This window comes from Pelmatolapia mariae, linkage group LG18 (assembly GCF_036321145.2).
Source record: "Pelmatolapia mariae isolate MD_Pm_ZW linkage group LG18, Pm_UMD_F_2, whole genome shotgun sequence".
In the NCBI taxonomy this organism is placed as follows: Eukaryota; Metazoa; Chordata; class Actinopteri; order Cichliformes; family Cichlidae; genus Pelmatolapia; species Pelmatolapia mariae.
The window spans coordinates 37,337,292-37,458,598 of NC_086243.1; the positions used below are offsets into that span (position 1 = coordinate 37,337,292).

Genomic DNA, 121,307 nt, shown 5'->3' on the forward strand with positions numbered 1-121,307 from the left:
GGACTCACGAGCTCACTGCGGCTCTGCGATCAATGACGGCGTGAGATCGTCACGAGGAAGCTGAAACGCTCTCCATCAGAGAGACGCCGCAAAGCACGAGTGTTTCAAACACAGGCAGCCTGGAGCCGGAACATCGTTGATCACAGATCATTGATCAGTGGCTGCTGATCAGTTTCCATGACAACTTGCACATTATGATTGTGATGGTAAGCTCCACCCCTCACCACCAGCTGATTCACTTTAGTTTACGTTGCAGTCACTACTTTAATATATTCTACTTATTGTTCAATATTTATTTCTTTATTAAATGTATTCATTGAATAAAGTTTATATGGCGTGCACACATATGAACACTGCAAGGTCAAAGTTCTGTTTTATATTAAAACATCTTGGAGGTTCCTGCGGTTTGTGCTGGGAGAGCTGGAGTACCACTGACAGCCTAACTGGATGAAACCACACGCTTTACTGCCTGTTTCAAGTTTGTTTATTGTTTTGTATTAGTTGGTTATGTGGCAGCCAAATGTTGTGTCATTTGGTTTAGCTAAACCAGTATTTAACTTCCCCGTGTGTCAGCAGGCCAGTTTGTCTTATGTTTGCTGAATTTCGTTCATTGTTATCTTGAGTTTAGTTTATTGAGTTGGCCTCTTTTATTGCCTGTTGAAGTTTTTTGGCTTTGTTAAATATATTTTCATATTTTTGGGTCAATAAAACCCTTTTTTTGAATGAAACACCCGTGTCCTTTATGCTTCGCTGCTCGGTCCCTGACAATGATCATAAACTGACCTCCCAGCCCTTTGTTGCTGGTTTCAGTCACTGTGCAGAGGCTGGAAACCTGCAGTCAGCTGAGTGTGCGTATGTAGCTGTTTGTGTTATCTATGCTAGAGACGAGAGCCAGTCCGTCCACCCGTAGCCTCCACCCAACACCATCCACCAAGCCTGGAAACTCTCCTCAAAGCTGCAGGAAAAGCTCAGAGCCTGGCAGAGCAACCGGTGCAGCCCAGGCCTGACCGCACACTGGTCCCACACTGACAGCTGGGAGCGAAGTAAGGAGACAGGTGAGTCAGACAGGAAGAGCTGCAGCGTCTGCTCAAACACTCTGCTGTCATTCAGGCTTCTTTACATCTGGCTCAGGTGTTGCTCATGATGCAGCATTTACCTGCAGGGCGCGTGTGCAGCAGTGATGTTCAGACAGTCACATGATCACAGCCTGACGATTGTCCAAGGAGCAGTAACAACAGCTGGAGGACAGTCCCGTGGGAGTGTCCCCAAGAGGACCCCTGTTGTTGGCTGGTCCACCATATTATCAGCCAGCGAGGGGAGGTGCACTGTTGTTGTAAACACAAGCACACAAACATGACATGAACCATGAAAGTTACGGTTGATTTCAAGAAGTGAAAAGGACAAACTGACTGAGCACCCTCCATGTGTCTGTACCCAGGGGGCGCTAAACCCTGGGTACAGACTTCCTAAGATCCACAAAGAAGGAGCCCCACTCAGACCCACTGGCTGTGGCTGGATCCCAATTCATGGTCTGCAGCCTTAAAGTACGCAGCCTTAACGGTCCACAAGGGCCGCGTACTCAAAGACCGCTAAGGCCGGAAGTGCGAGGCTTGTGAAATGGAACGGTCTAGCCTCCGTCGCGCTGCCCAGGTTGCCTAGCAACCATGATACTAACAGCTGGAAACGTGTCATACAGCTTTGTTTGACAGAAATGAAGGAGAACATATTTTGTTCATTTGTTTCTACGTGAGCTTTGTGTGATTAGTTGAGTATCTGAGGCTGAGACCACAGGACTGTAAAACATGATAGTTGGGCTTCATTTCTGTACTGAACAGTCGTTTAAGATTAGCTAGTAAATAACAATTAGCTGATGTTGTTCATGAGACTAAAGTCAGTGTAAATATAATATGGCCAATATTATAGTTATTATATTAATCATTATAAGTTATTACAGCAGTGAGCTTGAACTCTCAAATCACTTTTATTGTCACATCACATGTGCAGGTACACTGGTACAGCACATGTGAGTGAACTCTGTGTCAAATACTGAGCTTCAGTAAAGATTCAAGTTGCAGTTATTTATATTTCCTATCACCTTAAATCTTCACTCAAAGACAAATATCTTTGACAGTGCATATATAGGTGTATTATATATAAGAGACAAATATTGTTCGTTTAATATGTTGGCATTACTAAATTTGGCTCAATGCTTACATATATGTGTAAAAAGAAAATGTACGAGCTGTGATAACTGTTTCTGATAGAATGAAGAGTAGACTGATATATGAAATATTCCTTTATTGGGTGAGAAAATCAGACCATGTCATAACTGCTTTAAGTCATACAGAATAGATATCAGAGCCTTAAACAGGCTGACTTCTGCTAAATGCACTGTAAAATGTAATATTGTGTTTAATTAAAAATATTAAATAGGCTGAACTCAATTTTTATCAATTTGTTATTAGAACTCAATTTAAATAAGTTACCAGTACTTTTTATGCATAAACGCTGATAAACTCGATTAATTTGAGTTGTCTTAACTTAGAAAAACTAAGTAAGCTGGAAGTTTTGCTTCTCAGTGCGGAAGGATGAAAGATGTGTTTTGAAAATGCCACGTGACTACCGTCCTCCTCCCTCGCGGATCAGTCCGCATGTTCACGGTGCATTTGTTATGGAATATGTTGAGCAAACCTGGAGAAGCTTCAGCTCAAGATATTATTGTTGTCATTACTGTGGATCTTTACCTGATACACTGACTTGGTGAGTAAATGTTTACTCTTATTCAAACTGATTTTGTGGCTTCTCTTAGTTTAGCACCAGGTTTAAAATCTTGCTAGCTAGTTAGTGTTAGCCTAGCGTTGCTGCTGCCGCTGGGCTCATGTTACTTAAAAATTAACACCACAGCCTTAAAAACCTTACATAAAACTATGTCGGTGAAATTTTCTGTTGATTGTTTGAAATAAATAAGTGAGATAAGAGCCCAGACAAAATTCTTTGGGAGGTGCAGCCGTTAGGGGTGGGATAGGTGTGGGGGGTGGATAACAGAGCTCTCCGAAAACGTGGAAGCACTTTTGCAAATATGTGATATTTTGATAAATTAAGTAGATATTTGAGCATTACACAGCTACATTCTCCCCTGAAAATATCTTAAAAGGTTATTTTGTGACCCAGAAAGGGTAGTCTGGGGAAAAGGAGGATCGCATTTGTCGGCCACGGTTGTCGGAGCCTGTGCGCACTTGTAAGCGCGGCAATGGCGGAGGAGCGCGGCTAAAAAACTTATTACTTTTTCTGGGTCACAAAATAAACTTTTAAGATATTTTCAGGCAAGAATGTAGCTGTGTAAAGTTCAAATATCTGCTCGATTTATCAAGACATCACATATTTGCAAAAATGCTCCGACGTTTTTGGAGACGTCTATTTTTTCATGCTTTGTGGCAGCTTTTGAACATCTGTGGCATCTATTAATGTCAAATCTAGCCTTTATTTAACAACATAAGCAAACTCTATGTTACAATGATTGCACAGCCATTAAGGATCAAATCAGTTTCTGAAATATGTTCTGTTTTTTCTCCCTCTGCTTGCTTCTTACTGTCTTTGAGGCTCGGGACCAGCACTCCTGCTGTTGGACAGAAAGACATCAACTCAGTGGTAAGTGTTTTGGTTTTCCAATATATTAGCAACTGTCAGTGACATTTATATTAATCAGGCTGAACTTTAATCATACTTTAGATCAACCTGTTTTACTTATTGTTGTATTTGTGCTTTGGTTTGGGGAAGTTGTTTCTTTACTGATCTCCAAAAGTTGAATCTGTTCATCTGGACGTAGCGTTTTGTGGAAGAAACGTCCAGATGAACAGATTCAACTTTTGGAGATTTACTTTCCTGGATGATTGAGAATGCATCAAGACGTTCTTTACTGATCTTTTCCTGTCTTCTGTTATTAGACTTGAGATATGACTGCACTATGCTGTTGCTGGTGACTCCAGTTAATTCTACAAGACATGCTGTGTAAGTAAACAAACAACAACAGTTTGGTCTGCATTTCCTGAAAGATCACATCCCAAACTTAGTTTAGAGGGTCTACACTGTATATAGTGAAGTCTGCAAGTTTTCTAACAGCAAAATTTGTTTTGTGCCCAAATCATTTTGCACATCATTAGAATGAAAGTTATTGGCCATGTTTGCATAGCCCTTTTTAAAATGATGCTTTCATGACATTATTGTGTGTTGTGTGGTGGTCACGGCTATCCAGACTGACAATTTGGGACATTGAATGTCACCTCTCCGGTGGGGAGGGAGCCTGAGATTGTCTAAATTGGAGTCTGTTTTATACCAAAAGCAGAAAAAAATGTTTTAAGAAAGCAATTAAGTTCATGTTCCAAAAAATATGATTGTTTGCTTGCAGGACACCAGGAGAGATGAGTCCTCCGTCACAGATGGTGTGGTCAGTGAAGATGGTCGCCTGCAGGTTCAAGCTCATTGCATCTCCAACCCACATCCACTGCCACTGTACGTAAGGGAAGTTAAAGACTTTCTTCTGCACCTACATTTGGATCACCTCGATCCATGACAGTCATTCAGGCAGTAATGCCTGGACTGGAAACAAGCATCCTTAAAATATTACAACATTCCAGCTCATGTGTTGGAATGAAAAACAAATGTGTTGTTTAAATTAGAGACTGCACTTGTGACAGAACAATAAATATTTTATTTTGATTATATAAATAATGTAAGTACAAAACAAACTTGTGGTAGGCCTAAACTTATTTTCAGAATAATTACATCTGAGACTTTGTTTCATTGTAAGATTATAACAGTGATGGCAATATCATTTTTATTCAGCAGAACAGTGTCCAGTATGTTGGCTGTTGTACTTTGTTGTGTTTGAAAATAAAAGTTGGGCTCATTTTAACATCATTACAAAAATTGTTGTTAATTATTTTTAATCATATTCATGGTACCACAAATTGTTTTTTCATTTAGTTGAACTTGAAGTGTTTGTCAGTAGGTAAACAATTAGTATTGTCAGAAAGTCAGAAATATCAAGTTATTCTTAATGCTGCAGACTTGCAATGTATAAGTTGTCCTAACAGTCATCTTAAGTAAGCTGTACTTAGTTTTTTTGAGGCAACGAGTTTCCATAATTTTTTTGAGTTCTGGGAACTAACACGGCTGTACAGTGTACTCAAAATGAGTAAGTTGCCCTAACTTGGTCATCTTACGTAAACTTGATCCAATTTTTTTGAGTTCTGGGAACAAATGAGCTTGTACAGAGTACTCAAAATAAATAAGTTGTCCTAACTTAGTCATTTTTAGCTAAGCTTTACTCAATTTTTTTGAGGCAACGAGTTTCCATAATTTTTTTGAGTTCTGGGAACTAATTAGATTTTACAGTGTGGGTCAAACTGGGCAGAAAGTAAACAAACACATAACATCCTTATAGAATATGATGTAACACTATAGATCAACTTACCTCAGAATATATAAAGCATATAAACAATTACAGCAATATGATGCAACAAACACAGCAGTGCTACTAATCCAAAATACTCAAAGCTTCATAGAACTGAAACAAACATTTATTTTTAGCTCCATTCTGCTGCTGATACATACTTTAGGTTTCTGAATATTAAACTTGTTGCTGCCTTTCATAGTGTGTAACTTGAAGGCCCTGAGTACTTTCTCCCACACTGAAAACACTGGAATGATAACATTATTTGAACATCACCTAATAAGACTGATTCAGGACAGACATTAGTGATGTTAAACTTTCCTAGCAGTCCTTCACAAACAGGGAACAGTCTGTCTATTCTCTCCATCTGTCAGCTGCTGCTGGCTCTTCCTCCTCCTCTTCCTCACACACTGCTGAGTTTGTCCTGGTGGATCATCAGGGGTGCAAAGCCTCACAGATGATGTGCAGCAGTGGGTCCCTCAGTCTGTCCTCACTCTGGACACTTGCAGTTGTCACACAAGGAAATCAAATGTGTGATAAGCTGCAGGATTCAAACACAAGTGTAACTTATAAATACATGTTCATACTTTTATTCCACAATCAGAGAGAAAGAAACAGAGAGAGAGTGCAGGACAGACAGACAGGTGACAGTCTCAGGTGTATACACTGCTACAAAACAGCACAAGAGAAGGAGGATTTAGTGTTTGTGTTATTACGAGTGCTAAACAAGAAGAGTTCCCAGATGGTCCAGTGGACACATGTGTGACTCCTGTGATTAAAGCATCTTTCTTTCAGCTTAACGAGTGAACCGTCAGCTCGTTCAAACACACGTTAAAGTCCGTTTGGCTCGACACCACCGAACAGAGGCAGCAATATAACATAGCTAACATTAACAGTGCAGTGAATCCTGCTTGTGCCGTGATATTCAGGACTGCAAACCGAGCAGCATCACTGACTTTCAGCTTGTTGTGTTTGTGGATATATGACTGACTTTAATTATCCATAAAATCATCACATTCTCTGTAAGATTAAGGTCGACTATTGAACGGCGTATATTTGAAAGTAGAGGCTTTAAAACCAAGTTAGTACAAACATCACTAACGTCACATAACTTTGCCGACATGTGGCCAACAGGAATGTTTTAATGTTCTTCATTATTAAACATTCGCACATAAATAAGTGACATAATATTCAGTACTTACTTTTGACAGTTCACTCTTCGGCCGCTCCGCTTCAGCCGTCTGCCGTATTTAAATTATCCACACCCACCGCCGCGCTATGAATTGTGGGATATATGGGACCATGAAGCGTGCACCGGACCACGCTTGATATTTGGGGAAATCGACGGCGCATTTGGAGTATACTTCGGATTGGGACAGCCGTCGTCGCGTCACTGTGACGTAATAGGTCTCAAAATGCGTACTTCAAGCGTGCGGTCGCTGGATTGGGACACAGCCCTTGAATCGGGATACAGCCTCTGTTAGCAGCATAATCTCAGCCACTTACAACATTTCCAAACACCTCCCCACCATCCCAGCGCCCCCTGTGGGGAACACACTGCATCAACTCCACCGACCTCACTGACAAGATCCAGAAACTCACCCTGGATCCAGATGAAACCATAGCGCTCTCTGATGTGGTCTCTCTCTTATTATAATAATAATAATGCAGATAAGAGGCAAAGCAGGCGAGTGCTGTGACACTGATACCAATAGATGCTGCTGTAAGGTCAAGGAGAATGAGGATGGAGATGAGTCCAGAGTTAGCTGCAAGCGGAACATCATTGGGGATTTTTACCTGAGCTGTTTGTGTGAGAAGAACGGGAACCAGACTGAAACTGTTCGTTAGTTATTTCCACTGAGGTGTCCATGAACCTGTGCAGCCACCATCTTTTCAAGAATTTTGGCTATGAAGGCAGATTTGAAACTGGCCTGAAATTATTTAGATTGGAGGGTCTGAATCATTCTTTATCTGTATTGGAGTTATTGTTGAGTTTTAAGAGAAGATGGAACAGAACCAGAGATAAGAGAGGAGTGTACGATGTTAGCGATCAGCTCGTGTGATTAGGTGGAGGATCAACAGGGGCTCTACGACTCTCTTGGGGACCCTCCCACAGGGTTAAATCTGGGACTCTCCGCCAGTCGCTCTTAGAACTGAAGAAGCTTCTCGGATGAAACGTCTTTAAGAAACTTAAAGAAGTCCAGACGCTTTTCTTTCCGAGCTCCTTAGGCTACGACGCGCTGGAGGACTGAGAACCTTCACAGACAGCCTGAGGATGATTTCAGTGTTTCTCCAAGCTAACGTTCCTCTGTCATTAAAATCCACAAAGACACCGTCCACATCCACAAGACAGCAGTGTGAACACTTTCCCCAAACTGAATGTCCACAGAAGCACGACCGGCTCCACAGCAAGGCCTCATTAACCTTTCTCAGGTGAGACAGCATGGAGGTCTTCTTACTGTCGCCTTCACCCAGAATGTACAATCAAAAGTTTAAGACCACCAAAAATCACATTTTGCATGTTTGGATCTTAACGAGGTTCCAAGTTGAGCTTCAACCTGCAACAAGAGGAAATGGGAGTGAGACAAAACACCTTTGAACCTTGTTTTTGGAACCTCGCAAAGACCCAACCATGCAAATATGGTTTTTGGTGATTTTTCAGGTGGTCGTGAACTTCTGATGGGGACTGTATTTGCAAACTCTTTGCAGTCTGTCCAAAGTCTGAATGAGCAAACATGCAGCCTGCTGTTGAAAGGGACTGTGCCGTGGGTACTGGCACGTCTCACCTGGACTCTCAGTGTCTCTGGTCCATGCAGTAAGTATCACAGCACCACTGTTTCCTCCACCTCAGTTAGTTTATCAGACGAGCTGCAGCAAAGACTGATTATTGATGCTTGAGTCCGCACAGAGATGCAGGAGCTCATGTTACAACCTGTTTTTGGTCTTTCACCTCAGTATTTTTAATTTCTCCCTCACAATTGAAATCACACGTTTCTATCTTGTTCTTACCCCAGTGCTGACGGAGCTCTACCGCACACCGCGGAGGTGGAGCACACTAGCTCGACCAAAACAAACCTGCACCTCTAGGTGTAGGCGCTCTCTCTCCCTCTCTGCAGGGCTGACCAGAGGACAAGAGACGGTTGCCATGGTGAAGTGGGAAGAGTGGTCTTCATACGGCCACAGGGGGCGAAGATGAGCCGAGACCCAGTTTGACCCAGTTTGAACCCTTTTAACCAATCACATTAAGATTGCTGACAGCCTGGGGGTGGCGCTCTATGTCCCTGCTGAGCCGAGGAACAGACATGGCGCCATTTTTGACTCCAAACTTTAACAGCTTAATAAGTTTAACAGAAGATCTTCTCTCGTGAAAGAACCAACAAACTGGTGCCGACAAAGACCATCGACCGGATAAAGAGAACCGAGGCGGCCCAAACGGAAAGGCAGGAACCACGTGGTGTTGTTAAAGCTTCAGTTTGGTTAAAAATCCCGTCAAGAGCGACCGATCGGCGGCCGTCGGAGAATCCTCAACAGTCGGAGTGTGTTCGCTGCAAAGGTCGAACTTTGGACTTTTTAACTTAAAGAAAGGAAATAGTTGTTTTTTTACTTCACCTTTGTGTTGGTGTGAAAGTCCAATCGAGGAATTGATTTTCCCGTTCAGCCAGAGAGTGAGATTACCCACAATGCACCTCTGTGATATTCTGCATATTTATAGTTGAGCTGTTGGTATATATTGGAGCTATCTTTGTAACATGTTGTATTATTTCAGTTCATGTCGTTCAGTGTGACGGTGAGCACACAGGGCTGTAATGTGACTTTGTTCTGTTTGAACATATTCGGCTCATCACAGCGGCGCTACAGTGAACTGCTGCCAGCTCAAGCTAAAGGACTATCTGGCTCCATCCGGTGGAAGATCAGTGATACTGCACCCCGCAGGTACTCATAATACATAACAGAAGGAATAAGTAAAAAATAAGAATATAATTTGGGTATAGGATAAAAAAAAGAACATCAATTAATTGATTACATAAAGACTGAAGTAATAATAAAGTATAAACAAATATTGATCCGCTCTCGCCCAGCAGGCTTCAAGCTGGGGTCCTCTACCAGAGGCCGGGGAGCCTGAGGGTCCTGCAGTATCTCAGCTGTTCCTAGGACTGCGCTCTTCTGGGCAGAGATCTCCGATGTTGTTCCCGGGATCTGCTGGAGCCACTCGCCTGGCTCAGGAGTCACCACACTGGGACCATTGTTACCTTCACCCTCCAGCTCTTCTCTGAGCGCCTGGTTCTTCTGCAGCTTCTCATATTCCTTCTTCCTGATGTTGGTATCACTACAGCTGTCTTCCTCTGCTTCTCCACCACCACTATGTCCGGTTGGTTAGCCATCACCAGCTTGTCTGTCTGTATCTGGAAGTCCCACGGGATCTTAGCTAACCACCACCCAGGGGGCGTCTCCAGGCCTGCACCTGTGGTCTTGCCCGGTGTGACAGACCCCAGCTTCGTGGATCTTGAGCTCAGAGCTGCCATGATTACTGCCTCTGTCTCTGTTTGTCTTAAACAGCTCAGCTGTCTGATGGAGGTGCATGCTGTTACTGAAACAGTGAAGCCCTCTGTTTGTCACAGATCATTTAAGTCAGATTATAATGCATTAGCTTTACTGTTGTGATTTGGTAACATGACTGTTTCTGTGCCGGAGGCTGGACAGCCTCACTGTAGCTCGTTAGCGGCCGTTGTAACTGCTCGTGAAGGTTTTTTATGTTCGAAGTAGAATAAAGGGCCATGCTCCAACTGATGTTTAGCCAGTATTTTAATCTTCTTTTCACCAGCAAACACTGTGAAAAACTATGGTGAAATGATCAATGAAAAACACGGATATTACATCAGCAGAACAAAAATTACAACTCAAATAAAACATACACACAAAGTAAATGCACCGACATACTGTGTGCGCCTTTATACTGAACATTCATGAGCAATTGTAGTCCATATCTTCTATATTTCCACCTTTTACACAAGCCAGCATTCTCTTTCTGGCTCGAGCCTTCAGTCTCTGGTGACATGTGCGCTTAATTGAGCATCACCCCAAAGCATGCGCACCACAAAGCGCCACACTCAGGTCCACCAGTAGGTGGCGACAACACAACACGAATCCAGATTAAACACCAAATTTTGAACACTGCAATCACATAATAATTACATTTCAATGCCACCGCTACAGCCGTGTCATTCAGCGTTCATGAACCGCTTGCTTTTGAAAATACGTGAAAATATGAAATGTGTAATAACATTTGGATTATTGGAAAGTCTGATAAAAGTATTTCTTTTTAAGCTCCAACGTTTCTGAAAAATGATGTCAAATGTTTTTCATGATGTTAAAAGGCTGGAGTGGTAAGTTAATGAAGTCATTGTATTTTCCTGTGTGGATGTTAATCCTGGCTTATTTGATTGATAATCGTTCATGTTTGTTTACTCGGACACATTGGATCAAACTGTTAATGAATTTATGCTTTCCTTGGACACATTGTGGCAGAACTTTGATGTTCCACCACCAACATCATCATCATCACCCAGTTGCAAAACAGACAGACGCACACATGGAGGTCAAAGAAGACGGGCAGCTGGAGCCAATCAGGAGCTTCACGCTCATCAGCATCAGCCTGGACCTCGACACAGGTGACGGCCCGACAGTGATGTGTGACCAGTAAAATGGTAAATGGCCTGTATTTGTATAGCGCTTTACTTACTTTACAGTACACGGGTGTGTGTGTGTGTGTGTGTGTGTGTGTGTGTGTGTGTGTGTGTGTGTGTGTGTGCGCGCAGACAAACCTCTGCTGACAGGAAGTCATGGCTGCTCCATCAGGAAGCTGTCAGACTATAATCTCCATGACTGTGACAGCACGGTGGTGGAGTGGGTGGAGCTAGTGTTTGGATTCCTGCATCAGGATTGGTCTCTTCTGGAAGCACCAACTAAGGAACCTTCACGTCATCCAGCAGCAGTCCTGAAAAATGGCCACCATCTTGGATTTTCATGTGGCTAATCAGACAAAACTAAAGCACGTCAAAGGTCCACGCCGGCGCTCGTGTCACGTGTCGCACGATTCGGTTTGACGCGATCTCCTCCAAGATTGCGCTGTGTGAGCACGCCCCCTCCTGGTCATGTCCCAGACCTCCTCACATCAGCTCTGGTCGTTGGGTCCAGCACAGAGAAGGTCGTGGCACTGACATCCACCTGCAACAAACAGCCAATGAGATGAGTCCAAAACCTGCAAGTCATAATGTTAGCGCTGCCGTAATCACCTGAACTCATCGTCACACCTGCTCATACCGACGCCCTGTGTCCTTCAGAGCAGTGCATGCTGGGATGCAGAGAGACATTCAGACTAAACACTTTCCATCCATTCAGAGAATGTGACATCACTTCCTGCTGATTAATGCCTGCCCTTTCTAATAGGAAGTGTTCTGCTCCAGTCTGCAGCTGTACGGGCTGAATGAGACAGTCGGGGCCAGAGGCAGGAAGTGGACCGACGTGGTTCAGGAGACTTACCAGGACTTCCTGGGTCACATGACGCACCTGTCCAACCTCAGGTGCAACCCCGCCGACCCCAAGGACCAGCTGGTGTCGGCCTGCTAACGTGAGGTGCTTCCTGCATCACTGTGACTCCTCCCCTTCAGAGCTTTCAGCTCCACCTGGATCAGTTCCAGCTGCAGGTGTCTGACCTGGACTGGCGACTGGTGTCTGTGCTTAGCCAGGCCCCGGAGGACTGCGGGGAACCGCTGTCCGCAGTAAAGGACTGCTCCAGTCTGATCCAGTTCAGTCCAGTCTGATCTGGTTCTGTGTTGCAGCTGGTGAACATGTTTGGTTTTGTCCTGGACCGCCCCCTGTTCCAGCACCACCTGCGCCCTCACCTGGCACGGCTGGTGAAGCTGGTTCTAATAGATCTGGATCAGACCAAGCTGCTGTTCTACCGTCAGAGGAAGGAGGCGGAGACGTTCGGCAGAGTCAGCCCGACCGCCGCTGCCCGACTCAGCTGGACTCAGCAGCTCCGCCTCCAAGCCCAGGGCACCATGGAGGGCTACAACAATGTAAGGCTGACACACAGACTCACACGCACACAGCCCACTCAGGCTCCTCCTCCTCCTTCCTTCCTGTGTTTGGTGTAAACCTTACAGCTGTAAATAAAAGATGGAAAGGTTGGGCTCTCCAGGATGGTAGAGTTTGTGACTGAGATGCTGACTGCTGGTGACCTTTGGATGAACTCTGCATTTGTCCCAGCTGCCGTTCCATGGCCGCTGGACTCGGCAGGTAACAGTTGTGTCCTGTTCAGGTGTGCTGACTCAGGTGAGTCCCGGCTGGTCCAGCAGAGGTCTGAGAAGCTCATGGACCTTCTGTAGGACTTCAGAGGCACCGTGAGGCCAGAGTGGAGCTGTGAGCTGGATTCAGACGCCAAATTCATCCTCAAACATCCTTGCAGAGCTCGAGCTCGGCTGCAGCCTCAAGGTGAGTCAGACCCAGAGCACGCACACCTGTCTGCTGGCTTCTGAATGGCTGGTACTGAAGCTGGGGTCTGAAGTCAGGTGCACCAGGGGGACTTCTCACCTCACCTGTGTGTACAGGTGCAGGCGGTGCTGAGCGGCATTGGGGCTACATTGTTTGCAGTCAGTCTGCAGCTACAGGAAACAGGAAGTGTATTTGAAGGGTCAGGGGGCGGCGACCTGTCACACCTCATGAGCACCATCATCAGCGATGTTTACGCCACAGCAAGTCTGCCGCTCCGGATCTCTGTGAGTCGCAATGGCAACTACCAGGTGACCTGATATCACTCTTGCATGCACACCTGTTCTCTCACTCGTCTCTCCCTTTCTGCATGGCTCACCTGTACGTGCCTCTGCAGGTGTCTCTGCAGCAAAATCCAGAGCTCTCTGTGCTGGAACAGGAGTTGATCACGTGACGCAGGTGAAAGAAGAGGCAGAGCTTCTGAGGGTGGGGCTCAACACATATTCTCAGCTATGGTGGAGCGACAGAAGGTTGGTGTTTCAGGAGTTCCTCACATACGGCTGACAGCTGTGACCCAAGGAGCCGAAGCCCGCTGTGACTCCGCCCACCCTGAAGGACTTCCAGAGAGAGGCAAAGGCTCACCTGTCCAGACCTGTTCATTGGCCAGCTGTACAGCCGCACGTGTCTGTTTCAGATCGAGGTACTGGACAGACTCAGCACACAGGTGAGTCACCTGGAGACTCTCTGCTGTCCTTCATCCGCTCACAGGAAGTGAACCCGATTCATTCTGAAGCGCCACGTCGCACGAACGTAAACGTCTTCTCAGCGTCCAGTGATGTCACTGACAAACACGTGCATCTGAGCCTGTGGCAGGTGTGACTGAAGCAGAACACGCCCCCTAACAGACGAGTCGGCCCGCCACACCCTTCAATGTAAAAGCGTGGTCTGTGTGTTTGGTGGCAGCTGAGCGAAGGTTCCTCGTCTTCCTCGCCCCTCCCCCTCACAGAGACCGTCCTGCTGCTGGAAGCTGCAGCCCAATGTTGTGGGATTTCTCTTTAGTGTATTGTCCTTTAATGTATTGTCTTGCTTTCATGTTACTTAGTTTAGTATGTCTGGTTCACACCTCATTCACGCTGGGAAACAGACGGTGAGAAACTGGTGAATGTCTCCCAGGATGCGGAAGCTCACACAGGAAGGCTTGACCCCAGAGGGGGGGAGATTCACACAGGTGATAGAGAGTCTGTCTGTTTAGAGCCAAGGTGTGAACTGCAACTGTAAAAGCCTTTTGTTCTGTGACTGTGTATAAAAAGGACCTGAACTGTTCATTGTCAGAGACGACTTTCAGTGCCCCCTGACTGACGTCCCTCCTCATGCATGAGATAGCTGAAATAAAGGTGTTGTTACAACTCATCCCGTCTGCAGGCTTTGGTAATTAAAATTTCCACAACACCAACATCTGGCTGCACAGCTGGAGGTGAGCTTGTTTGTGTCCATCAGTTAAACAATCTACAGAAAGTCATTCAGGAGAAGAAGAAAGAGCCTCCATCAGCTCATATTGATCGGGTGACATCACTGTTATTGATATCTGATTAGTTATCCTGTAAACTGTAGAGGTCATGTGATCAGCTGTATCCATGGCGTGTTCGTGTGTTTCAGTGTTGATGCACACACTCGGCCTTCCAGAACTCCACCTGCAGACCTCCTGCCTGCTTACCTGTGCAGGTGTTTGATGTCAAAATATCAAACAAATTATCAAAATAAAAGCCCCGTGATCATCTGTGTGTGCGGCTCTGTGACGAAGGTGAATGTTGAAGCTCGGGCAGACCGGGCGCTGGTCAGGTACGATCTCACCTGTGTGTGCGGTGCACAGGTGAGTGAGCTCAAGCGTAGATTTGAACTCTGACCTCTGAAGCTGTGGCGTCAGCGTCACAGCCACAGCTGTTTCACAGAGGTTTTCACAGACAGGAGTGTGTGATAAGGAGAAAGTTCAGGCCACTGAATAAATCGTTTGGACCAGAGTGCCAGGATCATCATCTTTGATGTTAGTTTATCTGTGGACGTCTGCGGCTTTCAAACCTCCATCTTTACCATCTTTGATCAAACAGGCGTGTTTCATGCAATGAGGCTGAAGCGTTTGTTCATTTGTCTGGAATGGCAGCATGTCAGGAAGATACATCTGGATAAACTTTCCATATTTGTTGGATAAAATTCTGTCCACCATGGATCGATCTCTTTCAGTTTGGCCTCGTTTCCTTCAGTTTGTTCTCCACATTTAAGACTGATTTTGTTTTTGGTCCTTTGTGAGATTCCCAAATGTCTCATTTTGTTAACAGTTAACAGGAATGTTACAAACATCTTTTTCTGGTGCATCAGGTACAACAAGGACTTCCCATTTTCTAACATTTAATGTTAAACCAGATGATGATAATAGCAGTAGTGCAGCTGCCTGGGACAGCAAGTTTTCAGTAGTTAGTGGATGTTGGAGTTTATCTTTTAAAATATTGTCATCTGCTGACTTATGATAATATCTGTGGCTAAAACATTTAAATTTTTTATGTTATTGAACTTTTGAAGATGAATCGCCAACATCTTGGTGACCATAATCCGATCTAAAGATGAGCAGTGAAGACGTTTGGAGTTTCTTAGGCTCCTCGTTGGGCTTTGGAATTGAGGCGATAAGTCCGGGTCTCACTGTGGGCAGCAGAGTGGAAGTCTGAAACATTCCTACCAATACTCGATGTAAAAGGCCGTTGATGTGTTCCCAGAAACGTTTGTAGAAACCTCCTGTGAGGCCGTTCAGCCTGCGCTCTGTTAGAAGGACGTCCAATCACTGCATCAGCTTCTGTGGTGGTTATTTGATCTTCACACGTGTCTCTGAAGTCTACTGTAGGAACACGATCGGCCACGTGCCTTTAGAAGGAATCACGAGAATCTCGAGCCGTGCAGGTGGTGTTGCTACACCACCAACCATCAGCTGTTTGAACCTGTGCACAGGAACACATCGTTCTGCTCCTCCTAACTCCAGACCCGATGTAGCTCATCTAGTTTCATACTGTGTGTCTGTCAGTGTGAGTGGGCTCAGGTTTATTACAACAATCCTATTTTATATTCTGGAAACGCGCGTCTTCACTGCTGTTATTTCTTCACTTATTGATCTCTGGTTGAAGTTTTTGGCAGTAAATTCAAACTGGAGCTGAATTTCTAATATTTGCTTGTAGGTTTGATAATGACCTGATAACCTGATGGTCAGTCTTCCTGCTCCTTACTTTGGGCCACAGTGCGCACCTCTCCGTCTTCTTCGTATTTGAGAAGTTGGTGCCGCTTACGTGATCTTGGCGACTTTGACAGTTTTGAGGTTTCGCAGTCGTCTCCTCGTGACTTTGGTTCAAGTCGTCAGGATCTTGATTTACGGAGCCGTGACCTGTGAACATGTCAAAGCAGCAGCTCCGACCAATCGCATTATAGAAAAGGTCTGAGGTCGTCACATGACTTCTTTCATTCTGAGCTTTTTGTATCCAACTTTATTTTGTAACATTACACACTTCCTGCTACACAGAGGGTCAAAGGTCAAACATAAGAGCCCATATAATAATCTTCACCCTGGAAATGGCCTCCATTATCAGCTGATCCTGGATGGTTAGAGACTGCTTAGCAACCACCTGTCGCTAGGGAAAAATCTGTATTCCCCAATGCTGACCGCCCCGCCAATCAGGTGATGCCAACCAGCCATGTGACTGCAGCAGCTCCACCCTCAGAATCACCTGTACAGGTGTGACACACACACACTCAGACACCACGGGATAAATTAAAGGTTTAATAGATTTTCTCCAAAAGCTGAAACGCTGTCTCTCTCTCTCTCTCTCTCTCTCTCTCACACACACACACACACACACACACACACACACACAGGTGAGGCAGACAGGTGTGTCTGTGCCTCCCACAGAAATCAAAGAGGCACGCTGATGATGAAGATAAACGTGTGATCTAATGATAAGAGTCTCTGTCCTCACTGCGTCTCCATGGCAACCGAAAGAAACACTAACTGCAGGTAGCGTCTCATCCCCGCCGCCGGCCCACGGGAGGCTAGCGGCGGTAGACGCCAAAGGCCACCAGGCTGAGGAGGATGGTGACCCCGACCAGCGAGGCGGTGGCGGGGGCGGTGAAGAACTGGCGGTACTGGATCTGACAGTACCACAGCACGGACAGCATGAGCACGAGCAGTGGGACCATCAGGCTGCCCACGTTTAGCGCCACGCGCACCTGGTCTCCCGCCCGCTGGCCCCCCGCCACCCCCCGCGCCGCGTGCTGCGAGATGTGGCAGTGCAGCACGCAGTTATGGGCGAGGTTCAGCGAGGCGAGCGTCCGCGCGTCGTCTTGCAGCAGCTGGCCCTGATAGATGAGACGCACCTGATGCTCCTGCCCCGCAAAGTAGGTCCTGCAGGATCAGAGGTCAGAGGTCAGCAAACAGGTCCGAGGGCACAGCCAGGAGGAGGAGCTTCAGGTTTACCGAAACGCCTCCTCTACTATGCAGTAGTGTATGCAGTATTACATGCAGTACTCGTACCTCTTGATGTACCCGATGGTGTCCTGCGGTTGGACCTGCGCCGTCCTCTCCGTGTCGTTGAGGAACTTGAGTCTGACCACCATGTTCCGCTGAGACACCGCACCCTCCCCGTCTCCTCCTCTGCGCCTCACCCCGTCCCCTCCCACCTGTCCATCCTCGAGTGTGGGGGGAGCCTCTGTCAGGAAGCTGTCGTTCACAGAGGAGGAAGGTGAGGACGAGGACATGGAGAAGGTGGAGGGTGAGGATGGTGGGTAGGGGGGCGAGGATGAGGAGACGGCGGTGGATGAAAAGGGCGTGTCCTGCTGGGTTTGCCCGGGCCTCTGTAAAGGGGAGGAGCCTGTGAACAGGTGTTCAGGGGGCTCGGATGTGCGGGTGGAGATCCAGGCGAGCAGCAGCACCGTTAGCAGCAGCAGAGCGGCGAACAGCAGCGTCACCTCATCACCGACACCTTCGATCAGCGCCATCGCCGCCAAGGTCAGCACAGCTCACACACCTGTAGGGAGAGGGCGGAGCTTAGCGTCAGGTATATACACACACTTCTTGTTTACCTGAGAACCCCTCACTTGTCCTTTCACTCCAGCATGACTGAAGCTTTTTATGAACTAGGGAAAGAAAGAAAACACACCTTTAGGGGCAGGTGTCCCACAGACAGAGCTCCAATGTCACACAACAGTATGGCAGTACTGTGTGGTGATACATACAATACTGTGAGAGTACTACGAGCAGGTGAGCTCCTCTCTCAGGTCGACAGAGTTACTTCCTAACTCAAAGCGAGCTGACGGCTCAGACACACGAGGGAAACCGACGTCCAAACATCTGCAGGACACCTGTGGCTGGTGGAAGCCGAACCTCACAATGTCGCCTGATGGGAGGTTATCGACGGCTCCCAAACTGGATCCGTGTAATCGCCATTAGACGACATCGGACAGGTATGGCGGGTTTTAGTAAAATCACCTTATTTCATTGGATAAACACAAACTGATCAGCTGTGAGGTCGTGACCTGCAGATGTAGATCTGCAGGTCAGTAAACCTCAAAGTTCCGGCCTCTACGTTACACCTGCGCCCAGTAAAGTCCAATCAGAGCAAGCGTCCTGTCCCCCCCCCCCACTACACACACACCACAGGGTGACCTCTGGGACTCTATCTTGGGGAAACACACTCAGAGGAAAAGCTCCCCTGACGGTTCGCACGTCACTTCCTGCGTGGCTGTCCAACCAGCGGGATGAAAAGCCCTTACACTTGTCCCGATACAACGCTAACTTCCGGTTTCCTGTGTGCCGTCAGCAGGTATCGATCCATGATTGATCCGGTTGTTAATCAAGTGTATTTTTGACGCCCTCTGCTCAGGTATTTGCTCACCTGTCTCCGCGGCCTTGTCACGGCACCAGTTGTTGGTTGCGTTTCACCGAAAGATCCGGGCATTTGAGCCACCCGGGCTCACCTGGATCAGCTCCGCTAAAGTCCGAGCTAACAGCTAACCGCTACACTAAGATACGCGCTAACAGCTCGCGCTCCCAGGGAGCCACTGATCCACAGTCTGAGTCTGCGCAGAGGCGCGAGGAGAGAGGAGTCGACGGTCACTCACGTTCAGTCCAGGAGCTTCATGTCCTCCCCGTTAGCCTGCAGGCTAACAGCCGCATCACTTCCTGCTGCCGCTTCTTCTTCTACTGCTGTGCTCCGCGGCGGACCCAGCGGAGGCTTCTTCTTTATATTGTTTATTGGCAGTTGCCAAACAGCAAAATGGTGCATTACCGCCACCAACTGGTGTGGAGTGTGAACTGAATGTCAAAAATGAATCAAATCCTCCCAAACAAACGAGTCTGCCTTAAAAAACAAAATATGACCTGATAACTTCTCCAGTTCTTACGAAATAAATCAACCAAGTCCAGTTTCACTTTCATCTCACCGAGCATATTTCTGACAATGCACTAAAACATGTTCTATTGTTTCTTCTTCTCTGTTGCAGTCACGCTCCCCTGTGCAGTGTTTTCTCATTAAAAACAATGTGCTATTCAAACCAGCATGCCCAAATCTGAGTCGGGATATAACCATCTCCTCTCTCCTGTTTTCCTTTGGTTTTGTAAAACCATCACCCCCCAGTGGAGGCCGCGCATGCATATTTCTGCTGGTCGCGATTAGCGTAGCGTCTCCTTATAACGTAACCAGAAGAAAGAAACAAGCAGAGTGTAACAGTTTTAAACGGTATAGAACAAAAAGTAAAGAAGAAGAAACGTGTTCAAGATCAGATCCAAATAAAGTTTTTAATAAATGAAACAAAACAAAAAATGACATATCAGACCAAAGTCCCGCCTCCTCTGAAAACAGCAGCTCTGAGAGCAGAAGAAGAAAGGGGACCAAAATAAATCGTTACTGCAGGTTTACAGCTTCCAGCAGGGAGTATGAAAATGTGTACTCGTGGCCAGGAACGACAGCTGACACACAGCAAGTCTGACTGGTGCTCAACCGAGCTCGCAGCCAGATTATCCAATCAGCATCACCTGTGTGACGCTGCTGTGTGACAGGCTGAGGTACTAAGAAGGAACCCTGACCATGACCTGCTGCGACCTTTCAAAATAAGACCATGAAGCTGTTGGTGATTAAGCTTCAGGAGTGCCTGTGTGTGTGTGCCTGTGTGTGTGTGCGTGTGTGTGTGTGTGTGTGTGTGTGTGTGTGTGTGTGTGTGTGTGTGTGTGTGTGTGTGTGTGTGTGTGTGAGTGAGAGTGTGAGAGAGAGAAGACCAGCAGATTTTACAGCATGAGGTTCACTTCACCCACAGAAACATGTTCAAACACACTAAATACAAACATATATTAAAATGCATGAATATAATACACTAATTTTATTTACAGTCACTTTATTAGGTGCACCTGTTCAACTCAGATATCTCACCAGCCAATCACAGGGTAGCAGGAAAGTGATGAAGAGGAGCTGCTGAGATTGAAATGAAGCATCAGAATGAAGATTTAGGAGACCGGTGTGTCCGGACCCCAGGGTGCAGACGAAGCAGCTGTGAGGAGGAGGTGTACCTAATAAAGTGGCTGTGAGTGTAAATTCTGCACAAAGTCCTGTGAAATATGTGAGTTTCAACTTTGTGGGTCCGCTCAATCAATCAGTTGATCGGTCAGTGAGCCGATCGATCAGTCTGCAGTGTTTCCTCTTCAGGATGTTGAGGCTCTGACAGCTGCAGAAACCTGATCAGCTGATTGGTGGCTCATCCTGGGGTGTCCACGTGCACAGCCTGACCCTTCGTCGTTAGAGAAGCTGCTGCACGCGCTGTTAGTCAGGATGACGTCATTACCCCGACACTTCGCTTTAACGTGCTGAACATCCGGGCCAGCAGGGGGCAGCAGTGGCGCTCAGGGGCCACTGGCTGTGTTTGTGAGGGCTCCACAGTCCACCAGAACCCGGACCCCAGCTCAGACCTCTGAGGGTCCCACAGGTGAGGCCCAGTGCACCTGTCCTCACCTCAGGTGGCAGGGTCCTCCGAGTTTACTCCAGAATTAAAGTCAGAAGAACTCAAAATAAAGGCTGTTTTTATTCTAAATAAAAAAAAAGCTTATTAGGACAAAAAACAGAACCACCTCACCCCACCTGCGGCAGGTGCGGATTCAGATGATGAGCTCACTGATCACGGGGACTCAGCTGCTCTCAGCCCGCCATCAGCACCGCGCCGGGCCGTGGAGGGAGCCCCGACGGCTTCCTCCCGGAGCATCCGCTGTGCTCCCCGGGCCCCCGGCCGCATCTCTGCCGGGGCCAGCCGGCGGTCCCCGGGCCTCCCGCCGGTTCAGCATCTGGACCCGGAGAGGGTGGCGGGTGGCGAGGAGGGCTCGGAGCACGCAGTCGCAGTTGGGTTTGAGTGAAAACGGCGTAAATGTAAAATAGCGTCCGTCAAAAAGTGCGTGTGCTGCGGCTCCAGCGGGGCTGGCTGCCGCTGTGGCCGCTGTCTCTGGTTTCATCCTCCGCCTTTGTCCTCATGTTTTCCCCCGGAGTTCCTCCCCCTGCGGCGCTGGGCGGAGTTTCATACCGGACTAGACGCTCCTTTTGTCGGATTCGCTTCGACCTGACTCCCCGGGGTTTACGGCTGAAAAAAACACACTTCCACGGTCCCGAAAGCAGCCGAACCGGCACGGTGCCGTGCAGAATCACCCCGGCTTTCTGTCCGAACCAGCAGGTAAGCGCCAGGTTCCGATTTTAAACGCATTTCTGGGTTTTTTTGCTCTCTCGTCTCCGAGTCGCCACAACATTCATGGCGGCTTTGCAGCGGAGGCTTGTGGGGCAGCTGCAGCCCGTCCCTCCCGCACAAAGCTCCGGTTCTGCGTGTAAAGGGTTCGGTGGTTCGGGCGGCTCGGGGGTTCTGGTGCTCCTGCACCGCGGGTAGACTCGAGCTCGACCTTTTTACGTGTCATCATTTTGTCGGATTAAAGCCGTTAAACGCTCCACGTGTGCCGTCCGGAGACTTTCGCTCGGATCTTTTATCCGGTTTCATCCGGTTTGTTCCGGTTTGGTCTCCGCGTCGCTCAGACACGTTTCACCGGGAAACCTTCGCGCTCGGTTCGGCGGTTCGTGCCAGCGGAAGCTACGTGCTGACTCCTGCCGGAGGATGGACGCCATTACCGGGCAGCTGGAAGCTGGCGGCCCGGAGAGCTTACCGGGCCCGAGCCCAGCTCCCCGGCCGTCCGGACCCAGAACCCGGGGACCGTCTGCAGAACGGCACCGGGACCGGTGTGTGTGAGAGTTCAGCTCCTGTCTGAGAATCGACCATCAGCAATGTCACCAAACACACACTGTTTCCGGTTACCTCTGTGGTTACACTGGTGTGGTGATGTCACGTGAGTTTAATGCTCAGCCAGGTGAGGACAGTTGAGGTGCACGTCAGTGTGAGGTCATTCAAACAATGGCTGTGGTGCACACAGGTGGGCACCCTCACAGTGAAGCTGCTGCAGGTGAAACATTCTGATTGGCTATTCTGTGCCCCGTAGCTGCTGTGACTGTGAGTGGGTGTGCACTCTGATCACACCTGTGCAGGCAGCTGCAGACCCCTCAGTCATCATTTTTTGTCCAGTGGCGAAGGATCAGAATCCGCCATGGCGCCACAGATGTGTGAACTCCGAAGCACAGCTGCGTCTTCGGAAGAATCTGACTAAAGGTGAAGGTGCCCAGGTGTGGGGGCGTGGCTTTAGGAACGACCCAAAGTTCATACACAGAGCTCAAAGTGTGCATTGACGTTTCTATCACTGAAGGTGGCGCTCTGGAGCCTTTCTGCACGCCACACCTGGAGGACTCTTAAACCCGGAGTGTCCTCACTGCGTGTGCAGAATCTCGTTTCTGAGCACGCTCAGATTGATTTCTGTAAATGGAAAGAAGCCTTCAGGAAGTTCGCACACAGTTGGGCCGCCATGGTGTCAGCTGCAAGCTGATTGGGCAGTGAGAAGATGAAGGTGTGAAAGTGTGGTGGCGGCCAGCTGTCATCCTCTATAAATACACCTGGTACATTCTATACAGTAACAGGTGATGTCACTGACCTTCAACGTGTCACCTTAGCCTACAGTGGGGCAGCAGGGATCAGGTGACGTGTCAGGTGATCAGGCGACATATTCTGCTCAGTGACTCAGGCTCCACTTACTTGTAGCCGTGTCACAGGCGAGTGACCCGCCCCTGAAAGCAGCCCGCTTCCTCTGAGCTACGGACAGCCAAACGTGCCAAAACGCTGCGCAGGTCAGCAGGGGGCGCCGTAAAAACACGGTCACATTAAATCCAGCCCCCTTTGGTCCTGCAGCCTTTCTCACCTGACACTGGTTTAAAACACCCGCATGGTCCTTTAGTGATTTAGGATTTAGGACAGGGCATCCTCTGTCACGGAGCCCGTTTCAGAAGACGCCTCCAGCAGTCGGGCTGGTTTCACTCGGCTAAAGGATGAGCTCGAGAGCGCCACCTTTGGAGCCAGAACAGGGCATTGGATCAGGTGTTGTTGGCCTCGGTGCTGCCCCACACAGGCAGAAACAGGAAGTACACGAGCCGAGCCGTACCGATGGTCACGTGAGCACTTCCTGCCGCAGTAAACCTGTTTGATTTTGTGTTTCAGAGGGAGGGGCGGAGCCTCCTCCGTCGGTCACTGCAGGATGAACGGCAGCAGCAGCGTCTCCACAGCTCAGAGCACCAGGGTCAAGACTGAACCAGGTAAGCGCCGACCTGCTGTCAGCTGTTCAGGTGTTCAGGTACTCGCCTGTCAGTTCATGTAGGCCCGCGTGAACTCTGCTAAAGCAGCGTCCACACAGGAAGTGGCTGGTGGCGACTGCAGGAAGTTGATGACACTTGGAATGAGCGTGTAAGTGCTTCCAGCGTTCAGCTGTGATGGGGGGGGGGGGCAGACTGTGGGTTTGCCTGTAGCTGCGTGTTTGCAGCTTTACACCCGTGTGCACCTTCGTCCTCACAGACCACCATTTTGGTGACTTTTGTGAAAACGTACCTGAACGTGTTTTTCTGTGACGTTCGGCAGCGGGGCACGCGCCCTCGCCGGCCCCGCCCTGACCGCTGTCTCCCTGCTCAGATGACTGGAGTAAGGAGGACTGTCTGACTCTGCTGGAGAGGATTCGCACCCTGTTGCCTGATGGAGACGCCATGAAGTACAAAACCACCGAGTCGCACTTTGATTGGGAGAAAGTTTGTTTTGGCGGCTTCACCGGCGAGATGTGTCGCCAGAAGTGGCAGAAAGTCTCGTCTGAGGTACGCTGACCAGAGGCCACGCCTCTGAGCCGTCGCTGTGTTCATTTAAAGCTTTTCGGTTTAAGGTGTGTCTGACAGCTGACCTGAGTCTGTGTTTCAGGTCAGGAAGTACCGAACGATGACGGAGCTCATCGTGGACGCCATCGAGTTCGTGAAGAACCCGTATAAAGGCAAGAAACTGAAGGTGAGGCCCCCTGGAGCCAGAACCCGCTGGGACATGTGCTGGTTCACCTGTGACCTCTGACCTTTCTCGTGTGCAGACTCACCCAGATTTCCCGAAGAAGCCTCTGACGCCATACTTTCGCTTCTTCATGGAGAAACGAGCCAAATACGCCAAAATCCATCCAGAGATGAGCAACCTGGACCTCACCAAGATCCTGTCCAAGAAGTACAAGGAGCTGCCCGACAAGAAGAAGGTGCGCTCAGCCGCAGAACCCGAGGTCGCAGTTGTGTCCGCGTTCGAGTCCCAAAACACCAAACACATGTTTGTTTGTCCTCCCGCAGCAAAAGTACATCACAGAGTTCCAGCGTGAGAAAGAAGACTTCGAGAAGAACATGGCTCGATTCAAGTGAGTTCTACTTCCTGTCACATGTAGCGGTGTCGGTCACGGTGTTGGCGCACACATGGCTAATGTCAGCTGATCGCAGGGAGGAGCACCCTGAGCTGATCGAGGAGAGGAAGAAGTCAGACCTGCCGGAGAAACCCAAAACCCCCCAACAGCTGTGGTACAACCACGAGAAGAAGACCTACATGAAGCTGCACCCTGAGGTACGCGCTCAGCGCACACATGCATGTCTTTGTGCCGTCGGCGCAGCCGCAGCAGTGCTCCAATCAGAGGGCTCGACCGCTCCGTGCAAACCACCGTGCAGCAGGTGAAGCAAGCAAACGTGTTTGTAAAGGAGACGTCGTTGGGCCATATGTGACCGACGCAGACTTTTAGATGGGCGGAGCGACAGAATTGTGCGTGCATTCACGCATTATGTTTGGAGGGAATATTTGACCTTCTTTAGTTCCAGTAATATAGATACTGTTTGATTATCCGTGGGTCGAGTGTGCAAAGATAAACACAGAGTGGAAACAGCAGCCACTGAAACCATGGTGGGGGTTTGAAATCACATGTTAGTCTCTTCTGAGCGGAGGTCGCCGCCTTTCTCTGCTCGGAGTAAACGAGTCGCTGCCGTTCAAACAGCGCTGTGATTGTTTGCTTCACAGACTGATTCAGGTGCACATAAACACATCGCTGTTGTAAAAACGACCGGCGAAAGGCTCGGCCCATCGCCGATGGTCGATACACATCCGACTCACACTTGCGAGAAACCGCACGTCCGTGAATGAAGTTTTGTGTGATGATGAAGCCAGGCAGGTGCACAGAGACGTGCGGCGTCCTGCCGCTCCGTGCACATCGGCTGGTTCCGTCCCAACAGGAAGCTGAGTCATCACCATAGAAACGTCTCATGACGGCTGAATCCATCACATGCTCCTCTCAAGGGTTCACACAGTTCTCCAAGAGTCTTCCAGAGGCGGCCCAGCCAATCAGCTGTGCCGCATCCATCTGAAACTCTACGGAAAGAAGGAAAGGTCAGAGTTCATAGACGGGCCAGAATCACGCCTGAGCCGTGCAGGCAGCTCGTTTGTCCCTGCAGGAGGCGTCCTGCTCATGATCACACAAAACTTCATTTCTGCTCCTCGGCGCTCTGATTTCTCTGCACGTGTTGTCATGGACGTCTGCGTGACGGCGGTAGCTCGTAGACCTGCTGCCGGTTCGAGGCCCGGAGCGTCGTCAGGACCCGTCTCGACGTCCTCACGACTGTGTTTCTGTTTCAGGTGAGTCAAAAGGAGCTGAAGGAGGCTCTGAGGAGACAGTGGTCCCAGCTGTCCGACAAGAGGAGACTGAAGTGGATCAGCAAGGCGCTGGAGCTCCAGAAAGATTATGAGGTACCAGAGAGACCGGAAGCCGGCGCTTAGGCCTCAGCGTTTCGCCTGAACCATCATCACAACACGAGTCCTGGAAGCCGGCCGACACCAGCTCCGGTGTTTGTAACAGCTTCTGGGACGTGTGGGCGATGTGATGATGATCTGGGCTGAAACCGAGAGTAAAGTCTCACGACTGCACTTCCTGTTTCAGGACAGCATGAGGGTGTACCTGGAAGCTCATCCAGACGTGAACTCGGACGATCACGTGCGCTCCGTCCTCACCAAAGCCGAGAGACAGCTGAAAGACAAGTTCGACGGCCGGCCGACCAAACCTCCCCCGTGAGTCTCCGCTGACGCGTTCACGCTAACCCTGCTGCAGCTGCAGCCGAGAGGTCGCGTCAGATGATTCAGACTGAGATTAAAGCTGGAGGGTTTCATTACTGTAGAAGAAGAAAGCTCATGAACAGCAAAGGAAGAGCGTTTGAATAAATGCAAGGTTCATCACAGCGTCCTCACAGGCGCGTCCTCTCACTTCTCTCTGATTGGTTCAGCTGTTATCTAGTCACAGTGCGCATCAGTCTCAGCTCACTTTCTGTGGCTCGCATCAAAAGCTGTGTAAACGCTCCATGTTGGTCAGAGCGACGCCTTCTGTGTCTTTGTCTTATTATCTCACTCAGCACAGTATAAACCATAAACCGGTTTTAGAAGTCAGGAGGTAACGTCACCTGACCTCCTGACGCCAGAGCGTGAGTGTAACATGATGTCGGCCCACTGCAGCTGTAACAGCTGCAGCTCCTCTGGAAGGATTTCCACAGGTTTAGGAGTGTTTGTGGGAATTTGTGACCGTTCTTCCAGAAGAGCATCGTGAGGTCAGATGTTGGAGTGCTGTGGGGCTGAGGCCGGGGCCCCGTGCAGGTCAGGTGTTCCACACCAAACTGGTTCGTCCAGGTCTTTAACAGCTGCAGTGGGAACAGGAAGGGCAAAGATGGGAACATGAAAGTGTGTCCGTGTGCTGAAGCGTGGACAGTTCCTTTGACTGGACCTAAGGGGCGGAGCCTGACTCTGTCGTCCTGGCAACCACCAATCGCAGGCTCACTGTACTGCGTTTTGCCTGTTTCGCAGTAACAGATACTCACTGTACTGCATTTTGCCTGTTTCGCAGTAACAGATACTCACTGTACTGCGTTTTGCCTGTTTTGCAGTAACGGTACTCACTGTACTGCATTTTGTACCTGTGTTTCGCAGTAACGGGTACTCGCTGTACTGCATTTTGCCTGTTTCGCAGTAACAGATACTCACTGTACTGCATTTTGCCTGTTTCGCAGTAACAGATACTCACTGTACTGCATTTTGCCTGTTTCGCAGTAACAGATACTCACTGTACTGCATTTTGCCTGTTTCGCAGTAACGGTACTCACTGTACTGCATTTTGTACCTGTGTTTCGCAGTAACGGGTACTCGCTGTACTGCGTTTTGCCTGTTTTGCAGTAACAGGTACTCGCTGTACTGCGTTTTGTACCTGTGTTTCGCAGTAACGGGTACTCGCTGTACTGCGTTTTGCCTGTTTCGCAGTAACGGGTACTCGCTGTACTGCGTTTTGCCTGTTTTGCAGTAACGGGTACTCGCTGTACTGCGTTTTGTACCTGTGTTTCGCAGTAACGGGTACTCGCTGTACTGCGTTTTGCCTGTTTCGCAGTAACGGGTACTCGCTGTACTGCGTTTTGCCTGTTTCGCAGTAACGGGTACTCGCTGTACTGCGTTTTGCCTGTTTCGCAGTAACGGGTACTCAGTGTACTGCGTTTTGCCTGTTTCGCAGTAACAGATACTCACTGTACTGCGTTTTGCCTGTTTCGCAGTAACAGATACTCACTGTACTGCGTTTTGTACCTGTGTTTCGCAGTAACGGGTACTAGCTGTACTGCGTTTTGCCTGTTTCGCAGTAACAGGTACTCAGTGTACTACGTTTTGTACCTGTGTTTCGCAGTAACGGGTACTCACTGTACTGCGTTTTGTACCTGTGTTTCGCAGTAACAGGTACTCACTGTACTGCGTTTTGCCTGTTTCGCAGTAACGGGTACTCGCTGTACTGCGCGGAGCTGATGGTGAACATGAAGGACGTGCCGAGCACGGAGCGCATGGTGCTGTGCAGCAAACAGTGGAAGATGATGACGCAGAAGGAGAAGGACATGTTCCAGAAACGCTGCGAGCAGGTGAGCGACGGCACCGCTCTGACCTCCGACCTCTGACCTCTCTCTAACCTCAACTTTGTCTCCACAGAAAAAGAAGCAGTACGACATCGACCTGCAGCGCTTCCTGGAGGTAAGACCTCAGAGCGCCTTGAAGAGCGAGAGGAAACGCCCACAGACGGGACAGAGATGGGCGGGGCTGTATTTACACTTTTGCCTTCTTGGTTGGAATAAACGGGGCGGGTCTAACTGTGAAAGCGCAGACTGATTGGCTAACTAGCTAGCTAGAAACTGCCAGTTTCATACTACAGATGGTCCTCAATTCAATTCAATTTTATTTATAAAGCGCCAAATCACAACAACAGGGCGCTTTATTTTGTACAATAAGAGATACGGCACGTTGTGATTGGCTCTCATGTTTGATCCTGTCCACTGAGGCTCCAGAGCTGCTGCTTAAACTACAGGAAACAGGAAGTAACCTCTGCTTCTTTCTCAGAGTCTTCCAGAGGAGGAACGTGACAGAGTCATGACTGAGGAGAAAATGGGTGGGGCCAAATTGGGTGCAGGCGTGGCCTCAAGCCCCCACAGAGCCAAGTCTCCATCAGTCAAGGTGCGCCTGGCTCTTCTTTTACTGCCTGTTTCACCGCTGAACGGTGATGTAACCAACCTGCCGAGCCGGCGCCATCTGCGACATCACCGGAAACTGTCTGAACACGTTTTTGTGTTTTTTAAATAGGAGCGGTGTCGGGAGGCGGAGTCTGAGCCGTGGGTCTCTGCTGGACCGCCGAAAGAAAGACGGGACGGGAAAAAGACGGCAGCAGCAAAGCTTCCAGAGACGCCAAAGACGGCGGCGGAGATGTGGCAGCATAGTGTGATTGGCGACTACCTGGCTAAATACAGAGTAAGGAGCGCGTGCAGTAAACAGCAGGTAAAAACTCTCCATACTGTCACTGAGTGTCATGTGACACAACCCACAGAGTGACCGCAGGAAGGCCCAGGCAGCGATGGACACGGCGTGGAACTCGATGGAGAAGAAGGAGAAGATTCCGTGGATCAAGAAGGCGGCAGAAGACCAGAAACGTTACGAGGTTCGGCTCTGATATCTGCCGCCAAACAGGGAGGTTTTTTTCCCCACTTTCTTTTTAGAGAAAAATGTATCCAAAGAAGAAACAAAGTAACGCGGACGCACTGCTAACGGTGCTGTCCAAAACAACGACGACAGCGACGGTCTGAATGTGCCGGCGCGCTGACGACACCCTCGGAATTACCAGTATGTCTAATAAGATAACCTCTATTAGTCCCACATGTGGGAAATTTGTCAGTGGAAGTGTCGATAAAGTTGTGGAATTACATCCTGACAGTGAGGACGTTTGTCCAACAGGGAGGGGGGTCGTTTTGGGTGATAGCGCGTTCCCCAGCGTCACGGGGGGTTCATGCTACTTTAGCTGTTAGCTCACGGTGTCTTCAATTCAATTCAGTTTTATTTATACAGCACCAAATCACAACAACAGTCCCCTGGTTGACCCTACAATCATACACACACAGAAAAACCCAACACTCAGATGTTTGGTGTCATTACCGTGGGTTCCTCACCACCTCACCCTCCTCCTCTCGTTGTTACTGGGACTGCTGTTCCCCCTCCTGTACCTTCCAGGTCGCCTGTCACTGGTTTCCAGTTGCAGTCACTGTAGCAGCTAGCATGTCAACAACAGCTGCTTTTACATTCACATGACTCCTGTTTGGTTATGGCCCCACCCTCTTTGCTCCCCTAGTTGGTGCCCCTCCTCTTTGTGTCTAGCCCCTCCCCCTGCTGTGTTTTGTTGTACTGACTGTGGGTGTCCTGCAGAGGGAGCTGTTGGAGATGAGGACTCCAGCGGCGGGTCAGCGGAAGCCCAAGTTTGATGGCGAGCCGAAGAAGCCTCCAGTGTGAGTCCGTGCCCCCGATTCAAAAATCTTTATTGAAACGTTTGCGGTCAGCCGCGGTGTCACGGTCACCTCGCTCTGAGCACTGCTGTCTCTGTCCAATAGGAGTGGCTACCAGATGTTCTCCCAGGAGCTGCTGACCAATGGTGAGCTGAACCACTTCAGCCTGAAGGAGCGGATGGTGGAGATCGGGAAACGCTGGCAGAAGCTGAGCCAGAGCCAGAAGGACAAGTACAAGAAGCTGGTAGAGGAGCAGCAGGTGGAGTACAAGGCGGAGCTGGAGGCCTGGGTCAAGGTGAGGCGCGATGACTCCGCCTCCGCTGACAAATGAATGAAATATTAGTAAAAGGTTTGAAGTTTGTCGCCCCCTGCTGGTCGTTAACATGCCTGTTTCCCTCCTCAGTCTCTGTCTCCTCAGGACCGCGCCGTCTACAAGGAGATCTCGTCTTCGGTGAGTCCCTCACGCCGCCTCACCTGTCTGTGCGTCACCTGGACGACAGCGCTAACCTTTGTTTGTTTGTTTGTTTGTTTAGAAACGTCGCAGCACCGCCAAAGTTCGCAGCAGCCCCGTAGCTAAAGTCCGCGTGACTGCGAAGGGGAAGGCGGGAAGTTCAAGAGCTGCAACACCCGGAGTGGCGGTGAGCAAGAGGGCGATGGCGTACCGAGCCAAGGTAACGACAGCTACTTAGTCAGAAAGGCAGGGGGCGGGGCTAGGTTTCACGTGGCGTTAGGGCTGGTCAGCCCCAATGTGGTGGTGAACGGGGTCTGTCCATCTCCCAGCAGGACATGTCTGACTCGGACGAGGAGGAGGAGAAGAGCGAGTCGTCGGACTCTGACGAAGACGACGAGACGTCAGGAAGCACAGACAGCGACGACGATGAGGTCAGTCATGCGTTCATGGAGACACGAGTGAAGGCCGACTGTGACCACGGTGTTCATCACCAGTCCAGCACAGAGACAATATCCTGTTTTATTTTGAAAGTACATTTTTATATAAATAATAATGATAAATGACCTTGTGGGCGGGGCCCTTTTCATCGGTCCACCCCTTCATGTCTTGCAGGATATAGAACTTCCTGTTTTGTGACCACTTACTGTTCTTTCTCAGAACGACGATGAGGAAGACGAGGACGATGAAGACCAGAGCTCCTCGGAGGAATCCAGTGACTCCGACACAGACTAGCTCCACCCTTTCCTCCTCATTGGAGAGGACAGGCTGTGCAGGCCACACCTCCTCACAGACCAATCATCCTGGCAGACCAATGAGAGGATGTTATGCGGCACCGGCCCCTCCCGCCTTCCTCTGAAGAGGGCGGAGCCTTTTGTTACCGTGTTTGTTTTTTATCCAGTGTGTGTTGGTTTTTAGCAGATGGGCGGAGCAAAGCTCAGGTGGGCTCTCAAGTGTCCTTTTGACAAAATGGTGAAGGCAGGGCAGGGGGCGGGGTTTGTACAGTTTGGCAGGTGGGGGCGCAGTGAGCAGCAGTTCAGGGTTCAGCCGCCCACCTCAAATTATTAATAAATGCACTTTTTTCTCATCTCTGGTGTCGTTTTGTCATGTGACCACATGATGACCTTTGACCCCGTCAGTCAGTGAGGACACAGTTTGCGTTCATCTCAGCTTTAATAGATTTATAGAATATAAACAAACATCTGTCCATCACCTCACACACAAATAAATAATCTGACCTTTGACCCAAACACTTAAGCACTGTCCTTCAGACCTTTGGCACACTACAGTTCCCATCAGCCCCTGCTCTGTGACCCCCACCCCCCATTTATAAAACAGTCCCGCACATGCATCGCTGTTACCATAGTTGCCACACCTTATAAAAGGGACTGCCCTCCCCATCCAGAAAAAAAGCAAGAGCGAGATCATCTGCAGGGCGACCAATGAGGTCACAGAACAACAGTCCCATTGTCCTCAGTGCTGATAGTCACATGATCACGGATGCCCCCAGGTGAGACGCGCCTGTGTTAGAGACTGCTCAGAAAACAGCAGCATCCTGTCAGCTGATCAATAATCGATCTGATGGTGTTTGTATTGATTAACTGACCTGTTTATTGATAAGGAATCAGTTCTTAAACGCTATGAAAAATGAACAGTTTGGTTGGAACTCCTTGTGCAGCTCTTCCGCCTGCTCCAGCAGGACGTCACCAGGTAACCACCGACCTCTGACATCAGACAGGACACACGCACGCACGCTCTGGCGGGGCGTCATAGCGTGATGTCCAGCAGCTTCTTGTGCAGGTACTGCTTCACCTCCTCGATGCCATTCAGCTTCTCCAGTTCGTGGTACGGCAGCTGAAGAGACAGGAAACAACACGTCACATGACGGTGATGGGAGGAGCTTACAGAACAAGCGTTAAACCCTATCACATTTACAAAAACAGACATTTTATCTCAGAGGAAACCAGAAGTTTAAACCAGCCAATCACAGAGCAGCTCAAACTATCTGGCCAATCAAGGCGGCCGCACACATACGGGTTTCTGGTTCCCTGACCCTAACCTCATGTTATTTGGCGGCAGTGGGCGGGGCCAAATGAAAATCAGGTTTCTGAAGTTTAATGGCGTTAGCCAGCTAGATGAGCCCGCTCTGACTGAGGGATTGATGACGTCCAAACGGTCAGCTGGTCTGTCTCTTTGGACACGAGTGAAGACAAAACTAACCTGCAGTGAGGTTTGCGTGGTTACTGAAGCTGCACCAGCTGCTACGTGCTGGTTAGCTGCAGAGCTATCGGTAACGCCCCCATCTAAACAAAACGATGACGCAAAGGCCGGGCTGCAACTTTATTTACATAAACTCACGATGAATCCTCCAGGCATTTTTGTTTTAAACAAACAGCTGTTTGTCACCGCACTGCTTCATTCGTCTGCAGCACGTCTTCAAACGAGCAACAAGTTAAAGAAACGTGAATTTTGAAAAACATGGAAACAAAGTTCAGTCTTATAAAAAAAGAAATCCAGAAACTTGTGAACAGAGATGGAAAATATATCATTTAGTTTAATACTGTTCAGTCTTATTGGCTGCAGTCAGAGCTGCGGCGGGGCGTGGTCTGCGGCGCGGCTGCGGGGGAGGCAGACACACCTGAGCAGCATCCCCAATCACGCCTCGCCGGCTTAAAACAGAATAAACTGGGTCCTGTGGTTGATGTGTACGGGCTGTAGCTGAAACGCTGCAGCCGCGCGCAAATCGACAGCTGCAATAAAGAAGCGTACTGAAAACGTGGGCGGGTCTGTCGTGCATCGTTTACAGTGGTGCCCAAACGCAGGACTGGGGCACAACAGACCCGCCCACATGTTTTCAGTACGCTTTTTTAATGCAGCGGTTGTTTCAGTGTGAGCAGGTGCTTTATCAGGACTTCAGTTTGGGGAAGCCGTGGGGGACTGTCATCAGGTAAAGTGAACAGAATCACAGCACACCGTGACACTGTGTGGTGACGTATCCACACTGAGTCACGGGTAAAGGCAGCCGTTCTGTGCACAGTCTCAGAGGCTTATCGAACGTTTGCAGATCATTTCTGATTATAAACCATCGCAGAGTGAACCTGTCCACGTTATTTCCCACAGAGCAGGAAGCCAACTAAGACAAGACACAGCTTCATTAGTCCCACACGTGGGAAACTTTTTGGTCACAGCAGAAAGTGGACAGTACAAAGACAAGAGCAGCAAAAACTGGACTCCATATAATCAGACCCACGGCAGACCGACGGCGGGCTTCAGTGGCGGCGTTGGCGTGTTTGATCGGATCATTCTGGAGCTGTGACAGAACTCAGTGTGTCCGGATAAAACAGGCACTAATACTTCAGCTCTGATCTCCTTCAATCAGCAGCTGAAAGGTGCTAAATGTGGCTCATTGACATTACTGCAACACTCAGCAGACAACAGCATTCATGTCGTCAGCTGTTGGAGCCTATATCTTTGTTTGTCTCTTTAACGTCACTGTTTGATGGCAAAACCGACTCACCTGCAGGATGACATATCCCAGCAACCTCAGGTGGCGGTCTCTCATGGCACGGGAGCCCACCAGGACGTCAGAGTTGTGGCAGTAGTGCCACTTATCATTGACGGACATGATGACCCTGCAGAAAGCACAGCAGGGCGGCGTTAGTGGCGGCAGGCGCTACTAATTCTGCACAGACTCGGAGTTTGACTTACCTCCGGATCTGCCTCTGGTCTGCGGGGAGGCCATCGGGGTCTGGCTGCTCAGGGGGGTGGAGCGGCGGTGGCGACAGGGGCGGTCTGTCAGCCCCCTTGTAGAATCCCCCAAGCTCGTGGTCCGGCCTCTGGGCCCCCGTGCCCCCCTCGTCTTCCAGGATCTTCCCAATGGAAAACTGGAACAGAGAGTCCGGGGCGCCGGCCCCTGCGGTCGGCTGGGTGGTGGGCGGAGCCAGGCCATCCGAGGGTGGGCTGCTGAGGGTGGAGCTATCCTGACTCTCCAGCGAGTGCTCTTTGGCCAGGTTTGAGTAGTACTCCCCCGCCGGGACGTAGTACGGCCCGTAGTTCACCGTGCTGCCATTGGTCCCCGCCTGCGGGTGGCCCGGGTGGGGCGCGGCGCCCGGCGTGCTGCGGATGTGGTGGGGCAGGAAGGCCCGCGGCTCCATTGCCCCGCCCATCCCCTCACCAACCTGACACGAGTGCTCGGCACCCTCCTCCATCGCCACGAACGGAGAGAACTTCTGGAAGTCAGAGGTAACTGCGGCAACCGCTGCATCAGCAGGCTTAGACGCCACGACAACACAGGACGGAGGAACGACAGTCAGAGAGAGGCCGGCTCCAGTGCGGATGGGAAGAACCCGCCCGGAAGTGTCCATCCACAACAGGAAGTCTGGAGAGAAGAGTAATCACATTACAGGTAGCAACACAACAGTAAGATGCAGGGGCAGCTGACGGCTCCGCCCCTCTGTGACCCAGCTCCTAACACACACACACGCGTTTGACCTTTGAACCACGTACGCATGTGAAGGCTGCTTGTCCAAAATGTAACTTTGTTTAAGCAAACAGGAAGTAGACCACAGCTGAAGGTCAGCGGCGTCTAATGAAACGTTTTAACTTTTGCCAACAGCATCAGAAATACGGGAGGAGCTTCTCAGTTACTTTGAAAGGAAGTAGCTCTGTGATTGGCTGTTCAAGCAGAACACGTGGGTGGAGCATGAGTGAAGCCATGCTGAACCAAACCAACCAGCCAAACGCTGCACGTCTTCGACAGGACTAAAACCCAAATCTGGGCGGCGAGCCAATGGTCGCCATGTTTTACAGCTCGCTGAGCTCAGCCAGCCCCCCCCCCGCATGCAGCGAAGCAGCTGTTTTAAAATTGTTAGAGCTCCAAATATCCAGGTGAGAGGTTGTGTGTGCAGGTGTGTCCTACCTGTGTAGTATCCCGGGGGGAGGACCTCATCCTGTTTGTAGTTATGTTCTCCAACCAGCTGCCGCAGAGCCTCAGCCACCAGACCTTTATAACTGACAGAGAACAGACCAATCAGAGCTCGGCTGCTGTCTGGTATTCTGGTTGCTTTGGTGTTGAGCACACCTGTCGGTGCTTTCTAATCCTGATGAGTTTGAGCTGAACCGACCTCGGCCTGGTGAGGTGGACGCTAACAGACTCTGTTTACATCAACCAAGAGGGTCAGTGTGCAGGTGTGCAGTGTTACCTGTACTTGCGGTTGACCTCGTCAGCGGTGAGGGCGTGGTCAAACATCAGAACCTTGTGTGCGTCCTGCAGTCGCGGCCCTGTGTAGTCGCGGTACTCCAGCTCGACAGCGGCGTCCAACAGAGACAAGTATCGCCTGACGATGAGAGCATAGGGGCTGTCTGCGGGGAAAGCAGCACACTGGTCACACTGGTTACACTGGCTAACCTGGTATTGGTAATCAGTCAATGGCTAGAACAGGATCAATATTATGAGTCGCAAACCAGTCACAGTGGACGGTGTGACCAGTCGATAGGGAATCGACCAGTAGTCCAGGTCCTTGGACTCATTAGTCCGCCTGCCTATTGGTTCTTGCACTCTCACTACGATCAGCTGATTTGAGTCGGTGTGACGGAGGAAAACGGTCGGCACGGTCTCCAGGATGGATATGGACGCTAATTTTATTTTACTGCATCCTCCGGAGGTCACAGCCAGGCGACGAAGGCTGTCCCAATTCGTGGAGTCCTTCAAATGCGGCCGACAAATGCGTCCTTCATTTCCCTGAATTTGAAGGATGGGTCGGGTGTGTCCTTCGTGGCCCACCATATCCCAGAATTCATAGCGCGGCCCAGCCAAACTCCAGTTTCCGGCAATGGCGGCCGCTACTAAGTTTTAAAATTACTCTTATTAATCTTTCTGGGTCACAAAATAAACTTTTAACATATTTTCAGGCGAGAAAGTAGCTGTGTAAACATCAAATATCTGCTTGGTTTATCAAGACATCACATATTTGTAAAAGCGACGTTTTCGGAGATGTCTGTTACCCACCAGCTCGATAGCTAGCCGGAGTTCAAGGGTCACCAGAGCCGGCGAGAACAGCGAACTCCTGCTTCATCGTTTTCAGACCCCCGCTGTCTTTGGCTACTCAGGTTAAACATGATGCATAAGTCACTCGGATAACTTAAAATGTAATTGTTTGGCTTTTTTCTGTGTTTTATTTGTTCCTGAGTAAATCGGTTTGGCTGAGATCAAAGTTATTAGATTATTAGATAAAATAAACTTTATTAATCCATCGGGTGGCTTCCTCTGGGATTTTCACACAGCTGAATAAACGTCAAACAGAAAACTGATTAAACAGAAGAGTGAGACGGTCGAGAGTTTACTCCAGTGTCCTGTTATATTGTAGATAGCGAGGAGCAGACGGCTGAGTTTATTAAACTCCACCCACACAGTGGTGACGCAGATCTGAAGGCTAGACCGTCCCATTTCATAGCCTCGCACTTCCAGCCTTCTCGGTCTTTGAAGGACCCGGCCCACGGAGACCGCGAAGGCCGGTCCTCAGGAGGATGCGGCCTACATTTTGGGACACAGCTGTGTCCCAGAGTGACGTTAAAGCTGAGTGTATGCAGACTCCAGCCCAGCAGCCGGAGCCTGAACTTCAGCAGTCAGGCTGCAGCCTTTACCTGTTCATGTTTCTACAGTAGAATCACCATGACGACCGCTTTAAAGCCTCTTTTTGTGCGGGTGTCCTCAGTAGGATAGAGTTTGTGTAGCCTCAGGTTTATGTTGTTAAATAAGGATGATGTGTTTCAGATCATTTTACAGAGAAACATCAAAGTAACGTAACGAGTAGCATAACGAATGCCTTTATCCTGGGAGTAACTAAGTAACGTGCTGCATTACTTTAAGGAAAAGTGTAATCTGAGTAATAACTTTTTAAATATTCCCATCCCGACCGGTCAGTCGGAAAGTCGGGTTCCTGTTGGCATGTCGACTCACTGGTGACGTTGCTGATAAAGGCGGAGGAGAAGACCCGGTGGAGGACCAGGCCGGGGAAATGTCCGAGCTGGAACAGAGACATGAGGATGTTGACCGTGGCGAGCGGCGAGCTGAGCGCCTTCAGCTCCACCACCTCTTCCAGCCGGGAGAAGAACTGCTGCTCATTGGAAGGACGGTAGCTCATCCGGCTGAACGGGAACACGAGCTTCTGGATCACCTGAGGACAAACACAAACACACCTGCAGTCCTGTGCGCAGCTGTCAAGGTCACATGATCACCAGACCGGCCTCACCTTACTGTCCAGATACTCCGCCTTCTTCACCAGAAAGTCGGCGATGGTGTCGAGCAGGCGGGTTTCTCTCAGCCGATGGCGGGCGATGTATTTGGCGATCAGCGCCATCGTGTAGGGCGTGATGCTGTCCACCTTCTTTGGTAACTCCTCTGTTGGAGAGAAACAGGTCACTAGTTAAGGTGAGTCAGCAGAGGCGGAGTCACCTGAACAGCTGAGACAGCAATGGCCGCGTGTTCGATGGCGAGGGATGAGGGTGAAGCGACCCACCTGCCAGGCTGCTGATGAACCTCTCCTGTCTGTTCTGGTAGAACAGGTGAGAGCTGAAGATCAGCTCCAGACTCTTGTTACTCGCCTCACGGGCACACGCCGCCAGCATCTCGTCCAGCAGCGCCATCTCCTGGTCTCGAACGCCGCTCACACTCGCCAGCGTGTGTTTGACCAGACGCAGGATCTTCCTGAGGACAGACGCACACGTGCAGTTAACCGCTCCCACGGCGCCAACATTGCAAACCTCAGCACGGGTATCAGAAACAACAACCCAGGTAACGCGCGTTCTCACCTGTTGGCGAGCAGCTGTTCAGGGTTAGGCGTGCCGTTGTTAGCGCCGGCGGCTTCCTGCGGTTGCATTGACCGCCATTTGAGCCTGTAGTAGGAGAGCAGCAAGAAGAGCGTCTGCGGGTGGCGCTCTCGCTCCAGGTTTTTCTCTAGGCCGGCCAGGCAGGCCTCCGTGAGCGGGTGCTGGCTGCCCGGGTGGAGCTTCATGCTGGAGCTGAACACCATCGACACGTCCTTCTGGTTGAACTGGTTCAGCCGGGCCTGAGACTCCGCCTCCAGAACCTGCACCACCTCAGAGTCGCTGGGCAGACCTGTGAGGGGTCAGATAAAGGTGAGTGGCGTCGCTGCGGGTGATAGCGGGCGTGCGTCTGAGCGTCACGCGGCGACTCACCGAGCGCGGCGACGGCATACAGGCAGTTCACGATGCTGAAGTTGTCGAACTTGGCGCAGTCGCTGACGATGGCGTTGCAGAGCGTCCGGAAGTCCTGATGCTCCAGGATCTGTCGGGCATCGCCCTCCACTCCGGAGGCCTCGCCGTCGGTCTCACTGCCGCTAGCGTGGGCGGGGGGCGTGGCCTGCAGCAGCTGTCCGATCTTCTGCAGGGCGACGGGGTAGTGGTTGTGGGAGATCTTGGCGGGGTTCTGGGTGACCCAGCGCAGCACCTCGTCGGGCCGCCGCGAGCGCTCGATCAGCCGCTTCATGGTGAAGAACGTGTCGTAGCTCATCTTCTCGTGGATGAAGTTCCATGTCTTCTTCTTGCTGGTGGCGGCGCCTCCTGCGGGCCCGTCGCCCCCGTATGCGTGGAAGGCGCCGTGGTGCTGGAAATGGGGGGGCAGCGGGGGCGGAGCCAGGTGGTGGGGCTGCGGGTGGGGGTGGTAGTGGTGGTGAAAATGTGCTCCTCGGTGGGCGTCGGGGCGACCCTGGTACAGCGGGAAGGCGGGGGGAGGTGGGGCTGCATGGGGGTGGTGGGGGTGAGGCACCTCGAGCACAGATAGTCCTGGCCTCCGCCCCTGTTTTACCCCGCCCCCTCCACCTCCCCCACCCCCTCCTCCTCCCCCCGCGGTGCCGTACAGGCGGGCGGCATACATGGCGACAGACTGAGCAGCAGGGCGGGGGAGGCAGGGAGGGAGGTGGCGAGCTAGGCTCAGGAGGCGCCACCCAGTGGACAAACGCAGCATAGTCCAACAGCCAGACCGCCTGCAGACATCGGCGCAGTGCACCTGCAGAGACACACAGGTACAAATAAGCAGCAGGTCGCGCCTGATGGGCAGAGCAAATTCTGACAGAGATCCGAGAAATGCACATTGCGTCCTAACAAGGCCCCTCCCCCTCCCCGCATCATAGGTGAAGCTGCATGAACAAAAAGAGGGTTATACATGGCGCAGTGGGGCGGGGCTTAGATCAGTTGTCAGACAGGAAGAGACTAATCCTGGTTACATCAACATCTGACAAGCACATCTCATCAGACACACACGCACGCGAGAAGCAGGATTTCAGGCTGAGCAAAGCGAGGCGTTCACTGCCTGCCTGCGGTCAGAGGGGGGCAGTGTGCGAAGTCTCAGCTACAGCCGCTCTGCTCGTGCTGTTGTTGGTCCATGAGTTCTAACACCCAAAGAGCTGAAGTGAACCAGTGTTAAAAACAATAACTTTTATTTTTGATCTCCCGTTCCACGCCATCGTTCCCTGCTCTCTTCCAGCTCACTTGTCACCCGAACATTCGGCAGTCGCACATGCTATCTGCTTCCAGCGTGTTAAAGCCAATAAACCGCCCAGCTCTTGTCGGGAGACCCAGGGTTACCGGTGTGTGTGTGTGAGCATGAGGCGGCACACCTGTGAGGTGTGTGTCAACGTGCACAAACCGCCCCTTTAAAACCGTGTTTGACGTTTTTCAGATCTAAGCTGAGGAAATGGTGAGCTTGTAGTTGCTGACTGTCACCACCAGGTGGCATCTTTTCACTCCCTCTCTCTCTCACACACACACACACACACACACACACACACACACACACAGGAACACAGAACCATTTAGTATATTGTATATTTGTTGGCATGGAGACTTGATGTGAAAATCGTGTTACTGTCCTACAGTAGCACTCACCTGTCCAGGTAACATCTGAGTGAACACGCTAACTGATTATCACTACGTGCTCTCATCACACCCACACCTGCAGAACGGACACCAAAAATGAACTGAGGATGAGAGACCCTGAACCTGCCCAGCAGGGGCACCTGGTGAACCCTCCCCTGATCACCTGACAGTCAATGAGCTGCTCGCAGACCACGCCCCCTAGCTGTCCTCCTCCTGTCACCTGAAGTCAGGCCCACTTGCTAACATTAGCATTTAACATCCAGCATTTAATCCCAAATCTGCTAAAGTGCCCGTGGGGTCACAGCAACGTCACTCGCTACGTCATAAAAATATGATGTCATGCTTTAAATAGCCTTCAGGGATGGAAAGTAGGCTCCTCGGGCTGTGCGCCAGGAGGCTGCCGGACAGCTGGCAAAGCTAGCCGGCTGACCCCGCTGAAAGCCGGAGCTAGCGGCGGATAGCATCAGTTCATCAAACCTGCAGGAGCAACTACGCTAATTGCTGCTGCTTACTAATCCGGGGAGAGCAGGCTAGGTATAAACTAAGCTAAGCTAATCTAAGCTAACATACTGTGGCTTCCGTCTGCAGGGCTGTTAGCATGCTACCTTCTACTAGCCGCTGTTAGCCCGCCGGGAAGCGGGGGACTCGCCGGGTTGTACGCAGGTCACGGCGCGCGCTCCCCAACCGATGAGCGCGTGACAGAGCGGGAGAGTTTACCTCATCGCTCAGAAAGGCCGCAGCTCCGCTCCTGAAGGTCCTGAGGCCACAGAGAGTGCGGGATCAGCGGGGAGACAGTCCGCGGTCAGCCGCTCCGATCCTCCTCACAGACGGGGACGCCATCCTGCTCTACCCGGCATGCACCTGGAGGAGAGACCGACAGCGCCCCCGGGCGGCTGTAGCCGGGAGCGGCTCTGTGTGATTTTATTGTTTTAAAATATATTCATGTTGTAACCGCATCAGCTGAAGACGTTTACTGCATGTTAATAATCTGTTTCTGTAGGGCGTAGTCCGTGTGCCCAGTAATAAGCGACCTTTAAAAGTGATCCCCCTTGTGTAGGCGGACCACTCAGAGGTCAGAGGTCAGCGCTCCTGCTGGCCTGGATTTATGTGTTTGACTTTCAGTTCGGTGTCTTGTGATCTGCAGCCCTGAGCAGAAATGTGAGCATGAAGGGAGCAGCAGTTTGTGATTAATGTTCAGTCACACTGGAAAGTTTGAAATAAAAGAGTTTCTGATTAGGAATCTGACACGAACTCATCAGCATGTTTAACAGGGTTTGACCCGTGTGTGAGTGTCTGGGTGTGTTGTGTTACAGTTTGTTTAACTGGGAGCTGTTTCATGATCTTTTTGTTTGTTTTTAGGACATAAAAATATATTTGCGCACAGAAAAACGCAGAAAATATTGAATCCTGCACAGTTGTTGTGGAGATACTTCTCTATGTTTCTTCTAAAAGGTTGTTTGCGGCTCCTTAGCGGCCGGCAGGGGGCGCCAGAGGGCGGAGTCAGCAACAAGGTAGTAGACGAAGAAGAGCTGCAGGTAAACATGTCGGCGCGCTCCTGTCACGGAGCAACTCGGGTGAACTTGAAACGCGTTTAGCTCGGCTCGGATCAGCGTGAGAGAGCCGGAGGATGGCTCACCGCTACCTGCGGCTGTCGGTGGGCTGCCGCGGCCTGTTCCGCCTGCTGCCGCCCTCCGGAGCTCCGGCCAGGCTGGTAGGTGCACGACGGGGCTAACATGCTAAGAGGCTAATCCTGCAGTCCCGAGCCCAGAGCCAGCGGGAGGCCGAACTCTGGGCCGAGGCTGCGCGAAGGCCGCGGGACCCGCAGGGGCAGCTGGCTGCAAGTTTACGATAAACAAACAGGAAGTGCACTTCCTGTTACCAGCTACAGACAGTTGTACACAGGTACAGGGTACACCGCGTTAAAGTGGCGGTTCACTTCTTATCTCTTTATCTCCATGGTAACTGATGCTGGAGAAGTTAGAGGATATGACATCAGCATCCTCTGGCCAATCGGATCAATGGGGAATAGTCCTGGATCCCTCGGGTCTTTGTAAGCGGACAGTAGTCGAGGCAGAACACCTGCACAGGTACAACCGCCTGAGACTTAGACTGAGAATATTCGCATAACAATGTAAACGGTGGCTACGAACACCCTGAGCTGAATAGTATCAGCTGCCTCCAAAGAGCTTTGAGAAGAAGAGCAACGGGCTCCATCACAGTCACCATGGTTACTACACCTGTGGTGTCTCAGGAGACCTGATTACGATGGCGTTCATTAGGTGTTGGCTTTAACTTCCTGTCTTGTTGTGTAGAGGCAGCTAATGGGGCTGCTTGGCGCGCCGATTCGTCGCTACAGAAGCTGCTGTTTATGGAGTCGTACCTGGGAACAGCAGGGATGAGTGTTTTTAATGTGTTTCAAAGCAATGTTCTCTGAACAGTCATTAAAATCAGCTGACAGGAAGTCTTCTCTTCCTCCATGCAAAGCTCGGTGTAGTCAAAGATGCTGCTTGCTGTGAGGTCATCACACAGCAAACAAGCAGCGAGAAATGTTTGTCAGGTTAGCCAACAGACTGTATTAACATCCTGGAGTCCACCAAAGAAACAAAGGTGAACTCAGGTGTGTCAGTTTGGGGTTGTTTTACCTGAAATTGGTGAAACGTGACGCAGGGTTAGACCGCCGTGCCACCACATACAGAAGAGAAGGGGTTGCGAACTTCCTGTTAAACTTCAGGCACACTGTGATCGAACCATGATGTCAGCGCCTTCAGCACTATGTACTCTGATCTGCTGACCTGTCTATTCACTCAGGTAACATCTTCAACCACAGCACAGGTGCAGAGTGGGCGGAGCCTGCTGAGTGACCTGCTGGGAGCCTACAGGAGGCTGAGCTCAAAACCTCCAAAAGGTACTGGCTGATCAAATTTAGACCCGCCCTCGTGTGGCCTTCCTGTTCTACGGGGGTGTTGTAACCACTGAGCTGTTTCTATAGCGCCTGTCACTACCCGATCCGTACCGGAAACCCGATCGGTACCACGCATGTGCGAAAGGTGTCTACTTCCGGTCAAAGCGTTTTACGATAGTTACGGGTCAGAGTATCTGTTAAGATGTTAAGAATAATAAGTATCTCTTAAAATGTTTGCAATAATGGAACATTTCAATATAATGTAGACAAAAACGAAAAATAAAAAGATCCGTACCGCACATGTGCAGATGTTTTCTTCTTCTTCTGTTTCATTTAAGGCAGTTTACTCCCCAGTGTACGAGGATACCGCCACCTGCTGACTGAGTGAATGAACCCTATTGTAAACTGAATTAGCGTCATTACAAACGTGTGTTAAATTTGATTTAGTGGTAGTCGAGTGTGTTTATGCTCGTCTGTGTGGAGAGGATTGTTGGAATAGTGATGATGATGTCCGCTATCACTGTCAGTAAACACTTAATCTGGCTGATGAATCTTCACGTGACACATTACTAAGTCAGTATTATTAACTCTGTAATTTGGCGCCATTCTTCTTATTTTACGGCGCTGTTGTTCAATCGGGGGACGCTCTCTGTTGAGGAGAAAAGCGTGAATTTGTTTGTAAACAGATTATCCATTGTTTAAATGTCCCGGGCAGTCGAAAAGCAGGCAGAGCTGTTGAGAAATGCTAGGAGCTAACTGGGCGCTAACCGTGTCATTCAAATACATTAGCTGTCGCAATGTTGGCAAAGAGAGGAAGTGACATAAGATTTGCGCATGCGTGGTATGGATCGGGTTTCCGGTACGGATCAGGTAGTGACAGTGCCCCCTGCTGAGTTTAACTGGAAGTGGAATGGCTCTGGTAGATCAGCTGTGATGCCCTCATCTGTGTGTGATGTCACTTCCTGTACAATCTGCTTTCTTTCTTCAGGTTTCGAGAAATATTTTCCAGACAGTCAGAAAACGCAGAAACACTCCGAAGCTGAAGCTGCAGCCAAAGGTAGAAACCTGAAATCTACTGACCTTTACTGCTCTCTACTGACCTCTACTGCTCTCTACTGTCCTCTACTAACCTCTCCTGCGCTCTACTGACCTCTACTGCTCTTTACTGACCTCTACTGACCTTTACTGCTCTCTGCTGACCTCTGCTGCTCTCTACTGACCTTTACTGCTCTCTACTGACCTCTCCTGCTCTCTACTGACCTCTACTGTTCCCTACTGCTCTTTACTGACCTCTCCTGCTCTCTACTGACCTCTACTGCTCTCTACTGACCTCTCCTGCTCTCTACTGACCTCTCCTGCTCTCTACTGACCTCTACTGACCTCTCCTGCTCTTTACTGACCTCTCCTGCTCTCTACTGACCTCTCCTGCTCTCTCCTGCTCTCTACTGACCTCTCCTGCTCTCTACTGACCTCTCCTGCTCTCTCCTGCCCTCTACTGACCTCTCCTGCTCTCTCCTGCCCTCTACTGACCTCTCCTGCTCTCTACTGACCTCTCCTGCTCTCTCCTGCTCTTTACTGACCTCTCCTGCTCTCTACTGACCTCTCCTGCTCTCTCCTGCTCTCTACTGACCTCTCCTGCTCTCTACTGACCTCTCCTGCTCTCTCCTGCCCTCTACTGACCTCTCCTGCCCTCTACTAACTTCTACTGCTCCCTACTGCTCTTTACTGACCTCTCCTGCTCTCTACTGTTCCCTACTGCTCTTTACTGACCTCTCCTGCTCTCTACTGACCTCTACTGCTCCCTACTGCTCTCTACTGACCTCTCCTGCTCTCTACTGCTCTCTACTGACCTCTCCTACTCTCTACTGACCTCTCCTGCTCTCTCCTGCCCTCTACTGACCTCTCCTGCTCTCTCCTGCCCTCTACTGACCTCTCCTGCTCTCTACTGACCTCTCCTGCTCTCTACTGACCTCTACTGACCTCTACTGACCTCTCCTGCTCTCTACTGACCTCTACTGCTCTCTACTGACCTCTACTGCTCTCTACTGACCTCTCCTGCTCTCTCCTGCTCTCTCCTGCTCTCTCCTGCTCTCTACTGACCTCTCCTGCTCTCTACTGACCTCTACTGACCTCTACTGACCTCTCCTGCTCTCTACTGACCTCTACTGCTCTCTACTGCTCTCTACTGACCTCTCCTGCTCTCTCCTGCTCTCTCCTGCTCTCTCCTGCTCTCTCCTGCTCTCTACTGACCTCTACTGCTCTCTACTGACCTCTCCTGCTCTCTCCTGCTCTCTCCTGCTCTCTCCTGCTCTTTACTGACCTCTCCTGCTCTCTACTGACCTCTCCTGCTCTCTCCTGCCCTCTACTGACCTCTCCTGCCCTCTACTAACTTCTACTGCTCCCTACTGCTCTTTACTGACCTCTCCTGCTCTCTACTGTTCCCTACTGCTCTTTACTGACCTCTACTGTTCCCTACTGCTCTTTACTGACCTCTCCTGCTCTCTACTGACCTCTACTGCTCCCTACTGCTCTCTACTGACCTCTCCTGCTCTCTACTGCTCTCTACTGACCTCTCCTACTCTCTACTGACCTCTCCTGCTCTCTCCTGCCCTCTACTGACCTCTCCTGCTCTCTACTGACCTCTCCTGCTCTCTACTGCTCTCTACTGACCTCTCCTGCTCTCTACTGACCTCTCCTGCTCTCTCCTGCCCTCTACTGACCTCTCCTGCTCTCTACTGACCTCTCCTGCTCTCTACTGACCTCTACTGACCTCTCCTGCTCTCTACTGACCTCTACTGCTCTCTACTCACCTCTCCTGCTCTCTCCTGCTCTCTCCTGCTCTCTACTGACCTCTCCTGCTCTCTACTGACCTCTACTGACCTCTACTGACCTCTCCTGACCTCTCCTGCTCTCTACTGACCTCTACTGACCTCTACTGACCTCTCCTGCTCTCTCCTGCTCTCTCCTGCTCTCTCCTGACCTCCCCTGCTCTCTACTGACCTCTACTGAAATTTACTGACCTCTAATGAAATTTATTGACCTCTCCTGCTCTCTACTGAAATTTACTGACCTCTCCTGCTCTCTACTGACCTCTACTGAAATTTACTGACCTCTCCTGCTCTCTACTGACCTCTACTGAAATTTACTGCTCTTTACTGTAACCCTAACTATATGCTTTAGCAAAAAGGAAAGTTTGAATCTTAATAGTAGAGGTGGTGTCTGTCTCCTGAATGTCTGACCTCTGTTCTTGTTCACCCGACGCTCCGTCAGGTGGATGTGTTGATGTTTGTTGCTGTTTGAGTCCCAGATTATTTATTGTTTTGTCAGAATCCAAACCCGCTAACTCACAGAGAGCATCGGGGAGGTCAACAGGAGGAGGGGGGGGAGCAGGTGGCAGCGGCGGCGGGGGAAAGCGAGGAGGTCGTAAGGATGAGTCGCACTGGTACAGCCGTCTGCAGAAGGTCATTCTCTCCTCCTGTGACCTCTTACCTGTCCAGGTGTAGGTGAGCTCTGGTCTCAGCTGTTGTCTGTTTCAGGGGGAGGTGCCCTGGGACGATAAGGAGTTCCGGATGTACTTCCTGAGCGGGGTGGCGTTCTGCACCACTGTCACTTACTACTTCTTCCTGAGGGACGGAGGACGCGAGGTCACCTGGAAAGACTTTGTCAACAACTACCTGTCCAAAGGCGTGGTGAGGACGGCCACTGGGCCTCTTAGTTCAGGATGATGTCGTCAGACGGTCTGAAAGTAAAGTGGCCGTGTCTCTGCGGCAGGTGAAATGCAGCCATTTTTTGAGTAGTCGCACTTTCCCGTCACCACGCCGGTGTGTTTCTTTATGTTAGGCTGGAGTTACGGGGCAGGAACACCAGGGGGCGCTGGTGTGACTGTCTCGTAACTCCACTTCCTGAATGAACTCATGAAAAACCAATCAGGTTAAAGCTGGTTACAGTGGTTCCTCAAACCAAGTTGAAAAAGTTTGGACCTGATGATGTAAAAACAGGGAGCTGACCGCTGCTGTGCGTCTCCGTCAGGTGGATCGGTTGGAGGTGGTGAACAAGCGCTACGTGAAGGTGGTTTTCTCTGCGGGGAAGACGCCGGTGGACGGGGTGAGTGTGTTTCTGTCTGCAGAGCGGCGTTCTAGGCGCCACGCTCGGTTCTGAGCGGGTTCTCGTGTGTGTCTCGCAGCAGTACGTCTGGTTCAACATCGGCAGCGTGGACACGTTCGAGAGGAACCTGGAGACGGCGCAGTACGAGCTCGGCATCGAGGGCGAGAACAGGCTGCCCGTGGTCTACTCCACCGAGAGCGACGGGTACGAGCGCGACCTCCGGCCTCAGCTCCACCTCAGGCCTACGCCTCTAACCACGCCTGTCTCCCTCTTCCAGCACGTTCCTACTGAGCATGCTCCCCACCGTGCTCATCATTGGCTTCCTACTCTTCATGCTGCGGCGAGGACCGGCAGGGGCGGGACGTCCTGGCCGGGGGATGGGCGGGCTGTTCAGCGTCAGCGAGACGACGGCGAAGATTCTGAAAGACGAAATCGACGTGAAGTTCAAAGACGTGGCGGGCTGCGAGGAGGCCAAGCTGGAGATCATGGAGTTCGTGAACTTCCTGAAGAACCCCAAACAGTACCAGGACCTCGGCGCCAAGATCCCCAAGGTGAGAGTCGAAGGGGGCGGGGTTATGACGCAGATCAGAGGGTCAGTGCCGCCATTCGGCCAAAGATAAAACTGTGAGGTGTGGGCGGGGCTTGGGGTGGGGCCTGTAGGGTCGCCACTGATGGCGTTTATGTTGATGTCTGTGAGCAGGGCGCCATCTTGACCGGTCCTCCTGGCACCGGAAAAACGCTTCTCGCCAAAGCAACGGCGGGCGAGGCAAACGTGCCCTTCATCACCGTCAACGGCTCTGAGTTCCTGGAGATGTTTGTGGGCGTCGGCCCCGCCAGGGTGAGTGTGTTTTACTAACTGTGGTTACCTCACTTCCTGTTTGCCAGAGAGCGCTCGCCAACGTGCTCAAAATCACGTGGCTCTGTTGGGGGAGGAGTCTGGCATTGGTGCTGATGTAATTTCCTTCCCAGGTGAGAGATCTGTTCGTCATGGCGAGGAAGAACGCCCCCTGCATCCTCTTCATTGACGAGATCGACGCTGTGGGGCGCAAAAGGGGGCGGGGCAACTTTGGCGGTCAGAGTGAGCAGGAGAACACGCTGAACCAGCTGCTGGTAGAGATGGACGGTGGGTGGAGCTAAACTCAGCTTTATAATGATGAAGACATGGCGATCGCTCACTCCTTTCTGCGCCGCAGGCTTCAACACCGCCACCAACGTGGTGGTCCTGGCGGGAACCAACAGACCCGACATCCTGGACCCGGCGCTGATGAGACCCGGCCGCTTCGACAGACAGATCTACATCGGTGAGTCAGAGCGCCAGGCGAGCCGTGTACATCTTCCGTATGAGCTCGTGTGAGGTCACAATCAGGTGATATCCTTCTCCTCTAAGGCCCTCCTGACATCAAAGGTCGGGCGTCCATCTTTAAAGTCCACCTGCGGCCCCTGAAGCTCGAGCCTGACATGGACAAAGACTCTCTGGCCAGGAAGATGGCCGCCCTCACACCTGGATTCTCAGGTAAGCGCTGCTGAATGACGTTTCAGACTTTGTGCACCTGCTTGGTCCGAGACACACCTTTGTCCTCCCTGCTCTCCTCCAATCAGGTGCCGACATCGCCAACGTTTGTAACGAGGCGGCTCTGATTGCCGCTCGCCACCTTTCAGACGCTATCAGCCAGAAGCACTTCGAGCAGGCCATCGAGAGGGTCATCGGAGGTGAGTGCGAGACTTTGAATGTTGGAGCGCGGCGTTGGCTGCAGGATGATTTCATCAAGCGTCTCTTCCTGTCTGAAGGCCTGGAGAAAAAGACTCAGGTCCTGCAGCCAGAGGAGAAGAAGACGGTGGCGTATCATGAGGCCGGGCACGCCGTAGCCGGATGGTTCCTGGAGCACGCCGATCCGCTGCTGAAGGTGACTCGACGCCGCGGTGCTGTAGCTGCAGAATTGAATGAAATATGAATGGGGTCTGGTGCAGACTCATCAGTTTGTGTTGTGACCTGCACAGGTGTCCATCATCCCCAGAGGGAAGGGTCTGGGCTACGCGCAGTACCTGCCCAAAGAGCAGTACCTGTACACAAAGGAGCAGCTGCTGGACCGCATGTGCATGACTCTGGGGGGCCGAGTCTCGGAGGAGATCTTCTTCGGCCGGATCACCACGGGCGCTCAGGACGACCTGCGAAAGGTGACGCAAAGCGCCTATGCCCAGGTGAGCCGTCAATAGGGGCGTTTTCTCTCTGCACGCCGCCAACGCCATCATCGGAGTGATTAGTAACGTTCTTCTTCATCAGCTGTTTATTTTGAGGGGCTTCTCTGTTTGGGGCTTTCATGTTAAAAGCACAGCAGCAGAGAGCTCTGATCCACCTCGGCTGTGATCCACGGCAGCTCTGATCCACGGCAGCTCTGATCCACAGCTGCTCTGATCCACCTCGGCTGTGATCCACGGCAGCTCTGATCCACGGCAGCTCTGATCCACGGCTGCTCTGATCCACCTCGGCTGTGATCCACGGCAGCTCTGATCCACCTCGGCTGTGATCCACGGCGGCTGTGATCCACGGCGGCTGTGATCCACGGCGGCTGTGATCCACGGCAGCTCTGATCCACGGCAGCTCTGATCCACCTCGGCTCTGATCCACGGCAGCTCTGATCCACGGCGGCTCTGATCCACGGCGGCTCTGATCCACGGCGGCTCTGATCCACGGCAGCTCTGATCCACGGCAGCTCTGATCCACGGCGGCTCTGATCCACGGCAGCTCTGATCCACGGCTGCTCTGATCCACCTCGGCTGTGATCCACGGCAGCTCTGATCCACGGCAGCTCTGATCCACCTCGGCTGTGATCCACGGCGGCTGTGATCCACGGCGGCTGTGATCCACGGCGGCTCTGATCCACGGCAGCTCTGATCCACCTCGGCTCTGATCCACGGCGGCTCTGATCCACGGCAGCTCTGATCCACGGCAGCTCTGATCCACCTCGGCTCTGATCCACGGCGGCTCTGATCCACGGCAGCTCTGATCCACGGCAGCTCTGATCCACCTCGGCTCTGATCCACGGCAGCTCCAGAAGTCTTAAGGCTCTGTGTAGTTTGGGCCCAGCGCACCAATCAGAATGAGCCTCTCAGGTTTAACTTTAGAAACACCTGAGAAAGAGTCGCCAGCACTTGGATCCACAGTCTAAGCCAGAGTCTTGAAGCTCAATCATCTGTTCATCTGGACGTTTCATCATCATCAGGTGACGTCTTCAGTCTCAGCTGAATGCAGGTTTCAACCTTATAAACAGGACGTCTGCACAGAGACTGACTGCAGCACCACTGATGGAACGATGGGCATTTACATGAACTGTGACTCGAGGAGGGGGCCTAACCTGTCACCATCTTACAATGCTGTGATTGCAGCCGTTCCCCACCTCTCTGTGAACGCGACTCATGGCCATTGATCAGTGGCTGTTGATGAGTGGTCGTGACAGTTTGCATATTAATGATCATAAACTGACCTGACAGCCCATTGGTCGTCAGGTGTCAGTCGTTGTGCAGATGTCCAATAAGACTGAAACCTGCAGTCAGCTGAGACTGAAGGAGTCACCCGACGAAGATGAAACGTTCAAATGAACAGAATCAAGCTTTTGGGATTATTTCCAGAGGCTCAACAGCTTCAGGCTGTGTGAGGCAGGTGTGATACCTGAGAGGTGTTGCAGGTGTTCACCGTAAGTCTCAGGATGACGTTCGACTGATTTGAAGAAGGAGAACCTTTAAAGCCGAGTTCGGTGGGAGACGTGAACCTCGAAGCTTTGGCTCTTTGATGAGCTCCAGTCGTGTTTTTGTTAGTGCAGGTTTTGGAAATGAAGTTGTTCCCGTCTGTCCGTGGTGTCGGTTCCTGTGGGGGTTCTGCTCGGCCTGACCTCCTGCTCTTGTGTTCTCCTGCAGATCGTTCAGTTTGGGATGAACCCGAAGGTGGGCCAGGTGTCCTTCGACCTGCCGCGCCAGGGCGAGATGGTTCTGGAGAAGCCGTACAGCGAGGCCACGGCCCGCCTCATCGATACCGAGGTCAGAACCCTGATCAGCGAAGCGTACCAGAGAACCCAGCAGCTCCTCAACGACAAGAAGGCCGAGGTGGAGAAGGTAGGGTCAGCTGTGTTCTACGTGCCTCAGAACAACAAGCCCCTCAGAAAGTCACGAGGCTCTGGGCGGTTCTGGTTCAGTTCTGCGGAGCAGGGTCCTGCGTGTTTCTGCCCGTGATCATTCTGTGCTCACCTGTCCTCTGTGGCGTTGGCAGGTGGCGCTGCGGCTACTGGAGAAGGAGGTTCTGGATAAGAACGACATGGTGGAGCTGCTCGGCAAACGGCCCTTCGCTGAGAAGTCGACTTACGAGGAGTTCGTGGAAGGAACCGGCGGCGAGGACGAGGACACGACGCTGCCCGAGGGTCTGAAGGACTGGAACCAGGAGAGGAGGCCGGAGCGGGAGGAGAGCCCAGACGAGCAGGTGGCCCGGCAGATCTCCGGAGGAATGCCCTTCTAGAAGTTCCTCCGGGTTCTGTCCTGCTGCCGGAGAGCCTTCTGAGGTCTCCTGATGAACTTCAGCAGGGCCAGCGTGGAACCTGAAGACCTAAAGAACGTTTCCTGTGTAGAACATCACGTATTTATTGATCCCAGACTATCGACGGCGTTCTGCTCCATCCATGAAATCACTCATCATCACCGTGGTAACATGCTGCTGGAGGCTGCTCAGAGATCAGATATTGATTAGTTGATCGTTGTTGCTAGCATGCTGTTTCATAATGGAATAAATGTGTAAATGTGTTTGACATGTTTAAATAAAGTCAGAGAAACTGATCGATCACCAATCACCGCTCCGTGTGATCAATAACACACACTTCCTGTAAACACACACAGAGGAAGTAAACGAGACTGTGTGTGTGCACAGATCTGTTCAACAACAGGCTAATCTGTATAGATGTAAGGTAATCAATAATAATTATTTATCAAGGAGAAAAACAATGAGATTGTTCTCTACGTACGGTTTCTCTAACAGTCAGATTTTTTTGATCTTTCTGGACGTCACATGGGGAGAGTTCATGGTTAGCGGCGTGAGGGCCACAGGGCGGTAATGGCTCAGGCTGGTGATGGAGACTTCTTCGGCACTGGGACGATTGTGGCTGATTGTAGACAGGATGGACGGCTGCCTGATCTGGTGGAGATGAGGGTGAGCTGGGGGGCACATGCTCCCAGCACCTTGCCAGGCACTCCGTCTGGACCGGCCGCCCTCACTGCTAGTCTGACATCGTGCTCCGTTACAGTGAGGATGAGGATGGGAGCAGTGTTCTCTCCCCTGGTGGGACGTGCTGATAGAATATGAGAGTACAGTCTTCATGTAGGCCTCGGTGGTAATCTGGTAGATGATGCAGCGCGATATCGAAGCAGTGCTGCTGCGCACCGTTTCACTAACTGAGAGGAGGAGCCCCTCTAAACATGAGGTTTGGTTTGTCCTGGACCTGAGAGCAAAGCTACACACATCAGGCTCAAAGTTACTCGCCGAGTGGAAAAGAGCCTTCATGGTCACACGGCGAGTGGGTGATGCTGAGTATGAGGTGGTGCGGACAGGACGTCTTTAACAGAGTAACAATGTGATCAAAGCTTCGGAAAAATTAGGTTTTACCATCAAAGAAACGCGACATTTAAAGCATGGCTGCCTTATGCCACTGTGGCCAGTCGACTGGTGTCCCACTAATTAAAACTCTTTTGTTTTATAAAGCTATTAAAGTCCCAGCGACCTGCCTTGTGTCCTTTACATCATAGTGCCTTTGGTGAGGTTTGTGACTCGTACCAAACAACTGCAGAGAGATGCCCACATTTGCTTCTGTCTCTGGGACTGAGTGTGTTTGTGTGGTGGAAGCTAACCCAGCTGTTTCACAGCTGCACACGATGTGTTTACAGCCGGCCTGGTTTTTCACCCGCTGAGTCTGGTTTGTACGAAGCAGAGCGCATCCTGCCTTTTTATTACACAGTATGTTCAACTTCTGTTTAACATTACTGATTTTATTTAACGCAGCCCTGTCCTTACATCAGACTGTGAAGCCCCGAGGCTTTTTGGCTCAGACTCCAGTGTGGTGATATTTTCATTGCCTGTCTTCTTCTTAAAGGAAGCAAAGGAACCGATCCTTTCATAGCATCCCACCAGACAGCCAATGTAGTGTCCTCTCAACTGCTTGTCTCCTTAAAATATTAGATGTCATCCCTGATCATTTTAGTAAATAACGTGTCTTTAAGTAAGGACACATTCAAACGCCACCTACGACTTTAGAGAAATCCTGGTCTCAGTCCAGTATTTGGTTGAAGTCTCCGCCTACTATTGTTTGTGCACCGTGCGATTCCAAAAGAAGCTGTGGTAAATTATGAAAAACGTAGGCGTGTCTGAATTGGGAGCATAAATATTACATAAAATTACTGGTGTATCTAATAATTGTCCATGTACTAGTTTATATCTCCCCTCCTTATCTACTTTAGTCTCAGTGAAGCTAACCGTTTTATGAATCAGAACCCACAGCCCTGCACTTTTGCCCGTTCCAGGCTTAGGGTGATGTTAAAACTGTCTTTTTCTTAATTACATGATTCAGTCCCTTAACATTCCAGCTGGCTATTTTTAGATCCATCCGTCTATCCATGTGGCAATGTGGGAATTACACTTAGTGCACCAACTCACATGTACAAACATTTGAGAGAGTGGTGTGGTGCAGAGATACACAAACCTACACAATCCTGTTGGACTTCTTGATGTGGAGAATTTAAATGGAACCAAATTTGGTTTTATGGAGGGAAATTTTGCTTAAACAACAAAGTTAGTGGAGCTTCATTTAAAGTACTTCATCATATGGACACTGGAGAGGTTTAAGCTTGATGGGAACTATTCTTGTTGTTTGTGTCACTTCCACACTGAAGCTGTTTGTCACCTGTTGTATATATGCCAGACTCTTTCAGAATGATGTTTATTATTACAGACAGACAAATAAACCAAAAAAATTGAACTTAAAGTGTGTTTTGAAGGGAAAGATTTAATCCACTACCTACTTCCTCCGACCTCTGCTGCTCCTGGGAAAAATTCCTATTCATACAAAATGATGGACAGACTGCAAAGCCAATATTAAACACTTATGTCAACTTCTGCAATACAGCGCCACAGTTAAAGACCTTAAAAACAAAAAGGAAATTAAAATACATTACATTTTGGACTTTGTATTTTATTTTATTATTTTTTTTATTATTATTATTGTTCTTGTGTTCTTGTATTCCGCCATCGTCATTACCCGTCATGCATCTCTGGCACTCTTCTGTAGTTAGATGTTGGTCTTTCAGCTCCCTAAATTACACTTTCAAAATAAATTGGATTGGATTACCCAAACTCCATCTGGAACTTCATTTCTCATCATATCTTTTCACATTTGGGTGGCTTGGACTTTATTCTTCTCTGCAACTACAATATTCAGAAAATCCCAATGAAACTCTCAAACTTTCATCAACAAGCTCTTTTGGCACGGTCCTTAATCTATAAACATAACTTTTCTCCACAAAGGTATTATATTTGGATCAACTGTAACATTCTTTACAAGAATAAGTCGCTGTTCTTTGAAAACTGGTTTAATAATGGTATTCTTCTGGTGAGTCAACTATTCAATAACGCAGGCTTATTACACAATTACTCAGAGTTCCTATCCAGATATAACATCCCAGTATCCCCAAGGGAGCTTTGTATTGTTTTTGATGCCATACCGTCTGGTCTGTCCATGTTGTTTAGAAATACCACTGCCTCCCCACTCCTGTTCTTGTCCCGCTCTGTCCTGAGAGACTCCTTTAGGTCAGATTTGTTTCTCCTCTTGTAAAGGTGTGAATGCCAACATTAGGTCTCTTTTTCAAGACTTGTCTCCATTCCTCCTTCCATTTCTTTCTGGTCTAATTTTGTCAAGGACATTGACTGGAAAAAAGTTTGGTGTTTGCCACAAAAATTCCTCCTTACTAACAAAGTGAAGGAAATTTCATTTAAGCTAATTCATAGATTCTACCCTGTTAAATGCTTCCCTCAAAAATATAAGAGGGATATAGACACTCTTTGCTCCTTCTGTAAGATCGCCCCGGAGACCTGCTCACATCTATTCTGGTCTTGTACCTCTATGCAGATTTTGTGGAAAGATATCGCTAGTTTCATCTCTAAGAACACCTTATCAAATTTTGTGCTTTTTTACCAAAATGTGTTATTTGGTTACACTGACTTTAGTAGGAAAGACTCGAATGCTTTTTACCTCATTAATCTGATTTTACTCCTCGCCAAATACCATATCCATAAATGTAAGTTCTCAAGCAAGGAACCTCACTTTCTCACTTTTAGGAAAGAAATTAAATTCTATGTGAATACAATTTGCACAACAAAAAAGCTTTAAAAACTGTAAATGTTTGTAATATGTTTAATGTCCTTTTTCAAATATTCAATGTCACTGTAGATCTCGCTTTTTTAAATTTTATTATTTTTTTCTTTAATTTATTTTTTATTTCCTTTTCTTCTCTGCCCTTTTAATTTTGATATGTATCTTAGCTGTTTAATTTGACACGCCGTTCCATTGTATTATAATTTTGCAATACATTGTCTCCTCCATATATTATATTTGTTATTACCTGAAATAAAGATGGAGAAAAAAAAGTTTGATGTTGGTCAATTGTTAATAAAGTTCTGGGAAAAAACGGTTCCTGCTTCCGGCTTCAGCTCCTGAAGTTGTCGTTTGTTCAAACCACTCTTCTGTCAGAGGAAGTGACGTCAGGCGGAGCCGCGGTGCGGACTGCGGGGACTCCGAGCGCAGAACCATCCGAACCGAAGCGAGCGGAGAGCGGGGAGAGCAGCGCGGGAGCAGCTGTATGGCGGCGGCCGTTTCTGCGGTACGATCCGAAATGTGCCTGGAGGGAAACACGAAGCTAAGCTAATGCTAACAGCAGGGACCCTCGGCGCGTGCTCCGTAACACAATCGGTTCGACACCACAGACTGACCGGAACCGACCGCAGAGGTCGATTAATTGATCAGCCGCTGATCGGTTCTCTGTGTTCAACGCTGTGCGCGCGGCTCAGCTAGGCTAACTGTTAGCACGGAAGTTCTGGACGGTTCTGCTAGCTGCTGATGCTAAGCTAACACTCTAGGAGGGTTAAGGTGCCAACTTACCGTCCGCGGTGGTCGTTTCGCTCACCTGTACTGAGAAGGTGGTTCACTTCTCACCTGAGTGTATCACTGTGGGAACTGATCATCACCTGTAAGCATGTGAAGTTCCACATTAGAGATGAACACGTGAACATACAGGTGTGTTATTCTAAAGATGCTGATGATCCTCGAATAGCAGACCTGTTCGTACCTGCTCACCTGAGATCAGGTGAACTGAGTGTCCTAAAAAAAATCAAAACCACAAACAAGGAAAATGTGGCACACGAACCAACACCGCGGTCCCCGAATTTGACAGAACGCCACAGAGCGAGCAGCAGGTACACCGTTGCCTCGACGACCTCCTCCTCTGTTTCCACTGCTACTGTTTGATGTACGCTACGCTGCTCCAGGTCACCTGTTGGAGCACTCTGAACAGAACATGATCGATCAGTAAGTCAGGTTGCTGGTGTGGTTGGAGCTGAGTGTGAGAGTCTCTGTGGTTGTTCAGCCTGACCGCACCTGCGCAGGTGAAGGTCTCACCTGTGTGGCTGCACTCGTAACGATGATGATAAAGTTTGTGTTGAGCATGAAGGAAACAATACAAAAGAAGAAGCGTTATTAAGTGGAGGTTTGTTTAGCTCTGTGAGTGAAGGCGGAGCATCAGCTGCGTCTGAGGTGATGTCACAGACTGATGGGTATGGGTGAAGTTTAGTGCAGCCTCTGACAGCGTGAAGAGAACAGCTGTGATTGATTGCTAATCAGTCAGTATTGATCTCTGACAGGGAGGGCCGGCTCTCATCATGGAGAATGGACAGAGCACCACCACCAAGCTGGGGCTGCCACCGCTCACCCCCAACCAGGCGGAGGCGCTGCAGAAGGTCTATAAACACACACACACACACACACACACACGGTGTATACACGTGCTGTTGTGACTGGCGAGCTGTGATTGGCTGTTTGTGTGCAGGCGAAGAAGTACGCCATGGAGCAGAGCATCAAGAGCGTCCTCGTCAAGCAGACTCTGGCTCAGCAGCAGCAGATCACCAACCTGCAGGTATCCTCGCAGGTGTGCTCAGGGGGCGGGACATCAGAGGGAACAGTATAGGTAACAGCAGTCACACGGTGGGAGTCAGACCCGCTCACCCAGGTGAGCTGAAGCATTAATCGATCAGCCGCTGAGGGGAGTCTGATATTGATTATTAGTTTTAGATTCATATATATAATATCTGATTTTCTCAGTGCACTCGAATGCACCATCGGGTCAGGTCGGATTAAAGGAACAGCCCCATCAGAGTTCCAGCTCAGCAGAACCGCAGTGATCACATGACTGAGTCGCCACGCTCACCCACCATGTTTCTGTCTGTAGTTTCCACCCTTCTAGACCCGCCCCCGCCTTCATCACATCATGTAGCCCGTCATGGTGTCAGAAAATATTGTATTGATACAAAACTTTCACAGAAAGGCAAAAAAAGACTCACAAAGATCAAACGCACACGAGGAACGTGATGCAGATGAAACCTTGATTTAAACTTTATTGAAACTTTATTTAACCTCCTAAGACCCGAACTCTTCCACAGCATGCATTTTTAATTTCTCTTTGATATTTGGTCACATTGGGACCCGATGAATGTAAAAACAAAGAATTACCAGATTTTTTTTTAACCCTATTTTTGTTTTTAAGAAAAATGAGAGCCACATATGAGGATATTCGTTTAAAATGTTGATAGAACAGTGGCAGTATAATGTCCTCGTAAGTGGATATCAGGCCCTTGTAGAGCGAGGGCCTGATATCCTGTGATGTCCACACACGTGGACGGCAGGTCCTCGGAGGATAAACATGTAATCTGACAGTTGTGTTGCACTGAGTCAGCAAACACACGCGCTTTCGCTCCATTGGTTTCACGCGTCGCTCAAACGTTACGGCACCAGCGCGTCTGTGACGTGGTTACAGAACGGTGGCCTGCTGCGGCGGGTCAAAACCGAGCCCCGCCCACGGCCGTCCCCGGTTCTCACCTCCCGTGGCGTCGCCGCTCTGACGAACGCTTCTGCTGACTCGTGTTTTTCATCTGCAGCGGGTGCAGACTTGGCTCCGCCCCCGTGCTTCATCACGCTAAACCTTTTCTCTCCCGTATGTCTCAGATGGCGTCTCTGACGATGGGTTTGGGTGACGCTCTGTCTCCTCTGCAGTCGGTGAGTAACAGCGTGCAGCGCCTCCTTGCTGAGCGGCGAGCTGCCAGCTCATTCTTCTTTTCTGCTTTCTGTGTGTCTGTTCAGGTGGCGGCTCAGCGGCAGAGAGCGCTCGCCATCATGTGTCGCGTGTACGTTGGATCCATTTACTACGAACTCGGAGAGGACACCATCAGGCAGGCCTTCGCCCCCTTTGGACCAATCAAAAGCATCGACATGTCCTGGGACTCTGTGACCATGAAGCACAAGGTCACACACACACACTCACACAAAACACACACACCACACTCTGAGGTGGGCGGGTCTAACCGTTGCCGTGGCACCTGCAGGGCTTCGCCTTTGTGGAATACGAGATGCCTGAAGCAGCGCAGCTCGCACTGGAGCAGATGAACTCAGTCGTCCTCGGAGGACGGAACATCAAGGTGAGTCCGGCTGACGATGAAGCCCCGCCTCCTCTGACTCTGAGCCCGGGTTTTGAGTTTCCCTCCTCGCTGTCTCGCAGGTCGGGAGGCCCAGCAACATCGGCCAGGCTCAGCCGATCATCGACCAGCTGGCGGAGGAAGCGCGTGCCTTCAACAGGATCTACGTGGCGTCGGTGCACCCCGACCTCTCCGATGATGACATCAAGAGCGTGTTCGAGGCCTTTGGAAAGATCAAGTCGTGCATGCTGGCCCGCGAGCCGACCACGGGCCGGCACAAAGGCTACGGCTTCATCGGTGAGCGGCCGATCGGCTCCGCCGCGGCGTGAAAGCTTTAACAGGGAAGACGCAGAGGGGTGTGGACCCGGTCAGGTGCACCCAGAGTCAGTGACCCACCCCCTGCGGTTCTCATGTTTGGATTCACCAATCTGTTTCCATAGCAACTCAGCCTGACGGGTCGACTTCATTTTAAGGGTTTGTTAGGCTCCGTTAGCCCTGTCAGCTGACAGGGAGCCCAGGTGTTACACCTGAACACCTGGGCTCCCTGTCAGCTGACAGACAGCTCTGTTCAGGGTGGGGCTCTGTGTGATGTAGGCGGGACTTCTGACAGCGGTCTGCTCGTTTCCTGTGTGCAGAGTACGAGAAGGCTCAGTCGGCTCAGGACGCCGTCGCCTCCATGAACCTGTTCGACCTGGGCGGTCAGTACCTGCGCGTGGGCAAGGCCGTGACGCCGCCCATGCCCCTTCTCACACCAACGACGTCTGGTGGACTGCCCACTGCCGCCGCCATGGCTGCTGCCGTTGCCACCGCAAAGATCACAGCTCAGGTAACTCAGGAAGCTCCACCCCGCCAGAGACAAGACACAGGAACATGCTCTAAGAAGTGTAGTACATGCAGTACTGCAGTTTTTCTGTACTGCAGTACTGCCTGTATGTGTATGTGCACATGTGTACTGATGTACTGATCATGCTCTGTGGTGCCTTCAGGAGGCTGTGGGAGCGTCAGTGCTCGGAGCTCTGGCCGGACCGGCGCTCCTGTCCCAGCAGCTCGGAGGCCTCCCTCAGGCTGTCATGGCCCACCAGGCTCCAGGTGTCATCACAGGTAGGAACACCTGAGCCCTGTCAACACACACACACACACACACACAGGCTGCACCCACACGACATCTCGTCTTGAGTTTGGGGCAGTCTGCTCCGCCCACACGTCTCACCGCTCTTTATTTTGAAAGCAGGCTCATTCAGAGATGCTCCAACAGGTAACACTTCCTGCTTCCTGTTTCAGGTGTGACCCCAGTGAGACCTGGCGTGCCTCAGGTGGGCTTGGTGAACCCTGTGCTAGCCACGCCCCCAACACAGACTGTTTCCTTTGGTGCTGATCTAAAGAAGAAAGAGGAGGAGGAGCGTCAACAGGAGGTGCAGCAGGACGGCGCCATGGAGCCGCTGAGCGAGCAGGAGCACATGAGCATCAGCGGCAGCAGCGCCCGACACATGGTGATGAGGAAGCTGCTGCGCAAGCAGGAGGTACGCTTCAGTCCCGCCCACCCCTAACGGCAAATCGCTGGTTCTCGTGGTTGTGACCTGTCGTATCTCCTTTCAGTCCACCGTCATGGTTTTGAGGAACATGGTCGGCCCCGACGACATCGACGACGACCTGGAGGGTGAAGTCACCGAGGAGTGCGGGAAGTTTGGCCAGGTGAAGCGAGTCATTATCTATCAGGAGCGTCAGGGAGAGGAGGACGATGCCGAAGTCATTGTCAAGATCTTTGTGGAGTTCTCGGAAGCCGCCGAGATGAACCGAGCCATCCAGGCGCTGAACCACCGCTGGTTTGGCGGCAGGAAGGTGGTCGCCGAGGTTTACGACCAGGAACGCTTCGACAACGGGGACCTGTCGGCATAGAGCACACTCGCCGGGGAGCGTAGCGTAGCGGGCTCTTTCTAACCTGTCTGTTTTTCATCGGTGTTTGTCTCCAGGGAAACGTCTCCGCGTCCTCTGCTCCAGTGTTTCTGTGCAGGGTCAAAGGACGAATCAGCTGCTTCTCATGTTTCAGCTGCTCGCCGCCTCGCCGTTTCTTACAGCCACTGCTTTCCTAACACGATATCCTTCGTTTCCATGGTAACAGAAACGGGACACAGAGGGCGTCAGTTAAAATGTACCATGAGCTCCGTGCTAACGTTTAGAGCTCGACTGATTTACATGGTCTGATATCAGTTTGTCAGCAGTTTCAATTGAGTGATGTCACGCTCGACTCCACCCACTGTAGACGGTGCCAGTGGAGCCGCCCTGCTGGACAAACTGTGTATTGATGAGTTTCATTTACTGAATTTTAAAAAAAAAACAACTGATTTTGGATTGGCGCGATTAGAAACGTTGTCGATCGCGTTCTACTAACTGCCACGCCCATTCTCCTTAGAACACTGGGCAGGGCCGTGGGACCGACGCCCTGAGAGTGAGGCGTAAAGACGAGGCCGTGACGCTTTGGTTTGAAACACACAAAAACATCACCAGCAGGAAGGAAAAACTGGACCTGACGTCCAGGAACCAGGACCCACAGATCAGTAAGTCGATCAGTAACTTCCTGTCTGGGTTCTGACCCAGTTACACGGCTGCGGTGCCTTCAGGGACCTTCTGTACAATGGTGAGCCGGCCGGAGCTGAAACATGAAGCAACTGTGGACCAGATGTGACGTCACCTGTGTTCTTCCAGATGTTCAGCCTTTTGTTCACAGCCTCACAACAGAAACACCTGGAGTCTAACAAACTGACTAAACCTGAACGCACCATAGCATCATCCACTCTCAGGCCGTCTCCTGCTTGTCCCGAGGAGTCACATGATCCCGGTCTCTGAGCGACTTTGAGCCTCAGAGGCGGTGCTGCGTTCAGGTGCTCTTCAGGGTTTGAAGGTCAAACACCGAAACTTGTGAATAAAACTCTTCTTTTTTTTCTGCTGTTTTGTTTGTGTGAAGCTGCTCTCTGATTGGTCGGCAGTTTGAGTACAAAAATCTGTTTGATAATAAAAGAAAATAGAAAGCAGACGAGGTGTTTGAGTACAGGAAGTGATCAGCTGTCTGCTGAACGTTCAGGAAACACCTGAGCTCACCTTCATTCACTCTGGAGGAAGAAGCATGGGCGTGGCCAAAGCCTGCATTCTGTCTGAAGGCCACCAGGGGGCAATAGCTGTGGTAAGGCAGCTTTCTGACCTTTGACCTGTGTAAAAACATCCTGCCGAGGTTGTGGGCTCAGTTTTAGGTTACACTGGGGCCGTTTATCAATGCCCAAGTACGCGAGTACGTACTCGCGTTCTCGGTGAGTACGTACTCGCCGAGAACGCACGGGAGTACGTACCCGCCGAGAACGCGAGCACGGACTCGTGGGCCGTCTCTCAATTCTCAAGTACGCGAGCACGGACTCGTGATTTGTACCAGCGTACGTGATGATGTCACAGGTCCGGAGTTTTTACTGCCGTCCCCTCTTAATTTAACTGTGAGTAACATGTTATGAAGCTTAACTTTAATCACAGCCAAACCGGTTTACTCAGGAACAAATAAAACACTGAAATAAACCAAACATTAACATTTAGAAGTGATCTAAGTGACTTATATATCATTGTTAACCTCAGTAGTGAAACCTCTATTAATAAAAATAGTGTACATGTACATACGTGTACATACCTTAATAAAAACAAGCAGGTGAGATGTTAGAACGCTTTTATTTCTATTCTAGTGGACACTCAATACTATAGACAGCTGCTGGAGTTTCTTTAACCTGAGTAGTGAGAAGACCGCGAGCGGGCGGGGAGGGGAGGGGGGGGGACGATGTGCCGGGAGTCCGCTGTTGAGTTTTGGACGAAATGCATTCTGGGATATATAGCTGTCCCAAGTCTACACCGATGCATGCTCGATAAAACGGGCGGATCGAGAACACATCCGGGACTTTTTCGCGTTCTCGGCTTGATGCGTACTTCGAATTGGAACAGTACTTGGTCTCCGACTGATGACGTATCACGAGTACACGAGAACGCAAGTACGCACAAGTACGCATATTGATAAACGCCCTGGATTTCAAAGTGGTGAAGCTGCATACTCATTGGCTAATGGCCAGGAACCCGCTCACTCCAAACACTCGACAGGTGGCAGTCACAGGGCGTTAGCCAGTGAGCATGTGGGTTCACAATCAGGCCCGCCCCTCCTCGCCACCTTCAGGTTTTTTCAGCCAAATTGGCGACCCCGGAAGCACCCATAATCAGGTGACATCACTGAGGCCAGACTGTATAAAAGACTGTAACATTACCTGCTGCCATGTTTGTTTCCTGTGGTGACCATATTTGGAGGACTGGGTGGAGTTGTCAGCCAGTTGTCTGCTAGGTAGCTTAGCATACACATACACCTTATCAGTAAAATCCAATCAGAATCCTTAGATGGTCACAGCAGCAATCTTATTGGTCAGATAATGTCATTAAACACAGTTCAGAGGTCTAGCTCAGAGACAACAGTTAGCTGAGGTGAAGTCTAGCAGACAGCTAGCAGCTACAGCGAGTTTTGTCACCATCCACCTGTCAAAGAGGCCACGCACCTATCAGTGCAAACAGGTGAGTTAAAAATGTGTCCTCCCTTCTGTTGAATCCAGTCATTGTGCAGTTGTTTTGAAGGGGAAATTATCTACAAAGGCCAAAACATTTGAATTTCAACACAGGAGTCTATGAGGACCGACTCAGTGCTCCCTCTGCTGAATGCTGGAGGAACTGCAGGCTCGGATGGTTTCAGCAGGCTCAAGATCGGTTTGTTCGTTTACTCTCTGATGTGTTCAGGCTGTTTACCTCTTAGCCAATCAGCTTTCACTAAATAACTACGATGTTGTGCACCCAATCACAGCTGCGTGTCACCAATCAAAGTCATTATTCATGACATCATCTCTGATGTCACTGCAGTCACGTGAGCTGATCTGATGTTCCTCAGGGCCAACACCTGATACATTCATTAAATCCTGACAAAAACAAACATTAAGGCCAAATAAATGAGTAATCACTCATCAATAACCACAAATGAAAGACTTTAGAAGCTTTTATTTTGAAGTCTAATCTCAGCGGAAGTGATCCCTCTTATTGTGAAAGCAGCTTTGACGCTGGGTACGGCGGCTCGCAGGGTCCAGTCCGCGCGCTCCCACTGACGATGGGCGACGTCCTGTGCGAAGAGCTCGAGGATTTGGTCCACTTCTCAGTGCACGACCTGCCGGCACGAGGTTATGTCGTCATGGAGGAGATCCGACGTCAGGGGAAACTCTGTGACGTCACGCTCAAGGTGAGCGAGGCGGCGTGCGAGGCTGACATTAGCCTCCAAGCTAACAGTGTGAGCTAAGGCATGCTAACAAGCTAACGCGGATTATCAGATAGTGACGTCATGGGCTGACCTGTGAACTGCCTGGGAGCCCCACGGGCAAGGCGGCGAAGCGGCTTCCGGTCAGAGAGGTCAGTTCTTAACACCAGGGCTGGAGGTCAGGTGTGTAATCCACCTGGAGGAAGGTAGAGGTTGTGTGACGTGCGCAGTTGAGCTCAGGCAGCACAGAAGGGGCGGAGCCTTTTAGCGGCGTTGTGGCGTAAGCAGGTGAGCAGACACGTGATTTCTCTTCGTTCCAAACATGTCTGCCAGGTGAGGGAGGGGCGTGACCTTAACCCTAACCCCTACAGCAGGAAGAAGCTCTCAGTGGCTCCACCCCTCCCCATCAGGGCCTGGCTCTATGTAGCAGCATCACATGATCCAGGTGTGCGTCTGAGCTGATCTGAGGTGTTCAGGTGCGACTGAGAAACGTTTCCACCTGTGCTGCGTCCTGTGCCTGCAGCTCAGCATTGATCCTCTTAACGGCTCAGTAGGCAAGGTGCTGAGTCTGCAGCTCAGGTGAGCCCACAGCAGAGGCAGCCGTCTCCCAGGACAAATGCAAGTAAAGCAGCACGTCCTCACCTGTCCACTCTCAGGTGACCTGCAGAAGTTTAAAGGAAGTCAGACTGATTCAATGATGCAGGCAGACTTGGCTGGTTGGATGAAGGGATCTGATTGGCTGTGCATTAAGCTGAAGCTCGTGGAAACATCATCGATGGCGCCAGCTGGTCAGCTGACAGAGTTATGCTGAACCCTGAAATCTACTTCCTGTTGAAACGCGTGTGTTTCAGAGGGTGAAGGAACGCGACTTCACCTTCATGTAATGATGTCTGCCATCATCATCTTGTTGTTTTACCTGATAAGTGAGGGGTGGGGCTTGCTGTGAAGCCAAAGTCTTATTGGCTGACTAGCGAGGAGTGGTTCTGTGAGTGTTTAAGGGCACATCCCTCAGATGTAGCTGTTTTCACTTTTCTATTATCGTCATAGCAACAGGTGAGTGTGTTAATCAGTGTGTCTGTCCTCAGGTCGGGGATCACAAGTTCAGCGCTCACCGGATCGTGTTGGCGGCCTCCATCCCGTACTTCCACGCCATGTTCACCAACGACATGGTGGAGTGTAAACAGGATGAGATCCTGATGCAGGGCATGGACCCCAGGTACGCTCACACCTGTACAGATGTCTGAGAGCACAATTGACCTCGGCAGAGGTGGGACTGTAACTCAGTTTAAGAATATAATCCACCCACTGTTATCATCTTCAATGCCCTGTACCAACACAGAGCAGAGCAGCTATCTGAACGCTACTCCAACAGAGGTCGATTATCTTGTTAATAATTTTACCTCCTCACTACGTACGACTCTGGATACTGTAGCTCCTGTGAAAACTAAGGCCTCAAATCAGAAGTACCTGACTCCGTGGTATAATTCTCAAACACGTAGCCTAAAGCAGATAACTCGTAAGCTGGAGAGGAAATGGCGTGTCACAAATTTAGAGGATCATCATTTAGCCTGGAGAAATAGTTTGCTGCTTTATAAGAAAGCCCTCCGCAAAGCCAGAACATCTTACTATTCATCACTGATTGAAGAAAATAAGAACAACCCCAGGTTTCTCTTCAGCACTGTAGCCAGGCTGACAAACAGTCAGAGCTCTACTGAGCCAACCATCCCTTTAACGTTAACTAGTAATGACTTCATGAACTTCTTCAGAAATAAAATTTTAATCATTAGAGAAAAAATTACTAATAATCATCCCACAGATGTAATATTATCTACAGCTACTTTCAGTACCATTGATATTCATTTAGACTCTTTTTCTCCAATCGATCTTTCTGAGTTAACTTCAATAATTACTTCCTCCAAACCATCAACGTGTCTTTTAGACCCCATTCCTACAAAACTGCTCAAAGAAGTCCTGCCATTAATTAATGCTTCAATCTTAAATATGATCAACCTATCTCTAATAATCAGCTATGTACCACAGGCCTTCAAGCTGGCTGTAGTTAAACCTTTACTTAAAAAGCATCTCTAGACCCAGCTGTCTTAGCTAATTATAGGCCAATCTCCAACCTTCCTTTCATATCAAACATCCTTGAAAGAGTAGTTGTCAAACAGCTAACAGATCATCTGCAGAGGAATGGCTTATTTGAAGAGTTTCAGTCAGGTTTCAGAGCTCATCACAGCACAGAAACAGCTTTAGTGAAGGTTACAAATGATCTTCTTATGGCCTCTGACAGTGGACTCATCTCTGTGCTTGTCCTGCTAGACCTTAGTGCAGCGTTCGATACTGTTGACCATAATATCCTATTAGAGCGATTAGAACATGCTGTAGGTATTACAGGTACTGCACTGCAGTGGTTTGTATCATATCTATCTAATAGACTCCAATTTGTTCATGTAAATGGAGAGTCCTCTTCACACACTAAGGTCAATTATGGAGTTCCACAGGGTTCAGTGCTAGGACCAATTCTGTTTACATTATACATGCTTCCCTTAGGCAGCATCATTAGAAGACATCCAGGGCTCTAGACTAACTTTTTGTCATGGTTGCACTGGTGTGCTTAACTTTTTTTCTTAGGCGCACCCAAATTTTTAACCCAAATCACTGAACACCACAGTTTTACATGTGCACTTTTTTTTAAAAATTGCAGTCCATACAGACAATATTGATCTGTAAATGATTAACTAACAATCTTGTCAACACAAAGTTCTTTATTTGGAGCACAGTTCTACAAGGAAGTCACTGAAAAAGTGCTTGTGCTTAAAGTGCGTTGGCACTCTTTGGTAATATTGTAGACCAGGGGTGTCAAACTCAATTGCACAGGGGGCCAAAACTCAAGGCACACTTTAGGTCGGGGGCCAAAGAAGATAAACATTTATTGAACACACTAAAACAATGTTTTTTTAAACATAAATATGAATAAAAACAGACAGGAATATTATTCCAGATTAAATAAACTTAAAAAATAAACTTTAACTTTAAATATTTTGCTCTTTATAAAACTATATCCTGTCAAAATTATGCAAGTTAGAAATATGAACATGCTGCCAAAAACCCCAGAAAAAATAAATGAAAGCATACACAAGGCTGGAGCCGCATGTAGACGGAGCTGGGCATTGCTTCAGGAATGGAGCTAATAAACTGTGCGGGTCATTCAGTGTCGTACTTTCCCCTGAGTGTATCATTACACTGCAGCTCCATCTGAATCTGCACAGGTGCAGTTCAGCAAAGTCCGCTGACTTGGTTCAACATTACTTGGCAACAGGGAAAGTGAGGCAGGTTGCACTGGTGCATTTGTGACAGCTTCACTTGAAATGCCTTCATCATACATGTCATGTCCATGAACTGACAGATTTCCCTGCTGAGCTCAAAAACTCTATTGAGAATTTTTATCCCAACTCAGCCAACGGACCTCTGTATGATGGCATGTCGGCAAACTCTGAATCTATTTCCCACATAAAAGACTGAAACTGACGCTGATTTAAACTTTTAGCTCAGATAAAATTTACGGTTTGTGTCACGGTGATCATTACATGCTCCATTTTTAGGACTTTACCACACAGCCTTTCCTGGTGTATGATGCAGTGATATGCTGTTAACTCACCAGTACAGTTCTCCTCCTGCATCTTTACTCGCATCCTGCTGACTAGTCCGCTTTTTTCACTGCACAACACCGGCGCTCCATCTGTTGTAAGTCCAACAAGTTTGTCCCAGGGCAGTTTCACGTCGGTTACACTTTGACATACGTTTTAAAAAATGTCTTTTCCTGTCGTTGTCCCGTGCATCGATTTAATGTTCAATATTTCCTCTCCACGGATGAAGATGGCCAGCTGTGCAATGTCCATCATGTCTACACTTTCATCCACAGCAAGAGAGTATGCAATAAAGTTTTTGCTTCTTTCACACAACTGTGTTCTTAAATCAGTGGCCATCTCACAAACCGGATCAGCAATCGTATTTCTCCTCAGGCTCACATTTGCCAAAATCTGCGTTTTGTCTGGACACAAGACGTCGCACACCTTCATCATGCAGCTCTTCAGAGTGGTACCGGGCTGATTTGGCTCCTCTGCTACAATAAAACTTGCTTTCACAACAGCTTCACTTTGTGATTTTTGCTCTGGTGAAAAAGGTCTGCAGAAATGTCAGATTCTTCTTTAGACTTCTACTTTCTGTAGTTTCTGCTCTGCATTTAGGTTTTTCAGCTTATCCTGACGTTTTGTCTCGTAGTGCCGTCTTGAATTAAAATCCTTAATTACAGCCACATTAGCTCCACTAATAAGACACACGGGTTTACCAGCAATGTCTGTAAACATATATTCAGTCTCCCTCTGACGCTGAAAGGCTCTGCTTTCAGAATCAACTTTTCTCTCCACCATTGTGAGCGGCTAGCTTCGCAATAACAGAAGTTTGACTTGATTGATGCGGGAATGTTCCCAGTTAGCCTAGCGTTCAGCAAGGAGGCTGCAGCGCTGCATTATGGGATCTGTAGTTTGTATATTATTAGCGCCTCACATCGCCGGGCCATGCATAACAATAATAGTACATCTATATAAAATGATCTCGCGGGCCGGATATAAATGTAGGCCGGGCCGGATGTGGCCCGCGGGCCTTGACTTTGACACATGTGTTGTAGACGATGTTAAACTTACTCATCATCTCGGCTCCTCTGACCACCTGTTTGCTGCTGAAAGGCAGCGGGGGGAGGGGACACTGCAGTGCATTTATTACAGCATATAATGTGTTTCCTGGATACACTGTGCTTTTTCAGCGTTCAAAGCTTGATGGCTCCGTGTCAGAGCTGGCTATGAATTTCAGACGGATCAGGCTTTAATGAAAAAGTTATCAGTTGTTCTTTTCATCTTTTCTCATTACTCACAGCTACATCCACCTCTGTCAGGCCTAGGCTGCTCACCAGGGCTGGGTATCATCACTGGTTTCTGTAATCCATTCGATTCAATTCAATTTAGCCTCAGACAGAAATATTATAATTCTGATCATTTATCAGCACATATCCATACTTTTACATGTATGCAAACTAGTGCTGGGCGATATGACGATATATATCGTGTGGACGATAGAAAAGTGTCTATCGTGCCATTTGTCTTCTATCGTTTATATCGTACTAACCCAAATTTTATAAATTATTACATGAAATATATAATTAACCCTTTACAACCGGTCGGAGCAGGTACACTCCGTTTTACCTAACTATTTTTAAATCCCTGTAGAACTGTAACCACATAAGGTAGTGCAATAATTTTTTTTTGCATGTGAAACCGGAGGAGTTGTACTTACATCTTATTCCATTAGCTTGTCCAAAGTCACGGTTTCCTTCCACATATAACTTTGCAAAAATTGCATAAGAAGCACTTGCAGCAACAAAAACACAATATTCCAGAAACAGGCTTTGCCAACGTTCATAAGACTTCCTACGTTGGCATATACGTCAGCGCGAACTATCGCACGTCCGGCATTACCTGCCCGAAACCGGAAGTGACGTCATTTTCGCGAAAGGGCCTTATAAGCCTATGTTGGTGTTTTTAAAAGACATGTTTGACTTTATGCTTTTCTGTATCGTTTCTGGGATGCTTAGAACTCAAATTACACTGTTGGAAATAGTTTATTTTGATGCATTATAATATTTATTTTCATTTTTCCTGTAGTATATAAAAATTAGTGTATCTCAAAAATAAAACTATGAAGACACTCAAAATAAATTTCTCGTGGTTGGAAACTTTTGTATTTACAGTTTTGAGGGATACACCGCTTAAATTTTTTTTAACTAGAAATATATGTAAAAAACAAAAAAACGATTTTCAATTTTTTTGTAGTTTATTGCACTACAAGTTTTTGCAATTTATGTAGTTACTATGGACTTAATGCATACATATTATTAAAATTTGGGCTATAACGGTTGTATTGATATATGGAAACTTGAAATACTCCCACAAATGGCACTACAGCATGTAAAAACATAAAGATAAGCTCTGGCGGACTTGGTTCTATGGTAGGTCTTAAAGGGTTAAATAGCCTGTGGCAAATATATTAGTGTTGTCTTCTCACTATACATGCTCTTAACTTTATGCAAGTAAATAATATGGTATAAAAAAATGATATTTTTCGCAAAGAAACTCCGTCTCGTGGTTTGCTGCTGTACGTGCACCCGGATTTGCGACATACTTTACGGTAACTCAAAACAAAGACTGCACCCTCGGCACTCGCTGTTTACAGACTGCGTACTTTCCAGATGACCACAGGTCAGGTCGTATATCGTGATATATATCGTTATCGTGATATAAAATAATTCATATCGTGATAAATATTTTTTCCATATCGCCCAGCACTAATGCAAACCAAGCTGTGAGACTTGATCAGAGGTGTGAGCATCACAGCTTTGTGTCAAAGTAACTGAGGATAAAACATGAAGCAGATGTTCCTGTTCTGGCTTTTTATAGCAGAGAACCTTCAAATATTCTGCAGTAGAACAAAAACTGAAGAAAACCGTGAATCAACATGTGAACATGAGCTGGTGCTGCTGAAGGGAAGCAGAGTTACAGAGTTTGATTACAGACACAGAGTTTGTAATTCGGGATCATTTTAAAAATGTTACATTTCTTCGTTATTAAACAGCAGAAATGAGACTTTCTTGTTGGAAGTCAGTTCAATTAAAAAAACAAACAGTGGCCGACAGCAGACTGGTGCGTAACAATCAAGCGAATAATGCAGAAAACAGATTTTTAGATGGGAAGCTGCTCAGGTCAATGAGTGACGCCGGCTCAACGCTGTGCTGCGTGTTTTTCCCGCTGAGCTGATGTAACGTACGTTTGCTCTGTCAGCGTGTCAGGATGGTGGTCCGTCGTGTTCGTTGCATTCCTGCAATATTTTAATTGATTTAACAAAATGTCAATAACTGTGTGACCATAGTAACTATAGTAACCACTGCGGTGTGTTGCAGCGCTCTGGAGGCTCTGATAAACTTCGCGTACAGCGGACACGTCGCCATCGACCAGCAGAACGTGCAGTCTCTCCTGATTGGTTCGAGCTTCCTGCAGCTTCAGAACGTCAAAGACGCCTGCTGCTCCTTCCTGCAGGAGAGGTGAGTCCCACCCCGCCGCACACGCTCAGATCGCACGCTCCTCCGCCTCCTGGAGCTTACGTTTAGGCGAGCTAATGGCACGTTTGCTTGCAGGTTACACCCGAAGAACTGCCTCGGCGTGCGTCAGTTCGCCGAGACGATGATGTGCACGACGCTGTACGACTCGGCGAACAGCTTCCTGCACCAGCACTTTGTGGAGGTGTCACTGTCCGAGGAGTTCCTGGGCCTCAGGACGGAGGAGGTGCTGGAGCTCGTCGGCTGCGACGAACTCAACGTGAAGGCCGAAGAGCAGGTGAGTCCCCTCACGTAGGGCGGTGGCGTGAAGCGGCGACGCTGAGCCAGAATTCTTCTTCTGTGGTCTCTACCTGCCCAACCTTCATGGAAGCATCAGAGAACAGCTGTGACTTCATCATAGTCACTCACACAAGGTCACAGCACAGCTGTGCACGTAGAGCGCATCGGGGGAGACGGTGACCTTTGACCTGAATGACAGGAAGAGAGCAGTCAGGAGAGCGGAAACCAAATTAAAAAAACCAAAAATAAAAGCAGGCTGCTAAGCCCCGCCCTCGCAGAGTGACACTGTAGGGGCGAGCTTCAGGAACAGGTGATTGGGTCACAGCTGTCAGGTGTCCTTCAGAAAGGTAAACCTCGGCGGTAACTCAAGTGTGATGGACTCGACCGAGCCGTTGGCGAGCTTTAGCGGTTTACCTGTCACAGGTGTGCCACATACCAAGGCTCGCCTTTTGAGTCACGGCGTGAAAAATGAGCTCTTGTATTAAACCCACTGTGCTCCTCGTGTGGTACCTGTGCAGGTGTTTGAGGCGGTGCTGGCGTGGGTCCATCACGACCAGGACCGCAGGGAGACGCTGCTGCCCGAGCTGCTGTCAAAGGTGCGACTTCCTCTGTGTCGACCCGAGTTCCTGTCGGACCGCGTCCAGCAGGATGAGCTCATACGCTGCTGCCACAAGTGCAGGTGAGACGCAGCGAGGCCTCGGCTTCACGTCTTACCTGTGTGATCGTTTCTGGGCGGGGTTAACGTCTAGCTGTGTTTCCTGTCAGGGATTTGGTGGATGAAGCCAAGGATTTCCACCTGATGCCGGAGCGCCGCCCTCACCTGCCCACCTTTAAAACCAGGCAGAGGTGCTGTACGTCCATCACAGGGCTCATCTACGCGGTGGGAGGCCTCAACAGCTCAGGTACGCCGCTCACCTGAGGCAGCGTGTCTGCACGCTCCGTGCAGCTGACACACTCTTCTTCTCCCGCAGGTGACTCCTTAAATGTCGTCGAGGTGTTCGATCCAATTGGAAACTTCTGGGAGCGCTGCCAGCCAATGAGGACAGCTCGCAGCAGGGTGGGTGTGGCCGTCGTTAACGGGCTGCTGTATGCCATTGGGGGATACGACGGCCAATCGCGGCTCAGCACAGTGGAGGTTTACAACCCCGAGACGGACAGCTGGACGCGCGTGTCGAGCATGAACAGCCAGCGCAGGTCAGTACGCCGATCGATACGCTGATCAACACTGTGATCAATAAACCCCGCTGATGTAATGAGCTGTGTTGTCATCCTCAGCGCCATGGGAACGGTTGTGATTGATGGGCGGATCTTCGTGTGCGGCGGCTACGATGGAAAGTCGTCTCTGAACTCGGTGGAGTGCTACTCCCCGGAAGCAGACAGGTGAGGAGTCATTCCACCTTAAATCCTTCAATTCTGTGTAACCCGAGCATTACGGCTAACAGCGTGATCAGTGAGGGCGGGTCATGTGACCTGCTGCTTCCTCAGTAGGAGTGGCTTTAAAAGTAAAATCTTTGTTTGATTATTGTGACATCGACTCATTGAATCAGTTTTAAATATATTTTGTGACCTTGTGACGCCGCATTCTGACCTTAGACGAGATGGCGGACCCGCGAAAGAATGAAGATGGCGCGAGAAAGCCGTCCTGGCTCACCTTGAGCATGCTCAGATCTCAGCTCAGGTCGGCGTCCTCGTTAACATGGCGGTGCTTATGTTACGGTTCTCTCCAGGTGGACTGTGGTGACAGAGATGAGCGCGAGCCGCAGCGCCGCGGGCGTGACGGTTTTTGATGGCCGGATCGTTGTCTCGGGCGGCCATGACGGTCTCCAGATCTTCAACACAGTAAGTTTTAGGGCGGAGCCTAAAACTGAGGGGTGGGAACATTACCTGTATGTTACCTGTAGTTTTACACGACGTCTGTTTATCTCTGAGTTTTTGCTCCGCCCCTGCAGGTGGAGTACTACAACCACCACACTAACCGCTGGCACCCGGCCGCACCGATGCTGAACAAGCGATGCCGTCATGGGGCGGCGGCGCTCGGCAGCCACATGTACGTGGCGGGGGGGTATGACGGTTCGGGCTTCCTGAGCGGCGCCGAGGTGTTCAGCTCAGCATCTGCACAGTGGAGCCTCCTGGTGGCCATGAACACGCGGCGCAGCCGGGTGTCTCTGGTGTCCACATCGGGGCGTCTGTACGCCGTAGGCGGGTACGACGGACAATCCAATCTCAGCTCCGTGGAGATGTACAACCCCGACACGAACCGCTGGTCCTTCATGGCACCCATGGTGTGCCACGAGGGGGGCGTAGGCGTGGGCTGCATCCCCTTGCAGCCTGCCTAAACCACCTATCACAGCCCGAGGACTCGTGATTTACTGACGGCAGCAGGCGGGAGCGCACCCCGCGGCGGCGTCCCTGCAGCTCTATCGGTACGATGGCTGTGCTCAGGCTTGCAAAATGACGCCGCACCTGCGGGATCATGGGAAAACCTGTAGAGCTAGCAGCAGAGGCTAGCTGCTAACATTATTCTGTTAGCGTGTGTGGAACAATTGATTACTGATTATTGATTACTGATTTCTTACTGGATGGACACAAGCAACAGGAAGTGACTTCCTCCCAAACAAACCAAGCTGCTGACTCAGACAGGAAGTCCTTCCTTAACAGTTTCTCGAACTGTTTGTCGATCAGCTGTAATCGATGGGAGCGATCGATACAAAACGCCAGCAACACATGAACCCCGCCCTCTGCAGGCTGCACAGGAAGCTCGTTTGAGGAACGTGTTGCGCCCCCGGAGATATTAATAAGCTCATTGTCATGTGACAAAACATGGTTCTCCAGCTTTCCACAGGAAGTGATGTCATGTAGCGCGCAGTCTTTAACGTTTCTTTCGCTGCGATGCACAGGCGGGCTGCAGATACCTGCTGCCGCTCGGCTGATGCATCTGAAACGCTCCTCAAAGTGTCACCCGATATGGCAGTAACCAATGAGGGTCCGTGTGGTGGTTGCCCCGCCCCTCCAGAGCGATTGGCTGGATGGGGTGTGGCATCATTTGCGCCAGCCGTGGTGGACACGCCCCCTCACTTATCGACATCTGCATTTGCGTCAGCGGATAAGCGATGGAGCACGCTCAGTAGACAGGCGTATGTTGAACAGCTGGAGGTGGGGCTTAGCGCACTCTGGGGGCATCGCACTCTGATTGGCCGCAGCCTGCAGAGAGCGGTCCAGTCGATCGTGTCATTGATCTCCGTGCTTAGAATCCGTCAGTCACTGTTTACTTCCTGCTGATCTCTGATTGGACGCTTAGCCTCATCATCAGTGGGTTTTATTTGTATTGATTAACTTATGATTGATTTGTTTTGTTGTGGATCAATAAAGAGAAATTTGGTTAATAAAGTTTATTTCTGTCTCTTTGTTTCTGACAATAATCAGTTATTGATTATGACGTCTAAGCAATAAATTAGCACAACTTTGTATTTCTGGGCATGTTTGCTTTTAGACAGGAAGGGGCGGAGACCAGGAAATGACTCAATGTGGATTCGGACCTGTTGCCCTCTCAGTGACCTGCGGCGGCGCCGTTGTCAGAACTCGTTGAGTTTTAAATAGTTTATTATTTTCTCTTTGAATCAGTTATTGATCCTCAACGAAGGTTTATTCTCAGGCGGGGGATGGGTGGAGTCACGTCCTCGCTATCAGGAACCTTCTACAGAAACTTTGTTTCCTCTCAGTTCTTACCAGGGGACTCGGAGAGGCCGTCAGCCATCACTGCACCCCTGTGAGGCGTCACCCTCACACAGAACCACAGGCACCACCAGGACGAGCTGAGATGTGCTCACTCCTGCGCCAAGTTGGCGTCGATGCTTCGGAGCTGTGAGCGCCGTGCACCAGCTGGAGGGCGGCAGCTCTGAATATAGTCAAGAGCGTTCTGTGACACGCTGACATCATTCTCACACCTTTATTTTAGTTTGAAAGAAACAAGGAGCACCTGAACGCACCGTCACATTCACTTTTATTAACACAGAGCAACACGAGTCTCAGGTCCAGTCGGGCTCAGGCGGGTCCTCAGGTGTTCTCGGCAGGTTCACCTGAAGACCGTTACAACACGTCACGTCCACACCGAGCAGCTGAAACGCACACGTCCAGCATCCTCCACACCTGCACAGGTAGACCGGGTCAGCCTGCTCAGGTTTTCCTCTGGGGTCACTGTGCTGCAGGTCCTGGAGATCCTGGAGGGTTGCTCCTGGAGTCTGGAGCAGCAGCTCCCTCGGGCTCTGAGTGGAGATCTGAACACCTGGACAGGTAAGTGTTTGTGTTAGTTTTACCCAGAATCTCCTTTAACAGTCAGACTGAGTCTAATTCATATTTCGTGTTGCTCGCAGTGACGACATCCTTCATCAGCTGATTCTGGAAACGTCTACATCAGTCCTAAAGTGCGGCCCCACCCCCTGCAGGTGGGCTGAAGTAATAACAGAAATTCCTGTGAGAATTTATGAACACTGACACAAATATATAAATATGTGTTTTCTAAAAACTGTAGCAGGAGGCTGTTATGCTGTGACATTACTGTGACGTCATTGCTGTGACCTCTGACCTCTGCTCTGTGTTGAGGTATGAACCCTCATTTTAATAAAATTTAAGGGAAATCCATCACACGCTCCCGTAAATGCTTGGTCACATGACCGAGTGTACGAGGCACTCTGTGACCTTTAGAGTAAGCACCCCCCCCCACACACAAACGCACGCAGACACATGTGCACATGCGCACACCTCTTATACACACACACACATAAAAAACATCTGAGCTGATAGCTCCGCCCTCTGGTAACGTCTGTGTTCTGTGTCGACGACTCACAGCGTCTCGAAGCGGTTCTCCTCGCCATCCAGGATGCCGTGGTACAAGTCGATCTCCTGCTCTAGCCGTTGCTTGTTGCTCAGCAACGTGTCGTAGTCGCGGCGCTGCTGTTCGATTTCACTGCGTATGTCGGCTAGCTCCGCCTCCAGCTTGGCCACCACTGAGCCGAGATTCTGGAGCTCCATGTCGTGCCAGTGGCGGGCGTCGCTCAGCGAGTTCTCCAGACCGCGTTTCTGCAGAGAGTGTATTTAACCAGTTAGTGGGAACTCGATCAGGTTATTGATCGCTTATTGATCTGTGCAGCTCGCCGGGCAGCAGCTTGTTTGCCATGTGGCTCACCAGGGCTCTGATAGACTCGGTCTCCGCCTGCAGACTCTGGATCTTACAGCCGGTGTCGCTGCACTCAGCCTTCAGCGCCTCCACCTGTTCCTCCTCTGGACTCAGCTTGCTGCTCACGCACTGTGCCTCCTGCAGGACACACACAGCCACAGGTCAGACACGCCCACACACACACACCTTGGCACACCTGTGCAGGTGAGAGGACCTTACTTTACAGTCCAGGTAGGTGTCAGTCTCAGCCCTGCTCTTCTCCATCACTTTCTCCCAGTGGATCCTGATATAGGCCAAGATCTGGTCCAGGCTGGTTTCTATGGGCGCGTCGGGCTCGTCCACATCACGTCCCGCCATCTGACTGTACAGGATCCGCACGTCCTGCTCAGAGAAGAAGTAGTCAGCTCACATGACCTTAGCTAGCTAAAGGGAGATCACACCTGCCACATGTGCTCTGAGTCTATTCTGACTCTACTGTGTCTGTGCTGTCACACTTCTGACTCTACTCTGACTCTACTGTGTCTCCGCTGTCACTCTTCTGGCTCTACTGTGTCTCTGCTGTCACACTTCTGACTCTACTGTGTCTCCGCTGTCACTCTTCTGACTCTACTCTCACTCTATTGTGTCTCCTCTGTCACACTTCTGGCTCTTCTGTGACTCTATTGTGTCTGCTGTCACTCTTCTGGCTCTACTGTGTCTCTGCTGTCACACTTCTGACTCTACTGTGTCTCCGCTGTCACTCTTCTGACTCTACTCTGGCTCTACTGTGTCTCCGCTGTCACTCTTCTGACTCTACTCTGACTCTACTGTGTCTCCTCTGTCACACTTCTGGCTCTTCTGTGACTCTATTGTGTCTGCTGTCACTCTTCTGGCTCTACTGTGTCTCTGCTGTCACACTTCTGACTCTACTGTGTCTCCGCTGTCACACTTCTGGCTCTACTCTGACTCTACTGTATCTCCGCTGTCACACTTCTGACTCTACTCTGACATTACTGTGTCTCTGCTGTCACTCTTCTGGCTCTACTGTGTCTCCGCTGTCAGTCTTCTGACTCTACTTTGTCTCCGCTGTCACTCTTCTGACTCTACTCTGACATTACTGTGTCTCCGCTGTCACACTTCTGACTCTACTGTGACTCTACTGTGTCTCCGCTGTCACACTTCTGGCTCTACTGTGACTCTATTGTGTCTCTGCTGTCACTCTTCTGGCTCTACTGTGTCTCCGCTGTCACACTTCTGACTCTACTGTGTCTCCGCTGTCACTCTTCTGGCTCTACTCTGACTCTACTGTGTCTCCGCTGGCACTCTTCTGGCTCTACTGTGTCTCCGCTGTCACACTTCTGACTCTACTGTGTCTCCGCTGTCACACTTCTGACTCTACTCTGACTCTACTGTGTCTCCGCTGTCACACTTCTGACTCTACTGTGACTCTACTGTGTCTCCGCTGTCACACTTCTGGCTCTACTGTGACTCTATTGTGTCTCTGCTGTCACTCTTCTGGCTCTACTGTGTCTCCGCTGTCACTCTTCTGACTCTACTCTCACTCTATTGTGTCTCCTCTGTCACACTTCTGGCTCTTCTGTGACTCTATTGTGTCTGCTGTCACTCTTCTGGCTCTACTGTGTCTCTGCTGTCACACTTCTGACTCTACTGTGTCTCCGCTGTCACTCTTCTGACTCTACTCTGACTCTACTGTGTCTCCGCTGTCACTCTTCTGACTCTACTCTGACTCTACTGTGTCTCCTCTGTCACACTTCTGGCTCTTCTGTGACTCTATTGTGTCTGCTGTCACTCTTCTGGCTCTACTGTGTCTCTGCTGTCACACTTCTGGCTCTACTGTGTCTCTGCTGTCACACTTCTGACTCTACTGTGTCTCCGCTGTCACACTTCTGGCTCTACTCTGACTCTACTGTATCTCCGCTGTCACACTTCTGACTCTACTCTGATATTACTGTGTCTCTGCTGTCACTCTTCTGGCTCTACTGTGTCTCTGCTGTCACACTTCTGGCTCTACTGTGTCTCTGCTGTCACACTTCTGACTCTACTGTGTCTCCGCTGTCACACTTCTGGCTCTACTCTGACTCTACTGTGTCTCCGCTGTCACACTTCTGACTCTACTGTGTCTCCGCTGTCAGTCTTCTGACTCTACTGTGTCTCCGCTGTCAGTCTTCTGACTCTACTTTGTCTCCGCTGTCACTCTTCTGACTCTACTCTGACATTACTGTGTCTCCGCTGTCACACTTCTGACTCTACTGTGACTCTACTGTGTCTCCGCTGTCACTCTTCTGACTCTACTCTGACTCTACTGTGTCTCCTCTGTCACACTTCTGGCTCTTCTGTGACTCTATTGTGTCTGCTGTCACTCTTCTGGCTCTACTGTGTCTCTGCTGTCACACTTCTGGCTCTACTGTGTCTCTGCTGTCACACTTCTGGCTCTACTGTGTCTCTGCTGTCACACTTCTGACTCTACTGTGTCTCCGCTGTCACACTTCTGGCTCTACTCTGACTCTACTGTATCTCCGCTGTCACACTTCTGACTCTACTCTGACATTACTGTGTCTCTGCTGTCACTCTTCTGGCTCTACTGTGTCTCTGCTGTCACACTTCTGACTCTACTGTGTCTCCGCTGTCACACTTCTGGCTCTACTCTGACTCTACTGTGTCTCCCCTGTCACACTTCTGACTCTACTGTGACTCTACTGTGTCTCCGCTGTCAGTCTTCTGACTCTACTGTGTCTCCGCTGTCAGTCTTCTGACTCTACTTTGTCTCCGCTGTCACTCTTCTGACTCTACTCTGACATTACTGTGTCTCCGCTGTCACACTTCTGACTCTACTGTGACTCTACTGTGTCTCCGCTGTCACACTTCTGGCTCTACTGTGACTCTATTGTGTCTCTGCTGTCACTCTTCTGGCTCTACTGTGTCTCTGCTGTCACACTTCTGACTCTACTGTGTCTCCGCTGGCACTCTTCTGGCTCTACTGTGTCTCCGCTGTCACACTTCTGACTCTACTGTTTCTCCGCTGTCACACTTCTGACTCTACTCTGACTCTACTGTGTCTCCGCTGTCACACTTCTGACTCTACTCTGACTCTACTGTGTCTCCGCTGTCACTCTTCTGGCTCTACTGTGTCTCCGCTGTCACACTTCTGACTCTACTCTGACTCTACTGTGTCTCCGCTGTCACACTTCTGACTCTACTGTGTCTCCGCTGTCACACTTCTGACTCTACTCTAACTCTACTGTGTGGCTGCTGTCACTCTTCTTATTCTACTTTTTTACTAAGTAAAAAAGCTTAAATTCTAGTTTTTCAGCCTTTCTCTAAATGGTGACATCATCTGCGGCCTCAGCTTAAATTGGGAGATTTTTGAACAGAGTTTCGTGGGACCTGCTCATGGTCGTGCTCCAGACTGCGTAGCTCCGCCCTCATGTTCTCCATCTGCTCCTCAAGCTCCGCCTTCGTCAGGTTCGCCTCGTCAATCACTTTGTACAGCGAGCTGATCTCCTCCTCCACCGCCCGACGGAACGGCTGCTCGTTCTCGAACCTGCAGGGGGAGCCACAGTCACTATGCCTGCAGCTGATGGTCCTGGTTCCTGAGCAGAACTAGGACCACCAACCGCAGGACAACATGGAGGAGAGACTCACAGGGCAGGAGGCTGGTTATTGATCACCAGAAGCTCCATGTTGGGGTTGTTTTTTTAGATAAAGTCTATGATCAGTGCTTAAAAATAATGAATAATGTGGTTGATGATTGTGTCTGCTGTACCCTCCAGCAGCCACACAAGGGCACCATGTGATCACCTGAGACCAAAAGAAACCATCACTTCACATTCACGCTGCTGTTTACTGACAGGTGGTCTGTCACTGATCACTGTCACATTTCAGCTCACTGCTGATCACAGTGTGAGTTTGACCTCTGACCTGTCCTTGAAATCCTCAGCATTGGCCTGCACGTTCTCTGTCTGCAGCATCAGCCGGGCGTTGTCCAGGATGGCTTCACTGACCTGCACAGAGTGTGGGAAAACAGAGCTGAGAGTGGCTGCAGCCAGCGGGGGGCATTGTTATCTCCACGCGTTACCTTTATTTAAACACGAGGTGTGTAACGCCCCTGCAGCCTAACCTGGTCTCAGGTGGTCCAATAAAAACAGCAGCAAGACTCAAAGACAGAATACTTAATGTAAAAATAAAGTTTCTGTTCTCACACCTCAGAACATGTTTATCTGTGGAGAAATCAGCTGACGTAACGTGGCTGCTCATGCACGGCTGCTCGTGCACACTTTTTAGGTTCACTTTTTTGCCTCAGGTGACTTTTGTATTTTAGTATTTATCAGGTGAGGCACGTGGAGGTGAGTTTGACCGTACGCGTCACTGTCACCACGATCTAAGAAAGGAGAGGCCTGAGTTGACCTTTGACCTCAGAGAGCAGCATGCCGATAGGATGAAGGATGATGTGGAGATGGAGCTAGGTGTTTAGACCCTCCCCCCTCACCTGTCTGTAAACCTCCTCCCACTCCCTCCTGAGGGGTCCCCAGGCTCCGGCGCTCGAGGCCTTGCGGTCCAGGCAGAGGCGGATCTGCTCCTCCAGCTGTTGGTTCAGCTGTTCCAGCGCTCTCACTTTGTCGCGGTATTCCATCAAACAGCTGTTCAGTCCCGCTGCCGCAGCACCGCTCCCCGCTGCTCGCTCGCTGCCTCGGGGCAGCACTGGTGCTGTGCTGCTCCTCATCCCCTGCAGGAACACGCTGCTGATGCCCAGAGCTCGCCGTGACACCCGCGTCCCCAGGCCAGAGGGAACACTCGCTGGTGGGGTGGAGCCTACGAATACGCCGCGAGGGGCAGAGGTGCCCGCCGAGCCCATTCTCCCGCAGGAGGCAGAGGGTGGACGCTCGGCGGCCATCTGTCCGAGGAAGGATGAGCGGCGTCGGGGCAGAGGCATGACGATCAGCACCTGCCAGTGTCAAACCGCTCAGACCCGCTCGCTACCGGGATTTATGGGAGGATGGCGTTCTGGAAACATGGCCGCCTTTGTTCAGCCAGCGTTTGTGTTTGGAGCTTTTGTTGAAACAAAGAGTCTGAAAGAGCTGAGGCAGCAGAGCGAGCACGCGGGGGGGCAGGAAGGGTCCTGAAGCCTGGCTGGGTCACATGACCCCCCCCCCCCCCCCCCCCACACACACACACACACACAGTTTATAAACAGAGAGCAGATGAGGGTTATATCATCACTGCTGTTTCAGATCACTCATCAATAAAGAATATCTGCTGATAAAGTTTGTAGAAACAGCTGTGATGAATAAACTTCCTGTTTTGATAAACAGACTTGTTCTTCATGTTTTATCAAGTTTCCTGGGAAAACCCTCAAAACATGACACACGAGCACAGAAATGAAGGCAACGCCATTATTCATGAAGGTAATAAAGTTTAACTACATGTTTAAATAAAGTTTCAGCAGCATGGTTTCTTGTTTGAAGCCAGATGTTGTCGTGGTGTCGTTGGGTTCCTAAAGCTCCAGGTGTTTTAGTGGGCGGAGCTCGGGGTGAACCGAGGCAGACGCGTTCAGGTCTGAAAGGCAGCGGCTGCTCCTGAACCTGCAGATGTGCTTCAGCATTAAGGCCTTCACAGGTGTTCCAGTTACACCTGCATGTGTGCTGATTCCCACGCCCCACACACTGCTCCTGATTGGTCAAACTGCAGCTTCCTCTCAGCCTCATTCCACCGTAAGCTCAGAGAAGGTGGAGGAGTTCATGCAGTGGTTTGCAGCTCTGAGGGTTTGACCTCTCTGCTGTGCTCCTGTAGAGGACGCAGTCACTGGTTCTTCATCACTGTTCTACCCTCACAGTCTCTCACAAAGACCTGAACTCTTCGCATCTTCTCACTAGCTGACAGATGTTGGCCCAGCCGTTTTTAGCTTCGTGTAATATTCGAGTGTTTGTCGCCGGGCCGTTACCATGGCAGCAAACACAGAGCTGTTTGTCTGCGTGGAAACACCTGGGCCGTCTGTTCAGATTTTGTCAGATTGTTTGTGCTGAATCTCAGCAGGAAGTGCTTTGCGGTTGGAGTGCTTAGCAGGAAGTGGTGAATGCCAACGCAGCAGTTGAAAGTTTCCCAGCTGCTGAAAGATGCGTTGGAGTTCTGAGAGTGAAAGCCCGTCTCATCCACCAGCTTCACCCTGTAAAGCAGACCCAGTCATCACTTTCAGCTTCCAAACACCTTTAATCTGAACTCTGGTTTCAGGTCTCCAGATTCCAGATTCCAACCATGAATCCCTTTGGAAACCTGCTGCAGCGCCGTTTGTTTCAGGACAAATGTCTGCTTCCATCCTTTAGATCCACCATGGACAGAAAGCTGCGTTTGTGGATCACGGTGTCGTACCTGGGAACATCACCTGAAGCTGGAGGAACACATGTTTGCAGTGTGAGTGAAGATTCAGCTGCTCTGGATGGATTTAAAGAAGCTTTTGGAGCTCAAACTCAGCCTCGACCTCCTAACTGTGCTTGACTTAGTACGACAGCAGGGAGCTGCAGGAACACCTGCGAGGGTCAGGTGGGACACGCCTTAAACCACAGTAAGTCATCATCAATCAGAGATCCAGGTCATAGGACAGTAGTTTCCAGCGGTGGACTCTTTCTGGTCCAGGTTCTGAGCACGCTCAGATCTGCATCTGTAAAGAACGTCAAAGATAAAAAGTCGGCAGTGGCGCCACCGAGCCAAGCACAGCAGAGCGCCGTCAGTCGTTAAAGGAAGCACCGCATGTAAGTGACGCTCGGGTGAACTGGTCCTCTCAGCTGTTTACAGCACCTGGCCACTCAGAGCTCAGGTAACTGTGCCCCTCATGGCCCAGAGGTCATGTTTCCATGACCCAGATGTCACGAAGCACCTGACTCCTGGCCCACGTGAGGCGCAGCTGCGACCACAGGACATCAGGCACACCCAACTGTGGCCCAGAGCTGCAGATGTGGGCCACATGTTGGCCAGATGTTCATCAGGGGCAGTGCAGATGTGTGTGCTCTGTGGTCACACTGACTGTGTTAGCGTGCACGTGTTGCCTGTGTGGGCAACGTGACTAATGAGTGATATGAGGCGGCAGTTTCTTGGTTCAAAGCCCTCTGACCGGTGTGATGGGCGGAGCTTAGCACTTCCTCTGTGAGGGCGGCTGGCTGTTTTTCTTCTGGGATCAACCCCTCAGCTCGCAGCAGACTCCTGGAACAGGCCTGACCTTTGCGTTTGAGCGCTGTGGCGTGCCAGTCAGCGAGCCTTTCTGATTTTCACTTCTCTGTCTGTCACATTTTGTTTTTGTTCCAGTGACCCACGAGAACATGACACCACACAGACCTGAGGTCAGCTTCCTGTTTCTCAGCCTCCCATCACTGAGCCTCGAAGAGGATCAGTGATGTAATGATTTTGAGGTTAGAGAAAAGAGACATGTCGCAATCCCCGCTGTAAAAACAAGAGTAAAATCAGACAATGGCGTCTCACAGATGTCTCGTCTGTTCTCTCAGACTCATTCATCTGCAGAGCCCTGAAACAGAACTGGTCCTAGCACTGAACCATGTGGAACTCCATAACTGAGTCCACTGTCAGAGGCCATAAGAAGATCATTTGTAACCTTCACTAAAGCTGTTTCTGTGCTGTGATGAGCTCTGAAACCTGACTGAAACTCTTCAAATAAGCCATTCCTCTGCAGATGATCTGTTAGCTGTTTGACAACTACTCTTTCAAGGATGTTTGATATGAAAGGAAGGTTGGAGATTGGCCTATAATTAGCTAAGACAGCTGGGTCTAGAGATGCTTTTTGAGTAAAGGTTTAACTACAGCCAGCTTGAAGGCCTGTGGTACATAGCTGATTATTAGAGATAGGTTGATTATATTTAAGATTGAAGCATTAATTAATGGCAGGACTTCTTTGAGCAGTTTTGTAGGAATGGGGTCTAAAAGACACGTTGATGGTTTGGAGGAAGTAATTATTGAAGTTAACTCAGAAAGATCAATTGGAGAAAAAGGGTCTAAATGAATATCAGTGGTACTGAAAGTAGCTGTGTGTGTTGTACTTGTTCACTGCTGTGTGTGCAGTGAAGCTGCTGAGGTGTGTTTGCAGAACAAAGATCATAAACAGGATGAGAGAAGGAAGGATGTGAAGAAAAGAGTGCGACAGCGTTTGATCAACTTCCCCGTTTTTCTCTCGCACTTTATTTTCATAACTCAGAAAACCAAAACATTTACATTGGTGTGACGCGCACACACACACACACACACACACACACACACACACACACACACACACAGGGTTATATACAGCATCAGTCACATTTCAGCTTTGGCTCAGTTTCTGTTCAAACGCAGCGAGGAGACAGGTCCCGTCTTTCATACAGCAGCTAAAACGTCACATTTAAAAACAGCTTCATGTTTACTGTACAAGCAAAGCCCTGAAAAGTCCTGGAAACACCTGGAAAAGTCCTGGAATCAGGAAAATCTAGCTCAGAAAATGATGTGGAGGTTTTACATTCTCATTACAAAGGTTTCTTTTTGTTTCCCCAAAACTGTAAAAGCTGTAACCAGCAGGCGCGCCCAGCCTCCACCCGTCCTGTGCTCTGAGGTGAAGGTGTTCTCAGGTGAGCGGGCTCTGACTGTCTGTGGGTGGATGTTAGGGTGAAGCAGCACACGTGTTGAATCAAAGCTTCTTAAAAACTCTTCCTGCGATCGAGGCGTCTTCCGTTGGCGAGGCCTGCTGTTGCAGCTGCCCTGGCAAAAAACAGGAAGTTGCGCGATGACGGTTTCTACAGCGACAGCGCCTGCGAGTTTTCGCTGTCAGACATCACCGAGGCTCGGGTGGAGCTCAGCGGGCTCCTGCTGGACTTGGTGGACAGCTGAATCTTGGTGACGGGTGGCACGCAGCGGCAGCAGCGCAGCAGGTGCACCACGTCACGGCGGAACCGTGAGCCCACGAAGACGTAGAGGAAGGGGTTGAGGCAGGCGTGCATGTAGGCCAGACTCTTCAGCACCTGCCCCGCCTTGTCGAAGGCCTTCAGCTGATCGCAGTTGATGGTGATGTTGGAGGCCTGCACCGCCTCCATCACCAGCACGCTGTTGTAAGGCAGCTGCGACACAACGAACGCCACTACCACCGCCAGGATGACACGCATGGCCTTGTGCTTCTGGAAGCCCTGCGTCTTGAGCAGCGTGGCGACGATGACGCTGTAACAGAAGGCCATGACGATGAAGGGCAGGCAGAAGCCCATGCTCACCTGCAGGGACAGCACCAGGATCTTGGTGTTGTTCCCCTGGTGGGTCGGGAACACCATACGGCAGTAGTCCTGCGATTCCACCTTTGCGGGGGCAGCGAATACCAGCTCGGGTGTGGCAAGGAGCAGCGCAAGCAGCCACACCCCCGCGCACACCAACCGGCTGCAGCGCAGGCGCTCCACCTGCGAGTTGTGCGCCCTGGTGGTCTGCACGATGGCGATGTAACGGTCCACGCTGATGCAGGTAAGCAGCAGCATGCTGCTAAAGAGGTTCACCTTGTAGAGGGCGGAGTTTATTTTGCAGAGGGAGGTGCCGAAAATCCAGCTGTGCGACGCCTCGGCCGCCCACAGCGGCAGCGTGACCAGGAACAGCAGGTCGGCCACAGCCAGGTTCAGCAGGTACACGTCGGTCATCGTCTTCAGACGGCGCCGGAAGTTCAGGTAGATCCACACCACGGCCAGGTTCCCGGCTCCGCCCACCAGGGCGATCATCCAGAAGAGCGGTGGCTCGTAGTGACTCCTGAACACCCGCACCGACTCCCGGTCGCACATCAAGTCGTCTCCGTAGTCTGAGTAGTCATAGTTGTCAGAGGTGGCCGAGGGACTGAAAGCAGGTTCCTGATGGAAAGAGACAGCACACCTGAGCACACCTGAGCACACCTCAGCACTCTGCTGATATGTACTTGGATAAATCAGTAAATAATCAGGGTTCGTTACCTCTGTGATCATTGTTGTGATGATGTCATCCACGGAGGTCATATTCATGCTGAAAACGTCATCCATCTACAAACACAGGTGTTCGGGTTAGAAAAGGTGAAACGAGTTTCACACAAACAAAACCTCCAAAAAGAGGAAACAAAATAAAAGAACAACAAGCTGAAGCCGCCTGGCCCCGCCCCTCCTACGCTCGCTGGTCACATGGTTTTAGTAGTTTGTGGCTCTGTTGACTCACGTCTGTGTTGCTTCACTTTCTGCACGTTGTTTTTAGTCAGAGTAGGACAAAGGACATACTTTTACTCTCCTTGAAGTACTTTTACTCTGTTACTCTGTGATAAATACTGTATTGTACTTTTAAATAGTACTACTGAGCCCTGACCCTACACTATACAAGTACCCCGTACAATAGCTTTACCAAAATAAAAGCCTTGGGGTGAATGTAAGTGCTGTGAAACGTGTAACCGTCAAACTCACAGACATTAAAGAATTAGTTTCTTTAAATGAAGCTGAGAATTAAAGCTCGTCATCATCGTGGCTCAAACACTGAAAACTCGACTGTTTGAATGTTTCAGGCATAAAAATGAGTCCTCGAGTTTGACCACATTCAAGTTTAAGCTCTTCATCTCACACAGGTCTGCACATAGAGTACCTTCACTTTGAGTATTTGGGTCATTTAAGACTGTGGTATTAATACTTTTACTGGTCCCAGAGTACTTTCAATTCTGCAGACGTGTCTGTGAGTCACAAATCTCCTGGTCCTCCTAGGACCTGGAGACATATGTAGACATCACATTTTGAGTTATTTAGACCAAAATACTAAATTTTGCTCTACAAGGGCCTGATATCCACTTACGAGGACGTTATACTGTCACTGTTCTATCGAAATGTAAAATAAATGTCCTCATATGTGGATCTCATTTATCTCAGAAACAAAAATCAGGTAAGAAAAAAAATCAGGTCATTCTTTGTTTTTACATTCATCAGGTGCCAATCAGCCCAAACAGCAAAGAGAAATTAAAAATGCTGCCATGAAAGAGTTCAGGTCTTAGGAGGTTAATGCAGTAAAAATACTGCAGTACAAGCAGTTATTTATCACCGTGTTCCTGTTAGAACCACTAACACCAGAAACATCATCTGAAATCTCAGAGTTTGTGGTGATGCGATCTGAGATCTGCTCACAACTAGACTATTATGGGATGGTTAATGATGGAGTGAAAAACATCTTTACACTGCGCTCAGAAATCAAAGTCTGCAGCTCGCCGCTTTCCCCGTGAAACAAAGACCAGACACAGACAGACAGACAGGCGTGGACTCACCGTCAGGCGTCTCTTCGTCTCTGGTGCGTCTCGCTCTTTGGCGCTTTTTTTCACTCTAAGTCCGTTAGACCACAAAAGTGACGTATGAAAGCAGAAGTTACATCAGCTGTCTAGAGGAGTGGCTACGACTTCACAACGAGTAGACAGTGAGCACGAACGCATGAACATCACCAAAATCCCCTGAATGTTTGACCCCCAGAATCCAACCATCCTGAATCCAACGATCCTGAATCCAACCATCCTGAATCCAACCATTCTGAATCCAACCATCCTGAATCCAACCATCCTGAATCCAACCATCCTGAATCCAACCATTCTGAATCCAACCATCCTGAATCCAACGATCCTGAATCCAACCATCCTGAATCCAACCATCCTGAATCCAACCATCCTGAATCCGAACCCTTGAGAACAACAACAAATATTTACTTTACAGCTGGTTAGAGTTGTACAAACTCTGCTGTTGGCTGATATTTCCATGTATGTTTGAATAAATCAATAAACTCACAGCAACATGTAAGGAGGTGACTTCTGGACAGCACTGTGGTACAAAGGAGGCCTTTCGTAGGTGCTGAGCTGTTCTGAGGGGTTTGGCAGAGTTTAAAGGATTATGAAAAGAGAGAAGCTCGGGCACCACAAAGAGGAAGTCGGGGAAAATCAGCTGGCTGAACCCAGGAGCTCCTAAGAACCGAAAACAGAAGCAGCGTCACACACCGGGACTCGCCCGGGCTCACATGGTGAAACCAGCCTGAGAGGTTACCCAGAATGCAGTTGGTGACATTTCCTCTGCTCTGTGTCACAGACACAAGGCTGCTGCAGGTTATTCTCACAGATCGGCCAGGCTGTGAAACTGATCTGGGTGCAGTTTGACTTGTATTGTACAACTTTCTACCTGAGCACTCAAAGACGACATTCACAGGTGGCAGCTTCGCACCGTTGGCTCCTCAGCCAAGCACCCAGCGTCTGCAGCTCCTCTCGTCCTGAGCAGGATTACTATTGCTTCAACGCGTCATCGGACGACAGTCTGAACCCAGCTCACGTTCCCTATGAGCGGGTGAACACTTCACAATGATAGGAAGAGCCAACATCGAAGACTCAAACAGCGACGTCGCCACAGGCCTTTCTGACACCTGCTTACAATCCCCAAAGTCACATTTAGCTCAGTGGGATGAGCAGGCACGCCGCATGGCTGAGAGCGGCCGGCCTGGGTTGAATCCAACCCGCGGCCCTTCGCCGCATCTCGTCCCTCTGCTTTCCTGTCAGTCTTCACTGTAGCCTTCAAAATAAAGCCGTAAAAAGGCCAAAACAAATATTTAAAAAAACAAAGTCACAAAGCTCTGCTGGACTGATGAGGTGCTAAACACACTGATGACATTTGGCCCTGGGTCTGTGCACCTGGAGGGGGGCACACTTATTCCCAGAATGAGTGTAAGTGTTGGGGGGGGGGGGATTCTGTATGAAGTCATCCTGCCACACTGAACCAAAACTACACACATTCAAATCGTTTCCCTTTTCAAACATCACTCTCACTGCCTGTTTGTTTACCACTGTATCCATGACAACAAACATTCCCTAATATCAGACACAAACCACGACTTTCTCGCTCTGACCTAAACGTCCCCCCTCCCCCCCTCGCTCCGGGCCGACACGGTGCCTCTCACGTCTGCAGTGAGCAGTGTAGTACCAGCTGGAGTGGTAGTAGTACTGAGGTATCTGTGGTCACACACACTGAACATGTTGTTCTTCTCTGCTTATCTCTACTTCCTGTTTAAGGTGACAAACACAGACTGGCAGCAGTTTCCGTGACTTGTGAGGACATTACCTTAAAGGGCTCCTGCACACTTCAGCCTGTGAAAGCACAAAACCGAGACACAGTTCACGTCATGTCACCTGTGCACAACACGTGCTTCATACTGACAGGTAACAACCCCCAGTACAGAGAGATGACCCCAACATCCACCACCCCCCAGCAATCAGTGAGGTGGAAGAACTCCCTCTAAAACAGAACCAGGATTAGGGAGGGACTGAGCCTGATTCACTGGGAATCCCCCAGCAGCCTACGTCTATTGCAGCATAACTAAGGGAGGATTCAGGGTCACCTGGTCCAGCCCTAACTATATGCTTTAGCAAAAAGGAAAGTTTGAAGCCTAATCTTAAAAGTAGAGATAGTGTCTGTCTCCTGAATCCAAACTGGAAGCTGGTTCCACAGAAGAGGGGCCTGAAAACTGAAGGCTCTGCCTCCCATTCTACTTTTAAATACTCTAGGAACAGCAAGTAAGCCTGCAGTGTGAGAGCGAAGTGCTCTAATAGGGTGATATGGTACTACAAGGTCATTAAGATAAGATGGGGCCTGATTATTTAAGACCTTGTATGTGAGGAGCAGGATTTTGAATTCTGGATTTAACAGGAAGCCAATGAAGGGAAGCCAATACAGGAGAAATCTGCTCTCTCTTTCTAGTCCCTGTCAGGACTCTTGCTGCAGCATTTTGGATTAACTGAAGGCTTTTCAGGGAGTTTTTAGGACTTCCTGATAATAATGAATTACAGTCGTCCAGCCTGGAAGTAATAAATGCATGAACTAGTTTTTCAGCGTCACTCTGAGACAGGATATTTCTAACTTTAGAGATGTTGCACAAATGGAAGAAAGCAGTCTTACATATTTGTTTAATATGTGCATTGAAGGACATGTCCTGGTCAAAAATGACTCCAAGGTTCCTCACAGTGTTACTGGAGGCCAAGGTAATGCCATCCAGAGTAAGAATCTGGTTAGATACCATATTTCTAAGATTTTCAGGGCCGAGTACAATAACCTCAGTTTGATCTGAATTAAGAAGCAGAAAGTTAGCGGCCATCCAGGTCTTTATGTCTTTAAGACATTCCTGTTGTTTATGGATAAACCTTCTTGATTATGTAACAGAGAGTGAAGCGCTCTGAGGACCACCAACGTGGGCAAACACGTGTGTATGTGTCTGTGAGTGTGCGGTCACAGCTTGTCATGCAACACTGCACAGTGTGAACTTGCTGTCACGCTATGCGGCTGATTCCTGTTTCACTGACGTCTGTCAAACGCTTCCTGTTAGACAGGAAAAAACAGCCAGGTCACGTGACCTGGTTTTCTCCTCATTCCTCTTCTGCTGTTAACGCATATGGTTACCACAGAGACATGTGACCCTTCCCCCCCAAGCATCATCTGACATAAAATCAAATAAATGTTATAAAGATACATGCTGGAGTTAAAAGACAGATTTAAACTAAACCAAACAAAACATTTGGAGCTTTTATTGTGAAAGAGTGAACTGAAGTTAATCTCATGTAATCTGATAATCTGAACAGTGTGACGTCTGACAGACTTTGTGTAATCCTGAAAACAGGGAGCCGGTTTGGTTCGTGTTCTCTCCATTTTAAGCCTGAGCTCTGTGCTGTCGTTTTTAAAGCCTCCTCTGGGGGCAGCAGAGCGGCCGGCGGGCTCCGAGGAGCCGAATAAGCCGTAGAAGAAGAAATAGGAGCGGATGTAAACAAAGAGGATCAGGTGAGTTTTAGTGAGACGCTCCGCAGTCTCACCTGGGAGCTCATTTATTGATCTATTAGTGACGTATCGATCCGTTCCTGCTCTGAAACACTGTTAGCCGTTAGCCTGCTAGCCTTCTCCGCATCTTTGCACTTCCCGCGCGAGCCTAGCTAAAGCGGACGGCGAACGCGCTCCCCTAGATCAGCCAATCATTCCGCTTAACGTACGTTTCGTCATCAAGCAGAGGGGTTGGCACTCTAAGTACTCAGAGTAGTCAGAGTACTGGGACTGTGGAATAAAGTAGAATAACGAAGACTGCTGCTGATATCTGGACGGATGTTCGGTTCTGCTTCGCTCTGATTGGTCAGTGTTTGAATTCAGGCGGTTTTTTGAGATAAATCCTATTTACACTGACTCTGTGTCCCAGCAGGGCCAAAGGACGGACCTCACACCGTGACGTCATGGTGATGTCATAGCGATGTCGTGGGTGAAGCAGCGGTACCGTGACATCAGCCCTGTGACCCTGCAGGTAGTGGGCGGAGCTGTGAGCTCCAGCCTGTACTGTGCTGAGGTGGAGGGTGTGGGGGCGGGGCTAGTGGAGTCCTTCCTGGTGGAGCTTTATCGCTGTAAGCTCTGTCAGTTCACCTGTGGCATCAAAGCCTCCATTAACAGCCACCTGCTGCTCACGCACCGCCCCAACGCCTATCCGGACGGGGCAGAGGCGGGGCCCCAGCAGGGAGCGTCACCCTATCAGCTAAAGCAGAGTGACGAAGATGAGGACTTCCTGCTCTACAACATGCTGGGCAACCTGAGCCCGGCTACCTGTGACATCAGCAGTGAGGGAGGGCTTCAGGTGGCCCACACCTGTGAGGTGATAACCTCACACAAACACACACACACACAGAACAGAGTGATTTTGAGCTTTTATTTTAAAAGGTGAAACAATATGAAGTTCTTAGTCAGATGGTTATTTATGATTTAGCTTTTCAAATTAAGTTGAAATGTATTTATTTTTTGATTTATTTATCTTATTTTATTCTGAAGGTGTCCTTACACCTTAATCTTGTGGTTTGTATGCAGGTCACCACACTCTTTGAGGAGGAGGAAGAGGAGCAGGAGGAGGACTCCTCCATCTTCACTCTGAAGGGGGGCTCTTTATCCTCTCCGGCCGACACCCCCGCCTCCCAGGAGGAGTTGGCGCAGTCCGCCCACCTGATGACCCTTGGGCTGTGTCGGATCTCTGCAGTCAGAGCTCCTGCTCTTCCTTCCTCCTCACCGTCCACACAGCTCACGCAACCACATGACACCAGTGCCAACGACAAAGTGAAGGCTCCGCCCCCCAGCCTGCTGTGTCTGCTCTGCCCGTTGACACTGCCGTCGCGGCGGCTGCTTGATGTCCATGTCAGGTCACACCGTGCCAGCGGCGGTTTCAGCTGCGTGCGCTGCAACTGGATGGCCGACAGCTGGGAGGAGGTGGAGCATCATTGGAGGAGCCGCTGTAGCCAGAGGAGGAAAAGGAGGAGGGAGCGGGAAGAGAAGAAGAAGAAAACTGCGGTGGCGGTCTGTCACAGGAAGTTCCGAAACAACACGCTGAGAAGCACTCCTGAAAAACCACGGAAACGCAGTGAGTGCCCAGCTCTGTACCATCGATCAGTAATCAATAAGAACACTAACTGATCACTTCTCTGCAGATGGATGGAGGAGCCAGCTGATTGGACGTGCAAAGTGGAAGGAGGCGGAGCTTCTTGACAGGTAATAATAACAATAATAATAATAATAATAATAATACATTTTATTTAAAAGCACCTTTCAAAACACCCAAGGACACTGTACAGCAAATAAAACAGGCATAAAAACAGGAAATAAACATGATAATAAAAGAAAGTCTCAGAGCTTGGAGACGTTCTCTACAGTGGGCTAGCTTGAACAGCTGGGTTTTGAGGGTGGACTTAAAAAAGGGAATGAGGTGTTGTTTCTGAGGTCAGAGGGTAGGGAATCCCAAAGTCGAGGGGCAGAGCGACTAAAAGTCCCCCATAGAAACAAGATGAGAGGAAGGAACAGGAAGGGAAGAGGAGGAGCTGAGGCACCGGGATGGGATGGAGATCTGTACCAAATCAGAGAGGTATGGTGGGGAGAGAGAATGAATTGCCTTAAATGTGTACAGGAGTATTTTAAAACTAATGCGAAGTTTAACTGCTAGCCAGTGAAGCTGCTTCAGGATAGGGGTGACGTGGTGGGCAGAGGGAGTCCTAGTAATAATACGGGCAGCAGAGTTCTGGACACGCTGAAGCTTGTTGGTGGATTTTTGTGTAAGAGTGAGTTACAGTAGTGGATCCGACAGGTAACGAGACTGTGGACGAGCAGTGGCATGTGGAGTGAGGAAGGGGCGGAGTTGGAAATATGCTGAGCGAGTGGCATTATTGATGTGAGAGTTAAAGGATAGTGCACTGTCAGAAATGACACGCAAACCTTTCACAGAGGAAGAGAAACTGATGAGTTCTTGATAGTAACTAGTGATGTGCGATACCACCGATTTCCGATCTGATACCAAGTAAAACTCAGGGTGGTATCGACGATACTGATCGATACTTTGTACAAAAACTTATTTAATTTATTGTATCTTTTATTGTATCTCAAATTATAGCTTCATAATGATTACAGGATATTAGACTACTTGTTCTTATCGCTTGACAATGCAGAATTTTCCATGATCCTGGGGCAGAGGCCCTGCGCTCAGAGTTGATTGTTTTCTGGTTTATTCTGATTTTGTATTCATTCTTTAGGTTTGGTTCTCGTGTCTTATCTTGTGACTTAGGTTCAGCTGTGCTCCCCTCCTGTGTGTCATTCCCTCATTCCCTCGTGTGTATTTATAGTGTGTGTCTGCCTCTGTTTGTCGTTGCTCCGTCTGTGTATTTTGGTATTCCTCTCTCTGCTCTCCTTTCCCTGCATGGCCTCATGCTTTCAGGTTTGTTTATTAGTTTTCCCAGTTTGGGCTTTAGTCGCTCCCTGTTCCTTATTTCCTGTTTTGTACTTCACTTTCATTACAAATAAACACTCACTCGCACCCCAGCCAGGACCTGCATTGTGGATCCTTTTCTCACTACACCACACGACTGCTGCCCCAGCCGTGACAGAATTATCATATAGAAATCAACAAACTGAAGTTGTGCGCTGTTTGAACATGTTGCCTGCCTGCAGCACTAAAGGACTCCGTGAGAGACGTCTGTCTCGCCCAGCAGCACCTGTCCTTCTCCTCCTGGACACATTTATACAGCCGTGTTTCACACATGACTATAAAAGGCGTAAGAGGAAGTAGTTCCTTCTGATGTAGTTTAAACTACAAATCTACCCTAAATTACTGAAATATCGATATTTTAATGACTGGTATCGGAGGAATCGATATTTCAGTATCGATCCGCACATCACTAATAGTAACAGAAAAACAGTTATTAGCTCTGGATGGCGATAATTTGGAGCCAACCAGGAGAAGCTCTGATTTGTTGCTGTTGAGTTTGAAAAGGTTGGAGGAAGTTCAGCTAAGCAGAGGGTGGTGGAGGGTGGAGGGAGAGCAGAGTCGGGGTTGGTGGACAGGTAAAGCTGGGTGTTGTCGGCATAACACTGAATGGGTTTTTACAGAGAATCTGAAACGATTAAAAACGTCTGAACGTCTTGAACGTCTGTCAGCCAATCAGAACACAGCCTGTGTGCCTGTTTGTTTTCAGGCAGACCAGCAGAGCCGCATCACGGCCGGTCACCATGGAGACCACGAGGAAAACCACAAGGAGGACGAACGGAGACGGCGAGCAGCCGACAGCAGAGAGCGGGAAGCAGACGGGCTTCAGCTGCTCGCTGTGCCACAGGTAACCACGTTACCCATAATCCCTCACTGCACAGGGTCACGTGACCTGCTGATGTCATGGCATTTCTTCTCTGCAGGAAGTTCTCCTCTAAACTGACTCTGAGGCGTCACCTGGGCGTTCATGGGGGAGACAAACCGTTCACCTGTCCTCACTGCTCCTACAGCAGCCGGCTGAAGGCCTCACTGCTGCAACACCTGAGGACTCACACAGGTAACACACTCACACACCTGAGGACTCACACAGGTAACACACTCACACACACACCTGAGGACTCACACAGGTAACACACACACACACACACCTGAGGACTCACACAGGTAACACACACACACCTGAGGACTCACACAGGTAACACACTCACACACCTGAGGACTCACACAGGTAACACACACACACACACACCTGAGGACTCACACAGGTAACACACACACACTCACACACCTGAGGACTCACACAGGTAACACACACACACACCTGAGGACTCACACAGGTAACACACACACACCTGAGGACTCACACAGGTAACACACACACACACACACACACACCTGAGGACTCACACAGGTAACACACACACACACACACCTGAGGACTCACACAGGTAACACACACACACCTGAGGACTCACACAGGTAACACACACACACACCTGAGGACTCACACAGGTAACACACACACACACACACACCTGAGGACTCACACAGGTAACACACACACACACACCTGAGGACTCACACAGGTAACACACACACACCTGAGGACTCACACAGTTGAGAGCCCTTGTCACGTGACTGTCAGGTGACGTTGTGTGTCCCGTGTGTGTGATCTCAGGTGAGAAGCCGTACAGGTGTGCAGAGTGTCCGTATGCGTCCATCGATCGCAGCTCTCTGCTCCGACACTACAGGACTCACAGCCAGGAGAAACCGTACAGGTGTCAGCACTGTGACTACAGCAGGTAACACACCTGACACACACCTGGCGCACACCTGTGCTCACACAAACTCTGCGGGCTGCTCGAGTATTTCGAATAATAGAAAATTAAATTGAATGTAACTCATAAATCAAAGGGTTTATCTGTGTTTTCACGGATGTTGTTTGCAGTTTGGAAACCAATGAGCAGTTCGTCCTAAAACACCTGTGTCAGGATTTATTATTGATCAGTATTGAGACCATGTGTGATCTGATTAATTTGTGGAATAACTGATAGATTACTAAAGTAATCGGTAGCTGCAGCCCTAGAATTGGACCATGTTGTTTTTGTTTTTCTCAACAGCATCCAGAAGAAGAGTTTGGATCTCCACGCTCGCCGCCATCACACCGGTGAGGCGTTCCCATGTCAACAGTGCGACTACTCGAGCCCGGACCGCCAGCTGCTGCTGAGACATGTCCGCAGACACCACGCCCCCTCCCAGCAAGCTGCGTTCTGAACATGAGCTGGTGTGACATCATCAGACATGGTGATGATGTCAAAAGTTTTATTTGTGGACTTTTTTAATGAAAATAAAAGCTTAGGAAAAAATAATTTCTGTTCTTATTTATTCACACTCAGACCTTTACTTTGAAAATATGAAGGCCTTAAACACTTTAACTTTGAAAAGGCCTCAATGAACACTTAAGGCGATCATATGGCTGTGACAGTCAGCTGATTATTAATCAGTGAATACTAGAATACTGTTTTTATTGGAAATAATTGACAGATGTGAGTGAAGCAGCTGACGTCTCACCTGCTGCTCACCTGGACTCAGAACTGAACAGGTTCTGTTTAATCAGGAACCAAAAACGTCAGGGGGACGGACAACGAGCATCAGACTTTGTGCTTCAGTAATGATATGTGCAATAAAACATGCTTTAGCAAAATCTTTTTTCAAATACAATTTAAAAACAGATTCCACTCCTCATCTGCATTTCCTGTTAGCTCACACATTAGCTTGGTTTCAAGTTTCACTTCCAGCTGTGAAATTCTGCACATAAGATAAACTAAATCAATTCAATTCAGTTTTATTTCTACAGCACCAAATCACAACAGTCGCCTAAAGGCGCTTCATATTGTAAGGCAGACCCTACAATAATAGATACAGAGAAAAACCCAACAATCATATGACCCCCTATGAACAAGCACTTTGGCGACAGCGGGAAGGAAAAACTCCCTTTTAACAGGAAGAAACCTCCGTCAGAACCAGGCTCAGGGAGGGGCGGGGCCATCTGCTGTGATTGGTTGGGGTGAGAGAAGGAAGACAGGATAAAGACATGCTGTGGAAGAGAGACAGAGATTGAATAAAGAAAATATATATTTTTTAAAAAAGTAGAGTAAATAAATACAGATTACTGAAAGTGCTGTGTGGCAGAGGTAATGGTATATACATGTGTTAATGATCAGTCCCATATTTCAGCAGCTTGTAGCTAACTCTCGGATTAGCTAACACATATAGCATTTCTGTGACTCTTCTGCTCCTTGAAAAAACTGAAATATCCAGGTGGTCAGATGTAAGGGGCTCTGTGATTGGTTACAGAGAATTTGCACTGTCGCTTTTTTTCACATGGGTAATATTTATTTATTCATTTATTTATTTTGTCAGGAAAAAAGAAGCATTCTAAACATCCTGTTTTAAGTCTACATTTTAGAGACATACATGAGGAGCTTTTCACAAATGCGTTTCTATGTATGGTGTCTTCTTGTTTTACAATCAAACTGTTGCACTGACTTCTCTTATTAAAAAATGTTTAAAAAAATTTGTAATCATTTTTTTTTTTTTTTTGTATAATTCTAACACTCTTTCCTTTTATGTATTATTTGCATGTATTTGTTAAGATAGGTGGGGATTATGTTTTGCTCCCCCCGCCTTTATCGTTGATGGTCTAGTCCAGTATTTACTTGGGCTGTGACTTAACCAATGAACCTATTAATCAATACCAACCTGTTATACATCAGCTGGTTTACTTATGAAGATGTGTTTGGTTAATTTGATTTTTTTCTGTTTCCCTTATTTAAGCACAAATTGTATTATGTGTTACTGTGACCCTGCTGAAGGCCACAAGCTGAAACACGTTGGTCAGTTGTTCCTCTTTACTTTGAAGTGTGGCTGGAGTTCCTGCGTTGTTAGTTTCTCATCCTCTCCATGCACCTTGGAAGTAGTGAATTTGTTATTGACCAGATTTCTGGCGTTCTCCGGTTCTGTTTCGCCCCGGTGCTCAGGTGGCTTTCAGCACTTTAAGTCTCTGTTTAGGGTAGGAGGTAAGGTGCCTCCTTGACAGTATTTGTGCTCACCTTCTAATACAGTTGGGTCAGGTATGTTAACTTCAGTGCTCAGGCTGTAGCTGCTTTTAAACATGCCACCTCTTTAAAAAAACGAGATCTCTGGACCCTTCCATTCATCGAGTTCGACTTTTTTGTCTAGAAGAAGGTTGTTTGTGATCAACTCCATTCTTCCTTAGATGATTTCAGCATCTGTGAGAGATTTCAGTCAGGCTTGTAACACAAGTATGAAATGTGTGTTTTTTTAACAGTATCTTGTTTCCCACGACGTGTGGATGGTGTGATTCACTGTTTTTCGCTGCTTTTGAGCAGTATTGATAAATAAAAGTTGTTCCTTAGCATCATAAATCAGCCCTTTTCCCACTCGCTGTTGTACTTATAAGCTTTTCCTTTCTTGTCAGACGTTTCGTTGGTGCAGGTTGTAATTTAAAGGTTTAAAATATCGCTCCATTTTTTAACAGTTCACATGAGTGGTCGTCTTCCTCCTTTCTTCTGAAACCCACCGGCTAAACAGCTCCAAAGTCAAAACAACAAGCATGTGTTGAACACAGGGGCCACAACAGGAGGCACAGCACGGGCCACAGTAGGGGCCACAGCAGGAGGCACAGCAGGAGGCACAGCACGGGCCACAGTAGGGGCCACAGCAGGAGGCACAGCAGGAGGCACAGCACGGGCCACAGCAGGAGCCGCAGCAGGAGCCACAGCAGGAGGCGCAGCAGGGGCCATAGCAGGAGGCGCAGCAGGTGCCATAGCAGGAGGCACAGCATGGGCCACAGCACGGGCCACAGCAGGAGGCACAGCAGGAGCCACAGCAGGAGGCGCAGCAGGGGCCACAGTAGGGGCCACAGCAGGAGTCACAGCAGGAGGCACAGCAGGGGCCACAACAGAAGCCACAGCAGGAGGCACAGCACGGGCCACAGTAGGGGCCACAGCAGGAGGCACAGCAGGAGGCACAGCACGGGCCACAGCAGGAGGCACAGCAGGAGGCACAGCAGGGGCCACAGCAGGGGCCACAGCAGGAGCCACAGCAGGAGGCGCAGCAGGGGCCACAGCAGGAGGCGCAGCAGGGGCCACAACAGGAGGCACAGCACGGGCCACAGCAGGAGCCACAGCACGGGTCACAGCAGGAGCCACAGCAGGAGCCACAGCACGGGCCACAGTAGGGGCCACAGCAGGAGGCACAGCACAGGCCACAGTAGGAGCCACAGCAGGAGCCACAGCAGGAGCCACAGCAGGAGGCGCAGCACGGGCCACAGTAGGGGCCACAGCAGGAGGCACAGCAGGGGCCATAGCAGGAGGCACAGCATGGGCCACAGTAGGGGCCACAGCAGGAGGCACAGCAGGAGGCACAGCACGGGCCACAGTAGGGGCCACAGCAGGAGCCACAGCAGGAGGCGCAGCAGGAGCCACAGCAGGAGGTGCAGCAGGAGCCACAGCAGGAGCCACAGTAGGGGCCACAGCAGGAGGTGCAGCAGGGTCCACAGTAGGGGCCACAGCAGGAGGCACAGCAGGAGGTGCAGCAGGGACCACAACGAACATGTGTAGATTGAGTCCAAAGGGTTCTCATGTTTTCTCCTTTTTCCGATGTTGTCATTTAGGAACGTGTTGGGTACCCGAAAGCGTAAAATGTTGACGATTTGTCACCTAGCGTAAAATATTACGCTTAGGGAGTGAGAACATGTTGGGTTTACACACACCTTGTGCTTTCTCAAATCTAAGGGGCGCCAACTAAAATTCCTCTTTAAGAAAGAAATGTTTAATAATCACATTCTGTTTTATAAGAACTGTACTGCCTCGGCCAAATCTAAATACTATTGTGGTTTATTCTGTTCTCGTGCATGTAACCCAAAGTTCCTTTGTTTAACAATATTCCTACAGGTCCTTCCTCCCTGCAGCTGTCAGACTGTACAATCAGAACTGCTCCCAACAAACACAGATGTTTACATCAGTGCTGTAACAGCTTCTACTGTTATAACTGCACTTTTCTCAGCTTATATATACACTAACTTATTGGAAGTTACATGTCTACTTTTTAATGCACAGGTACAATCACACAGTCCGCACTTTTCTAATTATTCTAAACATTCTTAACTATTTAAACATCTTTCAGTATCCTGCTCTGTTTGCACACTACAACCTGGGTTTGCCACTTATCTGTAATTTAACTTTACCAAATGTACCGTACTGCTTTTGTAACTATTGTCCACGATGTAAATATGTAACAATTGTGTATGTTTCTGTTCTTTGTCCTGTTCTGTTTGTATATGTGGTTTGTTTTTTGTTTTTTTGTTTTTGCTGCTGTTACAACCAAATGTCCCCTTGTGTGACAATTAAAGGATTATTCTATTCTATTCTATTCTATTCTATTCTAACCTCACTGGTCCCACCACCATTATTGACTCTTTCCTCGGTACTGGGACTGCTCCTCCATTATTGAAAGTTCACTTCCTGTGTCTCAGATGACACTCAGCTGTATATTTCTTCCAAACCCAGTTTCAGCCTTCCACCCATCCCCCTCTGTGACTGCCTCATGGAGGCTAAATCATGGCTCTCCTCCTATTTTCTCAAACTCTGTAGTAATAAAACTAAAGTTTGTCAGCACAGCTTCCACCAGGTTTTCCATTGATAGTGACAGCTCCTCCAACCTGCCCTCCCCTCAGGTGTCCTCCGCGACAAGTTCATGTTAAACCCGTCCACCTACTTCCACTCACGCGGTATCAGTGCTGCTATCCTCTTCCATGGGCTGTTGCTTCTCGGACTGATTACTGTAATTCCCTGTAATTCACTAAGTCAAACTCCAGCTCCTGCAGATTTCTGCAGCCTGGATCATAACAGCCTCCAGAGAGCACATCACCCTGTTCTTCATCAGCTCCACTGGCTGCCTGGAGATTCCACTTTCTCCTTCAAAATAATGCTTCTCACTGTGTATCCATAACCTGGGCGATCCCTGCTTGTGTGAGTCCCTCCACGTTGCTGTTCCCTCTCGTTCCCTTGGGTCTTCGTCCGCCGTTCACCTGATTGTTCCCTCTGCCCGTCTCACCACTATGAGGAAGAGAGCCGTCCCATCTGTTTAAACTGGCTCACTCTCTCTGACATTGACTCCAGTATTGTTGTCCAATGCTGGTTTTTACTATTTGTCTTTTATGCTTGGTACGGTTGGGCTCACAAATAAAATGTATTGAGATACTGAGGTTATGACGTGTCACATGAGTGTCTCGCTGTGACACTGTGGACAGATCTCTCCTCCTCATGGTTGTGTCTTTGAGCCATTTCAGTGGAAGAACAAACTGACCCACTGAGCTCTGAACGCTGAAAAACAAAACCATCAGTTTTTCCCTCTGTCCTTGACTAATGGCATGACTTAATGATTTGGCTCAGTTCTAGGACTTGGACAGGAAACACTGTGACCTATAAACGAACATCTGACCGTGTTTTCACTAAAAGCTCATTAACCTCAGAAATGGCCCACATTAACCTGCAGCAATCAGGTCACATCTGATCCAGATGTTTACTTTTTCTCCGAGTGCAGAGAGTTAATGGATCGGTCAACTCGATAATGCGCCGCCATCCATCGATCAGGCCAACATAAAGAGCCGTAGCCTGACCGAGCCGGCACGCAGAGCCAACTAAGAGAGCTAGAGCCCACATCCAACCGATCCGGTTAGCGTTCAGCCATCATCCGACAGAAATCCTGCTAACACCACACGGACGTCCGGCTGCCATCGCAATGAGTCACATCCACTCGAGCAGGAAGTCAGCTCTGTGTCCTCTGGGAGGAAACTGCACTGAGCACCATCACCAGGTTAGGATGTCTAAACTGCTCCACCTGCCTGACCACGCCCCTACACAGAGTGCTCACGCCCAGTCTCACCAGTTTCCTACCGTGGATGTCCCTGACCACGCCCACTACATCATTGGCTCAGTCATCCTGTTGGTAGGGGTAACAGGCATGCTGGGAAACGCTCTGGTCATCTATGTGTTCTGTCGCAGTCGGACGCTAAGGTCGCCCAGCAACCTGCTAGTGGTTAACTTGGCGGCTGCCGACTTCCTGATGTCCTTGACACAGTCTCCGGTCTTCTTTGTGGCCAGCCTGCATCGCCGCTGGGTTTTTGGGGAGCTGGCCTGCGAGCTGTACGCCTTCTGCGGTGCTCTCTTTGGCATCACCTCCATGATAACGCTGATGGCAATTGCGGTGGACCGTTGCCTGGCTATCACGCGTCCTCTGGTGATGCTGGGTGGGGTGAGTCATCAGAGAGTGTTGGTGGTGGTGGCAGTTGTGTGGCTGTACTCTCTGGGCTGGAGTCTGCCGCCGTTCTTCGGGTGGAGCGCCTACGTCCCTGAAGGCCTGCAGACATCCTGCAGCTGGGACTACATGAGCTTTACAGCTGCTGTACGCACTTACACCCTCCTGCTGTTCTCCTTCGTCTTCTTCATCCCGCTCGCTGTCATCGCTGCGTGCTACTTTGCCATTTTCCGGGCAGTGCAACAGGCGGGGCGGGAGATTGAGCAGCTGAACTGTGGCGAGGTCAACAAGGCATATGAGCGTCTGCGCAGCGAGTGGCGGATGGCTAAGGTGGCTCTGGGAGTAATCCTGCTCTTCATCGTTTCCTGGTCGCCATACTCTGTGGTTGCTCTCACCGCCACCGCCGGCTACGCACACCTGCTGACTCCATACATGAACTCGGTGCCAGCTGTCATCGCCAAGGCCTCCGCCATCCACAACCCCATTATCTATGCCATCACACACCCAAAGTACCGCGCTGCCATTGGTCACTATGTCCCTTTTCTTCGCAGCGTGCTACGGCTGCAGGAGAAGGACCTGCGCTCCTCTTTCAGCTCGAGCGCCACTTCGTCTCGCTGTACCACTTTTACCAGCTCGCCAAAAGTTCGACTTAATGCCGGCTTCAGGACCAATGGCCACCAGGCTAAGAACCGCCTATCCTCCGTGTCTGACAGCAAGTCGTGCTGGATGGAGAGCGATGCCGATGGCTCGAGCGGAAGATCAGAGAGGCAGGCATCCTCAGAGGTCACCGCTAACCCCTTGGACTCCGCCACACCGAGGCAGCACGTGGGCCACACCAACGCCAATTCATCTGACGGCGCCGTGCTGGAGGCCAAACTTCTGCTGCCTCCTCTGTGATGCTGCTCTCATGGTTCTGCTCTTACTGGTCAAAAGTTTTGATCAGATGGAGAGAAGAAGTGAGATCAGGGAGTGATGCGGGCCTTTGATGGTGATGACATCACTGTGTTACTCACGGTTACGCAGCTGATTGGAAACTTGAGCTTCATGTGAATATTGATTGATTTTCCTGTGATTTGATCGATTAGGTTTTCTTATTATTTTGTCAATAAAGTTCAGTTCAAACTAAATTTCTTCAGGGTTTTTTTTTACCACAGAAACATGGGAGAACGACGCTCACCTGATGATGTGTGAGGCGTGATTGAAATTTGAAATCTGCAGCAGTGTTTGAACATCAGTATCTCCAAAGCTTCTAAAGATCAAACCCTGAAATGTTAAAAAAGCCGGATTGTTTTTTTTTATACCTTCAAATGAACCAGGATGTGTAATGTTCCAAATTATATCCAAAAATAAAAAATGAAAGCCGCCCTGTAAAGTCTAATTTTTAAGCACACACTGATAAAGAATCAACTAGTGACAATTTGTGGATGCTGTATAAATGAATTTCACAGTACTGTAAAGCATGTAGAAACTCTTTAACGTGGAACTTTGAGTCAGAACATTGAGAGCATGTTGTTTTCCTTTGACGTTCATGCTGCACCACAAAAACAAAAATATCAGCAGATAGTCGCATTCAAATCACTGTAGTCCAATCAGCTTCTTGCCCACCTTCTTTGAGCCAATTAGCCTCCACTCTGTGAGGTTTAAATCTGTGCTCGCCGTCAGACTCTCATTAGTGCAGCCCACCTGCCCCCCACCTCCACCTCAGAGACGCCTCAGAGCTCTGTTTGGGCCTTAGGATCTTCAGCACCACCAGCATAGAGACTATATATACATATATATATATATATATATATATATATATATATATATATATATATCAGTAGAGCAGAAAACATTAAACTGCTTGTTCATTTTCCCCTTCTTTCTTCTTCATCACTTCCTTTTCTCCAAATCTCTTTCCTCTTCTGTCCTTCTTTCCTGTCTGATGAAATGAAAGTCTTTGGAAAAATCATCAGAAATGTGATTATGAAAGAGACTGAACACCAGCTGGATCCAATGCAGTTTGCATATAGGCCCAATAGAGGAGTGGAGGACGCACTTTTGACTTTACTAAATCTGATTCTTAAACATGTAGAGAGTAAAGGGACTTTTGCAAGACTTCTTTTCATTGACTTTTCTTCGGCTTTTAATACAACACAGCCCCATATTTTAATTAAAAGACTTGTAGAAAAGTTTGAAATCAGGAAAAACCTGCTGGGCTGGATTTTAGATTTTTTAACTGACAGGTCACAAAGAGTGAGAATAAACGGGGTTCATTCTGACCCAGTGTTCTCCTCCACAGGTTCTCCTCAAGGGTGCGTCTCATCGCCCTTATTATTCATTCTCTATACAAACATGTGTCAGAGCAGACATGAAAACAGGGCCATCGTTAAATATGCAGATGACTCTGTTATTGTCAGCTTACTGAAAGAGGGTGAAACTAACCACGGTCCAGTCATTGATGACTTTGTTCAGTGGTGTGAGGAGTCTTATCTCCAGCTGAACATATCCAAAACAAAAGATATGGTGATTGATTTTAGGAAACAACAAAATGGGCACAGAGTCACTTTAATTAAAGGTCAGAAAATAGAGCAAGTGCAATCATATAAATATCTTGGGACCATAATCAATGAAAAACTGAACTTTGATCAGAATTGCAAATCAGTTTGTAAAAAGGGTCACCAGCACCTTTATTGCCTTAGGAAACTTGCTCATTTCCACATTGACCAAAACATTTTAACTTTATCGTTCTTGTATTGAGTCTGTTTTATCCTTTTGTTTGGTGGCATGGTTCAGTCAGACCTCTGTCACAGAGAAAAACTCACTGAATCAGATAGTGAGATGGTCCAGTCGTCTGATAGGTGAGCCACAGTCTTGTTTAGCCTCCCTGTACTCTAAGCAGGTACAGAGGATGGCTTTATCAATCCTTAAAAATGGTTCCCATCCACTAAGGGGTGAATTTCAGCTTCTTCCCTCAGGACGGAGGTTTCTGTTTCTGAGATGCAGGACAAAGCGTTATAAAAACAGCTTCGTCCCCGTTGCTGTCACTGAATTAAATAAGAACTGTTTTTGAATCAAAATATTAAATTACTATGTGCTACAGTGAGGTTTATATTTTTACTAGGTATGTGTGTTTTTGAAGGGATGCCAAATGCTGTCATTTTTCTGTAAAGCAAATTTACCTTGCCTATGGGTATAAATAAAGTTACCTTGACCTTGACCTTGACCTGTCTCCCTCTGGTGCAGTGGTGCCCCCTGCTGGTCTCCCCTGGCCTCCTGCAGCTTTAATGTCAGCTGTGCTGTTGTTGTTCATGTGAAGTAGCTGTGAATAAAGTTTGAGTGGATTGAATGCAGCCTGGTAATCTGTAAGATTAGCAGTGTGTTCTGTGTTAGCAGATTAGCTCTGTGCTGTTAATCCAGTTTCAGCCATGATGGCGGACAGGAGGACCACAGTCCTGCTCTCAGGTACGTCCAAACTTTCTTCCTCTTTATTGTAGCTTCAGAGTGTGAGGAAAGGGCAGCTCGAGCCTCGAGGACCTACAGCTGCATTACAGTCAGATTACTGAGCTGTTAATCTGGAAACAGTCTGAATCTGTTTCTGTTTTCAGCTGAAATCAATTCAATTCAATTTTATTTATCTATATAGCTCCAAATCATAACAGCAGTCGCTTCAAGGCGCTTTATATTGTAAGGCAGACCCTACAATAATACATACAGAGTCCATTTTTAAAAATCAGCTTCCCCCTGAATCGGCCCCAAATCATCTGATCACAGATTGATGTTTGTGAGATTAAACTTTAATCTGAAAGTTTTAATTGGAGGTATTCATGCTCCACCTCTGATGGAGTCATGTGACTCAATTTATCAGGTGAACGAAGGCCTGAAATATCAGAGCATGATCAGTGGGATCGGGGTCAAATGGCCTGGAAACTAAGTTAATGGACCTGTGTGTGTGTGTGTGTATGTGGTCAGTGCTGCTGTTTGCGTCTGCGGCGGCGTTCGTGGAGGAGCTCGATGATTCGTGAGTTCAAACTGATTGTTGAATTTATCTGACTTTAGGTTGATGATCAGTAATCACTAATCAGGCTGACTGATCGTCTTTTCAGCTTCATGGAGACAAAAGGAGACGATGAAATCTGGCTCATCAAGGTACAGACGACTTTACTCTGTGTACTGTGTGTGTGTGTGTGTGGGGGGGGGGGGGGGGGGGGTCATATCATTGATCAATGATCACTGATTAAGAGGTTGTACAGATTCGTGATTGTTTGCTCAGGGTAATCAGGATCAGGATCAAGAACAAAGACTTAATCCAAGTTCAGTTCAAAGAAAGTAGAAATCTGAGGCCACCTGAGCATACCTGCAGATTCACTGACTGAGGGGCAACAGATGCAAGCTAAACAGGTCTGAGGATGGAGCCGAGTGGTACTCCACGTGATAGAGAGCACGTCCGCACTGACTCTGTTTGATAAAAGCACGAAAAACACGGGTGATGTTCCACCTGCATCACAGTCAGGTCCAATCAGAGCAGAGAGATTACCTGACCCTACAGTCGGGTCCAATCAGAGCAGAGAGATTGGCTGACCCTACAGTCGGGTCCAATCAGAGCAGAGAGATTACCTGACCCTACAGTCGGGTCCAATCAGAGCAGAGAGATTGGCTGACCCTACAGTCGGGTCCAATCAGAGCAGAGAGATTACCTGACCCTACAGTCGGGTCCAATCAGAGCAGAGAGATTACCTGACCCTACAGTCGGGTCCAATCAGAGCAGAGAGATTACCTGACCCTACAGTCGGGTCCAATCAGAGCAGAGAGACTTTGCTTTGAAAGCAGAGAGAAATCTGAGATTAGACGTTAGTAACATCCTCTGAGACTGTATTGCGGTTCATGTCGGAGTACTTGTCATGCAATTGTGTATTTTCTGAGTACTTCTTGAGTGTTTCTGAGTGTTGTCTGCCCCTGCCCTGTCTCGCTGCAGTTTTACGCCCCCTGGTGTACGTTCTGTAAACAACTGGATCCGGTTTGGCATCAGATTGGATCAGAACTTAGGAGTCTCGGCTCTCCGGTCCACATCGGCAAATCTGATGCAACGGCCAACACCGGTCAGTCACTGTCAAAATTAAAGCACTGATTTACCAGCAAATTGTTGTCAGTGACTGTCAAAATAAAAGCCCAGAGGTCAGATGTGTTCTCTCTGTCTGAAGGTCTGGCCAAAGAGTTTCGCGTCAGAACGTATCCAGCCATCCTTATGTAAGTCCTCACTGTGACATCACGCACACATCAGATCCACTGACTGAAACCGCAGCTCTGCACCTCAGTCAGGTGGTATAACAGGCAGAGATACACTGTGGTTAGGTGTGACAGGTGTGACAGTGATGCAGACATGCTGCAGATCTTTAACCAGCTGTTTCCTGTTTCCAGGTTAAAGAAGAATATAAAATATAATTATTCAGGCGCGAGAACCAAAGAGGGAATAATGGACTTTGCTAATCGGATTGCTGGGTGAGTTTAGACAGCCGACACAAAAAAAGGGAAAATTATGTTTAACATGGCGGTGATGTCACATTGGGAATCTGTCTCATTGCTCAGGCCGCTGGTTCGATCACTTAGTAGTGTGCAGCTCTTCCATCACGCCATGAGCCGCCATGATGTCATGTTTGTTTATGTAGGAGCCACGTCACCGCTAAAGGTACACACACACACACACACACACACACACACACACACACACACACACACACACACAACTGACCTGTGGTGTGTTTCAGGGAAACTACACATCAGTCGCTGAGCAGCTGATTGTCCACACTTACTTCTTCTCAGCCAGCAGAGACGTCCTACCGAAGGTCAGAAAACTCTGTCGTCTGTTGGTCAAATGTGTCCATCACCTGATGGAGCTGACCTTATCCACATGCTGAGACAAAACACTTTAAAACACTTTAAAAATCCCCTCGATGTCCACAAGATGGCAAAATGTGGTGGACATCCAGCAGCAGGTGCAATATTTTCATGGAACGCCTGTGTGTTCCTTTAAAAAGACACGTTTATACTCATCATTCCCACCCTGGAGAACATGTCTGCATCCGAGTCTGTAGATAATCTGAGTCCGAGTCTGTAGATAATCTGAGTCCGAGTCTGTAGATAATCTGAGTCCGAGTCTGTAGATAATCTGAGTCCGAGTCTGTAGATAATCTGAGTCCGAGTCTGTAGATAATCTGAGTCCGAGTCTGTAGATAATCTGAGTCCGAGTCTGTAGATAATCTGAGTCCGAGTCTGTAGATAACCTGTGTCTGCGTCTGTAGATAATCTGTGTCTGAGTCTGTAGATAATCTGTGTCTGAGTCTGTAGATAATCTGTTTCTTTGTCAGTAGATAATCTGTGTCTGCGTCTGTAGATAATCTGTGTCTGCGTCTGTAGATAATCTGAGTCCGAGTCTGTAGATAATCTGTGTCCGAGTCTGTAGATAATCTGTGTCCGAGTCTGTAGATAATCTGTGTCCGAGTCTGTAGATAATCTGTGTCCGAATCTGTAGATAATCTGTGTCCGAATCTGTAGATAATCTGTCCGAGTCTGTAGATAATCTGTGTCCGAGTCTGTAGATAATCTGTGTCCGAGTCTGTAGATAATCTGTGTCCGAGTCTGTAGATAATCTGTGTCTGCGTCTGTAGATAATCTGTGTCTGCGTCTGTAGATAATCTGTGTCTGCGTCTGTAGATAATCTGTGTCCGAGTCTGTAGATAATCTGTGTCCGAATCTGTAGATAATCTGTGTCCGAATCTGTAGATAATCTGTCCGAGTCTGTAGATAATCTGTGTCCGAGTCTGTAGATAATCTGTGTCCGAGTCTGTAGATAATCTGTGTCTGCGTCTGTAGATAATCTGTGTCCGAATCTGTAGATAATCTGTGTCCGAATCTGTAGATAATCTGTGTCTGCGTCTGTAGATAATCTGTGTTTTTGTCTGTAGATAATCTGTGTCTGCATCTGTAGATAATCTGTGTCTGCGTCTGTAGATAATCTGAGTCCGAGTCTGTAGATAATCTGTGTCCGAGTCTGTAGATAATCTGTGTCCGAGTCTGTAGATAATCTGTGTCCGAGTCTGTAGATAATCTGTGTCCGAGTCTGTAGATAATCTGTGTCCGAATCTGTAGATAATCTGTGTCCGAATCTGTAGATAATCTGTCCGAGTCTGTAGATAATCTGTGTCCGAGTCTGTAGATAATCTGTGTCCGAGTCTGTAGATAATCTGTGTCTGCGTCTGTAGATAATCTGTGTCCGAGTCTGTAGATAATCTGTGTCCGAGTCTGTAGATAATCTGTGTCTGCGTCTGTAGATAATCTGTGTCTGCGTCTGTAGATAATCTGTGTCTGCGTCTGTAGATAATCTGTGTCCGAGTCTGTAGATAATCTGTGTCCGAATCTGTAGATAATCTGTGTCTGCGTCTGTAATTAATCTGTGTCTTTGTTTCAGGCGGTGTCTCTGTCCACTCTGCCTGCTGTGGTGGTTTTTAAAGATGGGACTTACTTCACCTACAGCGGTGAGTTCATTTCGATGAACAGGCTAACAGAACTCGTTCTCGTGGAATATTAAATAACAGCAACAAAGCTACAGCACTGCACAAATGTCTTCAGCCACCAAAACCTGTTTGTACAAAAACAAATTTGAAAATCGTGTTGTACAGCTACAAAATGCTTCGCACAGTAACTTCACACAATTAAACATACATGGTCCTGCACACACTTTAGCTCTGAACTGGAAATATTAACTATAAAATAGATAAAATAAGATAAAATAAAATAGTTAAAAAAGTTAGATAAATTAACACCAATATTTAATATTGTTGATGAGGGAACTGATATAACCTCCTTAGAGAAGCTATCAGGACCAAAAACAAGAAGCTCAGTTTAGCAGGACTGAGAACAAAGAAGTCTGAAGACGTCCTGTCCATTAAAGTGTTCACTCAGGTCGTCTGGCTTAACAGAAATACAGCTGAGTATCACCAGCGTAGCAGAGCTGTGCCAGTGCTGAATCTCACTGTGCACCCAGTTGAAGGACACTGACTGATAATAGGGAGAATCTGTAGGAGGAGTGATGTCAGCAGGAAGAAGTGCAGGTGTGTGACAACGAGGTCCATCATGGAAGTCAGGTTAAACTCGACAGGCTAAAAGGATCCACGCTTGAACTTTGAACTGATCACAGTCATCAGAACTTGTGGCAGTAAAAGCAGACTGAGGAATCCTTTGAAATAAGATGTCCTCACATCTTGTGTGGTTGATGTGTTTAGTAACTCCTTCATGTGCACATGGAGCTTTGCGGTTTGTATCTGCCGTCAGCTCTTCTGAGAAAACGCTTCTGTTACAAATCAGACCGACGTGGGGAATTCATGCATTTGCTGTGTCCATTTAACCCGACTTAAACTGCTTACTGTCTTTCAGAGGAACGTGACGGGGACCTGAAGTTGTGGATCAACAGAGAACGATTCCCAAACTTCTCCCAGATCGACAGCTACACTCTGTATGCCATGGGAGAGACAGGTAACGCAGAACACCTGAGTGCACTGTGATGTCATCAGGTACCTTCAGCCAAAGCACTGAACAACTTTGACTTTGGAAACAGACCCATCTGTTCATGGAGTTTCCTGTCAGGGAGACGTTCACCTGAACAATAATGAAACCGGAAGCAGGCGGGTCTGTTTGGGACAAAGCACTGAAATGCCTGGATTTCACTCACTGGTTGCTGATTGGCTCAGGTGCAGTGACTCCGCCTCTGTCCTGCAGGTAAGCTGGTGCTGTTGGCGTTGGTGGAGGAGAAGCACCTGTGTGAAGAAAGTCTCAGGTAACCCCATCTGCTCTCTCTCTGTACCCTCTGTGCAATATTCTGGCGGTTGTGCAGTCACTATCCCCATCCTTAGTGACCATTACCCTTCCACCCTTACTTATTTATGATTTTATATTATTGTCCTTGTACACACCCCCTCAATGTTTCTGTGACTCATACACCACGAGTGTACTTATATTGTTTTTTTTCCCTTTGTATATTGTTTTCTTTACTTTTGCACCTTTGCGGTCTTGCTTCCGAATTTCGCTGTGCAAGCAACTGCACAATGACAATAAAAAGTTCTAAGTACTCATCTGCCAGGTCAAACTTACCTGTGACTGTGCTCTGAAGCATTTCCTGTCACCTGTTCAGGTATAAGAGTCTGTTGGAAAATGTGGCTGCAGAGCACAGAGAGAGCTACAGCAGGTCAGACTTTTATTCTGAAAAGTACAGGAAACAGGGGGCGAACTCCGATGTCATTCCTTCTCTACCTTTCTCCGCCCACTCTTGTCTGACCCCGCCCCTTCAGGGACATGTACTTTGGCTTCATGGCCGGCTCTGATTACATCAGCGGCCTGGTGATGGGGTGAGTTTTTACCTCTGACATCAGCTTCACTCCTCTGATTGGACGCCTCTGACTTGTCATTGTTTTCCACAGTGAGATCATTGTGCCCACATTCATCGTGGTGAATCTGTCCAATGATGGCTACTTCCTGCCCCCTGGCACTGTGCAAACGGAGCACAACCTGCTGGACTTCCTGGACGGCGTGCTGAACGGCAGCGTGCAGGTGAGTCAGGTGAGGCTCACCTCCAGACAGGAAGCAGCTGCTGGATTCTGAACATCTGTCTGCTCTTTGCCTTAGGGTCATGGAGGAAACGGCGCCCTTCAACGAGTCAGACGCCTCGTTTATGATACCAGAGTCACGCTGGCAGTAAGTCACAATCACATCATCCTGCTTCCTGTTGAATCAGTCTGACTGTATGTTTCTCGTACACAGCCCGTCTTCAGCCAGGCGCCGCTGCTTGGCTGCTTTCTGGTCGCCTTTCCACTTACCATCGGCGCCTGCTTCTGCTACCTGTGCTTTAAGGCCCGCCCCACTGTGGTCGATGAAGATGGCACGCCACTGTTAGCGCCTCCGCTGGGAGGCCACAAAAAAACGAGCAAGAAGAAGTCAGACTGATGGCAAGGACTACCGAGAGGACCTGAGACCTTCCAGAATCACGGCTGACCGAGCAGAAGCCTAGCCGAGGATGTTTTCCTCTGATCTGTGACAACTCGGCCTGAATCCCACAGTAATCGATGAAAAAGGTTCTATTGAAACAGCTGCGATCAATAAAACAAAAAGCAAAGAAAATGTGTTCTATGAAAGTTTGTTTCCTTCAGAGTGCAAACACAAACCAGCCTGTGTCCCGCCACAACACAGGTACACACAGGAAGTACTCGGTGCTACAGTTACAGGTTGGCGGTAAGATGGTGGAGTGGACATGTGTGTGTTTGTCGCCTCACCTTTACCCACCCCGAATGTTGTTTTCCTTTGTTGAACACATCCCCAGAACCAGAAGTCCGACATGCCGACCGAGAAAAGATAAACCTGGTGTGGCCTCTTCCACATGTGAGCACGACTACACGGAGGCTGCAGGCAGCAACAGCATGAAAGAAGGAATCCTCCTTTAACCCTGTCAAAGTCCACAGCTCCTCCCTTGAAGCTTAAGAGCCATGACGAAGATCCGACTCTGCTCTTGTTGAGGCTATACAAAAGTCAACTACTAAGGTAGACAGTTTTGGTGAGCAGCTAACAGAGAACTCAGTTATCGCTAAGCTTTTTGAAATGAATGCTGCCGCAAAAGTAAAATTCAAGCACAGGAGAAAGAAGTACCCGGTCAAGTAAAATGATTTGATGCTGAGAGGTCTGTTTGATCAGACTGCAGAGCTCGACAACACCAAACATTTCACACTCTTCTGATCAGCCGAACTCTTCTCCATAGATAACTGCATGATGTTAAAGTTATTCCATGTCACTGCGCTTCCTGTAAACTGTAATAACTTGTGTTTATTTAGCTTCATATCTAAGACGGAGACAGACTCCACCCTGGGCTGGGAAACCTTGAGCTCAGGTGTTAGATCCTCGGTGCTGCAGGTAAAAACATGAAGGAAACATGAGGCTGCCATGTTATATCAGGACGTCCCCTGTATGACATCATCCAGGCCGGTGTTCCTCAATCCCCGGGCCATGGACCAGTACCAGTCCGTGAGTCGTTTGGTACCGGGCCACGAGAGTTGAGGCTCGGGTGTGAAATTTATGGTTTTCAGGGGTTTTATCTTTAACTCGGTTTCCCCGGGTCTTTTCCCGTGTTGTAGTTGTGTCTTATTTTGAAAGAAGTATTTACGCACTACCATAGCGACCAGAGAGCATTAAGAGAGGAGGATGTTACTCTCAATGTTGTTGGCGCATTTCAGGAGGACGCTGCTAATAAAGTTAAACAATTACACAGTGCATTCATGTGTTATGTTCTCTCTTATAACTTAACTGGTAAGTAACAACACCGTTTCGGTTGTTATTAACTTACTTTATTAACCATGTTGTGGAAAGGCACAGGCATATCAATGCGCACATACACACTTGGTGTTCTCTACTTTACACAGAAAGTAGTAACAGTAATAACAGTTCCTCCCATCCAGCTTTGATGAACACAATAAGTATCAAACAATCAAGATATTTTGAGGTAAATGCTATGAACCAATAATTTAACTTAAACTGAAATATGACACCTACTCAGTGATTTACAACATAGAGGTAGGTTGTTTCCTCGTAAACATTTTAACTGCTTTCCTTATAAAATGAACTTGAAACCTATAAGTTCAGTCTCTGAGATTTCTCTCAGGGTAACGTCTGCCTGCTTGGTCAGCGTCCGTAGTGCTCTGTGTGGAAAGTTCAAGTGTTTGAGCATTGGTGGTTTCACGTAAACCCTGAACTTCAGGTGGTGAAGCGAAGGTAAACTCTTCTGAATCCTGAGGTGTAGATGTGCTCTCAGGTTGCTGTGGAACCGTGTGACTTTCTGCATCTAGAATCTGGTCAACATGTCTACGCCAGACTAAGTTGGCTCCAACATTTATGGCGTATGTCAGCGGTCCGGTCCGTGACAGAATCGTGCCAGACTGCCATTTCTGACTTGGGTCTCTGTAGTCTCTGGCGAGACCTTTTTGTCCAACATTGAAGAATCTGGTTTTGTTTCTTGTTGCTTCCACCATGGAAGACTGTTTATCTTGGACATCCTTGTGAATGTCTGGTTTCAGCAAATCTAGACGTGATCTCAGATTCCGTCCCATGAAGAGCATTGCAGGTGTGTGTCCAGTTGTTGCATGTGTGGCGTTCCTGTAAGCCAGTAAGAAATTGTTGATTTTCTGTTGTAGCGGCTTCCCCTTTGTGCGACTGGCTTTCATTGACCGCTTGAAGGACTGGACAAACCGTTCAGCTTGTCCATTTGTTGCAGGATGATGGGGAGCTGAAGTGATATGTCGTATGCCGTTACTCCTAAGGAAACACTGGAACTCCTCTCCAGTAAACTGACGACCATTGTCACTTACGAGCTGTTGTGGCAGACCTGTGCATGCAAACAGTGACCGAAGACTATTGATCGTGCTGGCAGCCATTGCTTGCTTTACAGGGAAGATTTCTGGCCACTTTGAGTGAGCATCAACCACAACCAGGAACATTTGGTCCATAAATGGGCCAGCATAGTCTATATGAATGCATTGCCATGGAGCGGATGGCCACTCCCACGTGTGTACAGGTGCTGTTTGAGGCTGGCGCAGCATCTGCTGGCAACCAGTGCAGGATTTAGCCATATTCTCTATTTCACAGTCAATGCCTGGCCACCAAACATAGCTTCTAGCAAGACTTTTCATCTTAACCACACCCAAATGTCCACCGTGCAGCGAGTCCAGTACCTTTGTACGTAGTTTGGGTGGCAGGATGACACGAGTTCCCCACATGACACATCCTCGGCAAACGGATAGTTGGTCTTTGCGGGTGGAGTACGCAGAGAACTGAGTGCCACTACAGGACGGCCAACCATTCACAGTAAAATCGTATACTTTGGACAAGATTGTGTCTCGGCTCGTTTCTCTTTTCACCTGAGCACTTGTGACAGTTAGGGGTTCCATTTGTGCAACATGAAACACAGTTGCTGGATCAGTCATTTCTTCGGTGGGTTGCATGCGTGGAAGACGTGAAAGTCCATCTGCATTTCCATGTAGCTTTGTCCCTTTGAACTCAGTGGTGTAGGTGTGTGCACCCAGGAACAAAGCCCATCGCTGCAAGCGTGCCGCAGCCACGTTAAAGATAGACACCAGCGGTCGGTGGTCTGTGATCAGGGTGAAGTGTCGTCCATATAAATACTGATTAAACTTCTTCACTCCCCACACTAGACTGAGTGCTTCTCTGTCTATCTGCACATAGTTGCGCTCGGCTGCATTCAGGGACCTTGAGGCAAAGGCAACTGGTCGTTCTGATCCATCAGGCATTTTGTGAGATAGCACGGCACCAATGCCGTATGCTGAGGCATCACAGGCAAGGCAAAGTGGTAGATTGGGGTCAAAGTGTGTCAGAACCTCCTCTGATGTAATGGGCTGCTTAGCGCCATTAAATGCCTCGTCACAGTTTTTTGTCCATTTCCATTTGACATTTTGTTGCAGCAGAGAGTTCAGCGGGTGCAGGACTGTTGAAAGGTTTGGTAGAAACTTGTGGTAATAATTAAGCCCAAGAATGAACGTGGCTCACTCACATTTTTAGGTTCTGGTGCCTTCAGGACTGCTTCAACTTTGTCCTTGGTTTTGTGGAGCCCATGTCTGTTAATCTTGTGTCCACAATACTCAATGGCATCCTTGAAGAACTCACATTTGTTTTTTTTGCTCTCAATCCATAATTTTCTAGCCTGGCCAGGACTGCTGTTAGGTTAGCCAGATGAGTCTCCTCATCAACACCAGTGACGATTATGTCATCCAGAAAACACTGTGTTCCTGGAATGCCCTGTAGGACCTGATCCATGGCACGTTGCCACACTGCTGGGGCACTGGCGATACCAAACACCAGTCTGTTGTACTGATATAGGCCTTTGTGAGTGTTTATCACCAGATATTTCGTGGATGTCTCTTCTACTTCCATCTGGAGATAAGCCTGGGCAAGGTCAACTTTTGAAAAGTGTTTGCCACCTGCTACTGCTGTGAATATGTCTTCTATCCGTGGAAGTGGGTACTGATCTATGCGGAGAACTGGGTTCACTGAAACCTTAAAATCACCACAGATCCGCACACTTGCTTTCTTGCTTACTGATACTATTGGTGTAGCTCAATCTGACCATTCCACCTTGGTGAGTATTCCTTGCTCTTCCAAGCGTTGGAGCTCTGCTTCGACTTTGGGGCGTAAAGCATAAGGTACAGGGCATGCCTTGTGGAATCTTGGTTTTGCATTGTCCTCCAGTATGATCTGTGCTTTAATATTTTTCAGGGTGCCGATTCCATCTTTGAACACCTGGGCATGGTTATTAAGTTTCTGTTTCAGTCTTTCATCCACAGAATGTGCACTCGGGCCTCGTTCCAGTCTCATTGACTTTATTTCTTTCCAGTTGAGGTGGATGTGTTTTACCAGTCACGCCCAAATAATGGCACGCCTCCATTTTTCAGAACATAAAGTTCCAGGTTGCATTTCTTTTTCTCATATTCCACTTTCACTTTCAGTTTTCCCAGAGGAGTTATTCTTTCACCTGTGTATGTTTTCAGTTTCACTGAGGTGTGTTTCAGTTTCAGATTGGGAAATTTGTCTCTGTAATCTTCATATGAGATCAGTGAGAGGGCAGACCCAGTGTCCAGTTCCATCTGTAACTCATGGTAACTGGGACGGTGATCTGAAGGTAAATAAGGTTTGTGTTGTTCTGCACGTGGTACAGTTTGTAATGCTGCAGCTCCACCTGAGTCCTAATCCTCAGACCTTTGCTCGGTGGTTTCGCTGTTGTCACAGAGAAACACTGGAACATGGAGCCACTGACCCGCTCGACTGCAGTAACCTGGCTCTTTGGAAATAGAGGATAGCACACTGTTAGGAGATGCTCCCAGCCGACCGGAAGTAAACACGAAGTCTGTAATACAACTCTGGAGTAACTGTATTCCGTTACAGTTACCGTGTAAAAAGTTGGTATTCAGAATACAGTTACTTGTTGAAATAAATGGATTACATGGCGGTCTTTTCCTGTTTCATATGTCAGGCTGTCCCTTCTCTATTTTTGGTAATTCCACGCCGGTGGAAACCCAAACAAAACACGCATTAAGAGGCTCTAATGGCTGTGTCTCAATCTAACAGCCCATGTCACCCCTATTTGCAGCCCGCATAATGACGTCAAGAAATATTTGTAAAAATTATTGTTCAAAAAATGATTTAATATGAAGGCAATAGGCAGAGTGTTACAGGCATCGCCCTAAAGAATGTTGCATCATGGGAAGTGTAGTCTAGTTGTAAGTAAGCTATTAAGACTCGACTGTACACCGTGTTCGTGTTTTCAGTAAGTTCCGTTGCAGCAGCCTTTCAACGCCTCTCTCTGTCTCTCGCTAGCAAAGTTGACCCAGACAACAAAGTAAAGCTAGTTTTCAGCTACGAACCCGACGTATTAGCCAGAGGTCCCTTTACTACGGTTCGGAGCCGCGGACCTGTTTTATATACACGCGGAATAGTTTTCTATACGAGATCGCTGCAAAAAGTGCAGCCTTACCTAATGTCCACCTACTGTTACTCATTTATATTAAGATTTAAACATCTAGTTGGTATTGGTATGGAGAGTAACCTTCAGTAATAGTAATAAATCACACAGCAATAGTTCATTCATGTAGTTGTAAAAAGCATGATAATATATTAAGTAATCCAAAGTATTCAGAATACGTTACTGTCATTGAGTAACGTAACAGAATACGTTACAAAATACATTTTGGGGCATGTAATCTGCAGTGGAATACATGTTGTAACCTTCCCAACACCGGACATTACTAATGATCACTGATCATACAAGCACACTTTGATATAGATCATAATGTTGAGCTCATACAGCGTTCTGTGTTCTTCATGTGACGTTCAGGGTTCAGCTGTGAGGTTCACTGCTGCTGATAAAAGCTATAAATAAATATATAAACAGGTTCTGGATGAAAAGGAAAAAACACTTAGAATGGACATTTACATGATCTGCTGCGCTTCGGTTACTATGATTATGTTTTCATGAATGGACGGGCCGTCACAACGAATTATGGGACGCCATTTTCTCCTCCCTTTTCACAAAGACTGTCCAGTGTCTCCTCTGCTAAAGGAGGTCATAAAGGAAGCATTGAAGCTTCTTCCACTAGTGCAGCGGTCGGCAACCTGGGCTCTTTAGTCCTTATACTGCGGCTCCGCGTGGTTTGGGAAAATAAATTATAAGTATTTAGCTGAAGTGTATTTTATTTATGTTAGTTCTTTTTTTAACTTGTAGTTCTAAATTGGAAGATTATTGTGATATTGAAATATAAAAATAAAATTATATTTTATTATTTTTCATCGTTCAAAATAAGCGTCACACTCGCGGAAGCCGGTGTACCCGCCGAAACGCCGTGCATTTATCGAGACTTTCAACCAGGCCAATTATGGATCTTCGGATCCACATTATGTCAGCAGCTCCACCGTGAACTATGTTAAAAACAAACACCGCTCGCGCCTCACAGACGACAGCTTACAGTCCCGCTGTTCAGGGTGTTCAGAGGTTCAGGAGCAGAAGTCCCATTGTAAACATATCACGGCAGACCCGACGATGCTTCCATGAACACGCTTTACAGCTTCTCTTTATTGACCACTTTTCACACACGGTTGCTGTACACATACAGCTGGCTGCAGCTTTTCAGCTCACAGCCCGACACACACCAACACAACAGCAGAGAGAGCACAGACGTCGAGGCGTGATAGCGGGTGCCGCTCAGGTGCGTCTGCCTCCCCTGCAGCGGTGCTGCAGACCACGCCCCGCCACACACATTAACCAGGTAAAATACATATTTAGGCAGAATTTTGCAAATATCTATTTTTCATTTTTCAGCAGCATAGTGCTTTTTTCCAATTATTTTTTAAAAGTCAGGCCAAGGCTCCAAAAGCCCAAAGGCGATATAAGGGTCACAACAGTTTTTGTTTGCTACATGGATCATTTTAGTTCAGCTGGGTGTCTTTCCTTTGGTTATATTTCTTTAAAAGTTCAAAATGTGTTAATTACAAAATTAAAATGTAATTTTCTCTGTAGCACTTCATGGATTTCATAAGCAACACACCTCAGTTGTTCACACAAAGCATAAAGGTAAAAAACAATATATACAGTGTTATCTTCATTTTAGATGTCAAAAAGTATTTGCGGCTCCCAGTGTTTTCTTTTGCGTGGAAACCGGGTCCATATGGCTCTTTGGGTCCTAAAGGGTACTGACCCCTGCCCTAGGCTATGTCCACACGTACCCGGGTATTTTTGAAAACGCAGATTTTTCTATGCGTTTGCACCTTTCGTCCACACGTAAACGGCGTTTTCGGTCACTGAAAACGGAGATTTCTAAAAACGCCTGCCAGGGTGGATATTTTCTAAAACTCCGTTTTTGCATTTACGTGTGGACGAGAAAAACGGAGAAAACGCAGCGTCAAAGGTGTGCGCCTTTTTTGACGTCACAGTGTGCGCCACGTTGTTGTTTCGGTGAAATGAATTTCTACAATACTGTTACTGTTAATTGTACTCTCTGCAGTGTTTAAATGCTTACATATACACACACAGTTACTGTCCCTCCACACATACGACTCAGTTCTGCTTCTATGCCCCAGCTTTGTTTACTATTTCCCACCGAGGCTTCTAGACTTCTGATTGGCCAACATTTCTACACGGTTAGGAATATAGCGCCACCTGCTGCTTTGGCATGTTCCTAGCAGCGTTTTCCTTCATTTCTGCCTTTACGTGTGGACGGGATTATTTTTTAAAACGAAAACGGAAAATCTCCGTTTTCAAAAATACCCGTGTACGTGTGGACATAGCCTATGGCTGCAAAACTAAGGAAAAC

At 48.9% G+C, this 121,307-nt stretch overlaps 12 protein-coding genes and 1 long non-coding RNA gene across 25 annotated transcripts; 8 read left to right on the forward strand and 5 right to left on the reverse strand.

The window, feature by feature from the left end:
- The first annotated feature begins 3,425 nt into the window (after positions 1–3,425).
- On the forward strand, positions 3,426–4,767 carry LOC134617544 (uncharacterized). Its single transcript, XR_010091540.1, has 3 exons — positions 3,426–3,648; positions 3,945–4,008; positions 4,406–4,767. It is a non-coding gene; the product is annotated as an uncharacterized LOC134617544 (long non-coding RNA).
- Positions 4,768–16,447: 11,680 nt separating this feature from the next.
- tmub1 (transmembrane and ubiquitin-like domain containing 1) lies at positions 16,448–19,212 on the reverse strand. 2 transcript variants are annotated; one of them, XM_063461711.1, is made up of 3 exons: positions 19,094–19,212; positions 17,508–18,000; positions 16,448–17,378 (listed from the first exon to the last, which is right to left on the reverse strand). In XM_063461711.1, the coding sequence occupies exons 2-3, from the start codon at positions 17,969–17,971 to the stop codon at positions 17,027–17,029; spliced, it is 816 nt and encodes a 271-aa protein (XP_063317781.1). In that variant the 5' UTR covers positions 17,972–18,000; positions 19,094–19,212; the 3' UTR covers positions 16,448–17,026. The 2 variants fall into 2 exon arrangements, with proteins under 2 accessions (XP_063317781.1, XP_063317782.1); XM_063461712.1 differs by lacking the exon at positions 19,094–19,212 and adding an exon at positions 18,868–19,087.
- Positions 19,213–21,364: 2,152 nt separating this feature from the next.
- ubtfl (upstream binding transcription factor, like) lies at positions 21,365–31,789 on the forward strand. 2 transcript variants are annotated; one of them, XM_063462825.2, is made up of 20 exons: positions 21,365–21,679; positions 23,591–23,685; positions 24,056–24,231; positions 24,332–24,415; positions 24,492–24,647; positions 24,736–24,800; positions 24,880–25,000; positions 26,057–26,167; positions 26,358–26,485; positions 28,215–28,356; positions 28,424–28,465; positions 28,829–28,942; positions 29,069–29,233; positions 29,310–29,420; positions 30,179–30,258; positions 30,361–30,550; positions 30,659–30,706; positions 30,789–30,926; positions 31,039–31,137; positions 31,364–31,789. In XM_063462825.2, the coding sequence occupies exons 2-20, from the start codon at positions 23,628–23,630 to the stop codon at positions 31,436–31,438; spliced, it is 2,103 nt and encodes a 700-aa protein (XP_063318895.1). In that variant the 5' UTR covers positions 21,365–21,679; positions 23,591–23,627; the 3' UTR covers positions 31,439–31,789. The 2 variants fall into 2 exon arrangements, with proteins under 2 accessions (XP_063318895.1, XP_063318894.1); XM_063462824.2 differs by having other exon boundaries at positions 21,366–21,679; positions 31,036–31,137; positions 31,364–31,788.
- Positions 31,790–31,863: 74 nt separating this feature from the next.
- fastk (Fas-activated serine/threonine kinase) lies at positions 31,864–39,545 on the reverse strand (the record flags this gene model as incomplete). The annotated part of the gene is made up of 10 exons (XM_063460958.1): positions 31,864–32,557; positions 34,221–34,335; positions 34,412–35,081; positions 35,622–35,713; positions 35,905–36,064; positions 37,662–37,878; positions 37,954–38,102; positions 38,221–38,408; positions 38,513–38,819; positions 38,900–39,545. Coding segments are annotated over 10 exons (2,631 nt in total), but the record flags the coding sequence as incomplete, so codon positions are not given.
- Positions 39,546–42,106: 2,561 nt separating this feature from the next.
- On the forward strand, positions 42,107–52,432 carry afg3l2 (AFG3-like AAA ATPase 2). Of its 3 annotated transcripts, none has more exons than XM_063461327.1 (17): positions 42,107–42,308; positions 43,406–43,502; positions 44,488–44,556; positions 46,827–46,960; positions 47,036–47,188; positions 47,529–47,603; positions 47,683–47,807; positions 47,881–48,154; positions 48,304–48,441; positions 48,573–48,726; positions 48,797–48,904; positions 48,991–49,116; positions 49,203–49,313; positions 49,392–49,507; positions 49,602–49,802; positions 51,516–51,710; positions 51,865–52,432. In XM_063461327.1, the coding sequence occupies exons 1-17, from the start codon at positions 42,225–42,227 to the stop codon at positions 52,105–52,107; spliced, it is 2,403 nt and encodes an 800-aa protein (XP_063317397.1). In that variant the 5' UTR covers positions 42,107–42,224; the 3' UTR covers positions 52,108–52,432. The 3 variants fall into 3 exon arrangements, with proteins under 3 accessions (XP_063317397.1, XP_063317398.1, XP_063317399.1); XM_063461328.1 differs by having other exon boundaries at positions 47,686–47,807; XM_063461329.1 differs by lacking the exons at positions 51,516–51,710; positions 51,865–52,432 and adding an exon at positions 49,932–51,509.
- A 3,936-nt stretch (positions 52,433–56,368) lies between these two features.
- Positions 56,369–62,316, forward strand: puf60a (poly-U binding splicing factor a). 2 transcript variants are annotated; one of them, XM_063462366.1, is made up of 11 exons: positions 56,369–56,507; positions 57,544–57,639; positions 57,729–57,827; positions 58,901–58,951; positions 59,036–59,197; positions 59,278–59,370; positions 59,451–59,664; positions 60,003–60,193; positions 60,354–60,468; positions 60,649–60,887; positions 60,964–62,316. In XM_063462366.1, the coding sequence occupies exons 1-11, from the start codon at positions 56,487–56,489 to the stop codon at positions 61,261–61,263; spliced, it is 1,581 nt and encodes a 526-aa protein (XP_063318436.1). In that variant the 5' UTR covers positions 56,369–56,486; the 3' UTR covers positions 61,264–62,316. The 2 variants fall into 2 exon arrangements, with proteins under 2 accessions (XP_063318436.1, XP_063318437.1); XM_063462367.2 differs by having other exon boundaries at positions 57,729–57,815.
- Positions 62,317–64,427: 2,111 nt separating this feature from the next.
- klhl18 (kelch-like family member 18) lies at positions 64,428–75,509 on the forward strand. Of its 3 annotated transcripts, none has more exons than XM_063461642.2 (10): positions 64,428–64,660; positions 65,761–65,891; positions 71,688–71,828; positions 71,922–72,120; positions 72,641–72,801; positions 72,888–73,024; positions 73,094–73,316; positions 73,398–73,502; positions 73,850–73,961; positions 74,072–75,509. In XM_063461642.2, the coding sequence occupies exons 1-10, from the start codon at positions 64,532–64,534 to the stop codon at positions 74,456–74,458; spliced, it is 1,725 nt and encodes a 574-aa protein (XP_063317712.1). In that variant the 5' UTR covers positions 64,428–64,531; the 3' UTR covers positions 74,459–75,509. The 3 variants fall into 3 exon arrangements, with proteins under 3 accessions (XP_063317712.1, XP_063317713.1, XP_063317714.1); XM_063461643.1 differs by having other exon boundaries at positions 64,547–65,660; XM_063461644.1 differs by having other exon boundaries at positions 64,547–65,555.
- A 440-nt stretch (positions 75,510–75,949) lies between these two features.
- bfsp2 (beaded filament structural protein 2, phakinin) lies at positions 75,950–82,247 on the reverse strand. The gene is made up of 7 exons (XM_063462511.1): positions 81,782–82,247; positions 81,214–81,296; positions 80,680–80,836; positions 77,515–77,676; positions 77,305–77,433; positions 76,966–77,198; positions 75,950–76,404 (listed from the first exon to the last, which is right to left on the reverse strand). The coding sequence occupies exons 1-7, from the start codon at positions 82,223–82,225 to the stop codon at positions 76,314–76,316; spliced, it is 1,299 nt and encodes a 432-aa protein (XP_063318581.1). The 5' UTR covers positions 82,226–82,247; the 3' UTR covers positions 75,950–76,313.
- A 3,210-nt stretch (positions 82,248–85,457) lies between these two features.
- On the reverse strand, positions 85,458–89,572 carry ccr9a (chemokine (C-C motif) receptor 9a). The gene is made up of 3 exons (XM_063461635.1): positions 88,559–89,572; positions 87,243–87,308; positions 85,458–87,143 (listed from the first exon to the last, which is right to left on the reverse strand). The coding sequence occupies exons 2-3, from the start codon at positions 87,306–87,308 to the stop codon at positions 86,061–86,063; spliced, it is 1,149 nt and encodes a 382-aa protein (XP_063317705.1). The 5' UTR covers positions 88,559–89,572; the 3' UTR covers positions 85,458–86,060.
- A 2,373-nt stretch (positions 89,573–91,945) lies between these two features.
- si:dkey-154p10.3 (zinc finger protein 84) lies at positions 91,946–98,518 on the forward strand. Of its 2 annotated transcripts, none has more exons than XM_063462509.1 (8): positions 91,946–92,087; positions 92,494–92,937; positions 93,147–93,690; positions 93,758–93,818; positions 95,789–95,926; positions 96,003–96,136; positions 96,758–96,881; positions 97,200–98,518. In XM_063462509.1, the coding sequence occupies exons 2-8, from the start codon at positions 92,545–92,547 to the stop codon at positions 97,351–97,353; spliced, it is 1,548 nt and encodes a 515-aa protein (XP_063318579.1). In that variant the 5' UTR covers positions 91,946–92,087; positions 92,494–92,544; the 3' UTR covers positions 97,354–98,518. The 2 variants fall into 2 exon arrangements, with proteins under 2 accessions (XP_063318579.1, XP_063318580.1); XM_063462510.1 differs by having other exon boundaries at positions 92,497–92,937.
- Positions 98,519–99,701: 1,183 nt separating this feature from the next.
- Positions 99,702–100,718, reverse strand: LOC134616242 (calphotin-like). The gene has a single exon (XM_063460959.1). The coding sequence runs from the start codon at positions 100,716–100,718 to the stop codon at positions 99,702–99,704; it is 1,017 nt and encodes a 338-aa protein (XP_063317029.1).
- A 2,089-nt stretch (positions 100,719–102,807) lies between these two features.
- opn4.1 (opsin 4.1) lies at positions 102,808–104,786 on the forward strand. The gene has a single exon (XM_063462648.1). The coding sequence runs from the start codon at positions 102,907–102,909 to the stop codon at positions 104,317–104,319; it is 1,413 nt and encodes a 470-aa protein (XP_063318718.1). The 5' UTR covers positions 102,808–102,906; the 3' UTR covers positions 104,320–104,786.
- A 2,000-nt stretch (positions 104,787–106,786) lies between these two features.
- On the forward strand, positions 106,787–114,708 carry LOC134616352 (protein disulfide-isomerase tmx3a-like). Of its 5 annotated transcripts, XM_063461181.1 has the most exons (16): positions 106,789–106,866; positions 107,374–107,422; positions 107,508–107,550; positions 108,377–108,500; positions 108,603–108,648; positions 108,820–108,900; positions 108,988–109,087; positions 109,167–109,244; positions 110,867–110,933; positions 111,832–111,930; positions 112,174–112,231; positions 112,586–112,639; positions 112,743–112,799; positions 112,872–113,001; positions 113,077–113,145; positions 113,212–114,708. In XM_063461181.1, the coding sequence occupies exons 1-16, from the start codon at positions 106,830–106,832 to the stop codon at positions 113,392–113,394; spliced, it is 1,275 nt and encodes a 424-aa protein (XP_063317251.1). In that variant the 5' UTR covers positions 106,789–106,829; the 3' UTR covers positions 113,395–114,708. The 5 variants fall into 5 exon arrangements, 4 of the variants coding, with proteins under 4 accessions (XP_063317254.1, XP_063317252.1, XP_063317251.1 ...); XM_063461182.1 differs by lacking the exon at positions 112,586–112,639 and having other exon boundaries at positions 106,788–106,866; XM_063461183.1 differs by lacking the exon at positions 107,374–107,422 and having other exon boundaries at positions 106,817–106,866; positions 107,461–107,550.
- The last annotated feature ends 6,599 nt before the right edge of the window (positions 114,709–121,307 follow it).

Bases quoted from the DNA above. Each gene is read 5' to 3' on its own strand.
- tmub1 (XM_063461711.1), bottom strand. From the start codon at position 17,971: ATGGCGCTGATCGAAGGTGTCGGTGATGAGGTGACGCTGCTGTTCGCC. The intron at 17,379-17,507 runs GTACGAGTACTG...CTGATCCTGCAG, and splicing joins ACCATCGGGTACATCAAGAG to GACCTACTTTGCGGGGCAGG.
- ubtfl (XM_063462824.2), top strand. From the start codon at position 23,628: ATGAACGGCAGCAGCAGCGTCTCCACAGCTCAGAGCACCAGGGTCAAG. The intron at 28,357-28,423 runs GTGAGCGACGGC...TTGTCTCCACAG, and splicing joins TCCAGAAACGCTGCGAGCAG to AAAAAGAAGCAGTACGACAT. The intron at 30,259-30,360 runs GTGAGTCCGTGC...TCTGTCCAATAG, and splicing joins GAGCCGAAGAAGCCTCCAGT to GAGTGGCTACCAGATGTTCT.
- afg3l2 (XM_063461327.1), top strand. From the start codon at position 42,225: ATGGCTCACCGCTACCTGCGGCTGTCGGTGGGCTGCCGCGGCCTGTTC. The intron at 43,503-44,487 runs GTACTGGCTGAT...TTCTTTCTTCAG, and splicing joins GAGCTCAAAACCTCCAAAAG to GTTTCGAGAAATATTTTCCA. The intron at 46,961-47,035 runs GTCATTCTCTCC...TGTCTGTTTCAG, and splicing joins GGTACAGCCGTCTGCAGAAG to GGGGAGGTGCCCTGGGACGA.
- puf60a (XM_063462366.1), top strand. From the start codon at position 56,487: ATGGCGGCGGCCGTTTCTGCG. The intron at 56,508-57,543 runs GTACGATCCGAA...GATCTCTGACAG, and splicing joins TGGCGGCGGCCGTTTCTGCG to GGAGGGCCGGCTCTCATCAT. The intron at 57,828-58,900 runs GTGTGCTCAGGG...CGTATGTCTCAG, and splicing joins ACCTGCAGGTATCCTCGCAG to ATGGCGTCTCTGACGATGGG.
- klhl18 (XM_063461642.2), top strand. From the start codon at position 64,532: ATGGGCGACGTCCTGTGCGAAGAGCTCGAGGATTTGGTCCACTTCTCA. The intron at 73,025-73,093 runs GTACGCCGCTCA...CTTCTCCCGCAG, and splicing joins GGGAGGCCTCAACAGCTCAG to GTGACTCCTTAAATGTCGTC. The intron at 73,317-73,397 runs GTCAGTACGCCG...TGTCATCCTCAG, and splicing joins AGCATGAACAGCCAGCGCAG to CGCCATGGGAACGGTTGTGA.
- bfsp2 (XM_063462511.1), bottom strand. From the start codon at position 82,225: ATGCCTCTGCCCCGACGCCGCTCATCCTTCCTCGGACAGATGGCCGCC. The intron at 80,837-81,213 runs GTCAGAGGTCAA...CTCCCCCTGCAG, and splicing joins GCTGAGGATTTCAAGGACAG to GTTCGAGAACGAGCAGCCGT. The intron at 77,434-77,514 runs GTAAGGTCCTCT...TGTGTCCTGCAG, and splicing joins ACACCTACCTGGACTGTAAA to GAGGCACAGTGCGTGAGCAG.
- ccr9a (XM_063461635.1), bottom strand. From the start codon at position 87,308: ATGGATGACGTTTTCAGCATGAATATGACCTCCGTGGATGACATCATC. The intron at 87,144-87,242 runs GTAACGAACCCT...TCTTTCCATCAG, and splicing joins TCACAACAATGATCACAGAG to GAACCTGCTTTCAGTCCCTC.
- si:dkey-154p10.3 (XM_063462509.1), top strand. From the start codon at position 92,545: ATGTCGTGGGTGAAGCAGCGGTACCGTGACATCAGCCCTGTGACCCTG. The intron at 93,691-93,757 runs GTGAGTGCCCAG...ACTTCTCTGCAG, and splicing joins TGAAAAACCACGGAAACGCA to ATGGATGGAGGAGCCAGCTG. The intron at 93,819-95,788 runs GTAATAATAACA...GTTTGTTTTCAG, and splicing joins GAGGCGGAGCTTCTTGACAG to GCAGACCAGCAGAGCCGCAT.
- LOC134616242 (XM_063460959.1), bottom strand. From the start codon at position 100,718: ATGTTCGTTGTGGTCCCTGCTGCACCTCCTGCTGTGCCTCCTGCTGTG.
- opn4.1 (XM_063462648.1), top strand. From the start codon at position 102,907: ATGAGTCACATCCACTCGAGCAGGAAGTCAGCTCTGTGTCCTCTGGGA.
- LOC134616352 (XM_063461181.1), top strand. From the start codon at position 106,830: ATGATGGCGGACAGGAGGACCACAGTCCTGCTCTCAG. The intron at 107,423-107,507 runs GTGAGTTCAAAC...TCGTCTTTTCAG, and splicing joins GTGGAGGAGCTCGATGATTC to CTTCATGGAGACAAAAGGAG. The intron at 109,245-110,866 runs GTCAGAAAACTC...TCTTTGTTTCAG, and splicing joins GCAGAGACGTCCTACCGAAG to GCGGTGTCTCTGTCCACTCT.